A 144,179-nucleotide genomic window follows, 5' to 3' on the forward strand; every position below is an offset into this window, starting at 1 on the left:
TTCCTCCCATTTAATCAGCTGCTCAAGCAAAGGATAAGGGAAAACAATTAATATAACAAAAATCTTGGAATTTTAGTGGAATGATTTCATCAGATAACCATTGAGAAACTTCAAAAAACTGGAGAAAGGGATATTATTATGGAAACACACAGTATAATAAGAAGAAAAGATGAGCTGGTCAAGTGATGAGGGCAAGGGATGATAAATAGACTGTCAGAGTACTCAAATGGTAGTTTTGTGTTGTTAGAAGAGAAGATACAAAAAAAGCAAAAACATAGTTCCCTGTCCTCAACAAGCTTGCATTCTAATGTAGGAGACAACATGAAAATACCTAGTTATTAGCATTTTTATGCATACATATGTACATTTGTGTGTATATGACATGTGTATATATACACATATACATATAAATACACACATGCATGCATATGCATGTGTGTATGTGTGTGTTCTCTTTTCCAAAATTGCCTTGCATAAATATATGTATGTGTGTATATGTGTTATATATATATATATATATATATATATATATATATATATATATATATATATATATATACATATATACACACACACACACACATGCCTACACACAAATGCACACACATATATATATGCATATATTCATAATATATACACATGCATATGCAAATACACACACACAGAGCAATTTGGAACTATGCCCAAAGGGCTATAAAACTGGGTATATACTTTGATCCAGCAATATCACTATTAGATTTGTATACCAAAGAGCTCATAAAAGGGGTAAGGACATACATGTATAAAAATTTTGTAGCAGCTCTTTTTGTGGTGGCCAAAATTGGAAATTGAGGGGATGCCCACCAATTGGGGAATGGCTGAATATGTTGTGGTAAATGAATGTAATGGAATACTATTTCCTATAAAAAATGATGAGCAGGCCGATTTCAGAAAAACCTGGAAAAAACTTGTATGAACTGATGCTGAGTGGAGTGAGTAAAACCAGGAGGACATTGTACACAGTAACAGCCACAATGTACGATGATCAATTTTGATATTCTTAGCTCTTCTCAGCAATACAGTGATCTAAGACAATGCAAAAGACTCATGAAAGAAAATGCTATCCACATCCATAGAAAGAACCATGGAGTCTGAATGCAGATCCAAGCATACTATTTTCTCTTTTTTGTTTTTCCTCTTTCACAATGTGACTAAAGTGGAAATATATTTAATATGATTGTATATGTATAGCCTATATCACATTTCATGTTGTCTTGGGCAGGAGCAAGGGAAACAATGGAGAAAAAAATTTGGAACCTAAAAATCTTAAAAAAGTGAATGTTGAAAACCATCTTTACATGTAATTGGAAAAAAAATGAAATACTATTAAGTGCAAAAAATAAACTTCAAAATACCAGAAAAAAATGTTTTGAATTCCAAATTTTTCTCTCTTTCTCCTTCCTTCCCTCCTTCACAAGATATCAAACAATTTGATATAGGTTATACATGTACAATCATGTTAAACACATTTCCACATTAGTCATGTTGTGAAAGAAGAATCAGAACAAAAGGGAAAAAAACATGAGAAAGAAAAAACCAAAAACAAGTGATGATAGTGTGCTTCAATCTGCACTCAGACTCTGTAGTTCTTTCTCTGGATGTGGTTAGCATTGTCCATCATGAGTTTTTTGGGATTGTCTTGGATCATTATATTTCTGAGAACAGCTAAGCCTATGATAGTTAATCATTGCACAATGTTGCTGTTGTTGTGTACAATGTTCTCCTGATTCTGCTCACTTCATTCAGAATCAGTTTATTGTAATTCTTTTGAGGTTTTTCTGAAATCCACCTGAAACTTTTACCTTCTAATGGGGAAAGGCTACATATAAAGGACTATTGATAAAGAAGGGTGGGATATACACAGTGGAATATTGAGGATATAGAAAGGAAGTAGAATGGATGCTTGGATAAGATTAGACAAAAATTCATCTATCTGAACTAAGGGAAGAATTTAAACTTCTAGTAGAAGGGAAATGAGGATGATGGGCCCAGAGAAAAAGGAGTGTTGAGGAGTAGGTTGGAAAAAAAAAACTCAAAACTATGAATATCTTTACCCTGACAAGCTAAGTTCACCTATAAGAGCTGGATGACTTGAGTAGAAACCAGAGGTAAAGAAGAGGCCTCTGGATCCAGAAACCTGTTCCTCCTATACCAACTGCCTTGAGTCCTGATCTCAAGAAACGTAAAAAAATGTCATGGGTGAGGCCAAACTCCCCAAACTTATTGAGTTCTTACAATTGGACTCAAAAAGAATCAGAGACCCCATGAAAATTTTTTGGATAGAAAACAGCAATCCAAAACTGTGGGAGTGTGATGGACACTGGATGTCATGTGACCATAATAAATATGAACCCTTCTTGGGTTAGACACAGAATCCCCATGTGGGTGGGGACTTGAAGGGAGTCACAGCATAGGGGACAAAGATTATGGACCTGAAAAAGTGAGAGGACAGCCAATAGGCTAGGCCTCTATCACAGTTATAAATGAGCCTGCATGAATAATGGGAGTATATTTGTGGGGTTTGTGTGTGTTGGTCTCAGTTCAGGCTGTTGTTTCATCAACTTAACCCATTGCAATGGGGAAAGTTCATCAGAAGCCCCTTGATTTGCCTAAGCCATCATTTTCTATTAACATCCAGCAAAGCTGTATCCTGGAGACTGTGGTGTGGTAGGGAAAGTGTTGATGTGATTCTGCTCTTTTAGCAGATTTGAACTGTAATAGAATGGACAGACCCATCAATATGCTAAGCCTGGACCTACTGGTGCCAGAATCTCTCATGAAAAAGTCACTGGCATCCTTGAAGGTGATATTCCCACTGAGACACTTTCTCTCCTCTAAGCTCTGGCCACATGATATCTACTTGTGAGGGTTTGGATACTCCAAACCATACAGTGTTTGGTTTGTGGACAGGTCTGCTCATTGTGTATTTAACATCTCTTGTTTGTTTTCAGCTGAGCATCTTCTCTTATGAGTCCTGGAAGGTTAGGGTCCTGGATTGTCCTCCCAGTGGGCAGTTATTATGGACTTCCCTGAGTGATCAAGTCTTAGAGTCTAGATCATGAAGAGGGTATTCTTTTAGATGCAGGATCAATCGAGGAGTTTTAATGATACATGTTCACCTACAACCAGGTAGTCCTTTGGCTAGGAGAAATAATGCTTACATCAAGCATGTCCTCATTAGAATTTGCCATCAGGGCCTTACTATGAAGGATAAAGAAAATGGCTTACAGACTGTTTCTTCATGGCTTTCACTTTAATATTTTTCTTAGATCAAAGAACCTACTTTATCTCTATCACTGTGTAGAATATTCCCCTCAATTTCATGTTTACATTTTTCTCTGAATAGGGGATAGAGACTGGAATTGTGATTTCCTTAGTTACTCCTTGGATGAAGGAACTCCTGCTAACAATACAGGTTGGTAGATTCTTTTCAACTTATAGCCTTAGAGAATTGCCTAGAGAGAGGTTAAGTAATGTCCTCAGGGTCACACAACCATATTGCAGGGGAACTTGAACATAGGTCTTCCTAATTCTAAGGCTAGATCTCTATCCATTGTGCCATTTAATCTCTTCTTCCTGGAATCTTTGGGCAAATCCTCTCCCTAAAAGCCAAAGAGGGCCTGATGGTAGAGTCAGTAGAGGAGTGAACCCTATACATGTGATAGATTGAAAAAGTAAGGGAAGAGGGAATGGGGGAAGGTGTCTTGCCTAATTTTTTTCTTTTATGCAGTCTATCAGTACAACTGGAGGAATGAATAATGGGACTCCAGGAGAAATTAGGGGATTGTTTATACTTTGGACTAGATGGTATGTTTTCACTCACTCAGAAGGAATACTTGAGAGGAACATATGGTAGTCAGATTATATAGAATATGGAGTAGGTAGTATGGCAAAGGGAGGGGAGATCTCAGGCCAAGGGACAAATTAGCATTAAAGTACCCTTACATAAACTCATTTCCGGAAAGGAGAGTAGCTTTTTGGATTTAGTGAACTGTTGTTCCTTTATGGGATGCTGTTATTGAGTACGTCCTACCCAGTAAATACCTAAAAAGATGAATCTGTATATCCTAGGTTTTTTTTAATAGTTAAAGAGTATTTTAAATTGTTTGTTTCATCTATTCAATCTCTTTAGAGAGTGATCTTTTTTTTAGGTCCTGTTTGCATCTGGCCTAAGACAATGGGAACATAGTAACTATTCTCAAACACTTGATTTACTCTCCTTTTTCCTAGATAGCAAAATGTGGATTGATGTGTATTGTTACAAGGAGGTAGGCCTTGACAATAATAAGTAAAACTTATTTATTAGAGATTTTTTAAAGAAAAAATGGACGGCCTTAAAAGACAGTATTCCCTATTACTGGAGTTTTTCAAATATAGACTCTGTGACCACTTAGTGATATTGTGAGGAGAGATCCTGTCCTCAGGTATGAGGTGGGATAGGTAACCTCTCAAATCCAAGTTCCTATGATTCCATAAATAAGCATATATCCTTGATTTCCAGATTCTCCAAGAGTACAGATCACTTTTAGGCATATAATATATATATATATATGTATGTATGTATGTATCTCAATTTGAGGTCTTTGAGAATAGGTTTTTGAAGGACCTGATTACACAATTCCCACATATCATTTCAGTTCAAAATAGTTCACACTTGTACAATAAAACTTGGAGGCATGTGCATCTTTTTAGATGGCACATCAAACTAACTCTGAAAGTATTTTTCAATAATGTGTTTTCCTTTTCAAGGCTTTGAGAGACAATGTTTAGTTGTATAACTCAGGCATTCTTTGGCAATCTACCAGTCAGTGTTTGAAAGGGTATTAGCAATGGGGCAATGCTTGAACAAAAGAGATCCTTTCCTCCCACCTCCCACCCCTTTCTTCATGTCTAGGCAGTCTCTGTGGAAAGCTTGTTATATAGCTGAACGTACATTCTTACTGACCAGGTCAAACTCTGTGAAAATATACAAGCCTCTCCAGTCTTTCCACTACATTTTGCCAAATGAGTAAACACTTAACCTTTATCACCACATACCACAAATTAAAAATAAAGCTGACAGTACAGCTCCAGTTAGGTGGACAGACCCTAGTTAGGTGCTTATTCCATTGTTTTCTAGAAACAAAATGTTTTAAGAAGTTTGACATCATATGTTGACATTTTTTTTCCCTGTGGGTAATAATAATAGTACATACTTTACACAGTAGAACTGCCCAAGTTACATACAAGATAAGTGGCCTGCCCAAGGTCACACTACCAGTAAGCTAGAGATTTAGGATATGAACCCAGGTCTTCTTGACTCCAAGACCAACATGGAGCACTGCTTTCAGCAATATAAGCAACAAACTCCCCCAACACAAATGACAGCCTTATTAAATGAACCCTGAGTTACACAGAAGTTACATGACTTACCCAGTAAGTGACAGTGGGAGAGTTTGAATCCAGGTCTTCTTGATTCCAAGTCTATCCATTATATCATGCTGCCTTGACATTTTGCTTAATGGCTATTTGATGTAGCAGACATTTTTCTTGTATTCACTCAATGCTGTACATCCCCTAGGTCAGGGGTGGAGTGGGGAAAACCTGTGACCTTGGGGCCACATGTGGCTTTCTAGATCCTCAAGTGCAGCCCTTTGGCTGAAACCAAACTTCACAGAGCAAATTGTATCTGGATTCAGTCAAAGGACTGCACTTGAAGACCTAGAGGACCACATGTGGCCTTAAGGTTCTCCACCTCTGCCCTAGGTGCTGGAGGAAATTGCAAATTTATATAATATGCATGATTATAGAAATTTCAGGCTAGAAAGTGATTGCTATATATATATTTTCTCAATTGATCCCCATAGCAGTCCTAGGAAGCAAGATAATACAAATTCTGCAACCACATTTTACAAGTCAGGGCATGGTGGATCAGTAGTTCATCCCCACTTTAATAAGATGAGTAATAGAGTCACAGAAAAGTTTCCTGATTTGCTCCAGATCTCCCATCCAGGACTATAGAATTTAGAGCTGGAAGGCACCTTAGAGATCATCTAGTTTTACCCTTTCATTTTTTAAAACAGATGAATGAGTAAATTGTAAATCAGAGAAGCAGAGACTTGCTTGGGGCCATACTGGTAGTGAGTAACAAAGCCAAGATTTTGGTCCAAGTCATCTGACTCCAAGTCCAAGAATCTAGTACTGTCTGTTATGCTAAACTGTACAAACAACAAGGCTTTATGGTGGCAAAAATGTAAGTAAATGTCTTTAAAAAAAAATAGAGGTTAATGTGAAGAGTAAACCTAGAAACAAATGCTTTTGTGGAGAGGAAATATATTTGGGCACCAAGGGAAGGTTTGGTGTGCTAAAGTGAGCTCTATTTCTTTTTCTTAATAAAATTATTAAACAATCTAAAAGAAAAAAAAACCCTACAGCAGATTTAAGATAATATTTATTCTTAGGGGAAGGAATCTGCCAGATTTTGGCCTCAAGCAAGTTTGTATGAAGGATTATAAACCCAAGGAAATTATTCAAAGGAGTTCTAAGAAAAAATGATTGCCTGTAGTTGCATCAAGGGTTTCCTCATAAGAATTCAAAACCGGTTCCTTAGCATGAAGGAAGAAGAGGAAAATAGCTTGCAGAAACATGAAGGGAAGACGTGATGATATGAGACTGTGAGCAGTAAAATGCTTTCTTTTTTTTGACTGCTCTGTGACACTGTCTTCCTTGGATGTCTTTCCTAAAGCAAGAACCTGATAGAAGGTTGGTTTTGCAGGTAGATAGAAATAGCCCATGTGGTCATAAATAGCAAGCTTCAGCTGATAGAGAGAAAATAACAGACTGTAGATGTTTAAGCTGACGTGGAACAAGTAGACCAAAACTTATTTTTTGCCTGTTTTTTTTTGAAGGGGGCAGAAAGAGGAGGATCAAGGAATTTGACAATCACTGTGCTAATCTGGTGTAGTTCAGCTGATTTTAGTCGTGTCTGACTCTTCATCACCCCATTTGGGGTTTTCTTGGCAGAGATACTGCAGTGTTTTGCCATTTCTTTCTCCAACTCATTTTGCAGATGAAGAGAATGGGACAAACAGGGTTAAGCGATTTGCCTGGGTCATACAGCTAGTAAGTATCTGATGCCAGATTGAACTCAAGAAGCTGAGTCTTCCTGACTCTTGGTCCAGCACTCTATCCATTATACCACCTACCTGTCTCATTTTTCCTAAACTACATGAAATATTAGACTGTGCCTGTCCAAATGGCCAAATCAACTGATTACAATAATTTCGTATGCTATTATAATAATCAATTGCTGAGTGGTTGATTGGATCGTCTCATAGTCATTAAATGGGGTTTTAACAAATAAAATAGGGTGATGAGTGAATCTGAGCAATTGTGTGGTGGTAGGCCATTGTTGCGATCACCCAGAATAAACCAATGAGAAGATGAGTGCTGCAAGATTGATTCTAATATATATGGTTAAATATAGTGATGACTACTACAGATTTTAAAAGAGGAGAGGGGATGAATCAATACAGGAGAAATGGATTAGAAGAAAAAAAAGAAGTATACAATCAACAAATGTTTCATGAGCATGTACTATGTGCCTAACCCAGGCACTTTGGGGTATATAAAGAGCTACAAGACTTGGAATCTGACACTTTTATTATAACAAGACTTCTCTTTTCCCTTTCTCTCCCCTCCCCAGCTTGGATTTCATCACTAGAGAATTCCTGATGTGGTAATTTCTAGTGATGCAGGTTATAAAATTGTCTATAACTTATAATCTTAGAGATTTCCTGCAGAACTGTAACTAGATGGTTCTTCAAGGTCGTAAAGGTAGTATGTGTTAGAGGCTACTAGCATCTAGGTATTTCTGCTTCCAAGAGTGGACCTGTATCCATTATACAAGTAAAATAATTATAATTAGACTGTACCCAAAAGAGATCCAAGAAAGGAAAAGGTCTTATATGTATAAAATATTTAAATTACTTCTTTTTTTTTGTCTTGGAAGAAATCTGGAAACCAAGTGAATACCCATCAATTGGGGAATAACTGAACATATTATGGTGTATGAATGGATACAATAGTACAGTTCTATAAAAAATGAGGAAACAGAGGATTTCAGAGATGTAGAAAGACTTGAATTGAACTGATGCAGACTGAAGTGAGCAAAAGTATAACAGTTTTTTATATATATATATACACACACACACACACACATACACACACATATACAATGTCAAAATTATAATAATGAACAATTTTGAAGAGTTCTAGAATTGATTTTTTTTTCAAAAAATGAATGAGTAGAACCAGGAGACTAATTTATACAATAGCAACAACAGTATAAAAATAAACAACTTTGAAAACTCCAACAGCTATGATCAGTGCAGTGACTGTCTATGATTCCAGAGGACTGATAATGAAGCATGCTATCGGCATTCTGGCAGAGAGGTGATGTATTCAAGGTGCAGAATGGGACATATATTTTGTAAACACAGTCAATGAGGGAATTTGTTTTGCTCGATGAATCTATTTATTACAAGGAATTAGGCTTTGTTTTCCCTCTAATGGAATAGTGATGGGAAGGAAAGAGAGAGAGAGAGAGAGAAATATTTATACATACACACATACAAAGATGTGTATGTTTATGTTAATTGAATAATAAAACTTAAAAAAATAAAATATCAAATGAAGGTTGTAGGCTGAGGGTTATAGGCTAAAGGTTTATAACTTTTTTTTTTGTTCATTTCATGGGCCCCTTTGCTGGGGGTTGGAGAGTTGTAGAACAAGTTTGTGGAGAGTGTTCCAGAGACTGGCAGAGATTGTTCTATGTTTGTATTTCTCTTGAAGCCAAGTAATAGCTTCATTTGTGCATTATTTTACACAGGTTGGTCTCCTTGCTAGTAAGAAGTTTGCAAGGGCTTGTAAAGACTATCTCAGTGATTGATGCTTTATCAAGAGGAATGATAAAATTCCCTCTCCCTGCTCTTCCAACCTTCCCCCCCCATCCAAATAAGGAAGAATTATTTAAAGAGGAAAACAAAAGGGAGATAGAATCTGATATGGCGGGGGGAAATCCAAAACCGGAGTTCTGGAGGATGAGAGAATGTAACAGAAAGTAGGAACAAGAAAGATGACTGGAACCATTAGAGCTATTTGGAAGACTTTTTGGCAGATGGCAGACAAGGTCAGTTACTGTTCATATTCAGGTTTATTTGAGGAAACTTGAACCTCTTATTCCAAAACTGAAGGTTTTGGTGGAACTAAACTTTCTGAGTAGGAGGTAGTTTCTTGTGTTTCATGATAATAATGATCTACAATTTCAGCCAGGAGAGAGTACGTATAGCACACCCATGTTTTAGTGGTAAGAATACTGCATATGAAGTCAGAGTCAAGTTAAGTCAACAAACATTTATTGAGTGCTTATTATGCACTAGGCCCTGCACAATGTGCTGGAGACAAAGAAAGATAAAAAGCAGTCCCTGCTCTGAACAAGATTAGAGTCTAATGGGGTTGGGGGAGTAAACTTGCAAACACTCTGTACAAACAAGATATATACAGTACAAATTGGAGATAATCTCAGAGTGATGTGATGTTGAATCCTGGATCACCAGTGTGATCTTGAGCAAGTCACTTATTACTCTAGGCTTCATTTATTTAACCTGTAGAATGTGGGGTTGGGGGTGGTCTATGTATGAATTAGATAATTGCTAATGAGCCTTTTAGTTTTAAGTCCTATTATCCTGTCATTCTACTGGCTACAGAAAGAACAGATAAATTGTAGTAATTAGAGGCTCCCAGCTGAGAGATACCAAAGCAGCCATATGTCAACCTGATGGTGGAGACCAAAGGTTAAGGAATACATTAATCAGTTTAAGGAATTTAAGTGAATTTTTGAATTAAGATACTGAGTAAAAATAATTTCAACACTTCAAGGATACATAATTTCATCATTGTGGGTACTCCTACAAAAGTTGCAAATTGCACTATCTCTACATTTTAATAAGACAGTTTTCATGAACTTCTATTGTCAGAAAAATTATCAGCTTAAGGTGAGCCTTCTCGTGATAAGCCTCTCCAAACTTAACTAGGCTGCACTTTGGACAACAACAGTCAGTCTGTCATTTGGTCGATGGCACAATGGAAAGAAATATTAAAGTTAATCAGAAAGTGTAAAATTGAAGGATTATCCTGAGACAACCCAATTAAGGTGCAGGAAATGTCAATTTTTTGACAATGAAAAATATAAAGAATAGAAATATGGCTTGAAGAGGAATATTCAAGTACTAAGGTAGGGAAAAAAATGTGCTGGAAATCGATCCCTGAGTAGTAAGGGAATTTGCTAATGAATTCCATTACTTTTATAAAAGGTACTAGTAAATTGGGGAATATTTATGGAAAAATAAATAAATCTACAAGAAATTCTGGGAACTTTAATCCAATTAGTTAAGCAATGGATTAGTCAGGGAAGAACACTATTGACACCAACAAGTTGCCAATACAAAAGGGAAAAATAAATGATATTGCATTATCCTTGTGGAGGAAAAGCAAATCAAACCAGAAATAATGAATTTATTTTGGATAAAATGTTCAAATTAGTGAAAGAAGGCATGACAGCTGATGGATCATGTTCTGTTATATTATTCATCTCAGAGGAAGAAATTATAATTGCTTGTTGATAACAATCCTCTAAGTGAGAAAGTGGTTGAATCACTAGATTCTGTCCATGTACTTTCACTGATTCTATAAACACAAGATTTGGGGTTATTAGATGAGAGGCCTGAGTTTCTGTTGCTAATTCTCTCTGACTTTAAGCAAATGCCTTTACCCTTCCATTCCTGTATCCTTAGTTCTGAGGAAGTAACTGCTACCTAAATAAAATATTTAGAATTTCAGTTTTGTCATTGAAGACAAAAAAACAAAACAAAACAAAACATTACCACAGATTGATTACTTATTTTCATGTTGCTGTTTGTAATTTTTGAGACTTGAGGGAGTAAAAGAATCTCTTGAACAAGTTGGGATAATTAAGACAATGAAAATAAAGTATGCATACAGAAATATATTGGGAAAGTCTTCTTAATCAGGTATACATCATTACAGATTATAGAATACTCTCCTAAAAACAAAGACAGTCAAGGAAAAGTCTACAGAATTATGTTTAGAATGAGTTTATTTATTTTAATTTGTGGGATGAGCAAGGTGAGTAGGTAACTCTCCCACACTCAGAAAAGTATTGCTAATACGATTGAGGTTATTATAATTGTTATTCATTCATTAGTCTCTCAGAATTCCTTAATCTAGTAAATCTCTTTTCTGAAAAGTACCTAGAGTAGTATCTAAGGCCAGGGGAATGCAGTCGGTACCAATGAAGAGGCCTATAAGATTTATGCATAAAGTAAAAAAAGAAAAGATCGAGCCTGTGATGTATGTGTTATGATGTCTATTTAATATTATTCAGGTGATTATAGCCATACAATGAGCTACATGTGATAAAAGTCTAATAGTGAAAAAAAAAACATTGCTTGGGTACAAGGGGTTAAGGTGCTTCACCTTCTTCCTATCCACTTAGGGCTCTCTCTCAGCTCTGGTCCCATGAATGTGTTGGTACAATTTGGTCCAGGGGAAGTTTAGCCTCTAATGGAAAGAATTAGGCACCTTTTATCATACTCTTTGGCTCTTTATGCCTTTACCCTGGTAGCAATGAGAAAATTACTTATAGCTTCGATTTAGTTCATATTTAAGCTCTCCTCAAAGTGGAGAGTAGAAAAGCACCAAAAGTACAATTTAAAACTATACAAGGTGACTATTTACATAAAAGAAGTACTTAACATACACAAGACCCACAAGTACACATTGATAGGAAACTTAAAAAAGAAGCAATAATTTATAAGCAGTGTTATACTCTATAGGGAAATAAATAAAATATTAAGATATGATGCAATTTATGGGATTGCTTAATAGGCATTTTACATTTTACCTCAGCTTTGTATTATCCAAACAGTTCCTTCTAGGTCCATGTCTTTTGGCAAGCCTGGCTGGAGGTTGAGCACTTCCCTCTGAAAACAGTCGCCTGCTTTGGTATAGAAATTCTTCCTACTATCATTCAACTCTGACAAATAGATCTAGTGTCTATGGACCTCTCAGACTCACAATGTCCATCTCAGGATTGTTGCACACCTATCATACAGCAAAGACACACAAAGTAGAAGAAGTAATGAGAAATTCTGGCTCAAGCTTGCTTAAGAACTGAGTTCCCTGCTCTAGCAGGGAAGCACTTCACATGCTCCTGGGGGTGGAGGAAGGCCATTCTTCCCCTGCCTCTTCTGCAGAATCCCTGAGTTCAATTCAGAGAATTGAAAGAAGAAAAGTTGAACCAGAAGCTTTCTATCCTTTTTAAAATGATACAATCCCTCCCCCACTGCCATTATTGGTCTAAGAGACAGATAAGAGGATTTCTTCAACATCTTAAAGCACCAAAGTCCTTATGTACTATGATAGCACATGTGGTTCATTTGAATTAGACAGGGCAATTCTATATATGCCCCATCCTATGTAACAGGTATAAATCCTGTCGTATAAATAACATGTATGATTTTCTTCTAGATATTATAATAAGGAAGAGGAAGTTAGAGTGGAATGAATCACTCATTTTCTAGCAAATGTAGAATGATTATCCTAATGCATTTATAATGGCTATTCCCAAGGGCACATAAAAAGCTAAGAATGGAACTAAAATATAACATTACTATTCCTATAAATGTCTGAATTGGTTATGGAAAATTGCAGTTAGCTCTAATACACAAATAAGCCATTTACCAAATGCTTAATTGTTCTGTAATTGAAAATAACAGTCCTATTTGTTATCTCATTATTTCCTTGAGGTCAGAAACTGTGTAGGTACTCCTTTCCAAGGATCTCTAAATGAGGTAAATATCTTCAGCTTAATCTCTCTCTCTCTCTCTTTCTCTCTCTCTCTCTCTCTCTCTCTCTCTCTCTCTCTCTCTCTCTCGGTTAAGAGTGGTGTGTTTGGTAAATTCAGAGTGAAGGAAGAGATTGAACAAAGGAGTGTGAGATATTTGGTGGAGAAGTTAAGAGGAAATCCAATGGGGATGTGGAATTCATGAAAAAATATGGCACCTGAGATGAGTCTTGAAGGAAGAAAATGATTTCAACAAATAGTTCTATGGAGGGAGATTATTTTAATCTTAGAGGATGGCCTGTGCATAAGATTGAGGTAGGAGGAAACAGGACAAAGTATTATGCCCATAGAATGCATTAAAGGGAGTAGTGTAAAATGAAGCTACTATCCTGGCATTCCTAGCTATACTGCAGGATACAGTGGAAAGATTACTGGTTTGGGAGTCAGAAGACCTAAATTAATATTTGACATTGCCATTTATTAGCCCTGTGACTTTTGAGCAAGGAGCTTAAAGTCTTTGAGCCTCAGTTTCCTTATTTACAAAATGAGTTTACCTCATAGGGTTGTTTTAAGGATCAAATTAAATGAATGTGCCTTATAAACTATAACACTATACCAATATGAAATTCCATGGTTCCTGATACATAGTACATGATTAATAATAAATGCTTGTTATTGATGATAATAATACTTAAATAATACTTCCAAAGATGTATATTTCAATAGTTTGAATGTTCTCATTTTCATATGTTCCTATAGTAGATGCCTCTTATGAGTTTTTCTGGCTAAAATAATCCATTACCTAGTGGTAATACTTATGGTGGTATCAGTGAACTTGGTTCTTAGCAGAGAGGTGGTTTGTTGCCAGGCCTGGACCTGGAGTCTTTCTAGGTTGGTAGAATCTGCCAGAGTTCATATTATATGGGGATAGACTTGGAGAACTCAGGGTCACCTTCACATCAAGGACTGAAGAAAGATTTCAGTAGACGTTGTTTATAAATTCTTTAATAAAATATTCATTTACATATAGCGCACTCATCATTGTTCTCCTCTTGCCTCAAACATGGTTAGTAATACCTGTGTCCTTCATCCTACATTCCTTGGTCCAAAATCAGAAAAGAGAATTGAGGCAATAAAAGATTCAGTGACATTACCATTCAGTGATATACAACAGCTGTCTGCCATACTTTGAAGTATAATAACACAATAACTACACAATACTTAACATTGCACTTTCTTAGTATGGTAGTGGTGGAGTGACTTACTACCTTATTGTTTTAATTAGGGATTTTTTTTTCCTTTTTGTCCCTCCTGGCATTCTAATTACCACAGCATTCCCTAGAGTCCTTAAAAGCAATCAATTCCCTATGAACCTCTTTGTCTTCTCTTGATACTTTCCAGGGAATTCCAGAATTCTTACGTAAGAATCAACATTATTTATTGATCCTCCATTTCTGTCTCCACTTAACTGCATAGGGCCATCCTGTTGCCTTACAAGTTAAAATGAGCCTAGACATCATTAGGTAGTCTCAGAGTGATCAGAGGATAATAAATCCATCCCGAGACAGTTTCAGAAGCTTGATCTTTGTGTTTTCTTCCAGGTAGAAAAGGCAAAGATGTGGAAATGAGAGAAAGCAAAGAGCCTCCAGGATAACATGTTTACTTGGAGCCTACTTACAAAATAGTTCCTGGGTGGATTTGAATGCCCCTGCCCCACAACTACATTTTATATTTCTCTGTGAATATCTATACCAAAACCTTTTGCATAATAGGTTAAAAAAGTAATAGATGCCTAACATGATGGAGTTGCATCCTTGAGATGACATCCTGTCACAGTGGGAGGATGCTCCGAGTGACAGGTGGCACTCTCTTTGTTATTGTGCCTTTGCGCATGTTGGTATAATGTCTCACCCAAAACAGTGAGGCTTTGATTCCACACTCTTTTGCTTGAACTCACTCCTCAGAGTTTGGCTTTGATTTGGGGGCATGCTAGGATTTGCAGAAATTCCATATATTCACAGGAAGGATAAATAATAAATTATAGATATTTTTTAAAAGCTGGGGTAGAGCCTAGGAAATCAACTTGGAAGAGAGCTTAACCCCGTCTAAAGCAAGCCCCTCTCCCTACACCATAAATGAGCCTTGTTGTTTGAGAAACAGTTTTCCACCATTCCATACATTTCCTTTCCCATAGCCAATCCTAAAAATAGAAGATAATGAACAGAGGTCACAATGTGTGCTCTCATAGGTTGGTCGTATATTTTAATCCTACTCCTCTCATTGTGCCACACTCTGGTTCCGATGGTTTTCCTGCTTTAGTATTCAGAGAGCTAATTCATTTTGTTGCTGGCAGCGCTGCATTAATGATCAAGCTCCGACAATGAACACTGTCTGCATAACAAATGTGTCTTTCTGGAGCTGCAGTAAATACAAAGTGATTAACATGGAATAACTGCTACAGCCGACTCTCCCTCTCTTGCTTTTCAATGAATACCAGTGTTTTTATTTAACCCTGCATTTGTCCGTTCTATCCAAAATGACTTGTTTGTATTTCCCCCTCCCCCTCCCTGAGTTCAAAAACAAGCCACAACGGTATACCTTGGAGCCCTCTGCTACTGAGCATATTTCTCTTGGAGTGCTGCCTTTAGCACACTGGATGCAAATGATTATTAAATACTCTCTTCCCTGCTTTTGACATTTACTAAGGCAGAAGCATCAAATGGAGCTAAATCACTTCTCACTCTTCTAACCACCCTAATCCAACCATCCTTTCCAAATGAGGATGATAGTTCTGAGTGGGTTAATGTTGCGATTTTGAACTACCTTTTCATTCATGAAGTGAAATGAAGGGGCTGATGTTAGATTGGCATAAGGACAGGGAAAAAAGCATACAAAGAAGAATAGAAACCTGGAGGAAAGTCAAAAATTGGTCTCTCTCTTTTTTTGTTTCCTCTTAATCCTGACAATCTGAATGAAATCATTACAATAAGAAGGCTGAGATTATTTTATTCTTTGGGAGAGAATGAATACAATTGTGGATTTGTGCTTCCCTGTCTCAGGGAATCCCTACATTTGATGGTGGTGAGGGGAAAGTGGAGGAAGGGGATATAGAGATAGAAAGAGGTAGATAGAAACAGGGAAACTGAGACAGACATGGACAGAGGGAGTCAGAGGAGGAGAAAAGTTGGGGAGAGGATAGAGAGACTCTCTACAAATACTTGGAAGTATTGGTATGCTCTGACATAAGTCAGTATGCTCTGACATAAGTATATGCTGACCAGAGCTCTGCTTCTTACATTTCCCTTGTCATCTCATCTTAACTCATTATAATGTGCCAAAAGTTTCAGCTCTCTGCTCCAGAACAGTCTTTTAGAAATGAAGTTTTATTGGAAGAAATATTATTCAGGAGGGCCCAAGTACTATTTTTTTTTATTCCACCAAAGCACTGCTGTGGGGATTTATTGCTCATATGTACCTTTCAAGGTCTAGAAATTTTCCTCATTTAGAACAAAATACAAGGCTTTTTACAGGTGAGTAGAGGAATGGCATGTTTTGTGCAATGACAACTATTTCCTTGAAGGTTTCTTCACTTATACTTATCATTTGAGAGTTAATTTTTAAAAATAGTAATGCTGATTCATTTTAAATCCCCTTTCTTCTCCATCCTCACCCAGTAGACTGTATACCATAATCCCCAGGTATTCAGAGGGAATTCCTTAGAATCTCATAGTGCTCTGTTGGGCCTTTTTCCTTGACTAGTCAGTCAGTCAAGAAGAACATATCAAGTATTTGCTATGTAAGGTATTATGCTAAACTTTGAGGATACAGAGAAAGGTGAAAGAATGGTTCTTGCCCTCAATGATCTCACATTTTAATGAGGGAGACTACATGCAAAACAATTTTCATACAAGATACACATAAATGGAAGGTACTTGAGGTGTGTGTTGGGGGGAGGTGGAGGATGGGGAAAAGACTCTTTTTATAATGTAAACCAAAAGACTTAACAGCAATGCATATACAATAAAAAGTTGAGCAACTATATAGAATATAAGTATGTGATCCACACAGTATTGTGAACATGAGCAAGCCTAATTTAAAATTATTTCCTTTCTTCCTTCCCTTCTTTCCTCCCTTCCTTCTAACAAAAATTGTGGTCATAGAATAATGATTGTCTGATGAATGGGACTGGGAAGGGAAAATATCCAGACAGAGGTATAAAAAAAAATTGTTCAGCCATGCCTCAATTGATGGACATCTCCACAATTTCCAATACTTTGCTACCTCTAAAATAATTGCCATAAACACTTAGAACATATAAGTTCTTTTTCCTTTTTGTTTATTTCTTTGTTTTTTATTTTTTTATCTCTTTGGGATACAGACCTAGTAATGATATTGCTTGGTCAAAGAGTATGCCCAGTTTGATAGTCCTTTGGTCATAGCTCCAAATTGCTCAACAGAATGTTGAATCAGTATATAACTTGAACAACAGTGCAGTAGTGTCTCAATTTTCTCACATCCCTCCAACATTTGTCATTTTCCTTTTCTGTCATATTAGCCAATCTGATAGGGTGTGGGGTGGTAGCTCAGAAATTTTCATTTCTCTATTCAATGGTGATTTAGAGCATTTTTTTCATGTGACTATAGATAGTTTTGATTACTTCATCTGAGAACTGTCTGTTTATATCCTTTGACCATTTATCAATTGAGGAAATGGCTATTATTTCTATAAATTTGACTCAATTCTCTATGTATTTGAGGAACTAGGTCTTTATCGGAGAAATTTGCTATAAAATATTTTCACTATTGTGATTACTAACTATATTTCCCTCCATTCTATTTTCCCTGTTTATCCTACTCTCTCTCTCTCCTTTTACCCTTTCCATTCTCAAAATTGTTTTGCTTCTAACTTTTACTTGCTCCAACTTGCCCTCCCTTCTCTCAGTGCTGCTACCTTCTGTCATCCCTTTCCCCTCCTACTTTCTTGTAGGGTAAGATAGATTTCTATATCCAACTGAGTGTGTATGTTATTCCCTCTTTGAGACAATTCTGATGAGAATAAGGTTCAAGTATTGCCTGCTCCCTCCACTGTAAAAGCTCTTTTGCACTTCTTTTACCCTATTTCTAACAATTCACCCCATTCTAATAGTTTTTCCTTCTCCCAGTACATTCTTCTTTCTCACCCATTAATTTTATTTTTTTAAATAATCCTCCCCTCACTTTCAACTCACACCAGTGCTCTCTGTCTGTGTACACTCTTTTTAACTGCCCCAATAATGAAAGCTTTTAGGTGTTGTAAATATAAAATTTCCTCCTGGAATGTAAGCAGTTTAATCTTATTGAGTCCCTTATGATTTCACTTTCCTGTTTACCTTTTTAATCCTCCTCTTGAGTCTTGTATTTGACAGCCAAATTTTCTATTCAGCTCTGATCTTTTCATTAGGAAAGTTTGAAAGCCCTCTATTTCATTGGACATCCATTTTCCCCCTTGGAGGATTATACACAGTTTTGCTGGGCAGGTGATTCCCAAATCTTGTATTATCCTGAGTGTGGCTCCATGATATTTGAGCTGTTTCTTTTTGGATGCTTACAATATTTTCTCCTTGATCTGGGAGCTCTGGAATTTGGCTCTCATATTCCTGGGAGTTTTGGGAGGTGATCAACGCATTCTTTCAATGTCTATTTTATTCTCTGCTTCTAGAATGCCAGGGCAGTTTCCCTTGATAATTTCTTGAAAAATATGGTCCAGGGTTTGTTTGTTTTTTAATCATGGCTTTCAGGAAGTCCAATTTCTTAAATTATCTTTCTGAATCTATTTTCCAGGTCAGTTGATTTTCCAATGATATAGCTCCCATTTTGTTTTATTTTTTCATTCCTTTGATTTTGTTTGATCATTTCTTGATGTCTCATAAAGCCATTAGCTTCTACTTGCCCAATTCTAATTTTCAAGCAATTATTTTTTCAGTAAGCTTTTGTACCTCCTTTTTCATTTGCCCAATTCTGCTTTTTAAGACATTCTTCCCTTCATTGGATTTTTTGTGCCTCTTTAACTATTTGGTCTGATGTGTGTGTGTGTGTGTGTGTGTGTGTGTGGTGTGTGTGTGTGTGTGTTAGGTATTATTTTCTTCAGTATTTTATTGTGTCCTCTCTACTAAGCTATTGACTCTTTTTTCATTATTGCATCACTCTCATTTCTTTTCTCAATTTTTCCTCTACTTCTCTTACTTGATTTTTCAAATCAATTTTGAGCTCTTCCATGACCTGAGACCAATTCATAGTTTTGACTTTGTTGTTTTCTTCTGGGTTTGTGTTTTGATATTCTCTGTCACCATTCAGAATCTTTTTCTGCTGTTTGCTTATTTTTCTAGTCTATTGCTTGACTTTAAACTTCATGCTAAAATGGGGCTCTGCTTCCAGACTAAAGGAGTCACTGTCCCAAGCGTCAAGTTTTTTTGTTCAACTGTTTTCAGAGATAATTCTGAGGACCTGCAAATTTTCAGTTCTTCCAAGGTGGTATGATCTAGGAAGAGGTGTGTTTGCTACTTTCCTGGACTGTGCTTTGGTTTGTGAGTAACCACGAAAACTCTTTTCTATCTTAGACCTTTGAACAGGGTCCCCTCTTCCTTGTGGCCACAAGCTCTGGTGTGCTAATGTTCCTAATTGTCTTGGGACTGAGACCCAGGATGATGACCCAGATCCGAATATGGGCAATGCAACAGAGTCCTGCCCTCCAGCAAAGGGATCCCTGTAATTTCCTTCTGACTAGTTGTCTGGCCTCATTACCATCTGTGGGCTGAGAGATCTGGAAACTACCTCTGATTCAGTTGCCCCTAAGACCTACTGCTGGATTGCTGGAGCCTGGCCTGTGCTGGCCTGTGCTCCACTCTCATCCAAGTGCAACAGAACTTTCTTACTGACCTTCTAAGTTGTCTTACTGTTCCTCCCTAACTTTTGTGGGTTCTGCCACTGCAGAACTTGTTTTGAAGCATTATTTAAAATCATTTGTATGGGTTTGGGGGAGAACTCAGACAAGTCCCTATCTTTTCTCTGCCATTTTAACTCTGCCCGTCTTTAGAGGAATTCTTAAGTGTTCCTGATTATGTGGCACTGCAAAGGTTCAACTTCAAAAGGGATATAAGATAGTTGAATCAAGCCAGAATCCCCCATAATTCTCATCTTTAAAAATGAGAAGGTTGGACTAGATGGCCTCCATGGTGCCTTTTAGCTCCAGATATACGATGCTACTATCCTTAAAGCAAATCAGGACCACTGGAAAAAGATAAATTAGGGGCCTCCAGAGTAAGTCAAAGTCTAGAATAGGGCAACTCTAGGTGTCTTGCAGCTGTCTTAGTCCAACTCAAACTCTGAAACACCCTAGAGTTGGAGTTGCCGGATAATAGAGCCTACTAAGTAATGATCTGGGAATACAAATAGAAGGAACAGATAACTTACACAAATCATTTGATTCTGTAGCACCAGAAGTCAGAATCCAGACAGAGTTTAGAGTTCCCCAAGAGATCATTTTTTGTAGTTCTTATGCCAGGAGAAATCAGTGGCTATAGTACAAGTGAAATGGAACTAAGAGATTTGTTGTCTGTGTTTGTCTAATTGCCAGAAAATTATACAACTCTCCCACTGTATTCTCCTGACAAAAATAAATCAAAAGCTTCATTGAAATAAAATTTGTTAGCCTTCTCCTTACAGATGAATTTTGTGAAGACTTCTAAGTTTTAATTTTGTTCAACTTAACTCTAAGAAGATATTTAGTAAATGAGCAGTAGCATGACATGGTATAGATGTGTCAAATACACATTCCATAGAGATTAAAATATAATTGGGAAATACTTATCAAAGTAAACAAAAATACAATGGAACACAGATAATATTAATATGGAGCTTTTTAAATCAAAAAGGGATCCTTAAAAATATTTTGATGGTCCCAGTTTCTATTTGTGTTGACACCACTGATTGGATACAGGGCCAATATCTGAACCAGAAAGATCTGGTGTCAAATCTTACCTCTAATACATATTAGTTGTGTGGCCTTGGGCAAATCGTTTAACATCTCAGTGGTCTAGTAAAGTCTCTAAGGATTCTCCCTATAAGAAGTTGCCTATGCCAATGAAATATATCCCATCCCAAATTAATAGGTATTTATTGATCTGTAAATGATCTTAGCACTAGTATCTAAATTGTGGAGATGAGAAAAATATTAGCAAGTTTGTGATACTATATGATAAATTCACAGCATTGACATGAAGCAGTTGTACCAGATGGAAAGTTTGTGATTTGTTTTCTTCATTATCCTAGTAAACAGCTTGATCCCAAAGGCTATTTGACTATATGTAGCCCTCAAGAAAATTGACAAATCTTTTTCAGAGTATTGTTTTTTCTTCTTAAAGCTAGAATCATATATAGGTTTTTAAAGTTAATGGATATTACAATCTTGACTAGTTGATTAAAATGGGTTTCTGGTATCACTGAAATTGTGGCCCCCAAACAGAAGAAAATGGATGATGAGGATAGCTGCTATGTGTACTACAGGCAATCTGCAAATATTAATTGACAGTCATGGTGTTGATGACCACTTATGTCTATTCTGAAACCAGATTGCTCTCAGTTTTTAAATGCTGCTATAAATCACAGAATTGCTGAAAATTACCCTTTGAGGAAACTGATGAAAAAATTACGCATTTCCATGCAGGCAAAGGAGGAATCCTGGCTCAAGCCCATGCCTCTGAAGTCATTTAAACCAATTTCCATTGATTTAACAATTAAATGAAATAAGTGACTCACCAACAGACTGAATTAATGAATGAGCTAGCAAAAAAGAAAGAGATGAAAGAAAAGCAGAGTGTAGCTCATGCATTGGCACAAGAATAGGAGACACTGAGCAAGATGCTGAAAAAATCTTGTTGGAGGGAAATTAAGTTCTGCAAAATATTTCATTCATTATTTCTTGGACTGTGAATCATTTTCAATGTATTCTCAGTTCATTTTCCAAGAGCCTCTTGTTATTTCTTTAAGAAAAATCATGTACCACTTCTTTGGTGGGGGTTTTGAAAAAAAAACCTTCAGAGTGCTATGAAGAATGAGATCATGTCTGTCCATATGTCTATACACAGGAAATGGTCTATGTTAATGATTTTTCTGTTACAGCAATGCCCGAACATGTGCTGAGGGAAAAAAAAAAGACTAACAATGTAATTCAGGAATGGGAGAACTTTAATTCCAATTAAGATTATAGTACCCCTGCATCTATGTCTAATGGGAATGTGACAGTATTTGAGTTATATTTTCTTTATAGTTCCTAAGAAAATATTTGATCATATACTATGGTAATATCAAGATATCACAGGAATATAATTATTTTCTCCATCATGTAAGAACAAGTGAGATCTTTTTGTTCTTCTATTCAAATCCACTTAGTAATCTGTAGTCCCAGAACTTCCAGCAATTTAGGAATTGGCATCAAGTTCTTCCCATGCATTACAAAATCAGAATTCAATTCAGTTCAATTGAACTTACATTAAGTCTCTATTAGGTGCTAAGCAAGCACTGTGCTAGTGACTAGAGATACAAATGCAAAAATAAGACAGCTCCTGCCCTATAGGGCCTTACACTGGGAGGGTGAGATGTGTGGAGGTGGTGCAACATTTCTACACACACTAAAAGGGTTCTTTGCTCCCTTCTTGGGAAGTAAGGGAGCAAAAGCCTCTTGCAGGAGGTGAATCTTGAGCTAAGTTAAAGGGAACATGAGATTCCTAGAGATAGGAAGGAGGAAGGAGAGCATTATAGGCATAGGAGAATAGTCTGTTCAAAGGTACAGAGATGAGAGATTGAATTTAAGGTACAAGGGACAGCAGATAAACGCTAGTCTGTTTTTTGTTTGTTTGTTTGTGTTTGTTTTTGACCAAAACTGTAATTTTGTGGCTACTGGGAATTCCCAATGAAGAAATTCCCTCTACCAACATAAAAGAGTACCTATTCTGTAATTTATAATTTTAGACATTGTCTCTGGGACTGAGAGTTCAAATGATTTACCAAATGGCCAGACAACCAGCATATGCGAAAAGTGGGACAGGTCTTCTTACGTCCTAGATCAGCTTTGTATCCCTTATGTGTATTGCCTCTCAAAATAAGAAGAGGTATAAAATATTATTTTGGAGGAATTAGTCACCTCCAAATGCTTAAGTAATTCAATATTCTTTTTTTTTCTTTCTTATTATATTATAATTGATCTTTCTTACTATTCTATATAACTATGCATCTATCAGGCAGGTAGGTGGTGTAATGTATAGAGTGCCCAGCCTGGAGTCAAGAAAATCTGAGTTCAAATCCATCCTCAGACACCTACTAGCTGTGTGACCCTAGGGCAAGTCCCTTAGTTCTGTTTGCCTCAATTCCTTTTCTGTAAAATGAGCTGGAGAAGGAAATGTAAAACAACCCCAGTATCTTTGCCAAGAGAACCATCAAATGGGGTCATGAAGAGTTGGACATAAATGAAACAACTGAACATTAAAATGTATCTATCTACCTTCTATCTATCATCTTTCTTTTTCTAATCTACCATCCATCCATTTCTACATCTATTAGGTGGAAATGTTGATAGGAAAGGATGTATTCTATTGTTGCCAGCTTTTAATGTGGAAGATAATCTTTCTCAACAGGTCTGAGACATCAATAACAAGCATTACTACTGTAAAGCAAAAGTAGTGTGGTATGGCGTTTATACCAGGAGAGTACTACTCTATTATCAAATTCCTGCTTGACTTGGTGTCTATTAATTTCCTCTACCATTGGAGTCTTCTCATTGTCAAAGTAAATGTTGTATGTGGTGGAAGGATGCAAAAGGAAAATAATTAATTACCAAAGGTTCAATTGGGAATGTCTTTAATCATGTATCCCTCTTGTTTGCCATTTAATATATTTGACCAATCAAATACAAGCTCAAGGAACACAGCATTTTTTCTCTATTAAAACTTGTATTTATTTAAATCTGACTGAAATAGTTGATATTCTGCTCACAGTGACTACTGGCCAAAAGACTTGATATGTTTGTGATTAGATCTATAAATTAGGTCTCAAAACAGCAAGAACATGCTAGAATGATGATACATATGGCTTTTGCAATTTTCTCTCAGATACAGTAAAACTCTGGACTTCGTCAGAAAACAAATAAATAAATGGCAACCAAAAAAACCCCTTCACAATCCAAAACCCAATCTCTAAACATAGACAGTTGGACTTTAAAACCTTGTGAAAACATAAACAGGAAAAGAAAGGAAAGAGGAGAAGAAAGGAAAGAAGAGAGGATTGGTGAAGAGAGGAGAGGGAAAGGCAAAGAGGAAGGGAGAGGAGAGGAGAAAAAAGGAAAAGAGAGGAAAGGAAAAGAAAGGAAAGGAAAAAATAACACTGATTATTTTCTGAATTATATGGAATTGAAAATGAGGCTCTTTGACAACTTGCTTTGATGCTGCTGATGGTGTATCAGTGATGAAGAGTCATTGGATTCCTACTGCTTACCCCTGTGGATTAATGAAGGGTGAGACAGAAATTGCAGAACTGCCACACAGAATGACCTTACCTGATAAGATTGTTCTGCCTTCCCTGCAGTAGGTGAGAAGGGCAGGCAGGATGCAGCAGACTGTTTTTCCCGCACCTTAATGAGAAAAATTGACCTGTTTATCCACCAGCTGTCTTCTTTGTTTCTAATCCAAGTAATTTCTGGAAAATCTTTCTGTTCTTAAATGTTGAAGTCAAGCAGAATCCCCTTAAGAATGCCTTATCATTGACAACTACATGGACTCCACGCAGAGGTAAAGAGGAGAACTTGCCAAAAGATTCATACAGAAGACCAGCAAATATTCACTGACTGTCCTCAATACACAGACTTTGGAGTACAGATGTAAGTTATGTGATATGTCAAATACAATAAAAATGACTGCAGAACTTGTCTCCTATATAAAAAACCCACTATTTTTGTTGCCTTCTATACATCATATTTAATGGAGTGTGCCCAATGCTTATTTTGGCCATGTGGCTTTTCTCTGGATAAAAGAATACAACATAAATAATGCCCCATTCCACTTACGTGATAAACTAGTTTTCTGTACAGGAGCTTTATGCAATAGGTTTTTGTCTTTCAAAATACAGGATAAAAATTGAAGATATTCTTATAGAGATGTTTATTATGCTGGATGAATAGCTATGAAGATTCTTTTTTTAAAAAAAATTAAACCACAACAAATATTCTGTGTTAAATTGAGCAGAGCTTATAAACTTGGAAATTAATCTCTTAGTCACTTAGTTTATAATTTTAATCTCAAAAAAACACCCTATAGATGCAAATTGATCCTTTGATTCCCTTGATAGTTAGCTAAGTCTTTTTCAGACTGCTTGACAGATGGGAGAAAAACCTAAAGGAAGCCTGTTGCAAAACTAGGCTTAGAACTCTGTGGCTGCTAAGCTCTGAAGAGCAATCTTATATATTGGCCCCTAATCCACTCGTGTTTTTTTTTAATGACTTGAATAAAAATTAAGTCTTTTAAGAAGGATTAAAGGTGATGATATTGTGACAGGAAAATGGCTTCAAAACACAGGTAGGAGGATGAAGAGGGCAGGGAGAAGTCATAAGGGAAAAGATCAGGTCAGACCTGCTTAAAGTTATTCAGCCTAGATTTCACAGCTTCATTCTTCAGAGGGCTACTTTACTATTGAAAAGAGCTTCATGGGATTGGAAATCCTTCTGAAAACAATTGTCAATTGCTTCAGTGTCAGAACTCGGAAGCCAGTTGTGAGTGTCATTTGCATATTGCAGCTAACCATGCCAAGGAGGAGAGTGCAATAAACCATGATGTTAAATGGGAACTAGCTTACTGTAATTGAATTGATATCATCTCCTATCTTCATTAAGAACAAGGTGTGCCTATAAAAAATTGTTGCTATTTCCATCTGGCTTTGTATTCAACATTCATCTAGTGACCAATGAAAGGTACAACCTACAAAACACAATCTCTCCTGCCTAAGGTTTTCATTCAGTAATATGCAGGGACTCATTAATGGATAAATTCCATAATATAGATGGCATTCTAATAGGGGGAAAAAACTAGAAGAAGGCAAAAGACAAAAGCCCCAGATTGTCAATTAGTTTTTTTTATTTTAAAATTAAAGATTTGATTAATTTCCACAAAATGAGCAATGTCTTCTCCAATCCAATCTCAAAACCAAGATTTTCTCCACAGTATTCATATGACCAGTGCAGCTTCACATTGAATAACTTCACTTCTCAGTAACTTTTGCAATATCCCTTTCAGAAATTCTGTATCCCTTACTCCAGATGTCACTGTTTCAGCTGTAAAGATTAAAAGTACTTGTCATTATGTAAACATTTTCTGAGTCTTAGAAAATGCTTAGCTAAAAACTAACTCTCAAGGCCTTCCTTTTTTTTCACCTCTGGCTATTTTCAGGATTCATTTTCTTTGTTTCGAGATTTGCTTCCACCTCCCTGTCACTTGCTTTCTTCTTCTAGGTTTAAGTTTGTCGTCTATTTCTAGAACTTCATTCATTCATTCATTTACTTACCCGTTCTATGTTCCTTCCCCTTTTTTCTTTTTCTTTTTGTCTCTCCCTCCCACATAGCTTTCTCATCTGAAACATTTTAGTAATATTTTATTCTAGGACAAAAATGGAAATTATTTAAATATAGCTCAGTATATTGAAAAATGTAGAAATGTACTCCTTGAAGAATCACAGAATTTCATAGTTGGAAGGGACCTTAGAGGTCATCCTGCCCAGGCTAGCTGAAAAGAGATTTGGTCTTGTTTTTTAAACTATACATATTTGATACAAGAGAGGGCTTCTTGGTTGAATAAGGGTGTAAGTTAGTTGGTAGTGATAGATACACATGTAATGGGGGAGGGGGTAAAATTGCAAGCCCTGCTCTTCCTCTGGTTAAAGCATTATAGAACATTAATCAGTCAACTAGCATTTATTAAGCTCCTACTATGTGCCAAGGCACTGTGCTGAGCCCCAGAGATACAAAGAGTGGAAAAACCCAAATAAATAAATAACATAAACAACAAAATCAGTCCCTGTTCTCAAGGATTTTACAGTCTAAAAGGGATAGATAGCTTGCAAACAACTATGTACAAACAAAATAACTACAAGATAAATTGGAGGTAGTCTCAAAGGGCAGACACTAAAATTGAGGAAGACTAGGAAATGCCACTTGTAGAATATGGCACTTTATCTAAGACTTGAAGGAAACCAGGGAAATTAGAAGGTAGAAATGAGGAGGGAGAGAGTTTTAGAATCGATAATAATTCATGAAAGCTCTCAAAGTTGAGAAATGGGGTATTGTATGTGAGGAAAAGCAGGGAGGCCAGTATTACTGGAATGTAGACTATATGAAGGGAGTAATGCATAGGTAGAAAGTGTATGGCTTATGAAAAACTTTAAATGTTAAACAGAAAATTTTATGTTTGATCAATGAGGTGAGAGGAAGCCACTGGAATTTCCTGAGTTGGGAGGGGTACATACTCAGACTTGCACTTAATGCAGATCAGTCAATAACTGAGTTGAAGATGGATTAGAATGTGGAAATACTTGAGGTAGGAAGATCAACTAGCAGGCTAATGAAATAGCCTAAGTATGATATGATAAGGTTCTACACTAAAGTGATTTCAATGTCAGAGAAGTGAAGTTGGGATATACAACGTTAGCAAAGACAGAAACAACAGGCCTTGACAACTTATTGGATCTGGGTACTAAAGGAGATGGAGTCAAGGATGATACATAGGTTTTGGCTCAGATGAATGGGAGAATATTGGCTCTTTTGTTAGCAATAGGGAACTTAGGGAAAGAAGAATGTTTTGAGGGAAAGATAATGACATTTTGAGTTTAGGATGTCTATGAGACATCCAGTTTAAGATGTTTGATGTTTAATGGGGAGTTAGAGATTCAGGGATAGAGGTTGGGAGAGAAGTGAGAGCTGAACAAGTAAATCTGAGAGTCATCTGCATAGAAATGAAAATTGAAATTATGGGAGCTAATGAGATCACCAAATGCAACTATACTCTAGGGCCCTATATCTCCTATACCTATATCTCTATCTATACATCTCTATCTATCTATCTATCTATCTATCTATCTATCTATCTATCTATCTATGAGGAACCTTAAGGGACACTCATGGTTTGTAGGCATGACCTGGATGGATATCCAGTAAAGGAGACAAAGTGATGAAAGAGATGGAAAGAGAATTGGGAGAAAGTAGTTTGATGAAAATGTAGAGAAGAGAATATCAAGGAGAAAAGGATGATTGACAGAGTTAAAGATGCAGAGAGGTCAGGAAAGATGAAGATTAAGAAAAGGATATTAAATTTGTCAATTAAGGATCATTAATAACTTCACAGAGAGTAGGTTCAGGTGAATGATGAAGTTGGAAGCTGGAATGCAAAGAGTTAAAGAGAGAAGAAAGGAAATGGAGACATATATTGTAGTTGGCCTTATGAAAGTTTAATCACAAAAAAAAGTGATATGAGTTGCTAGATAGCAAGGATGGATGGATCAAGTGAGAATTTTTTTGAAGATGAGGGAGACATTGGAACGTGTGTAGACAGTAAGGAACTAGACAAAAGACATAGGATGATTAGAGATTAATGAGAGAGTAGGAATAATAATGGGGGCATTCTGCTGAAGAAGATGGAGTAGAATATGATCATTTTTATATAGGAAGGTTTTCTTTGGCAACCTTTTCATGCGAAATGGGTGAAGAAGGAGATAATGGCACAAGGCATCTTAGTGATTTGAAATAAGGAATAGGGGAAAGACAAAGCTTGTGGTGAATGTTCTCAATTTTTTTTTCAGTGACATGTGAGACAAGGTTCTCAGCTGAGAGAGTGGGAAGTTTGAGGAGGGATCAAAAGCTTTGGAAAAGTCAGTGTGGTGAGCAGGATAGTGAATCAATTAGAGAAGTGCAAGAGGATTGCATTGCCTTAATGAAGGCCCAGTTAAGATTATGTAACATAAACTTGCAATCATACAAGTTAGCATGAGGTGGCCGATAGTGGAAGTAATCCAAGGTTCTTGTTGAGCAGGGCAAAATGGATGTCAGGATAAAGGGGCAAGGGACTTGAGAAAAGAAGAAGTTTATAGCTAAACTGGTTCACCAAAAGATCAAGGTGCCAAAGGGAGAAAATTGTGACTAGTCTGTAAGGATGAAAAATAAAATTTGGGGTTCAAGACAAAAGGAGAGGTGTAATGACAACAGACTGTAACCTAATAAGGAAATTTCAGAATTCACAAACATGTATATAAAACATTTTTGGGTGATGGCAAATTCAATGGTATGATCATTTCTATGAGGACCTTCTTGTTTTTTCCTTCTACTCAAAGAGAACCAAAATGATATCATGATATTGGGGTCAAGGTATAATGTGTTCAACTATGCTGATCAGACCAAGGCAAGCTCTGAAGGCTTTACCACAGATTGGGAACAAATTGTCCTTTTGAGCATTTGGGATGGAGATGTCTCTAGATTTATGTATTTCACATTTCCTTTGAGGTACTATGATTCTGCTTTGTTCATAGATCATAGCACCTTCTTTGATTATGGCACGCCATGCCTGGTAGTCCTGTGCTAACATCTTTCATATCTCATAATTGATATTAAAGTTCTTCAAAAAGACCTTGAAAGTATCCTTATATTGCTTCTTTTGACTTCCATGTGAATGCTTGCCTTATATGAGTTCTCTGTTAAATAGCCTCTTAGGTAACCATAAGTTTGACATTGAAACATAATGGGCTGTCCATTGAAGTTTCATTCTCTGTAGCAGAGTTTGAATGTTTGGCAGCTCAGCTCAAGAGAGGACCTCAGTATATGGTGCCTGGCAATCTTCAGAAGACAATTCAAATGGAAATGGTTCATTTTTCTGGAATATATGTATCTATGGTGGGCTGAATAAATAGGTCATGGGAAATGTTGAGAAATTTGGAGGTTAAGGTATTAGAAGGAGCATCAACGTATATGTTGAAGTCTTCTAGAATGAATGCAGGAATTGGGGAGGAGAGAAACATGCATTAAAGAGGGAAGGAGAATGTCTTTGATGTATATTTGCAACAGTCACCAGCATCATGATTAGGTGATTAAATATGGATTGAATGGAACTCAAAGGATGAAAGATTAATGAGTAATGTTGATAGAGGGAGATTTGGTAAGTGGCAACACAGAGCAAGGAGTATTCCTACTCCTTCAACACAACCAGTGAGTTAGGGGACATAGATAAGAGTGCAAGGAAAGTTCTGTTATCAGAAGGGAGCCAGATCTAAGAGAGTGCAAGAAGATGGAGGGTGTTTGTTTTTCAGTTGCTTAGTCATGTCCAGCTCTTTGTGAGGTCTTGGACATAGCACTCCAGGCCCCTCTATACTCCATTGTCTCTTGAAGTCTGTCCAAGTTTACATTCATTATGTCTCTGATACTATCTAACTTACTCTTTGCCATCCTCTTTTCCTTTTGCCTTCTATCTTTCCCAGCATTAGAGTCTTTTCCAAAAAGTCCTGTCTTCTCATTATGTAGCAAAAGTATTTAAACCTCAGCTTCAGTAAAGAGTCTGAATTAATTTCTTTAAGTATTGACTAATTTGATCTCCTTGCTGTCCAATGGACTCTCAAAAGTCTCCAGCACCAAAACTTTAAAGTGCCAATTCTGTGGTACTCAGCCTTCTTCGTAGTCCAACTCTCACAGTCATATATTGCTTCTAAGAAAACCATAGTTTGAATATAAGGTCCCTTTGTCAGCAAAATGATATCTGCTTTTCAGTATGTTGTCCAGATTTGTCATAGCTTTGCTTCTAAAAAACAAGCATCTTTTAATTTCATGGCTACAGTTTCTGTTTTCAGTGATCTTTGATCTGTAGAATATAAAATCAACACTGTTTCCATTTCTTCTCCCTCTATTTATCAGAAATTAATGGAACCAGTTGCCAAGATCTTAGTGCTTTTAATGTTAAGCTTCAAATCAGCTTTTATACTCTCCTCTTTCACCATCAACAGGAGGATTCTTAATTCTTCACTTTCTACCATCAGAATGGTATCATCTGTATATCTGAGAATATTGATATTTTTCATAGCAATCTTAAGTCTGGCTTTTGATTCATCTAGCCTGGCATTTCATGTGATGTACTCTGCATAGAAGTTAAATAAATAAGGTGACAATACACAACCCTGTCAAACTTCTTTTCCCATCTTAAACCAATTGGTCTTTCCACGTTCTGTTCTAACTGCTGCTTTATGGCTGTATACAAGTTCTTCAAGAGACAAGACTATTTGGCTCTCTCATCTCTTTGATGACTTGCCACATTTTGTTGTGATAAATGCAGTAAAAAGTCTTTAGTGTAGTCAATGAAGCAGAAGTAGATTTTTTTTTTTTGGAGCTCTCTTGCTTTCTCCATAATCAAGCAAATGTTGACAGTTTGGTCTCTAGTTCCTTTGCCTCTTGGAAAACCAGCATGTTCTTCTGATAATTCTCAGTTCATATATTGCCAAAGCCTAGCTTGCAGAACCTTAAGCATAAACTTGCAGGTGTGTCAAATGAGAACAATTGTTTGGTAATTTTAACATTCTTTAGCATTGTACTTCTTTAGGATTAGAAGAAAAATTTATCTTTTTTTTTTTTGAAAAGATAGCCACTGTTGAGTTTTTCAGATTTGCTGGCATATTTAATTCAACATTTTAACAACATCATCTTCTAGTGTGTTAAATAACTCAGCTAGAATTCCATAATCTCCACTAGCCTTATTGTTAGCAATGCTTCTTAAGGACCATTTGACTTCATTCTCTAGGATGTCTGGCTCTAGATCAGTAACCACATCATCAAGGTTTTTGGTGATGTTATTTCTTGTATAGTTCTTCTGTGTAGTTGCCAACTTTTCTTAATCTCTTCTACTTCTAAGTCCCTAACATTTTTTTTATCCTGTCCATTTTTTGCATGAAATGTTCCCTTGATACCTCTAGTTTTCTTTCTCTGTGTGTGTGTGTGGTGTGTGTGTGTGTGTGTGGTATGTGTGTGTGTGGCAATTGGGGTTAAGTGACTTGTGCAGACTCACACAGCTAGTGAGAGTTGTGTATCTGAAGCCAGATTTGAACTTAGGTCCTCCTGATGCCAGGGCTGGTACTCTCTCTATTGCGCCACCTAGCTGCCCCTTATCTATAATTTTCTTAAGGAGATCTCTTATCTTTTCCTTTCTATTGTTTTCTTCTATTTCTTAGCATTACTCATTTAATAAAACCTTCTTATCCTTGCTATCCTCTAGAATTCTCCATTCAGTTGGGTGTCTTTCCCTTAGATGGAAGGTACAAGAAAGGAAAGGTTTTTTTTCCCCTTTATTTTCTTTTAATTCATTATTTATTGATTTTTAAAATTCATTTAAAAAATTGAGCTCCAAATTCTTTTCCTCCCTCCTACCCCTTCTCCATCCCTTGAAAAATCAAAAGATGTTATATCAGTTATATATGTGAAATCATGCAAGACTTATTTCATTTCATATTAGACTTTGGGGAAAAAAGCAAGAAAAATTAAGTGAAAAATTATACTTCAATTTGCACCCAGAGTTCATTCCTGTGTTGGTGGATAGCATTTTCATTATAAGTCCTTTAGAATTATCTTGGATCATTATATTAATCAGAGTGCCTATGTTATTCACAATTGGTCACTGTTATAGTATTGCCATTACTGTGTACAGTATTCTTCTGGTTCTACTCATTTCACTTTACATCAGTTCATGTCTTCCCAGATTTTTCTCAACTCTTTCTTCTCATATTACAATAGTGTTACATTAGAATTATTTACCACAACTTGCTCAACCATTCCCTATTTGATGAACATTCCCTCAATTTCCAGTTCTTTGCCACCTCAAAAGAAACTGCTATGAATATTTTTGTACATATAGATTCTCCCCCACCCCCTTTTTTTTTTGTCTCTTTGGGATACAGACATAGTAATGATATTGCTGGGTCAAAGGGTATGCACAATTTAATAATCCTTTTGGCATAGTTTTAAATTGTTCTGTGGAAAGGTTGGCCCAGTTTACAACTCCACAAACAATGCATTATTGTCCCTTTCTCCCCATATTTCCCTCCAGCATTTGTTATTTTCTTTTTCTGTTATCATAGTCAATCTGATAGGTATAAGGTGGTATCTCAAACATATTTCATTTGCATTTCTCTAATCAGTAGTGATTTAGAGCATGTTTTCATATGACTACATATAGCTTAGGCAGCTAGGTGGTATAGTGAATTAAATGCTGGCCCTGGAGGCAGGAGGACCTGAGTTCAAATCCGGCCTTAGACACTTACTAGCTGTGTGCTCCTGAGCAAGTTGCTTGATTCTGTTTGCTTTAATTCCTTATCTGTGAAATGAGCTGAAGAAGGAAATAGCAAACCATTCCAGTATCTTTGCCAAGAAATCCCCAAATGGGGTCACAGAGTCAGACATGACTGAAATGACTCAACAACAACAAAAATAGATAGCTTTGATTTCCTCTTTTGAAAAATACTTGTTCATATCCTTTGACCATTTATCAATTAGAGAATGGTTCATTTTTATAAATTTGGCTTCATTCCCTATGTATTTGAGAAATGAGACATTTATAAAAGAAACTTACTATAAAAATTCCCCCCCACTTTTTTGCTATCCTTCTAATTTTTGTTTCATTGGTTTTGTTTGTGCAAAAATGTTTTAATTTTTATGTAATCACAATCGACCATTTTACTTCTTGTGATCCTCTCTAACTCTTGTTTGGTTATAAGTTCTCTTAATGATAGGTCTGACAAATAATTCAAGAAAGGAAAAGTTTTAAGACAGAAAGCACAGTGAAAGGAGACTTGAGTAACTTTAGAGTGAGATCTTTGGTGAGGTGGGGGGGTAGGTTAAAGAGGATGAAAAGAAGAGAAGGGGTTTATAAATAAAACTAAGCTCTATTCTCAATTTTGGACCTAGTATGAAGTCCTTTGGGGATGAACAGGTTATGAATTAAAGGTCATCGGTGATTTCTAATGACTTAATAGTCTATCACTATGGTCAGCCAGGCTGAGCTGAGATCACTTTTACCATCCTCTGTCCATTACATTTCTTTGAAGTTTGCCCTGGGTTCATTGCTCTGGGGTTTCCTGTCTCCTCAATAAAGGGATCAGACTCCCAGTTCTACAACACACTCTAGATTCCCGAGGAATAATTTAAGTTTCGATTCTAAAGTTCAAGGGTGGGGTTAAGGTGGGGAAGAAGCAAAAGGTACACAAAGTACAGACCCAAGTCAGATATTGAAAAGACAGTTTTATTCTTACACATGGAAGGAACCAAACATTAATTAAGACCTATTATATGCCAGACACAGTGCTAAGCACTTTATAAATATTATCTCATTTGATCCTCACACCAACCTGGCAGGCTAAGTGCAAGTTTTATCCTTGACGGAGGCTTAAGTGACCTGTTCATGGTTACACAACTAGTAAGAGGCTGAGGCTAGATTTGAACTCATCTTCCTGATTCAGTTCCCAGTTCTCTATTCATGCTCCATACCACCTAGCAATAAAGAATCATAGCATGAGAACAATTGGTTGAAAACCCAATTTTCAAGCCTCATTGAGACTTTTGCAACAAAACTGCTAATTAGGCATTTTACATTTCACCTCCACTCAGTAAAGCTTGATTAATGCCAAGTGGGCTCTTTTGTTTCTGTTTTTACTCTCTTTTATGGGTGAATCTTTCCCTATGCTGATGCTGGTGCCACCACAACTGCTCCAATCTATGTGCCAGGCCCTTTTTTCCTCAGTTTCCTTATCTATAAAATGGGGATAACAATAGAACCTACCACCTAGGGTTGTTGTAAGAATCAAATGAGATAATATTTGCAAAGTGCTTTCTAAATTCTAAGGTACTATATAAGTGCTAGCTATTATTATTAGGAGAATGTGAGAATCATCATCACTTTTTATGGCAGCTTCTTTCTATTCCAGGTCCATTTATGAACTGCCTTATACACATGTAAAGGTGTGAGTTGTTTGGGGATTCTGGGAAATAACTCTTGTACAGAGGGGAATTATCAGAAACCTACTCTTATCACATTAAATATAGGTGGCACATTTTTGGACAATGGTGGCAGATTGAGGGATGGAGATGAGGTGATGGGCTGGGAAGAGATGTATTTTTTTTTAGTTATCTTGATAAATAGAGAATAAAGACTAGGCAATTCATAAGCCTGATGATGCATTAAAAAGCCTTTCAACTTGATTCTCCCATTGAAAGAATACTAATTCATTAGTGACCTTAAATCATCACAATATGACAAAGCTTCATTGAACTAATAAAATAAATGTGTTTTTTTTTTTTATTTCAAAGCCTGGCTTTTGATGTAAGTTTCTGTAAAGTTAAAAATCAATTTCAATATGCCAAGCTATGGTATTACATAGACCAGATTCAATGGCTATGCTTCTCCCAAGAAATATCTTTTTGGCTTATTTTGGCCCCATCTAGATTTCCCTGAGAATTTCTGAATATGACTTATGTCTAGGGCTCTAGATATGAGTAAAAGGGTGCTGGTTCACATGTAAGCACTTAAGGAAATTTTATATATTGAATACAGGGAAACCTTTAATTTACTCCATTGAAAGAATGTAGAATACAAAAAGTACCTTCAGGAGCCCATAACAATTATGACTGTCTCTCCTTCCCCTCCTGATGATTCTTTCTTTCCCCTCCTGACCTCTATCCATATATTGCTTTCATAAGGGTTTGGAAGCCCATCTAAAGAGAAATGAACTTAGGGCCAGCTAGGTGGTGCAGTGGTTAGAATACCAGCCCTGGAATCAGGAGGACCTGAGTTCAAATCCAGATTCACTTGACACTTAGTAGCTGTGTGACCCTGGGTAAGTCACTGAACCCTGATTGCCTTGCCAAAAAAAAAAAAAAGAAATGAATTTAGAGAATTGAAAAGGATGATGTTATGAGTGTAGTCGATTCCCTGGTGAAGAGATGGCTGAGAACTGATAAAATAAAAATTGAAAATCTTGACCTCTCAGATGCTGCAAAATATATGTCAGTCATCCTGTGACTCCAACTCCCACCCCCTACATTCTTTTTCAAAACATTCTCCCTAGCTGCACCCCTTTATATGTTGTCTTTCACTATTGTAATGTATGTTCCCCAGTACTTAGCACAGGAACAGACTTGTAGTTAGTACTTAAAAGCTTTTTATTTTCATTCATTCGATCAATGAATCCACAAGCATCTAGTAATCATTTACCACATGTTCGAATGGGGACACAATAATAAAAATGAAACAGTCTATACCCTCAATGAGCTTACCATCTATTGAATAGTCCATGGATTCAAACAAATGAAATAATGTGTGTGAAATCATTTTGAGCAATACAAGGTGCCATACAAATGCAAAAATTGCTATTGTTATTAATAATAATACAAGAAGCAAAAGCAGTTTCTGGCTGTGAATCTATATTTACAGAATAGAAAGTGGATGAGGATTTTGGTTGGTTTGTCTAGGAGAGAAAATATAATGCTTTAGAAAGAGAACTGTAGAAAGGCAATCAGATACCTGGGCTCAAATCCTGCATCAGTCCCTTACTTTCTGTGTGACCATAGGTAAGTCACTTAACCTCTTTGGACCTCAGTCTCTGTCCCTCTTTGACTCTCTCTGTCTCTCTGTCTCTCTGTCTTTCCTTCTGTGTGTGTGTATGTGTGTGTGTGTGTGTGTGTGTGTGTGTGTGTGTATGAAAGACAGACAGACAGAGGCAGAGAGAGACAGAGAGACAGAGATAGAGAGATGAAGATGGAGACAGAGAGACGCAGAAAGAGACAGAGAGATAGAGATGAATTAGGTAATATTTAAGACCCTGCAAATAGCAATTCAAGGAGCCCACGACTGCTAGCTGCCTATTCATTCCCTCGTGTTTTGCAGATGAGTCACATATGATCTACAACTTATGGGTTCATTTCAATGGAACATCAAACATTGATATGATAGTATCTTTTGGCCAGAGTTTATGCTACTTCAAAAAGAAATGGCTTCCAAAAGATGACTTGAGAGTTGCCCTCAGTCTTTGAAGATGGAATCATTGTCTCTTTGTAATAGTTTAGTTAAATAGAGTTTCACTAAGCCCATGTGCAATCTGTTCTCTGGTTGGCAGTTGTAACCATCTTTTGTAGAGTCTGTAACTGTGTTTGTGGCTCATTTTTTTAACCTTAAAGGCTGTGTGATGCCTCTGTTGGAAATGAGCCACTCAATCTGTGGCTGCTGCCCCCCAGCATTTCCTCTTACTTCCTCACCATGGCCCATGTCCACACCCTGCTGCTTGATGCTGGTTTCATTAGCTCCTTATAATACTTCTTAGATCACTGGTGACTGAATTTGATGCTCGTAAACTTAACCACCTGACAATTCTGTGGTGATCTTGCTGTCATCTCACTTCCTCACTTATCTGACTCAGAACAGTTGGGTTACATTATAAACACTGGGAGACTAAATCTATCCTAGGATCTTGCTTGTGCTTCTCTTTGCCTGTTAGACGTTATGAGAGACTTGTAGGTGTCACTGATGAAACCATTCTGAGTACTGGGTAAGAAATTGTGGCAGATTAAAATCTTTAAGTCATTTAGTAAGTCATGTTCTCAATATTTTTGAGACCTTCATCTTGGTATAGATAATACTGCCTTGCTGGAACCACATTCATTTAGCTAGCCTTGTAAAGGATGAACCAGCTTTGTTGGCTTTCACATTCAAAATTGTCCAAAGCATCATTTTATAGCATAAGGAGTAAATACTATTTTACAGTATAAAGCAAGGTAGCTAAGTTCAGTGACTGCCTTTCATTTAGAGTCAGAACAAAAACAACAAGCTTGGATTAATGTTTTTTGGGGGAGCAGACAGGTGCATGATTTAAGATCTTCTTTGAAATGGCATGTCTTGCCTTTTAGGTACTGTGAAATTCTTTTCGGCTCTTAGACTCAGAGAAACATGTAAGTCTCTACAAAATAAGTCTATTGAGAGAGGACAAATGGCTAACCATTTGACAGAAGAAAAAGGGGGCTCAAAAAGAAAAATAACTAAAGACTGATTGGGATAGCCATAGATAGAGGGACAGGGATGTCTGAGAGGGAAGGGAGGCTGACCAAACAATAATACCCTTAAGGAGCTACGTGCAGCAGTAATAAGCAAGGAGCACTGCACTGCTGAGATAGGCATCCCTGTGCCTTGGTTTGGGAGGCAGGGCAAAGGATTGATAAGAGGAGGGGCAGATGAAATAGTATCTAATACATAATAGGGAAATAAATGTTATAGAGGAGACTTTAATTTCTTCTTCTGCTACTACTGAGATTTCTGCTTCATCGTAACTCTAACCAATGCTAACGAACCAATAAAAGTTCTGAACTCCAGTTGGCCTGCTGCTTTTGGAAATGGATAATCTATGTTATGTTATTTGCTGTAACAGTTATCAAGTTATTTGTCAGTCACAATGAGGCTCAAATTTTGTGAATTCATGTGCTAATGATTGCGGATAATTGTTGGATAGCATGTATACTTCAGTGATATCCTCACAATGTCAAGAGAAGACAATAAAGGACCCTTATATGTTGGGCAGTTCCCCTGTGGTTAGCTTATGGGGGACACATAAGCCACATAAGAAGGGAAGACATGAATACATTACAATTTGCATCATTGCAGGGAATACACAGATGAATTTACAGATCCATGTAAGAGAGTACACATGAAGCAATTAGTTAGCCAGGTCACTATGAAGTTTTGGTTTATTTTTCTCTGGATAGTAGTAGATATTTCTTTCTCTGAGATTTTTCAAAGGAATTGTTTGAGAATCCATGATTGTCTCTAAATATAGCAAATATAGCTTGTTGGGAGACTAGAAGTAGTGGTGGAACAGCTAGGTGGCACAATGGATAGAATGCTGTGCTTGGAGTCAGGAAAAACTGAGTTCAAATCTAGCCTCAGACATTGATTAGCTGTATGACTCTGGGCAAGTCACTTCACTTGTTTGCCTCAGTTTTTTCATCTGTAAAATCAACTGGAGAAAGAAACGGTAAAGAAAATCTTCAAATAGGGATTATGAAGAGTTGGACACACCTAAAACAGCTGAACAACAACAAAAGAAGTAATGGATTCCATCCCCAAGAAGTCTTCCAGAAAAAGTTAAGTGATCAGAGATTTTGAAGAGAGGATTCTTGGTTGGATATGGGTTGCATGACATAGCCTTTGATTTCCCTTCCAAACTATGAGATTATATCATTTTGTTACTGTGAATTCTCTATATTGTCCTAAAGAGACACGAATTGGTGATACTCCTATACCTAGAACCTCTATAATTACATGTAATTGGACTGGAGAAGATCTTAAAAATGTAAAAAGTGCGAGCCATAAATTTTTTGTTTAGTTGATAATAACACTGGAGTGGATGTTCATAAAGATCCATACACATAGGACACCAAAAAAGGTATTGATTTGTCCTTATTATCCAGAAGAATACCACCTCATAGAATTAGATATATAGATCAAATGAGAAAACATATGGAAGTACTTTGAAAACCATAAAGTGCTATATACCTAGAAGGTGCAATAGTAGTAGTTATTGTTATTGTTCTCTGCATACCACAGAGGGAAAATGTATATTTTCTCAGAATGGCAGCTGTACTCTTTGCCTCTGCTACTTTCATAGTGCTAAATAAAATATGTAACTCTCACTTATCCTCAACTAGTGCCTAAAATGGAAGCTTCTGACTGCCTCAAGTCATTGCCTGCTGTTTTCTATATGAATTTTCTCAGGCTTCATTTATTCTTAATCAAAATGGGATATATCCACTGTCACCCAGTGTCCCTTAAGCAAGGACCCATGAGATAAATTCCTTCTTGAATTTGAATCCATAAAGAAGTCTGTTTCTGTGGAAGAATATGTTTGCATTCTTTTGTTTGGCAGTGAAAACTAAGTAACACATTGTTATTTCCCTTTTTGCCTTAGCTTCCCAGAAACTGTGAGCCAAAATGAAGGTCCAGCTATGCTAACCAGCTCTTTTCAGGTGCCTGATAACATTACTCTCTCTGCTCACTTCAGGTGTTTTCCATTCTGAAGTTTTGCTTTTGTTTTTGTTTTTGTTTTTGTTTTAAATCCTTTACGGTCCTATTGTAAATGATGTATATCTTTGAAAGTCAAATGATTTCCAAAGTAGAGTATAAATAAGACATAAACAGAAGGAATATGACTTGTACTATTGAATCAGGTCTGCTTAACTCTAGTCTAGTTATTCATGCTTAGAGAAAGTTATGGAAGACATTGCTCTACAGTGAAAGGAGTATTGGACTGATAATAAGGAAACATTTATTTTAGTCCTAACTCTGGCCACCTTTTTAGTTATCAACTAATTAATCAATTAATTAACTATCTGCCATGTGTCAGGCACTATGTTATTTATTGGGATACAGAAACAAAAACAAAATAATCCAAATCGCATAACTTCTTTGATTCCAAGTTTCTTCTTTATGGAAATAAGGGAGTAGACCATATAACTGCTAAGATTCTATATAGCTGTAATACTCTCTGATCCTAGTTTAGGACTCATGCAAGGTGCAATCAAAAACATTTTGGCCTTTTTATAGGCAACTCCAAAATAATGTTATTTATAGGCAACTCCAGATTAATTTTCTTTACTATACACAAATAGTGTATAGCAGTATACAAATTAACTGGGCCAAAACAGAATAATTAGATGTCTTGACTTAATAAAGCTTACTACCTTTTACATCTCAAAAAAATAATAGGAAATACATCCCTTTTGCTAAAGTCATTTATTTTACACCATGCTGCATTAGATTAACCTAATTTTTTGGCACATTTTTTATGGCTTCATCATGAAACTCCTCAGCATATTCATCAAATTTCGTTGTTCCCTCAATGGGGAAGAGATTTTTTGGCTCAATGGCAGTTAATAACACCAAAAGGAACTGTATAGGTGAATGTTTTGTACTCCAATGAAGATGCCCAGATCTTACAAGCTCACTTGTACTTCTCTTTTTGTTTTGGGGTAGGCAATTGAAGTTAAATGACTTGCACAGAGTCACGCAGCTAGTAAGTGTTTTGTGTCTGAGTCTGGATTTGAACTCAGGTCCTCTCGACTATAGGGCTGGTGCTCTGTCCACCGCATCACCTAGCTGCCCCCTCACTTGAACTTCTTACAAAGGTTTTGGTATAGCCTTCAATGAAAAGATTCCACCAGTAAATACTAGATTTTTCCAGTCTTTAGTAATCCAATCTTTGTATTGTCTTACACATAACAATTTTAAAAAATTACTTCAAGAAAAAATTTAGCAGCTATTATTTATTAGTCTTCTTGCCATTACTCTGACTTTTAGAGCTTATGACACACTATAAAGGAATGAATGACAACTTCCTGTTTTCCTTTTTATATGTTTTTTTTCAATTAGCAAGAATTTATTTTTCATCTCTGTCAAAGCATGTATTGAAAAAAATAACAAAAAGAAAAAGTAAACACTTTGTAATAAATAAACATAGTTAATCAAAACAAAATTGGTCATACTCAAAATTTGCATCTCATTCTGCATGTTAAATCCATCATCTTTCTGACAGGAGGTAGGTAATATACTTTGTCACTGGTCCACCAGAATCACGTATGGTCATTGCATTGATCAAAGTTCTTGTCTTTCAAAGTTCTTGTCTTTTACAAAGACAAATAGTTGCTTGGGTTATATAAATTATTCTCCTGGTTCTGTTCATTTCACTCTCAATCAGTTTATCCAAGTCTTCTCAGATTTCTCTGCAACTGTCACCTTCATCATTTCTTGAAACACATTAGTACTACATTAACATTTCATGCCACAATTTTTTTCAGTAATTTCCCAATGATGGGTAGTCCTTTAATTTTGGGTTCTTTGCCACCACAAAAAGTAGTGCTGTGAATATTCTTTATGTATATAGTATCTTTTCCTCTTCTTTTGAATCATTTGTGGGGCAATGCCTAGTAGTGGCTGGGTCAAAGAGTATGCGTAGTTCAGTAACATTGAGGGCATACTTCCAAACTGCTTTCCAGAACGTCTGGTCCAATTCATAAATTCCTCCAATAGTCCATTAATGTGCTGTTTTTATTATTTTTTATGTTCCTTCCACAGTTGTAATTTTCCTATTTTGTCAACTTTATCAATTTTATAGGTATGATGTAGAACCTCAGAGTTGCTTTAACCTGGTTTTCACTAATTATTAGTGTAACACTTGCTACCTAGGCCTCTGTTATCTAAAGGCTGGGTATGTTACATTTCACCCCTCCCTCAGCATTCTCCATTACACTTAAGGGAAATTAAGGGATGTCTTGGTTCTCTGACATTGTCTCCAGCCCCCATCAATGGTGATCCCTCAAGTTTGGGGGTGTGGGTCCCCTGCATCCCAGTTCCATTTAGCCACTAACATCAAGTTAATTTTTACAAAGTAATATTTACTCCAAAGTTATAATAACAATATATAAATGTACTCCACAATATGTGCAAGACATTTTCCCCTCTTCACCCATCATGCCTCAGTTTTGGGGCAATGGGAAAGGTTTTAGATTCATAGTTTAGCTCAGTTTCTGTAAAGTACAGTCCCAAATTCCATGTCCAAAATCCACTTCAGGCTTGAGTCCCAGATATTCTGGCTTCTTTGGCCTTTTCTGTTCATCTGGCTAGTTGTAACATCCTGGAATCCTGAATCCAAGATCATAATGACTTGAACTCCTGTGTCCAGTGAGAATTATGGTCTGTACCTGAAACTGAGAAAGACAAACAAAACAGAACAGAAATTGAAACATCTTTGGTCCATTTTTTTTACTAGTGGGTAAAAAGATAAAAAGGCAGGAAGGTATCCTTCCTTTTCTTTTCAGTTCATGTCATCTATGCTGTGGGAGAACTATGCATAATATTCACCTTCTGGATAAATCAAGAAAGAACACTCAGGAAAAAGAGATAGATCTTACTATTCTGAAAGTTTTAAAAGATGCAGTCTGTTTGAGATAATCAATCAAAATAGGTTAATTTCTGCCTATATGGTAGGGAAATGGAGGGAAACAATGGCTCTAACTCTATGTTAGGTGATTTGGGTATTCTCCAAGCAAAATCCATTTTACTAGAGATCTGGAACATTTTTTCCCACATAGCTAGAGATGTTTTAATTTTTTCCTCTGAAAATTTCCTGTTCATAACCTTTAACTTTTTCCCTATGCATAGAATTGAAAGGTAAATTCTTCCTTACCAGTCTACTTTGTTTGTGATGTGACCCTTTATTTCTAAATCATGTGTAAATCTAAATATATTTGGAACTTAGCATAAAAAGTGTAAAGTCCTGATCTAAACCTAATTTCTACTAGATTGATTTATAGTGCCCCCATCATTGGTTTTTTGTAAATAGTGAATTCTTACCTCAGTAGTTAGAGTCTTTGGCTTTTTTGAATGTTAGTCTACTATATTTGCTTCCTTCCATATGACATATGCCTAATTTTGTCCCATTGATCTATTTCTCTAATTTTTAACCAGTCCTAAATTATTTTGATGATTTCTATTTTGTGGTACAATTGTGAAAGTTCTCCTAGGGACCTTTCTTTCCTACTTGTTTTCCTGTGAAGATTAATTAATGTATTTCATCGTAGTAGTTTGTTAGTTCTTTTTTTTTAAATTTCTAATTACAGTTTTCCTTTGCCCTACATTTCAATTGATCTTATTTCATTGTAGGTATGAATAATCTTAAAATGCTTTATTTTCCCATGCCAACAGTTTTTTCAAAGTCTTTAACAATAATTGAGATATGTTCTTTAAGAGATACAACTTTTAACTGGGTAATGTCATTCCTTTTTTTTTTTCTCTTAAGGCTATTGGGGTTAAGTGACTTGCCCAGGGTCACACAGCTCACAAGTGTCAAGTGTTTGGTCTGAGGCCAGATTTGAATTCAGGTCTTCCTGACTTCAGGTCAGGGCTCTATCCACTGCACTACCTAGCTCTCTCTAGGGTAATGTCATTCTTAAAACACCAGAAACAACAACATGGAATTAAGCCAACAACAAAAGAGAGCAATGAAAGGTGTGTATGTGCACAAAATCTAGGACCCAACTGTCAGAATGAATTAAAACAGGGCCAATCCAGTTTTATCTGGTCAAGGGCAGACATTATCTCACACTAGTTTCCTTAGAAGTACACATGCATGATCATGCTGGAACAAACTACAACCATAACAAAATTACTGATTATCTTAATTAATTCACATACAACTGTAACCTGCTTTAAGTTGCTGCACCTGTTTTGGGGTTGTGTGTCTTTCATGGCCCACCCTATAACAAGGTGAATTCAGCTAACTAGCTCAAGAGAACTTGGGATTAGGTAAGATGTTGAAATTTCATTCATACATCAATTATAGGGGTAAGAAATCACTGTTGAAGAAAAATACTTGTGGGAAAATCTGGAATTCTTACAGAAACAGCAGATAGACCAAAATCTCATGCTGTATATTAACATAAGCTCCAAATGGATAAATGGCTTAGCCATAAAGGATGGTAGCATAAACATATTGAAGAAGCAAGGAAGACTTTACCTTTCTGATCTTTGGATAGGTGAGGAGTTCATGATCAAAGGAATTGAAAGAATCACAGAAGATGAATGGATGATTTGTATTACATAAAATTAAAAAGGTTTTATATAAATAAAACAAATGCAGTTAAGATTAGAAGGGAAATAGGTAATTGGGAAAATATGTAGTAAGTTTCTCTGATAAAGATCTCATTTCCAAGATATACATAAAGAAATGATTCAACTGTAAGACAAGTAAGAGCCATTCCTCAACTGATAAATGGCCAAATATATGAACAGGAAGGTTTCTAAGAAATCCAAAGAATTAATATCAATATGAAACAATGTTACATCTCAGACCCATCAGACTGAGAAAGTTGACTAAATAGGAAAATTACAAATTTCAGAAGTTGAAAGAGTGCTTCAGTAAAAAAAAAAAAAGGCACATTAATGCACTCTAAGTATAAAATGGGTACAATCATTCCGGAAAGAAATTTGTACTATGCCTTAAAAGTTACTAAATCATAAATACCCTTTGATCCAGTGATACAATTACTACACCATATCCAAAGTAGATCAAAGAGAGAACAATCTTTTATGGATGAAAATATTAACAAGCCCTCTTTTTGTGATGAAAAAGAATGAGAAACTAATAGGATAACCATCAGTAGGAGAATGACTGAACAAATTACAATATACAAATATAATGAAACAGTAATATGTTTTAAGAAATGATGAAGAGGCTGACTTTAGAGAAACCTGGGAAGACTTATACAAACTGAAGCGGAATAAATGGAACTTGGGAAACAGTATATACAGTAACAACAGTGTAAAGACAAATAACTTTGAAAGACATAAGAACTTTTAAAATACCTTTTCAAAGAGCTGATAGTAGATAGAGCATGCTACCAAGCTCCTAAAAGAGACATGATAGATTCAGGAAACAGAATGAAACATAAACATTTTTAATATGATCAAAGATGGAATTTGTTTTGCTTGACCATGTGTATTTGTGGTAAGGGTTTTGGTTTTCTTTCTTTTTTCCAATGGAAATGTGGGTATGAAAGAGAGAAAAAATAGATTTTTATTAACTGAAAAAATTAAATTAATTAAAAAAAGGATGTAAGCTCCTTTTGAATAACGACTTTGTCATTGTTCGTAATTTTATTGCCTGTGCTTAGTACAGTGTTGGGCACGTGTTGTTCAATTATCTCAGTTCTAACTCCTCATGACACTATTTTGGCAAAGATACTGGAATGGTTTGCCATTTCCTTCTCCAGCTCATTTTAGAGATGAGGAAACCGAGGCAAACAGGATTAAGCAATTTGCCCTGGGTCACATAGCTGGTGTCTGAGGGATTTGAAGTCAGGTCTTCCTGGCTCCAGGCTTGGCACTCCATCCACTATTCCACCTATCTGCCAGTAGTCACTTAATATATATATATATATATATATATATATATATATATATTATATATATATATATATATATATTATATATATATATATATATATATATATATATATTTTATTCTTTAACTTAAAAATAGAAAAAGAACTCTAACTCACAGAAAGATTTGTTCAAGTAAGAGAATTGGGGTCTGTTTGGCAGGAAACCACTCCAGCCTCTGAATTTGCAGTTGTTAGTCTGGTATATTGCCAATTTCTAGAGAAACCCCAAGAATCCTTATAGCCATTGGCTTTCTGAATCTATGTGATTGTATTAATAGGGTATCTCTTATATTTTAAGAGAAAACAATATACGGAGTTTACTCTTTTCAGGATCATACTAGTGCTCTACCAGGTTGGGACTAGCCCCTAAGGACTTTGGTGTTCAGGTCTGGAAGTAATCTCAGTGAAGCAGAAACTTTATTTGGAGGTAAGGGAGGAAGAGGCAAAAATGTGAGGATTAGAGTCGAGGTGGTGTTAGTTTTTGCTATAAACATGCCCAGTTCTAAATTTGTCTATTCCCTAACTTCACAGAATGATAACTTTTAGATAATCCCATAAATACAGTGTCCCAAAAGTCTTAATACAGTTTTATGCCTTAAACTAGCAGCCATTTTCTTAAAAATATCCAAAAGAAAATTATCCTGCTGTAGCCAGGATTAGAAATCTTTTTAACCCTGATGAATCTCCCCCTCAATTTTCCCATTCACCACTACCTGCCCCCATCTCCATTCCTAACTCCTTCCTTTCGTAGATCTTTGTTTGATCTTATTAGAGTGACTTAGCCCAGCTTTCCGCTAGGGAAGTGGGGGATGAGGATATGAGCCAAATAATAAAGAAAACAATAAGGGCCACCTCCCCAACTTAGTGACCCACTGCCAAAGGCACTGGCATGAACAAAAGTTGTAGCCCCTGGATGCTGGGAGAGAGAGAAGAAACAAGTGATAGTTATTCACTATAACATAGCTTGAAACTGAAGTTAGAGACTTGTTTGATGACTCAGGAAAGGATGACTCTCATGTCACCTAAATAGAATTTTGGAATGAAAGAATTGAAGCTGCAGGACCTTGACTTACAACAGAGTTCAGTGGAACAAAGATAGCCTCATCCTGATGTGTATTCAGCTATAGACACATACAGTTGAGACAGAGTGGTCAAGCCATATGGACAACCACTATAAAGCTGATTTCCCAGGGAAGTTACTATGCACAATTTTCTGTATAATGGCAAAATGAAGAACTCTGCAATGGGGATGTGCCATTGAAGGACAGTGAAGCTGGGAACTGAACTACAGGAGATGGAACTATATCTATGCTGGAGTATAAGTGATAGGAGGCACAGCTAGGGAAGACAGTGAGCAGGGCCTCCAAAAATCAAGCACTTCTTTCTTTTTGAAAGTTTAAAAATATTATATTTTTTCTAATTACAAGTAATTTTTTTAACATTTAAAAAAAATTGAATTCCAGATTCTCTCCTCCCTCCTCTTCTCCCTCATTGAGAAGACAAGAAATTTTATTAGATTATAAATGCAGCACTTTACTCTTGATTCTATTAATAACACATAGATTTGGCCCCCTTTCTTCATTTTTAATAGCCACCAGCCATGTTCACCTCAGTCTTCTTGAAACCATAGGAGGCATTGAATAATGGGCATGGAGAAATGGAACCACTCATTTTGCTGAAGCAAAACCCAAAGCTGCACTGTACGAAACAAGAGACCAGATAGAACTCCAGAGAAAAGGCTGATTGTTACAGGGAGAAGTTTGACTTTGTATGGTCTTGGATGTGGGTGCATTCTGGGCTCATTAATTTGAAGATACAATTGTTTATATTTTTAGCTCTGTGAGACTTAGTGTTTATAAGGAGAACTGGGTGCTACCTGCTGGGAGAAGTACTGGATATTCCCTGTTTCCACCTTAGTGCAGTAAATGAGGCAAAGACGTGAGAGGTCTCTAAGATGTGCCTGAGTCCTTAGTCTCAGAACTAATTCTGGGTTCATTATTCCACAAAAATTTTGACTCTAAAATTAGCAGTGAATGTCTCTGCGACACATCAGATGATAGTTTATCAGCTCTTATGCTAATTAATCTTGTAACTACATTTTGACATGAATCCATTTTCTCCTTGAAACACTGTGCTCCCTAGTCTTCATTTTCTGGGTTTCCCCCTTTATTCTCTCATTATCTAGCATTTATAGGTGATTTAAAGTTTGCAAAGTGCTTTCCATGTGTCATCTGATTTGATCCTCACAACAATCCTGTGAGGTAGGTGTTACTATTATTGGCATTTTACAGATTAGGAAACTGAGGCTGAGAGGGGTTAAGTGCTTTGCCAACAATCACAAAGCTACTAAGTGCCTGAGGTATGATTTGAATTTGCTTCTTCCTGACTCCAATTCCAACACTCCATTTACTGTGCCTCTTAATTGTCCTTTTCTCATTACTTATTCTTCATTTTTTTCTCTATCATCTCTTCTGAACCCCAGTCTGTAGTTATACCCCAGGGATTAAGTCTAATTTCTAATTTCTCTATAGTCACTTCTTTGGAGAAGCTACTTATGCTTTTTTCCAACCACAATTTTTTTGTGTATGACTCTCAAGTATACATTTGAAGCATTGACCTTTTATCTGATGTACTATCTACAGAACATCTACATTTAGATTACTGGATAAAGCACAAAATATTATATTAAACAACAATCATTGGCAATGTCATCATCTCTCTTTCAAAGCCCTAAACATTGGATCCCTAATCTCTTCATTAATCCCTTATATGAAATCATTCACTGAACAATACATATTTTCCTAATAGCCCTTGATCCTTGTAATGCTACTTAGACTTGGCCCTCTATTTTCTCTTCTTTTTTTTTTAAACAGTCACCATCCTGGCCAAGCTCTCTCCACCTCAATCTATTTGTTGGTCCCCTTTCTTCATATTTACCTTCAAGAGTCTCCATCAACTGGAATTGTCTACCTAACTAAGCCGTCTTTTGTTAGTTTCAGTAACGCTTATTACACCCCTTCCATTCTCTTCGTGGTGGTCCCCTTACTGACGTTAGCACAGACTCAATTCATTTTGATTGTTCTTGTTCTCTCTTGGAATGCTCTGCCAACTCTTATTCATCATTATCATTTTCTTCAAAACCCTCAAGGCTCACTTCTTCTAAGAAGCCTTCTCTAATTAAATTCAAATCAAATTACTCTCTTGCTTTGTTCAGCACTTTTATATAGTTACTACTCAATTATTTTTAACTGCTTGTGCAGTCTTAATTGTAACATATAATTTAGAATGAGGTCTTTGAATCTAACCACTCATTTTACAGAATAGAAGACTGAGGAGCAGATAGGTTAAATAACTTTATGATGTTCCATAAGTATTAAATGGCAGATCTGGGATTTGAACCTAGGTCTTTTGACTCCAAATCCAATGTTCTTTCTAGTATACCACATAGTTTTAAAGAAACTGTTTATTTTACCTAGATTTTAAGCTTCCTGAAAGCAGCTAGGTGGCGCAGTGGATAGAGCACTGGCCCTGGATTCAGGAGGACCTGAGTTCAAATCCAGCCTCAGTCACATAACACTTACTAGCTGTGTGACCCTGGGCAAGTCACTTAACCCCATTGCCTAGGCCCCCCCCCAAAAAAAAGTGAAAACAAACCAAAAAAAAAAAGATACATGTATAGTAGGCTACTTATGAATGGCTTTTGGTTGTGTGAATTAAAAAATGATATAATCTAAGTTTATGTCTCTATTTCATTGAATTAACCCTCTTAACTCAGTCAAATGATGGGGCAATACTGTCAAGCAATCTGCTGTCTCTGTGTATAATCCTGAGCTGTTGCATGCTATTGTAAGAAAAAAAAAAAGCCATACCACCGTACCAGCTGGTTCTGTGACAATTTCTTTCATCTAACCTCAAACTGTCCCTCACAGTTGTACACCCAACTCCTTTTCCTTCCTTATTGACTTTGTATTCTGTTTGCTTCAACGAATGTTTCAAATGTTCCATTCCATCTTTTCTCCATCTCCTATTACCTTCTATATTCAATCATTACCAAGTTTTCTTCATTCAAGCCCTATGATATTTCTCAAATCCCTCTACTTCTTTCCATTCACATGAATATCATGCTTAGTTCATGACCTCACCATTTCTTTCTTAGAGTACTGCAATAGTCTCTTATGCAGGGTGTATGGGCTGTTCAAGGAGAACTAGCACCTCTGGCATGAGACCTTGCAAAGTCCTTTTCAGGGTTTCTTTTGCACATATTGTTTCTACCTGTCTCCCACCTCTCACCTGTGGCTCCAAGAAGGTGTAGCATGCACAGTAGCTACACTCCAATAAAACCATCTTGGGAGATGGTTGGCAGGTTGAGGTAACCAGCAGTCCTCAAGCCCATTGGTGAGTTGAAGGATGTCTACCACAAGCATATGAAAACTTCTCTTAGTGGAGTGGGCAGATGAGAACAATTTGTTCCAATAGCTATGAAAGCAACTGAAACAGTTGTTGTGGACCACGTAGAGCTTGGTCAGATATCAAAGATGTCAACATTATCTACTACATCTTGGGCCATTGCCTATTCACTTGATTTTTGTCTTGCCACTAGTCTTCGATGACTTGAAGAAAGAGTGAGGCTGACAACTTTGTGCAATTCTACCTCACTTAAATCCAATTTATGCACAAGTCAAAACATCACCCTGTGATATCATTGGTCCTCTTTGAAAATGAAGGATGAACAATAGCAATCTCTTACTCAGTCTCCCTTGTCTCAGTCTCTCCCATCTCCAATTTATCATCCTCACAGTGTTGAAATAATCTTCCTAAGACAGTGGTGTGACCATGTCACACTCTGACTTCAAAACTTTCAGTGGTTCTCCATCAGCTATGGAATGAAACTTAACCTCCTCAGCCTGACTTTTAAAGCTTTCTATAATATAGATACTAGGATTATAATACTACTCCTCTTTGTGAACTCATATTTCAGCCAAACTAACTCCTTGATCTTACCTAAACTCACCATCCCATCTTCTGCCTCCTGAATTCAAACAAATCATTTCTCATCTTCACTTTTCTAATTCCTTTCATTTTTTCATTGCTGAGTTCAGGTTGACACCTCTTCCGTGAAGTCTTCCCAGGTCACCCTAGTTGTTAGTGATCTCTCTTTCCTCAATTTTTATTGTGTTATATGTGTTATTGTATTGGAGAATGTGGTGAAATATATCATGGGCTTGCCATGTAATAAGAACAAGGGATAGCAGATGTACAGCCTATATTCTCCTTTGGTATCCATGTGACATTAAATCATCCAGAGGAAAACCATTGCTATTTTGGGTGCATCTCCTGTGGGGGCTTTATAGGAAGGCATGGACTAGAGTTATACAAGAAGGAGTTATTGAGTTGTTAATTCTGTCATTGGAGGAAATAACAACATTAATGTGATCATAGGAGCACAGAGAAGTCAAAGTATATTTATTTAAACTCCTTGGGGACTATTTTAGAGGCATCTAGGCCTGGAGACAGGAAATCCTACATTCAACTCTGGTTATAGACAATTATACTTACATGGATGCTAGGCAAGTTACATAACCTCTGTTTGCCTCAGTTTGTTAATCTATAAAATAGAGATAATAATAGCACCTACTTCCTAGGGCTTTTGTGGGGATCATAAGATCAATGAGATAATAGTTATAAAGTGCTTAGCATAGTGCCTGCCACATAGTAGGCACTTAATGAACATGTTTCTTTCCTTCCTTCTCTTCTTATTTTTAGTACCTAGCACAATGCCTTGTGCATTGCAGGTATTTAGTAAATGTCAAATTCAGTTCAATTCAACATGCATCTATTAAGTGTTCATTAAGTGAAAGCTACTCTTTTTTTTCCTCTGGGGGTACAAAAGCAAAACTGAAAGTAGTTACTGTCTTCAATGAGCTTACATGTGTTGGATTTACTTGATAACTATTTTTCCCCAACTGAGTCATTCAGTTATTTCAACAAATTGACTCAACAACCTGCTGGTTTATATAGAATCAAACTAAAGATTAGAGTATCTGACACCTCCCTTCTGTTTCATAGCAATGATATGCATGGCTAGGTATTTAACCATAATTCCTGCTTTCTAAAACCTCCAGTGAAGTTGCAAAACATCAATCACTTTTGTTCATAAGTGCCTAGCTTAGACATCTCTTGCTATAAAAATATCTTCCATGATTTACAGGTTTTCCTGTTTATAAAGTGTCACTTATACAAATACTGGGATTTGTGAGGTAAGAAAAGAGAAAAATATTCACCTAACTGTGACTGTTAATGAGGTTTATGTTTTTGATAGGTCTTAAAGTGAGATGAAAACTTGAATTTATACCTGGGGTGGGGGAGGAGAGAGAGATGACTTGAAGACTTCATGAGAGAGTCTCCTGACCTAATAGGATTCTTGAAACATGCTATTTTCTATATATAAAAATACTTTTCAATTTTTCATTGCTAAACTGTCAATGAGCAGACTGTTTCCTAAATAAATTCATAACTAACCGAAAATAGAGCTTGAGGAGGTAATTATGAAAACATGACTAGGGGCAGAAATTTTCTTCCATCTCTGGCAGTGGTGATATCTTTAAAGAGATTTGTCAAGTGAATAATGTGAAGAAAGCCAAATGCAAAAAATGAGGAAATAGAAATATCTTCTATTTTTTTTATTTGTTTGTGTGGTGATTAAACAATTGTAATTCTTGCAGAGATTCTTGCAGGGTTATTGTCATTACAAGGAAGCTTTAAGTACATTTCTAAACCAAGAATTACTCTAGTTATTGTAGAATATGCCAGCTCTCGAGGGGACTGTCTCCATGACCCTCTGGGGTGTTTCACTGAAATCATTTCTGGGTTAGTAACCAAATCACAATTAATTGAAGCAAGCATCTCCATGGAACCCCACAGCATGTTCTGGAGTAAAATCACATGATTTTACCTTGATATTTTGTACTCAAATGTAACCTTGGGGCAGAAACCACCATTTTCAGGAGATTGAATAGCAGTAGAGAGCTCCAGCAGAGAGCTCCAGCTGGCTGAAGTTAGTCAGTCAGCAACATTTATTGAGTGCCTACTGTGTGAAAAACACTAAGCACTGTGGGAGGGGAGAACACAACAGAAATAGAAGGCCTGGTCTGTCTCCTCCAGAGCTCACAATGTGAGTTGGAAAGACAGAATACACATGTAGAAATCTGTGGCAGAGCACTTTCACCAAGTGGTTCATCAATGACCACAAATTAGTGGAGTTCACACACACACACACACACACACACACACACACACACACACACACACACAAAAGAGGTAGGGAAGAGTGGTCCTAAACTCCCAGTGACTTGCATCTATGAAGAGAATCTTTGATCTAAGACTAGCCTCCTTTGCAGAGAGCTCTTTTGCACATCTTATATTTGTGAAACAAGGAATGAGCCCTTTTGACATGAATTGCTTCACACTCCAAAATGACACCAGAAATAATTCTCTGGGGATGGCTTGGAAGTGTAAAGTCTCTTGCAGGCAAATTTCCACCCTGAGGCAGTGACTGAATGGTAAATATTTACCAAGGACAACTCATATCTCCTTGTGTTTTCTCTCCTTACAACCTCCATTCCATCTTACTACCTTTACACTTGACTTTAGAGTATCTTCACCTGGTGTTGTTATCCAAATATGACATTTTGGAATCAAATCTTTTGCTTTGGGGAATAAATCTTTGATGGAAAGAGCTAGAAATAAAAAGAAGAATTAATTTCTTGACTTGCTTTTGGGTGACTCATGCTTAGGTTTTAAAATCTTTTTTTTTTTAATTCAGTAATACAGACCAAAAATGCAGTATTCATGATAAAGACTGCACAGGCAGAAGATTTGGGTAATGATTCAATTTGTTCTTGTTTCCTACAGGACCCAGTTTGAAATACTGATTTTTATGTTACTTGTTAGACAATCAAATCAGTGGCTGTGAAAGCCTCTTGTCAAAATGAGAATATTCTATGTAGTAAAACAAAGGAATAATGGGAGCAAGATGTTTATCATTCCTTAGCACACCCCTTTTCCACACATACCTCAGTACTTCAAACATAGATTCACAATCTTAGCCACAATCTCTGAAAATGGTCTATCAAAATTTATGATTGCTTTCTATGTGTGTTGGAGACATGCTTACACAGAAGGAAACTGTTGTGATAGCTTTGCTTATAAATGTGGAAAAGTCATTTGTGCACATGTTCAACTCTTTTTAATGTACTGAATTAGTTGATTCAAATTTGAGATCCTTCATGCTGAGCTTATGATATTCAATGGCTAGAAAGACAAAATCACAGTCACAGAATTTCAGCGTTGGAAGGGATAGCATATATCATCCTTTCAAATATAAGTATTTATCATTTCCACCCTGCTAGGTGCTGGGAACACAAAGAAAAAACAAACAAACAAAAAATCTATTCCTGCCCTCGAGGAGGTAACATTGGACAGGGGACATTGGCAGGTATTCTAATCTCTATTTGAAAAGAGATGGCTTTTCTAAGATGTATTTTATTTTATTTTTATTTTTTTAGTGAGACAATTGGGATTAAGTGACTTGCCCAGAGTCATATAGCTAGGAAGTATTACGTGCGTGAGGCTAGATTTGAACTCAGGTCCTCCTGACTCCAGGGCCTGTGCTCTGTCCACTGTTCCACCTAGCTGCCCCAGAGATGCTTTTTCTAACATATCTGATATATTGTTACCTAACTTTTGTGTAAACATCTGGGGCAGAGATGAAGAACCTGCAACCTCAAGACCACATGTAGCCCACTAAGTCCTCAAGTACAGCCCTTTGACTAAATCCTAACTTCACAGTACAAATCCCCTTAATAAAAGGATTTGTTCTGTAAAATTTAGACTCAGTCCTAAGGCCACACCTAAGGACCTAGAAAGTCACATGTGGCCTCAAGGCTGCAGGTTCTCCATCCCTGAATTCTGGGGGAAATCTACCCCTTCATTTCACTTTTGGATAGTGTCTCATTCTTCTTTTGTATAATTCTGATTATTAGGAAGTTTTTCCTTATACCAAGCATTAATAATAACCAAACATTATTAAACTACTCTACCCAGTTATAATTTCTTTTTATTCCATTCCTGCTAATACCTCACTCCATCTAAACTTATTCTTCCTTCTAACTGTTACCTTTAATTCCTTCACTTCCTGGTCTAACTATGCTTTCTTATATATTTTTATTGGCAGAAGGAAGTGAGCTAGCAGATAAAAAAAAAGGTTAAAAATTAAAGAGATGGGTATGATTTTGGGTACCACCTGGAAGAAAAAAAAATGGGATAAGATAGAATAAAGAATGAAACTCTAGGAATAGGCCTTGGCAAAGAGAGTGGACACATCTTTGTTGGAGACTGAAGTAAAAGAGGGTGAAAAGTGTGTTTCTGTGTGTGTGTGTGTGTGTGTGTGTATCTATATGTGTGTGTGTGTTTATGTGTGTGTATGTGATTTCCAAGCATTCTGAGCTGTATGGTAGGGAGAACGGTATGCTTATGTATGATGGGCTCTATTTTCCCAGATGAAAGGAAGGGTGGATATAGTATGAGTCTTAAGAAAAGAAGAGAAGTATTAGAATCATCTTAAAAATGTTTAATGGAGAGGTGATTAGGGGAAAATAAAAGAATTGCCCTTGTAGCAATAACAGCTCATTTGAAATTAAAGAACATAAATTTATACTGGAACTAGAAAGCAGAGTTGTGTGACTTTCTTCATTAGCATGTGAGCTGAACTGGAAGAGGATAATGTTGGGGGTAGTCAAAAGGCATAGGGGACAATAGGACAAGGGCACAAAGAAGTGAAGAGAAGAAAAAAAAATAATGTTGAACTGGTTAACTACAGGGTCAAGATTGTGAAGGGAGGAAAGTGAAGTGAAAGAAGTGATGGCATAGGAGGGATAAAAGAACTGGAGATTATAGTGAGGAAGAAGAAGTCACAGAGTAAGGCACTTGAAGAAATGGAAGGAAGGGAGATTTTAGCTGCATTAATAAATTTAAGGTCTTTTGACCATACAAGTAAAATACCCATAGGTGATATTGAGATCAAGGGTGTGACGTTCTTTGGTGTGGTATGTTAGAAATCAAAGGAATCAAAAGGGAGCAAATGAATCATTGGAATTAACAAAGTTGAATTGCAAAACCAATTTTTTTTTTGTGGAAAAATGTCTATGGAAACATGAACACAGGATGTTGCTATAGTCCTTGACATAAGGGCAAGGATTGAGTATGGGAAGAAAGACTTTCAAGTACTGAAGTCCTTGATAAAGGAGGGAGTAGATAACTATGGCAAGGACCTGAATGAGGTAGTCTAGGAAGAGATTATCTGAAAGAAGAAAATGCTGAATGAAAATGATAGAGGGACAGTCTATCAATAAGAGTAGAGATCAAGGACTTTCCTTCTCATTTTGTTGGACCAGTGTGTTGGGTAGCATAAGAGGAGATGCATCCAAAACTGGAGAGCATGGTCACAGATGTAGTGATTTGGTTCAAATAGCTTCTGAAGTGAATTGGTGGCTCAGAACCTTTCAGTCCAATCCCCAAAATGTTCTACATATATAGTTACAAGCAATGTGAATTGAGGTACTGACCCTGAGGCAACTGCTCCCTCAGGAAATCCAGTGGGATTTTTGTTGTTATTGTTTTGCTTTTTTCTCCTTCCAGTCCTCCTCCATTTTTGAACTCTCTGCAGTGCTTCATGCTACCAGCCACATTCTGTTGCTGGATGCTTCTCTTTTTCCTTGGCTTCAGAAACATCAAGATGGCCTCTTTTTCTTCTGCCTTCTGTAACTATTCTCTTTCTGTGCCATCCTGTTTAAGGTGATCATTCCAAAAAGTTTTTGAAATCTTTAGCATTCTTCTCTTTGAACATTTGGCAATCTCATTCACTCTTGCAGCTTCAAATACCACCTCTATAAAAATGACTCCCATGTTTCCAACCCTAATCTCTCTTCTGAGTTTCACTGTGATGTCCTGCCAGTAAAACTGGTGCTCAATACATCAAAACTCAATATGTCCAAATATAAATAGCTAATTATTTTCACCTAAACATTACCATTTACTTAGTTGTTCTTGTTTGTTGACCAAATTAATGCATACAAAATGCTTTGCAAATCTTAAAGTGTGATATGAAACAAGTTATCATCATAATTGTGACCATTTTTTTATTCTTCCTTCTTCCACACCTCTTATTGCTGTTCATATATGTAGTCTTGTCAATTCTCCTACCACATCTCTTATATCAATCCTATCTTTATATCCATTTCCACCACTGATTTTAGAACTTCACCATCACTTCTCTGGAACAAAGCAAAAGATTTCTAATATATTTTTCCGCTTCCACTGTCTCTACTCTCCCAGCTTCCACAACCAATCAACCCTTCATTACTGCTGTCAGACTAACCTTCCTTGCATATAGATTTGATAAAGTCTATTGTTTTTGATGACACTTTACCACCAATTCAAACTTCCTTACCTGACTCAAGTACCTTTACAAGTTAATATCACCCTACTTCTCTGGTTTGATTTTATATTATTTACTCTTCATACATTAAATGCTTCTGACTAACTGGATAACTCTCTATCTCCTGAAATCATCATGCATTTTTATCACATTATCCCTTATACCTGGAATCACTTCCTTCCCTCTCTTTGCCTTTGAATTTCACTTCCTTTCCCTGGATCTATTTTCACTAGTTCAGATCTTATTACATATTACTGCTTTACTTCATTGGCAATGGGGAATGGAATATTCAAAGTATTCATTCTAATACAGCATGTCTTTAGCACTCTTTGTCACCGTTCCTCAAACACCCCATATGATAAAATCTTGGTGAACTGCTTAAATCACCAAAACTTATACATGCTACAAAGGTAAATCCTGAATTAACTCTAATGTAGATTTCATTTCTGTAGTCCAGTGACCTCCGAAGTGGAGCTTGTAGCCACTTGCTTTGATTCCAAAGGGGTGTGGCCCTATTTCAAGGTAGGTATATGGTAGGAGATGAGAGAGTGGGAAGATGGGATACATCCAGGGGTATTGGAGCTGCTGGAACCTATTACATGGCTGGAGATTGAACTGTGAAATTTTCAGTGTGAACATTTACACCTTAGAAATCTGTAAATACTACAAATCAGGGCTTGATTTATTGTTTTGTTAATTGTCTAGATTAAAGTGGTGGAGAAAGTATTAATAATGCAGATGAAACTTAAAAGTATGTCATATCTACATACATACACACATTTTTGTATACATATGTATATTTGTGTATATATATTTGTAGAGGGACACTTTGTTAAACATTTACCAGCACCTCCCTGGACACATCACACTCTTCCTGGGATAACTGGTCGTGGGTTTATCTGCACCACAACCACACCATCCCCTTCACTCAAAATAACTCAAAATTTCCCACCTCTGTACCCCTTTACTTTTGGCTTCTCATTATCCAATTGTTGAGCCCTGTTATAGGCAGTTATAGCCTACTGTCATTCCAGGAACTCACAATAGCTGCACAGGCAACAAAATTTCTTATTAACTCCCCTATTCCAGCATATCATATCACCTCATTGTCCCCATCCCAGATCACTTTATGGCTGCCACTGGTGCTCCAGCAGGTGGGTTTTGCATTCTATGATTGTGGCTGTCTGTGAGTCAGATGGCTCTATCTTTCAAGTTTTGCTTTGTTTTGATGGGAAAGTGAGTAGAACAGGATGAGCAAGCACCATTTGGTTTACTATTTCCATTATAGAGCTCATTAATTTATCTTTCTCCCCAAACTTACTACTCTCCTTTACTTCTGTATTTCTCTCAAGAGTACTAACAACCTTCTATTTTTCCAGGTCCTGAAACTCCTCATTATCTCTTTTCACGGAAATGAAACTGCACTCTTCAAAGGTATCAATGTTCTCTTAGTTGCCATATAAAATGGCCTATTCTCAATCCTCATTCTTCTTGACTTCTCAGTATCATTTGACACTATTATTCAACCTCTCCTCTTAGATACTTATTCTCTTCTCTGGGTTGTTTAAAGTGATGTGTGTTACTTATATTAAAAAGCAGTATCTCATTTTTGCATATTATGAAAAATTAGAAACAGAAACTCAAAACTAGTTAAAAGTTTTCCAAAGTGGAGAACTTCACTGGGTTTTGAACCCATTTGTTAAAAATATAAATATTCAACACTTTCTGATTAGTGTGCAGACCAATTGCTTTACACCAGGGAAGATGGAACAAAAACCTTTGCATATTTGGTGAATGGGATGGGAAAATAACTATTACATCTTAGTAAGTACAGCCTGTAATGCCCTTTTCCCATTTGGTTCTATTTATCTGTGTGAGGTATGTTTTTAGCTATGGCAACCTTTAAAATGGAATAAACTGAAATTAGAACCAGACCTCCAAAATGTGTCACAATGTGTCAAACCAAGATTTTCAAATATGATGAAGCATTACTCTCACCAGAAAATAAATACTGATAATTATGGTGTAAACAAAAAGCTTTTTGTGCCAATGATACCTAAAATGTTTTAAAAATATAAATTCATCTTGACCTCATCCTTTAAATGTCATTATTCTAATATAAACTAGATAATTTATATAAGAATTAGCATAATAGTACATGAATATAATTTATAAATAAGTAAGCATATTGGAGTGTTCTCAACATTGTTTTACTGATGTGGTTGGCTGACCAAAAATGTCTGGAAATTGCTGAACTATTAGACTTCTTTTCCTCAGTTATAAAATGAGAGTACTGGAGGAGATGAATCTCTAATGTATTTTTCCCTATGGGGAAAAGATAGGGTGATTTGGATATATGTGCATGATGTGGGTATACTTTTTTTAAAAAAAAGACAATAATGGGATGGGGAAGAAGCAGTTAATTTTCCCTCTCCAAAGACATTCCATAAATTTTCATTGTGTTGAACAGATAATGACTTCAGGTGACCCAAGATGATTTTCATAGACTAGTTCTACTAGACTAATTTCTCTTGTGTTCTCTGCTCTATCTGCAGACTTAAATAGCTAAGGCTAAAAAAAAAAATGAATGAAAATCCAATCATTGCTATTCTTTTATTTAAAGCTCTGGACATTTGAAGAAGAAAAAAATCCCCCAGGGGTTGAAAAATGCAGATTAGAAATATTGAATAAGAAAACCGTTTTCTATAATGTCTTTTGGCATATGGTGGTTTCTAAGTTTGAGTATTAATAATAAATTAGAGAACAATGATGGTTTTACTCAGTGTTATGCCCCTTTGCAATTTGCTTTCTTAGATTTTATGATTTCCTAAGTGGTTTTCATTGGCACCTGGATGAAAAATATTATTTTTTAAGAAATATCAGTTTCTAATCAAGAAGTTCAATATTTTTCAGAAAATACTATGATTATATAATTAATGTTAGGCAATGGCCAAGCTGATTGTCATTAATTTTTTAAACACTGAAATGATGGAGACAGTCAGGTAGAGGACACAGAGATTTACAGATAAAAATTAAATATGAATGCTGTTCTTGTGCATATGAACATGACTGAAAGATCTAACAGTTAGCTTGTGGTATTATGTCCAGAAGATATCTCTCATGAGTTAATCAAAATTATAAAGGATCCTTCTATAACAAATGACTGGAGTGGCCACCCACATGGAAAACCTCAAACTTCTTACACAGGGGATAAGGACACCTACTAAGTCTTTGGGCTGGTTCTCTTACTCCAACCTGCTCTCATTGTACCAGGTCTAGGTTCCAGGAGAAAGACTACTACCAAATAGTTACATTCAAACATCCTCAGGGAGCAGGGAGTATTCTGTTGTAGGGTTAAACCCTTACTCATTACTTTAGTTCTTTAGCCCCTACAGATGTACTTTTATTTATATAAAACCAGCCACTTATAATAATGACACTTTTAAATCTTAATCATTACTACTTAACAGAAAGGTAAAATAAATATCACAGGTACTCTTATATTAAAGAAAATGCAGGCCCTACCCCCAAGGTCAGCCAGCAGAAAGACTCTGCCTCCATAGCAAGCCAGCAATGAGGCCTCATCTCTGGGGCAAGTCAACAGTGAGACCTCACCCCAAGAACAGGCCAACAGGGAGGCCCTGAGACCTATTAAAAGCCAGCCACAAGGCCCTAAGCCCTGACAGAAGAAGCTTGTGATAGTGCAGGATCAGAGCTCAATTCTCACATAAAAATACAAAGTCACAAAATAGACAAAAAAATGAGCAAAAAAAAATCTTGATTATAGAAAGTTACTATGGTGACAGGGAGGCTCAAGACACAAAGGGCCTTGGAGCACATGGAGCCACAGTCAGGATACATGGGATTTAGCAGCTTCTACATTAAAGGACTAGAGGGCTCAGAATATGATATTCCAGAAGGAAAAGGAGAAAAGGAGTTAGAATTACAACCAAGAATCAGCTACCCAGTAAAACTGAGCATAATACTTCAGGGGGGAAATAGAGGTATTTCAAGCATTCCTAATTAAAAGACCAATTTTACACACACACACACACACACACACACACACACACACACATATCTTCAAATACAAGACCCAAGAGAAGCATGAAAAGGTTAAAAAAAAGAAACAAGAAAAAGAAAAATTAACAGATTGATTAAGGTTAAACTTTCTATTCCTACATGGCAAGGTGATGTTTGTTAACTCTTAAGAACTTTGTTACTATAAAGGCAATTGGAAGGAGTATACATAGAAAGAGGGGGCAGATGTGAGATGACTGTGATGGGATAGTATCCAAAAACACAAAGTTAAGGGGTGAGAAAAATGATTGCACTAGGAGAAGGGTGGAGGGAGTAAATGGAGTAAAATATCTCACTTAAATAAAGTCTGGTAGAGCTATTACAGTAGAGTAGAAGATTGGGGAGGGGTGGGCAATGCTTGAATCTTACTCTCATCAGAATTTGCTCAAGGGGGAATAACATACACACTCAAGTGAATATAGAAATCTGTCTTACCCCATAGGAAAGTAAAACGGATAGGGATAAGAGAAGGTGGGGTACTGATAGAAAGTAGGGCAGACTGGGGGAGGTGGTGACCAGAAAAATAGGATGGAGGGAAATACACAGTTATCATAACTATAAATGCGAATGGAATGAATTCACCCACACAGTGGAATTGGTTACCAGAATGGATTAAAAATTAGAATCATGCTACACATTGTTCAAAAAGAAACACATTTAAAGCGCGGAGACACACATGAGGTAAAGATAAGGGGCTGGAGCAGAATCTATCATGCTTCAGCTGAAGTAAAAAAAAAGCAGGGATAGCAACTACAATCACAGACAAAGCAAAAGCAAAAATAGATCTATTTAAAAGAGATAATAAGGGAAACTATATCTTGCTAAAAAAATACTATAGACAATGAAATAATATCAAGACTAAACATATCTGCACCAAATGGTATAGCATCTAAATATTTTTGAAAAGTTAAATGAGTTGCAGGAGGATATAAACAATAAAACTATACTAGTAGGAGACCTCAACTTTTCCCTCTCAGAACTACATAAATCTACTCAAAAAATAAACAAGAAAGAAATTAAGGAGATGGATAGAATTCCAGAAAGCTTAGATATAATAGATCTCTGGAGAAAACTGAATGGGAAAATAAAGTAATATGCCATTTTTCTCATCAGTATATGGTACCTACATAAAAATTGGGCATAAAAACCTCACAACCAAATGCAGAAAAGCATAAATATTAAATGAGTACTTTTCAGATCATAACACAATAAAAATTACATTCAATAAAGGGCAGTGGAAAGATTGGGTAAAAATTAATTGGAAACTAAATTATATAATCCTAAAGAATAAGTGGGTCAATGAACAAATCATAGAAATAATCAATAATTTCATTAAAGACAATGGCAATGAGACAATATACCAAAATTTATGGGATGCTGCCAAAGTAGTACTTAGGGGAAATTTTATCTATAAATGCTTACAACAACAAAATAGTGAAAAAGCAGACCAATGATTTGGGCATGCAACTAAAAAAAAAAAACTAGAGAAAGAATAAATTACAAATGCTCAATTAAACAACAAATTGAAAATCCTGAAAATAAAAGGAGAGATTAATAAAACTGAAAGTAAGAAAACCATTGAACTAGTATATAAGACTGGAAGCTGGTTTTATCAAGGGGAGCGGAGAATAAAATGGAAAAACCATTGATTAATTTGATTTAAAAAAGGAAAGAAGAAAACCAAGTTACCAGTATGAAAAATGAAACTAGTGAATTCACTGCAAATGAAAAGAAAACTTAAACAATTATTACAAGTTATTTTGCCCAATTGTATGCCAGTAAATCTGACAATGTAAGTGAAATGGATGCATGTTTAGAAAAATATAAATTGCCCAGATTAATGGAAGAGGAAATAGAAAATTTAAATAATTCAATCTTAGAAAAATAAATTGAACAAACCATCAATTTTCTCCCTAAGAAAAAATGCTCAGGGCAAGATGGATTCACAAGCTAATTTTCTGAAACATTTAAAGCATAATTAACCCCAAATACTACATAAATTATTTGGAAAAATAGGTGGAGTGCTACCAAATTCATCTTATGATACAAATATGGTGCTCATACCTAAACCAGAAAGATCAAAAATAGAAAACTACAGACCAAATTTCCTAATGAATATTGATGCAAAAAATTTAAATATAACACTAGCAAGGAGATCACAACAACGCATCACAAGGATTATATTACTATGAGCAGTTAATATTTATTCCAGGTCTGTGGTTGATTCAGATATAAAACTATCAGCATAATTGACCATATCAATAACAAGAACAAAATAAATCTTTTGATTATCTCAGTAGATGCACTGAAAGCCTTTGACAAAATACACCATCCATTCCCATTAAAACACTAGTGAGCATGAGAAAAAAATGTAGCTTACCTTAAAATGATAAGTAATATTTATCTAAAACCATCAGCAAGCATTATATGTAATGGGGATAAGCTAGAAGTCTTCCCAATAAAGTCAGGGGTGAAGCAATGATTCTCATTACCACCACTATTATTCAACATTATAATACAAATGCTAACTATAGCAATAAGAGAAGAAAAAGAAATTGAAGGAATTAGAATAGGCAATGAGTGATAGTTTTATCACTCTTTTCAGATGACATGATAGTATACTTAGAGAATCAATAAAAAAACTACTTGAAATAATTAACAACTAGCAAAGCTTCAGGATACATAATAAACCCACATAAATCATTACCATTTTTATATATTACCAATAAAATCCAGCAAGAAAAAGAAAGAGAAATTATATTTGCAATAACTATGACAATATAAAATACTTGGGCATCTACCTGCCAAGACAAACCCAGGAACTATATGAACACAATTATTAGACATTTCACACAAATAAAGGCAGATCTAAACAATTGGAAAAATATCAATTTCTCATAGGTAGGCTGAGCCAGTATAATAAAGATGACAATTCTACCTAAATTAATTTATTATTCAGTGCCATACCAATCAAACTACCAGAAATCATTTTATATAGCTAAAAAAAATCATAACAAACTTCATTTAAAGAACAAAGGTCAAGAATATGACTGGAATTAATAAAGAAAAATGTGAAGGATGGCAGTCTAGCAATTCTAGATCTCCAACAGTGTTATGGAGTGGTAATTATTAAAGCAATCTGATACTGGCTAAGAAACAGGGTGGCGGATTAATGGAATAGATAAGATAAATAATAACTTGTAGTAACTACAATATGTAGTATTCTAGTGTTTGATAAACCTAAACATCAATGGTTTGGGGGCAAAAACTTATTAATTGACAAAAACTGATGGGAAAACTAGAAAGTAGTATGGCAGAAACTAGATATAGAGTAGCATTTCACACCATATACCAAGATAGTGTCAAAACAGGTATGTGATTTACACATGGAGTAATATAATACTTGATAATATAAGCAAATTAGGAGAATATGAAATAGTTTATCATTGCACTTGTATAACCCATATCAGAATGTTACCATTTCAGGAATGCTAAAGGGAAAAGTCAGAGGGATATAATTTGGAGCTCAAAACTTTAAAAAATTAAGAAACAAAAATTGTTTTTACATGTAATTGGGGAGAAAAATTATTTTAAAAAATAAATCAAATGGCAATGATTATGTTACAAGCTACAAACTAACATTGCTCATACTTCCTTTCATAGGTAGTTAGAATGAATTAGTTCATGGCAATTTCTCTGGCTCATCTCCAATTTCACATCTCCAACTGTCTTTGAGGCATCTCAAACTAGAGGTCCAGTAGACATCATAAACTCAACAGAATTTATTTTGCTTCCTCCTAAACTGCACCTCCCCCAACTTACTTTAGAGGGCATATCCTCCTAATCCTTCAGGATCACAACCTATCTTTGACTCCTCATTATTTCTGAACCTTTTCCCCATATCCAATCTGGTTCCAAGGCCATTTGATTTCATTTTTGTGAAATCTCTTGAATATGTCCTCTTCTGTCCTCTGACACTGCCACCACTCTAGTGCAGGCCCTCATCACATCATTCTTGGGCTATTAGAATATCTTAACTAGTGGGTTGGCCTGCCTCAAGACTCTTCTCATTTCGATTCATCCTCTATTCAGCCACCAAAGTGATTTACCTAAGCCATAGATCTGACCATGTCAACCCCCTACTCAGTAAACTACGGTGTCTCCCTTTAGTCTCCAGGATCAAATGCAAAATGCTCTGTTTGGCATACGAAGCTCTTTATACCATAAACTTCTATCTGTCCAGTAGGTTATCATGGAGTTAATCTTATGGAGAGTCTAAGTTGAGGGAGCGCCTATACATAGTGAGATCCTCCAGATGGTCTTATTTGATCATGTTATTATGATGGTAGCAACAAAACCCAAAACATTGCAGAATCCCTTGGGCAAGATTCATAATCATTCAAAACAATTTTGCCTGCCCAATCATATAGGAAGAAACAGGAAGAATGTCAATTATACAGACTGTCATATGCAGTTATATGAATAATGAGCTAATTTGATCCTTATCCCTGCTTACCTTGCTTTTTATTATCAGCCTCCTATTTGGTCAACTTGTATCCTTTCCCTCCTTTCTACAATTTATATTCCACACAGTTGCCAAACTGATATGTCTAAAGTACAGGTCTGAAAATGTCACCCCTTGTTTGTGAAGTTTTGGTGACTCCCCATTGCTTTTAGAATAAAGTATACATTTCTCTGGCATTTATAATACTTCACAATCTAACTCTAACTTATCTTATCAGGAAGACTGTGCATTGCTACCATTATATATTTCATCCCATCGCGAAACTGACCTGTTGTATTTCTATGAGAATGGCAATGGATTCCCTGTCTTCCCCTTTTGGAGGCTCTTTCATGTATGGAAAGGTCTTGCTTTTTACCTCTGCCTTTTAGAACCACTAGTTTCTTTTTCTTTTTTTTTTAAATCAATTAATTTATTTCCAGTTTTCAACATTCACTTCCACAAGATTTTTAGTTCCAAATTACCTCCCCATCTTGTCCCTCCCCCCACCACAAGACAGCATGCATTTTCAATAACCCTTCTCCCAATCTGCCCTCCCTTCTACCACCACCTCCCCTTCTCTTACCCCTTTCCCTTTCTATTTTCCTGTAGGGAGGATAAATTTCCCATTGCCTGCATATCTTATGCCCCAGTTTCACATAAAAACCAATTTTTAGCATTCATTTTTAAAACTTTAAGCTCCAAATTCTCTCCTTTCCTCCCTCTCCACTCAACCTCATTGACAAGGCAAGCAATTCATGTGTAGTAATGCAAAACACTTCCTTAATAATCATGTTGTGAAAGACTAACTATAATTCCCTCCATCCAAGCTTGCTCTCCCATTTATTCTGTTCTCTTCTTTGACTCTGTTCCTCCTCAAAAGTATTTGCTTCTGCTTACCCCCCTCCCCCAATCTGCCCTTCTTTCTGTCATCCCTCTCTTGTCCCCTTTCCTCTTGTTTTCCTGTAGGGTAAGATAGATTTCCATACCCAATTGAGTGTGTACAGTATTCCCCACTTAAGTCAGATCTGATGAGAGTAAGATTCATTCATTCCCTCTCACTTCTCTCCTCTTCCCCTCCACTGTAAAAGCTTTTTCTTGCCTCTTTTATGTGACGTAATTCACCCCATTCTGTCTCTTCCTTTTTCTTCCTCCCAGTAGAATTCTCTCTCACCCCTTAATTTTATTTTTTACATATCATCCCTTCATATTTAACTCTCCCTGTGAGATACTCTCTCCAACTACGTTAATACTGAGAAAGGTCTCATGATTTAGAAATATCATCTTTCCATGTAAGAATGTAAATAGTTCAACTGTAATAAGTCTCTTATGATTTCTCTTTCCTGTTTACTTTTTCATGCCTCTCTTGAATCTTGTATTTGAAAGTCAAATTTTCTATTCAGCTTTGGTCTTTTTATCAAGAATGCTTGAAAGTCCTCTATTTTATTAAATGTCAATTTTTCCTCCTGATAGAATATACTCAGTTTTGCTGGGTAGGTGATTCTTGGTTTTAATCCTAGCTCATTTGCCCTCTGGAATATCATATTCTAAGACCTCCAAACCCTTAATGCAGAAGTTGCTAAACCTTGTGTTATCCTGATTGTGTTTCCACTGTACTTGAACCGTTTTTTTTTTTTTCTGGCTGCTTGCAATATTTTCTTCTTGACCTGGGAACTCTGGAATTTGGCCATAATATTCCTAAGAGTTTTCTTTTGGGCTCTCTTTCAGGAGGTGATTGGTGGGTCCTTTCCATTTCTATTTTACCCTCTATATCAGGGCAGTTTTCCTTGATAATTACTTGAAAGATGCAGTCCAATAATTTTTAAGTTGTCTCTCCTGGATCTATTTTCAAGATCAGTTGTTTTCCCAATGAGATATTTCACATTCTCTTCTATTTTTTCATTCTTTTGGTTTTGTTTTATAATTTCTCGATTTCTCAAAGAGTCATTAGCTTCCATTTGTTCTATTCTAATTTTTAAGGAATTATTTTCTTCAGTGAGTTTTTGGACTTCCTTTTCCATTTGGACAGTTCTGCTTTTTAAGGCATTCTTCTCCTCATTGGCTTTTGGACCTCTTTTGCCATTTGGGTTAGTCTATTTTTTAAGGTGTTATTTTCTTCAGGGTTTTTTTTTTTAAGGGGGGGGTCTCCTTTAGCAAGCTGTTGACTCATTTTTTTAATGATTTTGTTGCATCTCTCTCTCTTCCAATTTTTTCCTCCCCTTCTTTTACTTGCTTTTCAAAACCCCTTTTTGACCTCTTCCATGGCCTGACACCAGTTCATATTTTTCTTGGAGGCTTTGGATATAGGAGCTTTGACTTTATTGTCTTCTTCTCGTTGTGTGTTTTTATCTTCTTTGTCACCAAAGTAAGTTTCTATAGTCTGAGTTTTTTTTTCATGCTGTTTGCTTATGTTCCCAGCCAAGTACTTGACTTTTAATCTCTTTGTTAAGGTAGGGCTCTGCTTCCAGTGTGAAGGGTGTATTGTCTGAAGCTTTGGGGGTTTTGTGCAGCTGTTTTCAGAGGTACTTCTAGGGACCTGTAAATTTTCAGTTCTTGCCTGTGCTCTGGTCTATGAATGACCACAAGCACTCTTTTTCTTCATGGAAATTGTCAGGGGGATTCCTCTCCAATACTGCCTCAAACTCCACCACGCTAGCACTCCTCCTCACCCCAGGACCACCACCCAGGGCTGTGACCCAGATCCAAGCATGGGCAAAACAAGAGAATCCTGCTTCAGCACCAGCAAAGAGATCTCTGCAGTGTCCCTCTGATCAGCTGCTTGATCCTCCCTCCACCATCTGTGGGCTGAGAGCTCTGGAAGCAGGTGATGCTGCTGTGGCTGCCACCCTAAGGTTATGCTAGGGCCAGGACTGGACCACACTCCTCTCACCCAGTTCTGACAGACCTTTCTCACTGATGTTCTGAGTTGTCTGTTGTGTTTGTGGGTTGAAAAGTCTGGAAACTGCCACAACTCCCCTTGATTCAGCCCCCTGAGGCCTCCTCTGATTTCGGTGGGCCCCATCTTTGTCAATGTAGCCCACGCTGAACTGTGCTCCTTTCCCTGCCCAGTGCAACAGACCTTTCCAGGTTGTCTTGGGCTGGAAATTTGTTTCATTCTGTCTTTTTATGGGTTCTGCTGCTCTGGAATTTGTTTAGAGCAATTTTTTACAAGTATTTGCAGGGGTTTGGGGAAGAGCTCAATCAAGTCACTGCTTTTACTCTGCCATCTTGGCTCCACCCCCCGGAACCACTAGTTTCTTTCAAAGATTATTTCAAGTGCTATTTCCATTTAGCCACCTCTCCTAATTCCCCTAGTTATTAATAACTTTTTCTGCATTGCTTGGTATTGATTTTATAGATAGCTTATATTTACTTAGCTACAAACATGTTGTATTACCTCATAAAATGTAAGCTTTTTGAGGGCAGTGACTTTTATTTTTATTTGTTTTTGTAGCAGTTAGCCTAGTGTCCATCACAAAATAAGTGCTTAATAAATATTTGTTGGTTGACTAATTTAATTCTCTCCCTTCCTCTTTCCATCCCTGCTTGCCTGCCTACATGCCTGTTTGCCTACCTGATTACCTGCCTCTCTATCCATCTATCTATCTATCTATCTATCTATCTATCTATCTATCTATCTATCTTTCATCACCATCATCTCATCATCTATGCATTATCATCTATCTATCATTTATCTGTTATCTATCTATCTGCCTATCTCTTGCATAGACACTGAAAATAGACAGTGAGCTAAGCTCAGGATTAAATAAAAGAGCCCATGGGGAAATTGGAAAGTTCATTTAATGATCAGAAACTTCTCCCTGAAATCAATCCTCATCTTGTTAATATTAATATTTTGCCAGCATTATTATGTTGCTGTGAATCATAGACCACTATTTCAAAATAAGTAAAAATTATTATGATCCAGAGGGCAATGGAAAGGCTACAAATAAGGAACTATGAAGTTGAAACAGAATAAAGAATACCTTCAAAGAAATGCATAATTCAAAAACAAGGTAGGTTGGTGATATAGTCAGAACAAAAGGTGATTAGTTGGGTGCTCCACAGTTATCCTTGAAATGTTGAGAGAATGTGAAAAAGGCTTCCCACAGATAGGTTAGATACCCTGTGGTCAACTTATAGGAGAACATGGATAAGTGGCATCCAAAATGAGTCTCATTCAGCTTTTTTTGGAAGAAATATTTACATCAATAAGCTAACAGATGCATTTGAATTCTATTTTTAGAGTATTTGAGATTATTAAAGAAGGTGCTAGTAGATAACACTTTGGCTGTCTGAGCCTTAGGTGAGGCTATAACAAACCCAAGGAAAGTAATTCTTCATATTTTTAACCCAATGGTAACTTATTTCACCTCCTACTTCAATAGTAGCTCAACCTAATTCTGGCTCTAAAGTACCTATTTTCATGTGCCACAGGAGTAAAAAAATTGTCTGTTACTTGTTATATATCAGACCTTGAGTCAGTTATGACTACCCTGAACTTCACTGATTTCATATGTAAAAGGAATGTGATGAATTTGATGGCCTCTAAGGTTCCTTCCAGAGAGGAATCTAAATCTGTGGTACTATGATTCTGTAAAAGATATATTATCTGGGGCAGCTAGGTGGCACAGTGGATAGAGTACCAGCCCTGGAGTTAGGAGGACCTGAGTTCAAATCCGGCCTCAAACACTTGACACCTATTAGCTGTGTGACCCTGGGCAAGTCACTTAATCCCATTGCCTAGCCAAAAAAAAAATATGTATAATCTAATGTACTTCTTCCTTAAACCCAATATGCACTAAATTGAACTTATCTTTCTTGCAAAGCTCTCTCTTCTTCTAAATTCCCCTATTACTATTGAGGATACCACCATCCTCCCATTCACCCAGGTTCACCACCTACATGTCATCATGGACTCATCATTTACTGTTACCACCACCACCCCTCATATCTAATTCAGTTACCAAATCTTCTGTATTCTGCTTTTGTAATATGTCTGGCACATACTCTGTTCTCTCCTCTTTACACTGTTACCTTCCTGAAAAAGATCCTCATCGTTTCATACTTGGGCTATTGCAATCAAGCTTGCTGGTTGGGATCCCTGCCTCAAATCTCTCTTTATTCTGGTCTGTCCTACATTCAGCTATTAAATTGTTCTTCCAAAACTGTATGTATAACATATCACATCACATTAGATAAATTTTAGTGGTTCCCTATTATCTCCCAGATCAAATATAAAATCTTCTTTGACTTTTAAGATCCTTTATGTTCTATTCCCTTCTTACATTGCTAGTATTTTTACATTTTATTCTCTTCCAAGCACTCTTTGAGCCAATGCCACTGTTCTTATTGCTATTCATCATACATGATGCTACATCCCCAGATTGTGCATTTTCACTAACTGTTCCCCACACTTGGAATTCTCTCACTCATCATTTCCATTTCCTGACTTCCCTGGCTGTCTTCAAATCCCAACTAAAATCTCACCTTTTATAATAAGACTCCCCCAATATCCCTTAATGACAGCGCCTTCTCTCTGTTATCTTCAAATTATCCTGTAGAAAATAATCATATTTGTACCTATTTACATGTTGTTTCCTTAATTCAACTTTGAACTTCTTGAGAGCAGGAAATATGTTCTGACTTTCTTTGACTCACTGGCACATAGTACAGTGCTCAGGAATTAGTAAGCACTTGTTGAACTTGACTTCTTCCTATGAATGAAAAAACAAGGCTGAGTGTGTTTGGGTGAATTACTTAAGGTAATACAATTAGTAAATGGCAGAGTAGGGTTTCAGATCCAGGTTTTTTTTTCTTTTTACTCCAAATCCAATATTCTTTTCCCTGTACTATTCTGTTTCTGTTATTTTACAGAGTCAAAAGGGGATAGTTGTGTCAAAAATTAATAATCCCTGATTTGAGGTTTGGAGAGGAGATGCTTAACAACTGAAAAATGTTATAATTCAGTTCAATTCTTCATGTATTTACTGAGCATGTACAATGTGCCTAATACTGCTTTAGACTACAAGAAGAGCAGCTGTTTTCCTAAGCTATAGTATATCCCGTGGACCACCCAGAGTTCTGTGACCTAATGAGTCCAAGGTATTGTTTTTGGGCAATGTCTCAAGGAGGCAGGCAGTTAGGGAGAAAAGAGGTAGTAGCTGCTACTCCAGTAGGACTTGGGGTTCGTACTTACAAATAATTTATACATCACCTCTCGGTCACTAAGGAAAATCCCTCTTCCACACAAAACCCTCAGGCTGGAGGCTGCCTTTTTCAATCTATATTCCACTTACCTACTTCCTTTGTTTAATTTAACCATCCAAATTAAATACGTAGGCTCCCAGACCTCAACACCTATAAGGATGACCCTGATGAGTAATACTATATGTGTGTGTATGTATATGTATGTATATATATATGTGTGTGTGTGTGTGTGTGTGTGTGTGTGTGTGTGTATATGTGTGTATATATATATATATATATGTATATAATAGATATACAATACAATACAATGTATATATACACACACACATACGTATGTGAAATCTATCCCCTGCCCCTAAGGAGCTTATAATATAATAAGGGAGGCACTTCAGGAAGCACAAAGCAGACCATTATATACATAAGTTCCAAAAGGAATAAATAGTACACTATCTTTATATTTCTGCTTAGGTGACAAGACTAAGTTGGAGGCTATAATTACATTTTTATGCAATTATAATTAAAGCTAGTCATTTGTAGCCTTGTCATACCAAAGACACCAGTTGTACAAAATATGAAACAAGTATCCAAAATGACATATTTTCAGAAATGAAATACTTTCACAAATGACCATTCAAATGCCATATATGTGATCCAAATTTCTTGACAATAATTAATTGATGTGAAGTTCTCTCTTTGTTTATGCTGAGTTTTTTCTTCCTTCCCTTTGCTTCATTTATATTAAAAAAGACCAAGTCACTATCCAGGGATTGAAATATCCCAATTTATCTCAGAGAAAGAGGCTGAATCAGGGCTATTACAGACCATGGACTGTGGCTTCACTGAATGGATTGGTCAGATGGAAGAAGAGAGGTTTGAAGAAAGAAAACTTGTTTACTCAACAAAATCTTTGTAATCAGCACGGATGGAAAGTGATATAATGAAGAAAGTGACAATTTAATTAGAGTTAAGTCTCATTATACAGTTTAATTTCATCCAAGTGTAATAGCATGCTTACTTATTTCTAAAATTTATCCTTTTTTAACCCTATCTTAAATAATTACTTTCTCTTTTTTAGGGTACTACAATCCCCTTTAATACTTTGTGGATCACAAAGTTCCAAACAAAGATAGAGGGGGTATAATTTGATTCAACAATTATTTATGAGATGCCTACTATGTATAAAGTATTGAGCTAGGGATTAGGAATATAAAGATTAAAGCAAAACAATCCTTGCTCTTAAAGTAGAATTCACATTCAAGTAGTAGGATATAATGCAAACACAGATAAATAAATAAAAGGTAATTTGAAGAAGAGGAGAGGATTAACAAGGAAAACTTTATGAAGAAAATATAATAGGAAGAACATTACTCTGAGGAAGCCATTCTGGGGTCAGAGCCGAGCTTAGAGGTTTGAATTCTAACTTCTCTCCCTCCCACCCGTCCTTCTAGAAGGCAAGTAATTTGATATTGATTATGCATGTGAAGTCTTGCAAAATATATTTCCATATTAGCCATGTTACAAAAGAAAACAAAAAAAAACAAGAAAAAGATAGTTTTAGAAGGAATGCTTCAATCTACATTCAGAGTTCATCAGTTCTGTCTCTGAAAATAGATAACATTTTTCATCATGCCCTTTAGAATTATGTTGGATCACTGTCTTGGTAAGAATGACTAAAACTTTTACAATTGGTCAGAAAGTGATATCTTATCCTTAGACCTAGAAGGTATATTATCCCATGTTCCCCTAATTTGTTAAAACATATTTTATGTCTATATCATCTATGCATTTTGACTTTATCTTGATATCTGGTGTGAGATCTTGGCCTAGTCCTAGTTTCTGCCTAAATAATTAACAGTTTCCCAGAAATTTTTGTCAAATGTTGAATTTTTAATCCAAAACCTTAGATTGTTGGGTTTATTCAAACACTAGATTACTATGGTCATTTAGCACTGTGTTTTGTGTACCTAGTGTTTTCCACTGATCCACTCTATTTCTAAGCTAGTACTAGATTGCTTTAATGATTATCACTTTGTAATATAGTTTGGAATCTGGATCTGCTAGGCCACCTTCCTTCACATTTTCCCCATTAGTTCCCTTGATATTCTTGATTTTATTTCTTCCAGGTGAATTTTGTTATTACTTTTTTAGGTCTATAAAATAATTTTAGTAGTTTGATTAATATGGCTCTGAATAAGTAAATTGATGGGTAGAACTGTAATTTTTATTATGTTGGCTCAGCCTACCCATGAGCATTTAATATTACTCCAGGGTTCTCTAAAGCTAATTCTCACTTAACTTAAGTGGACATATCCAGAACCTTTTCTCTATCCTCCTAAAAGGAATTTGGTATGACTTTTTCTTGACCTATTTTTTTTTCCAAAAAGTTTAGTATTGGGATTAATTTTTTCTTAAATATTTGGAAGAATTCGCTTGCAAATCCATAAGGTCCTGGTGATTTTTTTCTTAGACAGCTCACTGATAATTTTTTCAATTTATTTTTTTAAGATATGTTTACCTGAGTATTGTATTTCCTTTTCTGTTAATTTAGGCAATTTATATTTTTTCTAAGTATTCATCCATTTCACTTAGATTATCAACTTTACTGGCATGTAATTGGGTAAAATAACACTAATAATGGCTTTAATTTAATCTTCTTTGGTAGTGTATTCATCCTTTTCAATTTTGATACTAGTAATTTAATTTTTCTTTTTTAAATCAAATTAATAAAATTATCTATTTTGTTATTTTTTGTAATATCAGCTTCTAGCTTTATTTATTTGTTTATTTTTAAATTTTCCATTTATTAATATCTCCCTTGTCAGGATTTTCATTTTGGTATTTATATAGAGATTTTTAATTTGTTCTTTTTCTAGTTTTTGCAGTAGTTTTTGCAGTTGTATGACCAATTCCTATATATATATATATATATATATATATATATACATATATATATATACACACACACACACACACATACACACACACACACACACATTTTATATATATATATATATATATATATATATATATATATATATATCTTTCCCCTCCTTGAATCAATTTAGATGTCAATGAGGTTCAACCATTACCCCACCCCTCCCATTTTCCTTTCCACTATAAAAGGTATTCCTTGTGCACCTTTTCTATGTGAGATGATTTCCCTCCATTTTTCATCTCCTTTTCTCCTTCACCCAGAGCATCCCTTTTTCTAATCTATTCACTTTTTCAACATCCCAACATAATCAACTCACTCTCCCACATGTTAAGTAAAGTGCATTTAGTTGCCTTAATAATAATAAAGTTCTTAGAAATTGCAAGTATTAACTTCTCATATAAAAAGGCAAACAGTTTAAGCTTATTGAGTTCCTTATGATTTCTCTTTCATATTTACCTTTTCATGATTCTTGTATTTAAATTTATGCTTGTATTTGAAAGTGAGATTTTCTATTCAGCTCTCTTCTCTTCTTCAAGAATGCCTGAATGTCCTCTATTAAATAAAATATCCATTTTTTCCCTTGAAAGATTATACCCAGTTCTTCTGGGTAGATTAATTTTGGTTGCAGTTCCAAATTTTTTGCCTTCCAGAATATCATATTCTTAGCCCTCCCCTTCTTTAATGTGGTATCTGCTAAATCCTTAGGGATCTTGATTATGGCTCCATAGTATTTGGATGATTTTTTCTGGCTGTTTGAAATATTTTATCTTTGACCAAGGAGTTCTGGCATCTGGCAATAATATTCCTGAGAAATTTCACTTTGGAATCTCTTTCAGGTAGTGATTGTTGTATTTTTTTAATTTCTATTTTACCCCCGGTTCTAGGATATTTGTGCAGTTTTCCTTTAAATATGATATCTAGGCTTTTGAAAAAATAATGGCTTTTGGGCAGTCCAATAATTCTTAAATTATCTGTCCTTGAAACATTTTTCAGGTCAGTTGCTTTTCCAATGAGATATTTCACATTTTCTTCTATTTTTAATTCTTTTGGTTTTGTTTATTGTTTCTTGATGTCTCTTGGAGTCATTAGCTTCCCTTTGTCTAGTTTGAAATGTTAAAAATTAGTTTATTTTGAATTATCAACAATCTCTTCCATAAGCTTTTGAGTTTTAATTTTGTCTTTCTCTCCCTCCCCACCCTCCTCCCCAAGATGGCATGCAATCTGATGTAGGTTATACATATACATTCCTATTAAACCTATTTTCACATTAGTGATGTTGTAAGAATTAGAACCAACAGGAGGAACCACCAGAAAGAGGTAACAAAACACAACAGAAGAAAAAAATAACAAATATTATGCTTCAATATGCTTTCAAACTCCATAGTTTTTTCTTCTTTGTGGATAGCATTTTCCATCACGAGGCCTTTGGAGATGTCTTAGATCCATGTTTTGCTGAGAAGGATTAAGTCTATCAATATTAGTCATCATACAACATGGCTGTTATTGTATACAACATTTTCCTGGTTCTGCTCACTTCACTCAGCATCAGACCATACAAGTCTTTCCAGGTTTTTCTGAAGTCAGCCTGTTCATCATTTCTTATAGCACAATATTATTCCATTACATTCATATAGCACAACTTGTTCAGCCATTCCCCAATTGATGGGCATGTCTAGTTTGAATTTTTAAGGGATTTATTTTCTTCAGTGAGCTTTTGTGCCACTTTTTCCATTTGACCAATTCTGCTTTTTAAAGAGTTCTTCTCTTCAATGGACTTTTGTGCCTCTTACCACTTGGCCTTCCTTATTCTCTTTTTAAAGCTGTAATTTTCTTCAGAGAGAGAGAGAGAGTGTGTGTGTGTGTGTGTGTGTGTGTGTGTGTGTGTGCGTGTGTGTGTTCTGCATGTGTGCCTATTTTGCCAAGTTGTTGGTTCTTTTTTCATTATTTTCTTGCATCACTTTCTTTTTCCAATTTTTCCTCCACCTCTCTTATTCAATTTTTAAAATCCTGTTTGAGTTCCTCTAGAAATTCGTTGTTGGGGGGGGGGAGTGAGGCCAATTTGCATTTTTTCTTTCATGTTTTGGATGTAGCTATTTTAACTTAGTTATCTTCTGAGTTTGTATTTTGATCTTCCTTGTTGCCTGAACATAGAAAAAACGTGTTGGTTTTTTGTTGTTGTTTGATAAATTTTCCAGCCTATTTCTTTACTTTTAACATGTTAAAGTTGGTTTCTACTTCCAGGGTGAAAGGGGCACTGTCCCAAGCTTTAGGTTTTTTGTGCTGATTTCTTCAGAGCTAGTTCTTGGTGTCTGTTATTTTTTCAGTTCTTTCAAGGTGGTATGATGTAAGGAGAGTTGTGGTCACTTCTGTCCTGGACTATGTGAGTAACCCCAAATACTCTTTTCCACCTTGGAATTATAACTAGAATCTCCATTCTTCTGTGGCCACATGCTCTAGTATGCTTACTCCTCCTCACCCTGGGACTGTGACCAGAAACTCTGTGTGAATGGGCAATGTAACAAAGTCCTGCACTCTGTGCCAGCAAAGGGTCTCCTGTAATGTCCTTTTGATAAGTAGTCTGAACTTTTTAATGTCTGTGGGCTGAGGATTTTAGAAGCTGCCACTGCAGATTCAATTTCTCCCAAGACATGCTGGTGGCTTGCTGGGGTATGGTCTGTGCTGGACTACACTCCACCTGCCATCCTCTTCCAGGACTTCTTATTGGGCTTGTATTCAATTCATGTTTTTCTTTGAGGTATTGCTTGTAGCTGCTTTGACTTCATTGTCTTCTTCTGAGCTTGTGTTTTAATTTTTCCTGTTACCAGAATAGCTTTTTGTTACTTTTTTTAAAAAAATAATTTCCACACCCTATTTCTTGATTTTAAACTTTATGTTAATGTTCAGTTCTGTTCCTGGTGTGTGTGGGGAGAGAGGCACCATCTAAAGCTTTAGACTTTTTCCTCCTGATGTTTTCAGAGTTTTGGGAAGTTGTAAGTTTCCTATGCTTCCAAGGTGGTGTGATCTGGGGAGAGGTATGGTCATTGCTCTCCTCATCTGTACTCTGATCCTTACCCAGGAAGGGCCCTGATCCCATAGGATTGAAATTGATATTGCTTCTAACAGTCTCTGATCCCTTGTGATACTGTTTCTCATGGTCCCTGATCTCTTGTGACCCAAAGCAAAACTGTTCTTCAGTGATCCTATTACCTCTTAACCAAAACTGGTCCTCTCTTCCTCTCAACTATGACCCAGAAGTTGGTATAGGCAAGGGAGTTGCCAAACAGCCTCTGGTCCTGTGTGCTGTGCTACCGCAAGAGTCTCCTATAAATTCTTCCTGACCAGTTGCAAAATCTCCTTCCCGTCTTTGTTTTGAATGCTCCCAAAGTTTCTGCTGCTTCTGTTGCCACCACCTGATACCATCATTGGCATTTCATCCATGTGGGCTTTGGTTCAGCCTCCAATTCCATGTCAGATCTCTCCTTCTGACCTCCTAAGTTGTCTTGCACTAGAAGAATGTCTCATTCTGACCTTTTGTTAGCTTTGCCACTCTAGAATTCAATTTGAGGTATTTTTTAGTTGTTTGGAAGAGAATGTTGGGAGAATTTTGCTGACTGCTTTTTACTCTGCCATCTACCTTGCACTTTTCTTTCTTTTCTTTTTTTGCACATCTTCTCTCTCTCTCTCTCTCTCTCTCTCTCTCTCTCTCTCTCTCTCTCTCTCTTTCTCTCTCTCTCTCTCTCTCAGCATGGTCAAGTGATTTACTTAGGGTCACAGAAGTAGTATATGTTTGAGGCCAGATTTGAACTCAGTTCCTTCTTACTCCAGGACCATTGCTCTATCTACCTAATATCCCTTGCACATTCTCTCTTTTTAAAAATTGTTTGCAGGGTTATTACATTTTATTTTTTCCAATTACATGTAAAAACAATCTTAAATATTCATTTAAAAAATTAAATTCCAAATTTTCTCCCTCCCTGAGATGGCAAGCAATTTGGTATAAGTTGTATGTGTGTAATCACACAAAATATATTTTTATATTATTCATGTTGATTTCATTACTTTCTTAACAGGATTTTGGTGAGAAAGGATTATCAAATTTTATTATAAATGTAAGATAATATCTCTCACTTCAAGATTTGTTTTATTTCATTGGATCCTTACAACAACCTTGCAAGGTAGATGCTATTAAAACCATTTTTAAGATGAGGAAACTGAGTTTGAAAGGGATCAAAATATTTGCCCCTGATCACAGAGCTAGTAAGTGTCTGAGGTAGAATTCTAACTCAGATCCTTTCAAATCAAAGTCCTGCACTCTATCCATTATTCTACCTAGCTGTCTGATACCTATTATAATATCAATTGTTACAAATTTATTAGTGATACAATTTTTATGAAGCATTTATTTTATTATCTTGATATAATGATCCTTGGAACAAGAAATTAATCCTAATCCTGGATATTAGAAGAATTATGAGTGAATTAACTTCATTGTTACTATTATTTGTCTAGGGCTTCTCTCCTCTATTTTTCTCTTGCTGTTTGGAAACACGAATCCACATGACAACCATTATATGCTTTAGTTAGATTGCAACATGATTGAGGATAGAAATTTTATCTTTATGTTGTGAATAAATATGAGGCTTAACATTGGTATATTTATAATTAGAATTCAAGAAGTCAGCTCTCTCATTTTGCAGCTGGGAATTAAGGTTCAGAGATATTAAGTCATTAGTTCCAGGTCATACAGCTAGCTAGTCACAGAATGAAACTCTTCTGACTTCTCCATTATGCCAAATTAAAGAAAGTCTATTTCTAAGCTATGGCAAGGCTGATGGAGAGTTTAAAAAATAGAAGCTGCAATATCACAGTTTTTTTTTTATTAAATTCATAGTGAAAAGACTATTTGCAAGTTACCTCCAACTCCCATCTCTCTTCTTAGTCAGGATCCTAGGATACAGTATTGTGAACAGTTGATAGATACACCTTTATATGTACTTCAATCATTATTCAACTTTAAAACCCCCAAATGTTTGGGGAACCCTCTTATCCTTTCCTTTAGCTTTTTTATCATCCCTCAGGGAGACCCAGTTCCGCTTACAAGGATCTTATGGTTTGTCCTCACTTAATTCAGTTTATACATGCGATTCTTAATATTAAGCTTACTGAGAAAAGATAGAGAATATAATTAGAATGTACTACTTACTTATTTCCTGGCTATTGAAAATGTCACTATGTTCTTAAATCTATACCAGTACTATTAGCCTCAATTTATTCTTGAGTTATAGCCAAAAGTATAATTATTACCATCATGTTCAAATACCAAGGTCATCAAGTATTTATATGTTTGGTGGGAGTAAGGATTGGGTTGGGGATATTATTGCTAAGGGAGTCAATTATAGCAAGGACCTAGATTACCTTTTGGGGTTTGTATTTAGTCCTAAATATTAACAGCCACACCTCAACATGTCCAAAATTGAACTCACTATCTTTTTTTAAAAAATTCATTCATTCATTTATTTATTTATATTTTTTCTTTTTTTTAATCTAAATTAATTTATTTTCAGTTTTCAATATTTAGTTCCACAAGATTTTGAGTTCCAAATTTTCAGTCCATCTCACCCCTCCCCCCACCCCAAGATGGCATGCATTCTGAATATATCTTCCCCTAGTCTGTCCTCTCTTCTATCTCTTCCTCCCCTTCTCTTATCCCCTTTCCCTTCTATTTTCCTGTAGAGCAGGACAGACTTGTGTACCCCATTTCCTGTATTTCTTATTTCCCAGTAGCATGTGAAAACTTTTTTTTTAAACATATGTTTTTAAAACTTTAGGCTTCAAATCTTCTCCCTTCCTCCCTCCCCACCCACCCTCATTGAAAAGGCAAGCAACTCAATATAGGTTATACATGTGCAATTATGCAAAACACTTTCATAGGAGACATGTGAAAAACTAACTCTATTACCCTTAATCCTATCCTTCCCTCCCATTTATTCTATTCTTTCTTTTGACCCTGTCCCTCCTCAGAAATATTTGCTTCTGATTACCCCCTTTCCCAATCTGCCCTCCTCTCTATCATCCCCCTGCTCTCTTGTCCCCTTCTCCTCCTATTTTCCCTTAGGGTAAGACAGATGTCCTTACCCAATTGAATGTGTATGTTATTCCCTCCTTAAGCCAAATCCTATGAGAATAAGATTCACTCATTCCCTCTCACCTTCCCCATTTCCCCTCCACTGTAAGAGCATTTTTTTTCTGTTTTTTTTGTGAGATAATTTACCCTCCTACCTCTCTTTCTTCTTCTCCTAATATAATCCTCCTCATCCTTAATTTTATTCTCCAGATATGACCCCTTAATCTTCAACTCACCCTGTGCCTATCTATCTCTATCTATCTATCTATCTATCTATCTATCTATCTATCTATCTCTCTGCTACATACATATAATTTTTTCCTCCAACTACCCTAATACTGACAAAGGTCTCATGAGTTATAAATATCATCTTTCCATGCAGGAATGTAAACAGTTCAACCTTAATAAGTCTCTTATGATTTCTCTTTCCTGTTTACCTCTTCATGTTCCACTTGAGTCTGTATTTGAAAGTCAAATTTTCTATTCAGCTCTGGTCTTTTCATCAAGAATGCTTGAAAGTCCTCTATTTCACTGAATGACCATTTTTTCCCCTGAAGGATTATACTCAGTTTTGCTGGGTAGGTGATTCTTGGTTGTAATCCTATCTCCTTTGCCCTCCGAATATTATATTCCATGCCCTCTGGTCCTTTAATGTAGAAGCTGCTAAATCTTGTGTTATCCTGATTGTGTTTCCACAGTACTTGAATTGTTTCTTTCTGGCAGCTTGTAATATTTTCTCCTTGACCTGGGAACTCTGGAATTTGGCTACAATATTCCTAGGAGTTTTCCTTTGGGGATCTCTTTCAGGAGGAGATCTATGGATTCTTTCAATTTCTATTTTGCCCTCTGGTTCTAAAATATCAGGGCAGTTTTCCTTGATAATTTCTTGAAAGATGATGTCTAGGCTCTTTTTTTTATCATGGCTTTCAGATAGTCCAATAATTTTTAAATTCTCTCTCCTGGATCTATTTTCCAGGTCAGTTGTTTTTCCAATGAGATGTTTCACGTTGTCTTCTATTTTTTCATTCTTTTGGATTTGTTTTTACAATGTCTTGATTTCTCATAAAGTCACTAGCCTCCAATTGTTCTATTCTAATTTTTAAGGAAGTATTTTCTTCAGTAATCTTTTGGACTTCCTTTTCCATTTGGCCAATTTTTCTTTTTAGGGCATTCTTCTCCTCATTGGCTTTTTGGACCTCTTTTGCCATTTGGGTTAGGCTATTTTTTAAGGTGTTATTTTCTTCAGTATTTTTTTGGGTCTCCTTTAGCAAGCTGTTGACTTGTTTTTCATGGTTTTCTTGCATCATTACATTTCTCTTCCCAGTTTTTCCTCTACTTCTCTTACTTGCTTCTCAAAATCCCTCAAGGCCTGGGACTGATTCATATTTTTCTTGGAGGCTTTGGATGTAGGAACTCTGACTTTGTTGTCTTCTTCTGGTTGTATGTTTTGATCTTCTTTGTCACCAAAGTAAGATAATACAGTCTGAGTCTTTTTGTACTGATTGCTCATGATCCTGGCCAGTTACTTGAGTTTTAAACTCTTTGTTAAGGTAAGAGTCTGCTTCCAATGTGGAGAATGTACTGTCCCAAGCTTCGGGGGTTTATATAGCTGTTTTCAGAGATACTTGCAGGGACCTGTAAATTTTCAGTTTTTGCAAAGTGGTATGATAAGGCAGGAGGTGTTTACTCTTTTCCTGGCCTGTAATGTGGTCTATTAGTGACCACAAACACTCCTTTCTGTCCTGGAACTGTGAGGAAGGTTTCCTGTCCACAACCACTACAAGCTCCACCACGCCAGTTCTCCTCCTCACCCGAGGACCCCCATTCAGAACCGTGACCCAAATCCAAGCATGGGCAAAGCAAGAGATTGCTGACTTAGCACCAGCAGAGAGATCCTTGTGATCCCCCTCTGATTAGCCACTCGATTCCCCCTCAGTCTGTGGACCGGAAGCTCGGGAAGCAGCTGCCCACCCCAGTGCTTCATTCTTGGAGAACTGGAGTTGAGACCCCACTTTCCTGTCTCAGCACTGCAGAAATAGACTTTTCCCACTGACCTTCTAAGTTGTCTTTTGCATTTGTGGAGGAGTCTGGAAACTGCCATAGCTGCCTGTGATTCAGTCCTCTGAGGCCTGCTCCAGGTTTGCTGTGGCCTGCGCATCCACACTGTGCCACACTTCTCTCAGCCTGGCATGATAGCCCTTTCTGATCAATCATCCAGGTTGTCTTGGGCTGGAAATTTGTTTCACTCTGTCTTTTTGTGGGTTCTGCTGCCTTATAATTTGTTTAGAGCCATTTTTATAGTTATTTGGAGGGGTTTGGGGGAGATCTCAAGCAAGTTGCTGTTTTACTCTGCCCTCTTGGCTCCACCCCCCCTGAACTCACTATCTTTACACAAGAACCTATTCGTTCCTCAACTTCTGTTTCTTTTAATAAAAATAAATACCACTCCAGCCCTGCTGCCTCTACTCAGATCATAATCCTGACACTGGTAATGTCTACTGAAAACATCCTAGTTCAGACTGCAATTTCTTGATGTTTAGACTATTGTAATTGCCTACGAATTGGTTCTGCCTCATTCTACTGCCTTTCTAACCCATCTTTCACAATGCTATCAAAGTGATGCTTCTAAAGTAACAAATCTAGTCATGTTACTCTCCTATTCAAAAATCTTTAGTGGCTCCCTTTTGCTACAGAATTAAATTCCACTATGCTCTACCTCCAACCTACCTTTCCTACTTTATTTTATAGTACCCTGCTTCAATAATACTAACTTCTCATAGATTATCCATAATCTATATCTGTATCTATACATACCTGATTATTCCTACAAAATCTCACTTAATTTACAATATACTTTGCATATAGTGATAACAATGTTCCTTCATGGATTCAAAATTTCATCAGTGTAAGATTTCAGAGAGAGAAAGAAAGGCAGTTACAGAGACAGAGAAGAAAGTAAACTGATAATAGGGATTTGCTTTGCCAAAAAAAATCCAAGGGATGTCATAGGTTCAGTGAAAATTCAATCTCTTCTGTACTCTCTCATTGCTCTATTGTAAAAGGAGAACTCCATTAAGAGTATTTTAGTTTTCTAATTTTTAAAAATTGGTAATCCATGTATAGTATACAGCAGATCAGTTCATCCCAATGTGCAATGAACTGGACCACCACAATCTGAATAAAAAACTATTTCCTGCATTTAGTGTCATATAGATTTCCATCTCCCAAGCATCTTAGCAGCTCCCTCCATCATAGACTCTCATTTTTCCACTTGTTGATGCCTTATGGGCATGGTTTGAGTGAGGAAAAACATAAGCAATTGGGGTTTCTGGAAAACTCTACTGCTGCATTTTCTAATTCATATAGCAATCTCTCCATCAAGGGTATGAGGATATTTTATTAAAATGCATTGATAAGATTTTAAAACCAGAAATGATTAGAACTCTGGCCTAATCATTATCAGTCCCATTGATACTGCTGTAATAATATTTTCCTGAATGGGCTCATTTGGTGCTAATGTGAATACCATAGATACTTCTAGGGAATTTCTGCTGTAGTTTAGTGATATTAACAGGGCCATTATTTAAATGTGGTTCATGACCTTACACGTGAGATTTTTTAAAAGTGATTTATTATATACTACCAAACAGAAGATCTTTTAAATTGCTTTTTTTTTTAACTCTACCTCAGGAAAATCTGTGATTATCCTTGAGTATCATATCTCCAGTATGAATCAATTTTATCCTCAAGATAAAGAAGCCTTGCTGTCACCTTTTGCACCTTCCCCAAAACATGTCTCCAATAATAGCCTTTTATTGGGGCAATCTGATGAATACGGGTATAGGGCCATGATCCTATTTTGTTTGGTAAAGAGATCAAGTGGGAATTTAAAGGAACACAAAATAAGAGACAAATTCTTCAATATGAAATTCTAAAACAGGGAAGAGAATAGAACTAGTAACTTCACTATCAGAGAGAAACATTTTGATTACTTAAACACTTCCTCCTCAAATATTCACTGGCCCATGCAGGCCAAAGGAAAGGTAGGGCTGAAAATTGCCTGTCACACATTGGGTAGTTAGAAGACATGGCTCTATTCCCAGTTTTACCATTAACTAGAAATGTCACTTTATACATAATTTGCTGCTTTCTTTAATGTTTCAGTGAACTGGTGAACATTTCCATAAAAGTACTCTTTCTAATTAACTATACAGATCACAACCCACCCATACCTTCTCTGTGAAATTCTTAGGGACATCTTTGCACACATCATCTAAATGTTCTTGGGAGTTCTGTGCCATTTTCTGAATGCCCAGGGTAGCACAGTGGCTGTTGAATATTGTATGCTTTCCATATAGTGACCACTTCCTTTTATGTTTATACATTTCCTGGATGGTGTCCCTGATGTATTCCTTCTCTGCAAATCATTATTGGTAAAGTGATAATGGTATTGGTAATGTATTTCTGCCCAAAATTTCCTTCTCTTTGGCCCTTTTATCATATTTAAAATTTTAACTTCTTTAAGATTTTGATATTCAGAAATTGTATCCACATAATGGTGAGAAAATATAGAATTAAAGAGATGAATTTTTGAGTCAGGAAGTATCTAATCTATTCTCTTATTTAATTCTAAGTCCAAATCATTCTCAGTTAGTATGGTCTGACCAACATATACATATACATATACATATGCATACGCATATGCATATGCATATACAGATACATATACATACATATACATATGTGTGTGTATCTGTGTGTATCTGTGTGTATGCAGATACACAATATGATGTATATATATATGTATACATATTTGTACATGTGTGTGTATAGCAGCAACAACAGATGTATTGATAGATTAATTAGTGATTTTACCATCCAAATGAATTTCATAGTCTGGACAACAATTATTTTTTCATCTGCTAGTCTTGATCAATTTTTTTTTGATTGATTGTAGGTCTCAATGAGGAGGCCTTATTACATTTTGTGTGATGCAATCAGTACATCTTCAGTAAACAGAAGCATATAGAAGACCTTATTATCTGAAGAGATTAGGTGAGCAGAAGGACAGAGCACTGCACCTAGAATCAGGAAGGTCTGAGTTCAAAATTTAATTTAGGTACTTTACTTTCGTGTGACCCTGGACCAAGTCACTTAACTTTTCTCAGCCTCAATTTCCTCATCTGAAAAATGGAGATAATAGTAGTATTTACCTTTCAGTATTGTTCTGAAGATAAAATCAGACAATATTTGCAAAATATCTTATATACCTTGTAGCACTATATAAATGCTAACTATTATTATTACCTTAGAAACAAACTCCTTGTTAGTCATTTTTGTTCTTCCATTTCCAGTATAAAAGTCATCCTCCTTGGTAGAGGAAATATAAGTAAAATGAATATTGAGCATCCCTGCCTTCTCTTTGTTGTCAATTATCATCTCATCCATTCCAAGCAAAGATCCTGTCTTTTCTTTGATCCCCCCTTTTCTTCCAGTATAACTAAAAACAAATAAAAATATCCCTTTGTCTTTAGTTTCCCTCACCATTCTGAGCTCATTCTGAGTGTTAGGATTCCTGACACTTTGTAAAAGACTATTCTACCCTCTTATATCTAGCCTCTGTTATTTGGACTTGCTTCCATCTTTTGTATACTTATTTTTAAAATTTGAGTTAGAGTAAGTCATGGAGAATGTAATTTCAGGGATAGTGGAGAATATCTTGACAATGATGTCCATAAGGTAGTAGCAAAATAATTTATCGAAGTAATGGAAATGTCAAGTGAGGGGGAGCTTATATTTCTAAAAACAGGTGGAGGCCTCAGTAATATCTCTGTAGATTTGACTAGCTCTTTGGGAAGATCATAGCATTAAGGTTTTGATCTGGATAGAGGCCTGACTGGGTTAGGTTAAACTCACATTTTTTAATATGAAACTGATTTATTTGTTTGTAAACCAACTTAGCAACTGGATCTTAAGCAACAAGTATTGCCCAGTGGCTTAATTCTTAGATTTTATATAGTCCATAAGGATTAGGCAATTTGGGGAGCTGGATTCAGGTAGAAATCACTATGTTTCTGAAACCAAGAGAGATCCTTTGTTAAATCTTTAGGTAAACTCTTCTGCAGAATTCCCTGTCAGATAGAGTTGATGAGTTTCATAAATTCCACATATGAAATTTGATCTACAATCATTTGATCAGACAAATCCCCTTTTAACTCCTTATTGGAATAATTTCTTTTGGAATTTTCAGTTTCATTTTAGAACATCATTCATACTTACTAAGTTGATTTCTCCCTTAGTATTTTGGTCTCTGGGATCCTAATTATATTTTCTCTGAACTTTTTAGAATCTGCTTTCCCAAATCAAGAAAACCATTCAGACTATACCCAGATTTTCTCCTTGTCATATCTCCACGATTTCATCATTTTTCTTAGCAACTAGTTTCTCCCCATTCTTGAGAATCAGATACAGAATACCATTTCCCCTTGTTGGCTCCTCCAAGTTTTAAAGGAAATGTTAACATTAAGTCAAGTCAAGAAGTTGTTATTGGCTCTGCTTTTGATAGAGATTAAACTCCAACAGATGTCTTTCAATTGAAGATCTCCTTCTTCAACCTCTGGCCCTGCTATTACCATTATATCAAGCCTCTCTGTCAGGATTGTGATGTTTCCCAAAATTCTGATTTATTTTTTTCTGTCAAAATGGTCTATAATTTAATGACAAAGTCACTTTTGCTTGTCCCTTTGTTAGCCTTCAATCAAATATGCTTTGTTATGCCTCCCCTTCTAATAGTTTCTCAATTTTCTTACATGAGTATATTTTCTCAGTATACAGTGCTATCTCCTTCCTGTTCTTACCTGTCCTGTTTCTTTTTAATAATGTATACCAATTTAGAACTATGTTCCATTAATAAGTTTCAATCCACTATGTATTGATGATGCTTTGAATTCAAATTTGCCTCCTTGCATTAGAATATCTAGTTCTTTTCTACTGCCTAAAATTTGAACATTTACATATAGATATTTGAGGCTGTACGTTTCACTACTGGTTTCTTTCTTGGATTTCATTGTCAAGATATTCTCCATGATTCCTGAAATTACATTCTCCATGATTTACTCTAACTCAAATTTTAAAAATAAGTATACAAAAGATGGAAGCAAGTCCAGATAACAGAGGGTAGATATAAGAGGGTAGAATAGTCTTATACAAAGTGTCAGGAATCCTAACTCTCAGAATGAGCTCAGAATGGTGAGGGAAACTAAAGACAAAGGGATATTTTTATTTGTTTTTAGTTATACTGGAAGAAAAGGGAGGATCAAACACTGCTTACTGCAGTGCAAATCACTGTATAGTTCCCCTTATTCTCCATAATGACTGAGATTTTAAAACTTTTTAAAAAATTACTTGTGGATATTTTAACACTAATGCCAAACACTCATTGAAACTTTTATGGCCAAGTATCACATTTTAATAACTTGACAACCACACTCAACTTACTTTCCTTAGTGTCAAGAACTCCAGATGTCTCCCCTTAGCCTTGTACCAACCACCAGTTTAACCAGATTACCCCATCCACCCATCCAATCTCACTTTGCTTTACCCTCTAATTATTACATTTACTTCTTTTTTACTTCAGCTTGTTTTGATAATTGCCTTATCCACCTAGATTCTTAATCTTCAGTTTTTTCTCTCTAATCCTGTTTAAACCTCTTAATTCTCTTTAATCTTTTAATATCCTCATTAATTGTCCTTGATCCACTTCTTGTTTCAACCAGGAAACAGTATACAGACAAATATCTGGTCCTAGAGATTGTTCTTCAAATTGTTCTCAATTTCTTCTAAATTTCAACAAATTCTTCTTCCTCAAATTCAATATCCAATGAAACTCACCTGTCCAAATCCATCTAGGGCACCTATACAGTCTTCCTTTTCCTCATTATGCTCAAGTTTAACAAAATCTTGGTGTCTTCCTAGATTAACATATGAATGAGAGACATCTTGCTTGGGAGAGACTTCAAATCCCTGTTTTGAGACTCAAATTTTTTTTTATAACTTTTCATAATTTCTCACAGTTAACCAACAGAAAACCTAATAGAATCTTGTATCCTCTATACTTCCACATTAATTATGTGACTGTGAAGATGTCATAAGTTATAGAAAGTAATCTTATCTGATCCCATCATGTATTTTTATCAGGGACACCTTCTAGTTACATATAGGTTGTTTTCATTAAAAAAAATTCATAAAAATAAGAAGAAACTATGTATGTCAGTAGTTAACAATCTCTGTGTGTGTGTGTGTGTGTGTGTGTGTGTGTGTGTGTGTGTGTGTTGTGCTACACTTGGAGTCAAGAAGACTTGGGATCTAAATCCTTTGTCAGACATTTACTAACTATATAACTGGGTAAGCTACTCCTCTGGGCCTTAAGGGATTGGTCTTGGTGACCCCTAAGGTCTCTCTCAGGTTCTCTAGTTCTATAATCCAATTACTTCAAGATTTTATTTCCTAATCAGTTTTCCTCTTTGAGTTCTCTTGATATCTCTTAATACTTTCAGTGTCACCTCAAGCACAGATTTTTTTTTACTATTTACAGATGGTATGAAAACTGGAAAATTCTTTGTATATTTCATGTCCTTTCCCATGACTATACCATAGTCATTGCTGAAGTAAAAGTTGACTGCTCAGGACTGAAAGCCATTTTGTCTGTCTTTTTTTTTTTATGGTTTGTATGAATTCATGACTTAGAAGCCACTGTAGTGGTTGATGAACCTCTCTTCCTCTATACTTAGGCTGTTTTTCAGTGAGTGGACTGTTTTTCTCTAGTACTGTTCTCAAAAGGTTTTTAGGTTGTTAGAACCTTCAAGAGCATACGATTCACTAACATTGCTTTCAACAATTCAGGGGCTTTTTTCTGAAATATAAAAGATATATTGGTATGAAGTTTCTGAGTAGTCTACAAGCCTCTGGCTCCTTTCCTTTCTTAACTTTGAGAATATGTTATGACATTCTTGCTCTCAAAAAAAACCTAATAATTCATTAGGAGAGATATAAAACACACAACTGTAAACAATTTGTTACCAATTAGAGATTTCATACATAATATTGCATATCATTGTCATTATCCTGTTGTCCTCATCCCAGGCTTTTCTGTGTTTTCTAAAAAAATTGGCCTTAAATGGAATACAGCAAGATTTCATAGCGAACAATTGTTCTTAACTCAGTCAGTATCCACAGCTTAATAAGGATTGAAATGTGAGTGATGAAAGGGACTGTATTCCTACAGTCTACGTGCACCTTCTTAATGGAGAGCAGGCACTTTCAGAGCAATGCATGATAATAAGCATTAAGAAACATTGAGATAGATGTTGTACTCCAACACCTGGTGTGTCAATATGGTTCTATTAGATAATTAAATCTGCTCTTCTAAATACAATCCAGGAAGAAAAATAATATGCAAATAGTTGTTCTCATTGCTCTCACAAAATGCTAATTTTCTTCCTGACTGGCTTCTAGAGGCACTTAAGTGTGTGTAAGATGATGTCCCAACCCAGGTGTTTCCACTTGTTATCCTTCTCTTCCCATTTCCCCTTCATGCTAGTCATGACCTTCAGTTAGCCAATTAAAATGAAAACCTATAATAACCAATCAGCAAAAATAATAATAAACTTTAAAATGCCTGGCAATTATTATGGGAATATTACTCTCTAATGTCTCATCCTTGATGCAATAAAGAAAGTTCTCTAGCATTAGCAAAGTTGCAGAGAATGCAAGAAGAAGGCAAGAAATATAAAAGAAAATGACCTGGAGCAAGATGATTGCATTAGTCCACACAACAGAATAATAGACATTTAAAACTGAATGAGATCTTAGAGCTCCTGTAAAGAGGCAACATTGTGTAATCAAAGAAGACTGGGTTTAAGTCATGTTAGTTTTATTCACAGCTGGCATGATTCTTACCAAGTAATGAGGAAAAAAATCATATGCTTACAAAACTCAATTTCCCTATCTCTAGAATGAATATAATAATAGTTGCATTATCAATGTGACAGAGTTATGTCAAAAATCATTTTTCTAAGATTAAAGTGTTACATTGTATGTGAGATTAAAAAAATTATTGTTGTCTAATTTCATCATATTGTGGAGAAAGAAACTGAATCACAGAGAGGCTAAAATAATTTGTCTATGGTTAAATAATGTTTTAGGTGATGAATTAAGAATGGAATTAAGATGCTATCACTAGCTCTCTTTGTGTGACATTCATATACAAATATCCAGGAAAGCTGATAACCAGGAAATATCATAAGTGCTGAAAGCATATAAAAGCCTCCATAATGTCCTATGGCAGTCCTTTGTCTTGTCACAGAGGTGACTGCGGATTCACAAGTAATTTGCCAAAAGAGTTCAGGTTCTTGAAATTTTAATTGTTGTGGAAAGATTTCAATTGTGCACTATTTTCTGAGGAGCAGGCTGGTTAAGCAGAGGAGGATCATCACCAGTAAGCTGGCCACTTGGAATTAATTTTTTGACTATGGAAAGTAATGAAACAAAATTCTAAAAAATCCAAAAAGCTTTTCAGTCCTTGGTAGACCCCTTCCAGCCACACAGTGATAATGTCAGGGTGGATTAAAAAGGGGAAGAAGGTGCTAAAAATAAATAACACAGTTTTATGCCATCTATAAATGTTAAATTGACTATTGATACTCTCATTGTCAGATTCTGGTCCATTGATTAAATAGACATACTACTAGAAGAATAGAATTGCATTAATCTTGAGATCAGTACAAATGAAATTGAGCAATGGAAGGCTTGCTCAAAAGCATTCTTTGGAGAGACATTTGTAGACTTGATTTTATCCTTTATCCAAAGGAAACAAGGAACTTAATTTCGTAGGATACTTGGCCATCTCATACCACAATGCTAGCAATAAGCATTTGCAACAACAACAAAAGTCTACCAAGAAAAGAATCACTTTTGAACTTATGTGCTAGCATATTTTGCAGAGGATGAGGGAATAGGAAAAATAAACTCAATAAACTGCCCAAATTAAATTAATGGAATTGTACAAAGGTGAGAATAGTGGAGTATGAGGAGAATGTGCTAGAAAACATTACTCAAAAGTAAGAAATAAGGAAGTTTAAAAGATTGTACAGAATCATCATGCCTACATTTAATGAATGCATTCCTTGAAAAAACTGTCAGAAGGCACTGGACAAAGTGCCAAATATAGCCATTAAAAAAGAAGAAATACACTAAATGCTAATGGATGGGAAATGACACATTTGCCTGCATGCAAACTTCTTAGAGAAAATATCAACTCAATACTAAAATAGAAGAAAGAATTAAAATGTGAAAATATGCTATGCTATTAAGGCAACTTCAAGTTGGTCTATACATATTTGTAATAGGTTTTTTTTTTCTTGTCTTCTCAATGAATAGGAAAAGAAGAGAATTTGGAATGAAAATCAAAATAAAATAAAAAAAATAAATTAGCTATTGATAAATGAAAATGGGGGATATAGATTTAAAACAAGAAAGAAAAACAATTTTATAGGAAGCTTGTGAAGAAACCTAACTGAACCAGTGAGATCATCCTGAGTATTTAAAACATAAAAATGTAGGATAACAGAGAGAAAAATAATCCATGAATATTTCTACAAACTTTTTTTCTATTAATGACAATACAGTGACTTGAACATCATACCCTGTGGTGCTTCATGAGAAAGAAGTGAATAGCAGCTGGACCAGAAAAATTACATATGATGTAGGTTTGTGCAGGGAGTAACATGATTTTGAGGGCAATGAGGGATGTATTTTAAAGACAGCAGAAAGAGAAAAAGCTAATGAATGTATGCTATTATTACTGAATAAATATGTATGGTCTTTGGACTGGATAAAAATGGCTAATAGGGAACTGATACTCATGAAAACTAAAGTGGTAATCAGAGATTATAAAGTTGTACTTGATAGTTCTGTAAGAACTAATAAACAATATTGCTGATCCGATGACAGTGATGTTTGAAGGATCATGGAAGTCAGAAGAGCCAAGACAAAAAGAACAAAAATGTCCCAGTTTGAAAAAACAGCAAATGAACATGGAGGAGAATGGAGCCTAAAAACTCTAGGCCAATGAGCTTGTCTTTCAATCACTGAAAAATATTTAAGGAATGGTTAATGAACAACAAGAAATAGAAATGATGACCATAAAGAGCCGGAATGGTCTTATCAAGAGTAGAACATCTCAGCACTGGGGTATTGGTATATGTTTAATAAATGACTCTTCACATGCTTTTAAATTTAATCTACATTATTAAATTTTTCTCCATCACTTTTAAGTCTAGACAATTAACAAAACAATATATCATCCCTCAATTTGTGGTATTTGCTGATTTTTGTGTGCTGAATTCTCACACTGAAAATTTGACAATTGGTTCCAGTAAAAGCTAGCTCCTATATACCTTTGTGTCAAAATAACCTTATTTTCTTTTGTGACCAGGCTACTTAACTAGTAGGTGAGGAGAATGCTATAAATACTGTTAAACTTGATTTTATGGAAGCATTTGATAGTATCTCAAGGAATTCTTGTGAGAAAAATGGAGTTGTGGGATAGATAATATTGTAGTTCAGTGACATTGAAACTGGTGGAATGCCAGACAGAAAAAGAAGTTGTTAATAAATCTATGTAACCTTGGAAGGAGTCTGTTTGATATTTTTTTTTCAAGGTTTGGATAAAGTCATAGATGATGTGCTTATCAGATTCGAAGATGATACTGCTAGAGTTAGCTAATAAACTAGATGACAGATTTGGTTTTCAAAAACAAACCAGAGCATTTGCCCAAGTTGAATAAGATGAAATTCAACACAGACACATATAAAATCTTGAAATAAGAAAAAAAAAAAGACTTCAGAAGTGTAATATAAAGAGTTGTGATTAATCATCAGTTCATCTGAAAGAGACATGATTTTTTTTTTGGATTGTATAGTCAATAGTATCTATACCCATAAGTTTCAAATGGAAATCAAAAAAGATAATATAATCTTAGGCTTGATTTATAGAAGTATGAATTCCAGGTATAAGAAGCTGATGGCCCCTTTATATATTGCCCAGTTTAGTACATATGTGAAGTGATATGTTCTGTGCTGGGTGCAAAGCTTTAGCAAGGAGATGGGTAGGCTAGAGAGAATCCAGGGAAAGGCAATCAGACTAGTTAGTGATCCTTGGTTGAAGAAACTAGAGATATTTAGTCTGGAGAAGGAACCATGAGAACTCTATTACTGCATTTGAATGATTATCACAAGAAAGAGTGACTTTGATTGCAAAAAGCAGAATGAGGAGCAAAAAGAGGCAAATTTAAGCTTGACAGAGAAGTTCATGAACTAAGATGGAATATCCTGCTTTAGTAGGTTGGGAGGTAATCCCCCTCTTTGGAGGTCTCGAAGGAAAGCTTACACTATCCTTTTGGTGTTATGTTTTAGAAGGGATTCTTTTTAAACTATGAATTAGATTAGGTAAACAAGAAGGAGGATGAGCTACTCCCAGAACTGAATAGGAGGAGGAGAACAAGCTAGACGACCTTTGGAAAATTGTGTGTTGTTAGCAAACTCAAGATTTTCCCTGAAATAAAGGTCCATTTAAAAATGACTTTTTTTAAGTCAACAGTTTATGACTTTAAGTCTTAGAATACTGTGATCTCTAATGAATTAATGTTTTAGTACACCCAAAGGGCAATGAAGAGAGAAGTGGTGGACTTATAATATATTACCAACAAACAATTGCTCACTAGAAGTAGCATTAAAGAAATTAGTCAAAGCTCCCCCTCCCCCAAAGATGGGCATATATAAGTAACATATAAGCTTTTTGAGAGTAAGAACTCTTTCATTGCTGTCATATAGCCAACACACAGCGGTGCATAAACATAATTAATATTCATTGATTGATTTGTCAATTGATTATAGTCCACTAAAATCCCCAGGTCTTTTTAAATAAAAGGTTTTTCATGCCTATCCAATCTAATGCATTTAAAGTGAATTTCTGAAAATCAGTTACAGGGTTTGTTAAATTTCATATACTAATGCTTTCCCAATCAGTCTCTAGGCTATGTAGTTGTTTGTTTGTTGTTGACGTTGTTGTTGTTGTTTTGGCCCTGTCATCTAGCTTAAGGTCTTTTCTTCCCAGATTTGTGTCATCTACAAATGTGATAAATATCACATACATATCCAAATTCAAATCCAAATATGTTATAAACATGACATATTTTATCTGACATATATGACACGACATATATCTTAATCTAAATCCAAAATAAACAAAAATGCAGTTGTTGACCAGAACAGGGCCAAGACATTCCACTAGAGACCTCTTTTCAAATTGACAGTGACTGAACAATCTTTGGGTTGTCATTCAACCAATTTCAATTTCACTTGATTGCACTATCATTTAATCCACATCTGTCGAAATTGTCCACAAGGACAGCATGAAATATTCTAAGAATTGCTTTGCTAAAATTGAGAGGAACTTTGGTAATAACATTCTGCAATCTATCATTTCAGTCAGGACATAGGATTTCATTGAGTTGCTTGAGATGTGGAGGATTTCTATGATTTGTCCATGTTCACGTAACTAATAAATATCAGAGTCTGACTTTGAATCTAGGTCTTCCTAGCATCAAGGTTAGCTATTATGAACTAGTATCCCATTGCTCTTCATCAGTGTAGTAATGTCAGGTAACCTTGCAAAAAAATTAAGATAAAATAAGGTGAGTCTGGCATTTTCTGTTCTTGATGAAGCAATACTAACTCTTACTGATCACTGCTTCCCTTTTTAAGAAGTTCACAAACCATTGCTTTAATACTACATTCTAGACTTTTTCCAGAAACTAAACTCAATGTCACAGGTTTATAATTTTCAAATTTAATTCTCTTACATTTTTTGAAAATTAGAATATTTGCCTTTTTACAATTCTTTCTTATGCTTCATGGTATTAATTCACATTTGCAAAGTACTTTGCTCACCTTAAACATGTACAATGGGGCTTTCACACACACACACACACACACACACCACACACACACACACATCCACTAAGATGAAGATTCCCACGTGGGAGATGTCAGTGATCTACTTTTGGGAGAATACATTCTGCATTTTTCTGCCATGTGGGTGGGAGGAACCTCTTTCCCTTGACTGCCCAGTCAAAACTGGGTGAATCTTTACATCTACCTGAACTCAAACTCTCTTTCTGGTAGCAGTCCAGGGGTGAAGGCCTCATTCATTCTCTGGTTGTTACCATGCAGTAATTACAGAAATGCTTGAGAACTTCTTCCCATCCCTTGAGACCAGGTGGCCCCAAGAAATGGACTTGGAATTTTGGTCTCGTTTGTTTGTTTGTTTGTTTTTTCAGCCTTTACTATAGGGATGAAGGCCATAAGCCCTACAACTAGAGCCATGGGTTCAATGGAGCCTAGTATTCTAGGCCAGAGTTTGAAACCAGCTCAAAAGGGAATCGCTAAGGAGGCTGAACCCTGGAATGAAAGCCCAAGATGAGTTTTGGACTTAGAATTTGGTGGAACTAATGTTATATTGAAACTGAGTTAAATTGTGAACCTAACCTCATTTCGTCCCCTGAGACTGAAGAATTCTTCCCCCAAGTGTGTGTGGGAAAACTATTGTATGCCTATTCATGCTATACATTTGAAGTATAGCATGAATAGGCTATACATTTGAAGTAAACATATCTTTGTAAAATTTATTAGGGGGTTAAATACAGCTGGGGTGGTGGAAACCCTAGAATTGTGGGAAAAAAACTTGGGTCTTGGGCCAATGTAAGAGACAAGAGACCATTACAAATTTTTAAGGGTACACAGGAAAGCTCTGAAGACAATGAGAAATATAACACATCTCACCATACAGCAGTGGGAGACAGAGTAATCACTGTTATACATGTAAGGTTTCTTGTGAAAGTATTATTGTCACTATTCTGCAGATGAGGAAACTGAAGTTCTGAAGTACTAAGTGATTTATCTATAATAACATAGATTGGTTGTTATTCTTTGTTCTTGAACAGGACCAAAATAACATCAGTGTATTGGAGTCAAGGTACAAGGTACACACCTATGGCTGATCAGACCAATACAAGCTTGGAAGGCTCTACAAAAGGTTGTGCACAAATAGTCCATATGAACATGTGGAAGAGAGATGTCTCTAAATCTGCATTTCTCACATTTCTTTTGAGCTTCTGCATTTCTGCTTCACTCATACAGCATAGCACCTTCTTTGATGAGGGCACACCATGCTGGGCTGTCCTTTACGGTATCTCTAATGTTATACAATCAATTACAAAATTCTTCAGAGAGACTTTGAGAATTTCCTTGTATTATTTCTTCTGACCACAATATGAGCATTTTGTCACTTCTCTAAAATAGTCTTTTAGGCAAACATACTTTTGGCATTCAAACTATGTGGCCAGATCATCAGAGTTGTGCTCTCTGTAATAGAGTTTGAATGCTTGGCAGTTTAACTTAAGAAAGGACATCAGTGTCCAGTACCTTATCTCGCCAGATGGTCTTCGGAATCTTCCCAAGATGATTCAAATGAGAGCAGTTCAGTTTCATGGCATGGGTCTGATAATACTGTCCAGGTTTCTCAGGCATACAACAATGAGGTCAGCACAACAGCTCTGTAGATTTTCCGTTTGGTAGGCAGTCTAATACCTCTTTTGTCTCCTTTGGAGCCTCCCAAGCACTAAACTAGATCCGGCAATGTGTATGTCAATCTCATCATCTATGTAGATATCCCTGGAAAGAATACTGTGAAGTAAGTGAACTTATTCACAATCTCTACTTTTCACAAGCAATGCTTTCACGTATGGATGATGTTGTGCTAGCTGAGGAAGAACCTGGGCTTTCTTGGATGTTGTTAGGCCAAAATTAGCACAAGCAGCAGAGAATTGATCCATACTTTGTTGCATTGAAGTCTCAAAGGTTGCGTTGAGTGCACAATCATTTGTGAATAAAACATCATGTACCAACTCTCCCTCCACTTTAGTCTTGGTTGGTAGCCTTTTTAAGATAAATACTTTACCATTACTGCAATAGCTGACCTTGATGCCATTTTCATCTTCATTAAACGTAACTGACAATATTGCTGAAAACATCATGCTAAAAAGCATGGGAGCAAGCACACAGCCTTGCTTCATTCCGTTAGTGACTGGTGTCATGAAATTGACATTTCATACTAATGGGGGCAGCTAGATGGTGCAGTGGATAGAGCACTGGGCCTGAAGTCAGGAGGACCTGAGTTCAAATCCGGCCTCAGATACTTTATACTCACTAACTGTGTGACCCTGGGCAAGTCACTTAACCCCAATTATCTGGCCGAAAATAAATAAATAAAAACAAATAAACATCAAAAAGAACCAAAAGACATTTAATACTAATGAACTTTTCTGGATAACCAAATTTTGACATAATTTTCCAAAGTCAGATCAACAAATATTGTGTACAGATCTCTGTTCTGCTCCTGACATTTCTTCTGGAGTTGTTTGGCAGCAAACACCATATTGACCATTTCTTGGCCCTTTCTGAAGGCACACTGATTCTCAGGTAGATGACCGTCTTCCAGGGGAAGGATCAGGTGATTAAAGATGGTTCTGGCAAGAATCTTGCCAGCCATGACTAAGAGAGAGGTGTCCCCTACCTCTACCCTGTGATTGACAGCACAATCCATTCCCTTTTCTTTTATAGAGAAGGACAATGGATACATTCTTTAACTCCTGAAAAATAACCTCCTCTTGCCACAAAAACCAGAAAAGTTCAGTCAGCTTTTGGATGAACAGTGGACTCCCTGCTTTGTAAATCTCAGCTGGAATAGAATCAGTGCCACGTGTTTTGCTGCATGAGAGGAGCCTAATGACATTCAAAATCTCTTCTTCACTTAGAAGTTTGGCTAGAGAGGGATTGACTTCAACCTGAGGCATATGGTCAGTGATTTTAGCATCAGTTGATGATGGTCTGCTGAGAATACTATGAAAGTATTTAGCCCATTTCTCCAGGATCATGATCTCTAATCAATGTGGCTCCATCAACATTGAGTAGTTGAGATGAACCATAGGTCTTTGGCCCATAAACAGCCTCCAGGGCATCTTAAAGCACTTTGAATTGTGGCTATCAGCATAAAACTGGATTTCATCTGCCTTCTTACTGAATCAAGAATACTACATCTCTTTAAGCTTCACCTGTACTGTACTTTTGATGGAATCAAATGCTGTCTTCTTAGAGATGGACAAACTATCCTATTGTTAAACTCTATGGAGATATCATTTCTTGTTTAGCAGCTTCTGAATTTCCCCATTATTTTCATCAAACCAATCTTGAGTTTGTAAATGTTCTGGCACAGGTGAGCAAATGCAGTACTGCACATAAATCTTTGAAAATTTGCCACTACTTTTCTGCTTCACTGTTGCCAACCACATATTGACTTATCTTTCCCTCCAAGTTAACAATGAATTGTTCCCTCTTGAAGTACTCTAATCTATTGACATTAGGTCTTTTGGTAGTCATTTTCCCTTGGGCCGTGACTTTTTTTTCATTTCACTTTTATTTGCATTCTAATGTCATTTTTACTCCCGTGCCATGAGCTTTTGTTTCTTCATTTTCTTCTGGGATATCTTTTTCTTTTGAGCAACCTCCTCTTCTGGTTTAGGAACAATTTGTTCCTTTTCAGTAAATATCTTAATATGGCAAGGAGAACTCATGTATGGGTTGATTTGACCATGAACCCTATAAATATGCGGTGGCATTTTGAGAGCCTTGTTAACCTAAATATGCTCAATGACAAGAGAATCCACATCCAAACCCTTCAGTTCTATGCTACACTCTGCATTTTTGAGCACATATAGCAAGAATTCAGCACTGTTTTTGGGCCAATACCCTGTGTCCAACCCCACTGCTGAGTCTGGGCACACCTGCCAACTCCATCATTATATTGCCAGAAGAGAACACGTTGTTTCTTCAATGTAACATCTTTCAAATAATTGGTAGCTTTTTGGATATGCATGCCCTTGATAGCTTGGGCTGTTTCACGAGTGTTTTTGAAGTGGACCTGGAGATTTGAACCCCTTGACTTGCATGATTTTGTGGGGTTCTCTGGATCAAGATTTCAATGATTATGTAGGACAGGTCAAGGGAAGAGGGCGCCATGACTTTTGTTGAATGTGAATATTTACCTTGGAAAGGATAAGTCTATGATCAGTCCAGCTCTCTGCACAACACATTGCCTTCATCACTCTCACATCTTGTCTCTCTTCTCATTATGACATAGTCTATTAAATGCCAGTTTTGCCATGAGGGTACATACATGAAGTTTGATTGCATTTAGGTAAACAGGAGACAGTGTTGGTGAAAAACAGTCCTGAAAAAGGCTTGGCAGCCTTTATACCAGGGGTACTATTCTTCCCTGAACACACCCTACACCCCAATCACATAGGTAGAAAGTGTCTAAAGCAGGATTAAAATCCAGATCTACTGTATTGAGGTCTAGTTTCCTATCTTGTATGCCATGTTTAAAAATCATCTTCATAATTTCTCTTAGTGTCCTGGGATATAGTTAATCTGGGCCTAGTGACTTATACTTATCAACAGTAGCTAGATGCTTTCATACTATCTTTTCTATCTTGAATTTTTGCTTCCTTATTGACTGGAAAATCTAAGGGAGAACCACAATGGGTCATTTTTTCCATCCAAGATCACAAATTCAATTTAAAGGCAAGTGCCTAGGTCAAGAAGGATGGAAGAGAGATGGTCTGGGATTGTGGTTCTAGCCCTCCAGCTCAGAACATGGCCTTAGTGCTGTCTCTTTGACCCAGAGGTTGGGATCCAAGACTCACTACATTAGCAAAGAACAGGGCCCCAGGATTATTTCTCTAATGTAAGAGAGATAATCATGGATTCTGCCCCATTGAAAGAACTGTACCTTATTTCCTTCTCCATAGGAATTGTTCTTTATAGAATTTCATTCATGAGAACTTTTCATCCTCTTGGTGTTACTTCCCTTCTAGAATTTAAAGCCATGATATCATATCTATCATTTTTAAGATTCATTGGGGTCACCTACCTACAAAGTTTTTTTTTTTAATCTTCGTAAGACCTGCCAGAGCTTTTGATATACTGCCAAAACATTTAGAGTCATAATCAAGGATCACCTTCAAATAATGATGAAGCATCATAATGGGACTTTTAAAAGTTCCTAAAATAAATAGGTTACAGGGATATTTAGAAATTCTATAAGTTTAAAATAAAGAAAGGGATTATTGTCCATGTGTTTGCTGAGATTAAGAGCAATTTAAAAAGGATGAAGTAGAAAAATTTTAGAAATGAGTCAGTGTAGACTATACTAGACTGGTAGCTGATCGTAACAGGCAGACAGTATCTTTATCTTGGTCAAGTTAATGCTACCTTAGTTTGGTTGACAAGAAATATAACTATCACTCTGAAAGTTGACACAATCCTGTCAATAGGTGACAAAAAATGGAGCAGATAACTGAGTGACATGAATAAACAGATTGATGATTTTAGAAGAAACATATCTTTTAGAAATTTGTTCAATATAATCAAGAATGTACTAATCAGATCATAGTTTTTATGTTACATATAGAATTAGCTCTGTTAGATATTGCAAATCCAGCTTTCACCATAACCATGCATTATTTGACTCTTTAGCATCTACAATGTCATTTTACCTACATAGGTAAGCTTCAATCCCAGGGCTGTGATATTTCTGGAATGATCTTACAGGTCCTCCAGGATGGTGGGGCTCAGCAAGGGGATAAGTATTCTTGACTATTTATGAGACTTGATTAATGAGTTCTTAATTCTTTGTAATATAACAATACAATAAACAACAAAATTAACAAAATAATTAGTAAAAATAACATGCATCACATTTTTGTTGTATAATCAACTGTTTTTATTATCCATGTCTGTTATTTTGGTGCATGTGAGGGAACTGAGGGCAACTAGACAGGAGTTAGACATCCAAATTCAAATATTCCTAGGTTATGCTGGATTGGGAGAAAGAATCATGAAGCTATTGAGAAGTCTTCTAACTGATCTTAGTTCTATGTGAATACAGCCTTTTGGTATTAGTTTAATGGATGAATATTTACAAAATTAACAATATTTATAAAACCAGAAACTGTCCAGATAAACAGAAGGAGAAATAAAACATTTACATAGAATTATTTTAGAAAAAATAACTTTAAAAGGCCATCAATGAGCTTCTTAAGAAAAAACCCCCAGGACTAGATGGATTTATAAGTGAACTCTACCAAACATTTAATGAATAATTAATCCCAGTAGTATATAAATTATTTGAAAAAAAATAAGTCAAGAAGGAGTCCTACTAAATTCTTTTTATGAAACAAATATAGTTTTGATACCTAAACCAGAAAGAACAAAAACAGAGAAGGAAAACTATAGGCCAATTTCTTAATGAATATTGATGAAAAAAAAATTAAAGAAAATACCATCAGAGATTATAGCAGTATGTCATAAAGATCTAAATTGTGACCATAGCAATAACAAAAACAACAAAAAAACATACACTTATATGAATAGAGGCAGAAAAAGCTTCTGACAAAACACAACACCCATTCCTATTAAAAACACTAGAAATCATAGGAATAAATGGACTTTTTCTTAAGATAATAAGTAGCGTCTATCTAAAACCAAGCGTAAGCATTATCTGAAATGGGGATAAACTTGAACACTTTCCAATAAGGTCAGAGGCAAGGCACTGGCATCAATTATCAACACTATTATGCAACGTTGTACTAGAAATGCTAGCTATAGAAATAAGATAAGAAAATGAAATTGAAAGAACAAAAATTGACAACAACAAAAAATGCAGATGATATGATGGTACAGTTAGAAAATCCTAGAGAATGAACTAAAAATCTAGTTGAAACAATTAACAACTTCATCACAGGTACATGATTAAAATAAATGCAGAAAATCATTAGTATTTCTATATACAACCAACAAAACCCATCAACAATAGGTGAGAAATTTCATTTAAAGTAATTGTAGACAATATAAAATACTTGTGAGTGTACCCACTAAAATAAACCCAGAGATTATATGGACATAATTACAAAACATTTTTTCACACAAATAGACATATTTAAACAACTGGAGAAATATTAATTATTCATGGGTAGGCCAAATCAATGTGAAAAATGACAATTTTGCCCATGTTAATTTACTCATTTAGTGCCACACCAATCAAATTACCAAAGAATCATTATATAGAGATAGAAAAGTAATATCAAAAATTGTCTGGAAGAGCTAAATCTCAAGAATATCAAGGTAATTGACAAAAAAATGTGAAGGAAATTGACTTAGATCCACATTTCAAACTATATTACACAGTGGTAATAAAATAATCTGGTACTGGCTAAGAAATAGAGTGGTGGATCAGTGGAATACATTAGGTATGGAAGACACAGTAGTAAATGATGATAATAACGCAGAGTTTGATAAACCTAAAGATCTATACTTTCAATTGAAGAACTCAACATTTGACAAAAATTGCTAAGTAAAGTAGAAAGCAATTTGACAAAAACTAGGTATAAAACAACATCTCACACCATATACCAAGATAAGATCAAAATGGACAAATGATTTAGGCATAAAGGGTGATATAGGTAAATTAGGGGAGCATAGAAAAATGTGCCTGTCAGATCTATAGATAAGGGAAGAGTTTATGATCAAATAAAAGACAGAGAGGATCACGGAAAGTAAAATAGATAATTTTGATTAGATGAAATTAAAGAAAAAAACTTTTGCACAAACAAAATTAATGCAGCCAAAAATTGGAAAGAAAACAGGAAATTAATGGGAGAATTTTACAGGTCTCATTTCCCAAATATGTAAGGAACTCAGACAAATTTATAAGAGCTGTTCCCCAATTGATAAGTGGTCAGAGAATATGAACAGTTTTCAGAAGAAGATATCAAAGCTATCAAGAACTTCAAGAAAAAATGCTCTAAATAAGTATTGATTAGAGAAATGCAAATTATAAAATCTCTGAGGTACTGCCTCATACCTATCAGATTCGCTAATATGATAGAAAAGGGAAATGAAAAATTCTATATTCTCTTCTATTTTTTTCATTCTTTTGGATTAGTTTTACAGTGCCTTGATTTCTCATATTCACTAGCTTCCAATTGCTTCATCTTAATTTTTAAGGAAGTATTTTCTTCAGTAAACTTTTGGACTTCCTTTTCCACTTGGCCAATTTTGCTTTTTAGGGCATTCTTCTCTTCATTGGCTTTTTGGACCTCTTTTGCCATTTGTGTTAGGCTATTTTTTAAGTTGTTATTTTCTTCAGTATTGTTTTTGGTCTCCTTTAGCATCACTCTCAGTTTTTCCTTTACTTCTCTTGCTTGCTTTTCAAAATCCTTTTTGAGCTCTTCCATGGCCTGGGACCAATTCATATTTTTCTTGGAGGCTTTGGATGTAGGAGGTTTGGCTTCGTTGTCTTCTTCTGGTTGTATATTTTGATCTTCTTTGTCACCAAAGTAAGACAATATAGTTTGACTCTTTTTGCACTGCTTGCTTATGATCCCGGCCAATTATTTGAGTTATAAACTCTTTGTTAAGGTAGAGGTCTGTTTCCAATCCAAGCTTCAGGGGGTTTTATGACCCTGTTTTTGGAGACACTTCTAGGGAACTGTAAATTTTCAGTTCTTCCAAGGTGCTATGATCAAGGGTGAGGTGTTTACCCCTTTCCTGACCTGTGCTCTGGTCTATGAGTGACCACAAGCACTATTTTCTGTCTTGGAACTGTGAGGAGGATTTTCTCTCTGGAGCCACCACAAGCTCCATCATGCCAGCGCTCCTCCTCAGCTTAGGACTGCCACCCAGAACTGTGACCCAGATCCAAGCATGGGCAAAGCAAGAAAATCCTGCCCCCGTAGAGAGATCTGTGCAATCCCCCTCTGATTGGCCACTCTATTTCTCCTCAGTCTGTGGGCCAAAAGCTCAGGAAGCAACTGCCACTCCAGGGCCAAGCTTGGGGAGTGGGGCTGGGATCCTGTACTTCTCTCTCACCGAAGAAACAGACTTTTCCCACTGATCTTCTAAGTTGTCTTTGGTTTTCATGGGTTGAGAAGTCTGGAAACCACCATAGCTGCCTGTGATTCAGTCCCCTGAGGCCTGCTCCAGGTTCGCTGCTGCCTGCATGCCCATGTCAAACTGCGCTTCTCTAATGGCCTGGTGCCATATACCTTTCCAATCAACCATCCAGGTTGTCTTGGGCTGGAAATTTGTTTCACTCTGTCTTTTTGTGGGTTGTGTTGCTTTAGAATTTTTTTTAGAGCCATTTTTATAGGTATTTGGAGGGCTTTGGGGGAGAGCTCAAGCAAGTCACTGCTTTTACTCTGCCATCTTGGCTCCATCCCCAAGAATGAAAAATTCTAGAGGGGATGTGGGAAAATTGGGATGCTGATACACTGTTGGTAGAATTGTGAACTAGTTCAACCATTCTGGAGAACAATTTGGAACTACACTCACAGGACATTCAATGCCTGAACAAGTTGTCATATTTGATTGTGATGGAATACTATTGTGCTGTAATAATGAAAAGGATGATTTCAGAAAAGCTTGGGAAGACTTATATGCTTATATGAACTGATGTAAAGTGAAGGGAGGAAGCTAATTTGGAACACAAAATTTTTTTTAAAATGTTCAAAAATTTACATGTTATTAGAAAATGTTTAATGAAATAAATTAAAATATATTAAAATATATATATCATTAAATACAAAGAACAGATAAAAAAATTCTGGAGACATATCATGTGAATCACTATAAAGTAAAGTGAAAAGCAGCATGATGACATTTTATACAATTACTACAACATTGTTAAGGAAAAGATTTGAGAACTCAAATCAATGCAATTACTAATAAAAACTACTGAAAAAAAACTGGTGATGAATACTTCTCATCTTATGGCAGAGAAGCAATGGACTAGAGGTATAAAATAAGACATTTTCAGAGACAACCAATATATGGATTTGTTTTGTTTGACTATACTTATTTAAAGAAGGGAGGGCTTTGCAGGGAGTAGTAATTAATAATATGAAAAAAAAAGAAGAAAAGAATGTCGTTGAAATAAAAGTATGCAAATCAAAAGTCAGAAGCAGAGGCCCAAGAGGCCCTTGTTGGTAGTATCATTATACACACAATATGCTAAAGAAAATCAAACTGAATATAATTGATATCCATGTAGAATTCTTTTCTGTTTTTTTTTAAATGTGAAAACATTCACATTTGCTGATATTTTCAAGTTCATAATAAAAAAGAAAATTAAGTTAAAGACAATAATAAAAAATGACCTGGAGTGTATAATTTATGGGATTCAAGGCATTTCCACTTCGTTAGCACCTCAGCCTTATCACAATTCCTCATCATTTCACTCTTAGACACTTTCAAACTCAAGTCCTTATTTCCTATTGGGGACTTCCATCTAAACGTCCCATCTGCACTTCAACTGCAACATGTCTGAAACCGAATTCATTGTTTCCCCTCCATACATATGTGCTTAACTTCTCTATTTCTGTTAAAGCTTCCACCAACTTCCAGTATTTTAGGTTCATAATCTTTTAGTCTTCTTCAACTTGTTCTATTCCCTTACCTCATCCAGTCAATTTCCAAGTCCTGTTTCCACTTCTATAATAGCTCTCTCTTCTGTTTACTCCTCTATTTGTACTACAACAACTCTGATTCAGGCCTTAATTTCATCCAAACTTTTGTAATTGATTGCAAAAGCTTCTTTCTGTCTCCCTACTATCTCTTGTCCTTCCTGCTGCTATCTGAACAGCCATCCTAATCTACTGTTATATTTCTATACTACTCAAAAACCCTTTATTATATCTCATAGCTCATGGATAAAAATCTGAATCTAACATTCAAAAGTCTTTCACAATTTTGTTCCTACCTACATATTTCATCTTGTCTTATTTGATTCCCACTTGTGTGTTATATATTCTGTCAAATTGGACCACTCTCTGTTCCTCAATCTTGTACTGCTCCTTCTTGTAGTGTTGTCTTCGCTCACTCCTAATTCTAAAATGGACAGTGTGTGTTCTACAAGGATCAGCTGATCAGAGATGCTTGTTGTCAAGAGAATGGCTACCAGATGGTGAATGTTTTTGCAGACATAAACTCATAAAGATCATTTAGAAAGACAAAGAGGAATTACAGTCTCATAAAACTGTACCCATTTTTATAAGTCAGTCCCAGAAGTCTATGCAGGTCCAGGCCATTCTTGCCTCCTCTGGGGGAGATGTTTAACCAGAAATTGCATTATATATGTTTTCATGTGCTTTTCTTTTAAAATATCAGCAGAAAATCTGGGAAATACAAAGGAAATGAAAAACCTCTCAGTGTAAGTTTGAAAACAGAATAAATTAATAAGTTTTATGCAATATTAGTTTACTCATTTGAGGGGATACACAATGAGACAGTTTTATTATTCCTTGACCTTTAGAGAATTGCATTTGTCAACTTCTTCCTCTAAGATACTGTAACTCAGAAAATGCCTTTTTTCCCATGAATATTAAAAATATGCTTTTTAAAGTTTCCACCACTGATTGTAACTTCTGACACAACTACTCATTACAGCATGTAAGATGTGAACTTGCCTTTTATTTGGTTGTTCTTGCCATTGTGATAAAGTATAGATTGAGGAATTTTTAAACTGTAAAACAGAATAAAATAATCAACAAATAAAAATTAAGGATACAATCCTAATTGAAAATTTTTTTAAAAAATCAAGTTTGAGATGGTAAAACCAAGATCACAAGGAAAGAACTGGATTTTTTTTGTTTATTTTTTTTGTTCTTGCTTTTTAAATTTTGCTCTGCCAGAGACAAATTGTGCCCCCTTGGATCAATTATAATTTTTTAACCCTTAATTCTTACAACTGTAGGATGATAATCATGCTTACTAACTCCTGAGAGATAAAGTTATATATCTGCTCTAAAAATTAACATATGAGCACAAGGTTAGAGCCAATAGAATTTAGTGTGGATCAAAAGGAAATTTTGAAAAGTGACACTTTTGGAAGACCCTTACTTTTGGATGTAACCACCATGTGTTTGCACACCCTCTTGCTCAGAAAGAAAAGGGAGAATCAGGATTATCTATTTTAAGATGTCAGGATAAAAATCTAAACATTGTGTTTGTTATCAAAGTTTTCCATGGTGCTTTTGTGCAATTTGTTACATTGTATGTGCTGCTTCCCATGTATACATATTTTTAAATTGGTCCTCTGTATCAACCATTTGTTTGAACTCACTTTTAATCAACAAGAGAATAAACAATTGGCACAGAAATAAAAGCAGCACGTTGTCTCCTAGAGATCATGATTTACCATTTTGTATAAAATGTTTAACAGTGAATAATTTCATTGGTTTATGTATAATCTCGTACCATGAAATGGATGTTCATGTTTTCTGAAATAGGTCTCCTAAGACAGCCACTGAGAGAATTTAAAAAAGTTTTATTAGTCAAGCTACACAGAGTTGAAGTGACGATTCAGTGGCAAAACCCCACAAAAATACTTTGAGGCTTAAATCATCCATATGGATTGTTTTCGTCTTAGACTCATTCAAGGGGACCTTTCTTGGTTTGGCCATATGTAAATATTCTAGCCAGAGATGTAACAATTTGATCTCTTTGGCATCTCAGCCAATATTTTTTCTTTCTTTCTCCAAAACTGGAATCTGACCATTCTTGCATGCAATACTGACAAACAGTGGAAATAATTTATTTTTCTTACATTATAATTTCTAAACATGTAGGTTGTAGTAATGGGCAGCTAGATGGCACAGTGGATAGAGTGTTGGGCCTGAAGTCAGGAAGATGAGCCTTCCTGGGTTCAAATCTGACCTCAGACACTTACTAACTGTGACCCTGGACAAGTCACTTAACCCTGTTTGCCTCAGTTCTTTATCTATAAAGTAACCCAGAGAAGGAAATGAAAATGTCGGTGGCAGTAATGACCAACTGGGTGGCACAGTGGATAGAATGGTGGGCCTGAAATCAGGAAGATCGGTCTTCTTGATTTCACATCTCACCTCAGACAATTAGTGTGTGACTCTTACTACCTGTGTGACACTCACTGACTAGCAGTGATTGCCTGCAGCTACAATTATCTACACCAAAAAGATGTATATTATGATTAAAATGGCTTAATCTTGATCTCTCCTGGGTATTCAAAGGTATAACAGCATGTGTTTATTGTATAAAGGTAGTTTCTGTTAGAAAAATCTCAATTATACCTTTCTTGGTACTTAAGGGCAGCTGGATGGCACAGTTCATCGAGCAGTCAGCTTTAGAATTTGGAAGACTCATCTTCATGAGTTCAAATCTGACCTCAAATTCTTACTATCTATGTGACCCTTGACAAGTCACTTAACTGTATTTACCCCAGTTCCTCATCTCTACAATGAGCTGGAGAAGGAAATGGCAAACCACTCCAATATCTTTGCAAAGAAAACCCCAAATGGGGCCACCAAGAATCAGACATGACTGAAAAATGACTGAAAAACAAAAAATTCCTGACCACCTAGAACTATTTGAAATAACCTAAATCCTCATGTGTTCTGAATAATGTTTTATACAAAGTAAACTCAATTTTATTGCCTACTTTTAATTCTGAATTTAAAATTTTCAAATTTTCTAAAAATGTATACTAAAATTTACCTTTTTTTTGTAAAAAAAAAAATTCTACCCCAGCTTTTTCTCAATAAGCAGTAAGATGTTATTTTGTTGAGTCAGGATAATATTTTATTGATGGGCCAAATCATAAGAGAACAATTGAATACATGGAAAAATTCAGATCTGTATTGGTCACAAGCATTAATTTCATTGTTTAATATATAAGCTAACCAGACGATATAAGAGTGAAAGTCTGTTTTAACCAAGTGCACGCAGTGGGGTCAGTATTTTCAGGAGCCTTGGGTAACAAAGAAGAACTTCACTGAATCATAACACTTGCATGTTTTTGTCCTGTCCTATGCGGGCAGTGTATCTATTTACAAATAGAATCTGTCTTAGATTAGCCCAATATGTGACATTGCAAGAAGGCAAGTGCAATAATGGTCATTGGTACATTTGATTAGTAAACTGCACATTTGACCCCACATGTGATTTTCCTACTGAATCAGTTTTTTCCCCCTTTGGGTTGTTGCATGCTTTTGAAAGGATTTAAAGCAATGTGACCTATCATGTGTCATGCATAAAAGCATGAGGATACAATCCACTACACCAGTAAGAGTAAAACTCAACCTCTGAAATGCATGCCATCAAATAGACTCTTCAGAGAAATAATCAAATATTTAAAAAAAACCAAAAAACTCAAACAAACCCAATTTGTGAGCTTGCCATATACAATCAGAGGTTATCAATATTGGAATGATCCGAAGGTAGATTTTATGTTTGCCAAATATGGCCATAACAAATGTCCACATTATTTGAGATGGACCATCTGACACCAACCTCACTGAACAGATGGTGTTAATAGTTCATTTTGTTGCACTTAATAATAATGACTCTGCTGAAGTGTAGCTCCATGAACATTTTACACCAACCTATTCCACTGGGTTTCAACTAATAGAAAGAGGCTGCCTATTTAAGACAGACAAGGCCAGAGCCGTAACAATGATGTACTAAAAGAAGAATGAACACAACATCCTACTTTGAACTTTCATTTTTTAATGAGTAGAGGAATTCACAGTTTAGCTGCTTTCTTATTCAAGTTGCAATGCAGTTGTGAGAAGTTCTTTAATTTATTGATGTAATTCAGCGTATCCTTTATTGCAGATTTTTTATTTGCTTCCAGGTGGCATCAAGCTAATCTGAAATTCTTGCATGATTTAGGTGATCATTATCTCTTTGGCCATTACAGCAGGAAGGCCGGTTAGATTTTGTAGTATTTCCATGCCAGTATCTCTTACATTATCTTCCAGGCAAGCCAAAGTGGACCCACTATATTTTTGAAAATTTCCAGCTTATTATTACATGGTGGTTTTGATAAAATAGGCCACACCAGTGAACCAACTTAGCTGGGTTAATCCTTGGTTTACCTTGTCAGTTGCTCAAAAGACTTTGGAAAGCTTGTTGCTCCTTCCCTAGTGGCGTCTCAAAGTTACTATGTGATTCACCAGAGGTTAAATACCATGATCAATGGGGAACAAATTTAGAAACAATGAATCCAGGTAGAGGATGGGGAGAAAGAACTGGCACCATTACTGAACACAGGTCTGAGATAATATCTGGAAGTAACAGAGCTCTCTAGGTCTTGTAGTCCTAGTGGTCGGAAGGAAGAAGGAAAACTATGTTTTGATATTTTCTAGGTAATTAATAATTCATTTCAAACTTTAATAAATCAAGCATATCTGCTCAACTCTACCTCTACTTCCATAATTAGCCTTTCTGTGAATTGTTGTTCATCTTTCATTTTCAAAGAGGACCAGTGACATCACAGGGGGATGTCTTGGCTTGGGGTATGAATTGGATTTTAGTGAGGCAGAGTTGCACAAAATTGTCAGTCTCATTCTTTCTTCCAGAGTCATCGAAATCCAATGGCAAGACAAAAGTCAGGATGACTGGAGATGGCTTGGGATATCTGAGCACTCCACAGTGCCTGCTTCAGTTGCCTTCATGGCCGTTGGAACAAATGTTACTCATCCATCTATTCTGCTGGGGGAAGTCTTCATTTGCTTGGGGTAGACACTACTGTTACTCACCAACTAAGTATAAGGTCCATTGGTTAACCTTAACCTTGTTTAAGGTAATCTGCTGGGATGGTTTTACCAGAATGTATTCACTGCACATCCTACGGCTTCTTGAAGCCACAGGTGAGAGTTGGGGGACAGGTGGACACAAAAGTTGAATGAGTAGCTTGAAAAGGGCTTGTAAGACCTCACACCAGAGGTGCTGGTTCTCCCTGAACACCTTATCTGCAAGTCAGTCTGGGTATAAAGACATCAAATCCAGTCTTACCATTGTCCATATCATCTGTCAGGACCACTGCCTTGTGCCTTAGCTCTCTAACCCTATTTCTGTTGTTTTTGCCTTCTAAAAATTAGATAAGGATAGCGCACATTAAGGCATTGACAAATGCTTCCAGGGGTATGCTAGGAAACATTTAACTACAAGTATCTGGGGTGGGGTAGGGGGGGTTGTACATACCATATACTTTTAAAGTTTAATTTGCATTATCTCTTTTTTGAGGCAATGGGAGTTAAGTGACTTGCCCATGGTAATACAGCTAGTAAATATCTGAGATTGTGTCATATTTGAAGTCAGGTTTTCCTGACTCCAGGGAGGGTGCTCTATTCACTGTGTCACCTAGCTGCCCCTTTAATCTGCATTAGTTACATTTCCTCCACTGTTTTCCTAAGTATAGATAATTAATAAAACAATAAATTAAGCCCTGATTTATAATGTTTGCTAATTCCTAAGGTGTAGTGTTTATACTGAAAATTTAGCCTCCAGTTCTCATCAGCCAATACAAAACAACTCCAGAATACCATTGGGTCTATCTCTTTTAACTGATGATTACAAAAATAAACTAATATTTGTTGTAAAACTGAGAAGTTTTTTTTCCAAAGATCTTTTGAAAACAAAATCAAGAACCAAGAAGTAAAATGTTGTTTTCTGTTTTGTTGTTCAGCAGTCTACTTTGGACTCACAATCACATTTTTAGCTTAATATCATAATACAGTCCTTGTATTTACACAGTAAATTTTCAAGAAGCACCAAAGATCTCTACAGATGTAATCTCATTAATCTTCATAACACTTTTAGGAGGTAGATGACAGCTGTGATACACAGTTTATAGTTTAGGAAAATGAAGGTAATATTCTGAGCAATATTCCTTGGGCTACAATGGCTATTTCTATGCTGGTAGGGTTAAATTATCTTTTTGGACTATACCTATGTCAGGTGTGGTCTCCGCATCTCTGACACAGTTTCCCCAATTGTTAATACAGAACACTGGAATTTTCAGTAGTGTTTTCTTTAAACTAGTTAAGGAAAAACTAGCACTGATTTCAGGAACGGAGAATAGTCATACTTTGGCAATCCACAAATGCCCTCTTATCTGTAATAATTAGAACTTTAAATATTCCAGAATTCAAGCTAAAAAAAAATCAAACTTCTGAATCAGCTATATCATTTCAAAGGGAAGCCTATTAATATTTTTAAAAGAATAAATGTATTTCATTTAACTGATTACCCATAAAACATTTACATATAAACAAAAATGTTTAAAAATAATTATATTTAAAAATATAAACCTGTTATTTTCAGTTTGTGTATGACATACTTTGATAGATCTAGGCTCTTATTGAAAAGGTCAGTCCCTTCAGTGATGCAGATTGCCAAACACACATTTATTCTGTTTGTACCATTCATAGGTTGCAGCCTGTTATGACTAGCAATGATTTACATGTTAAAGATAAAATAAAAGTCATCATGAAAGTTATACATTTATGAACAAAAAAGATGTGCTAATATACAGGATATATAGCATATAGCATGAGTAAGGCAGGGACTCTTTGAGGGCTGTACTTGTATCCTAAAATGGTAAAAGAAACTGATGGAACCCTCTAATACGTTGAGTGAATCCTCGTCAGAAGATTTATATAAAAGCATTTTCCCAGGATGCTTTTCATTCTGGAAAAATATAGATAAGTGGCAATCTTCATTGTAAAGTGAGGACTGACATTAATGAGGTTATAGTTTCATTGAACAAAGAATTATTTTTTTATGCCAACTTAGAAAAAAAATAACTGTGTGTCATTCTTGGAATTCAGCATATCACCAAAGTCTTTGACTATATTAGTTATGTATTACAATATTGTTACTGAACCATTGGTACGTGATCCCCTTGCAATGTTTTTGAAAAATTCTGAAGCTGCCTTCTAACTCCATCTGACAGAACATAAGTATACCAAATAATGAGTTGATTCTTTAAAGTACAAATTGCGTTTTTTGCCAATAATTTATATGCTGAGAATGCAGTACCTTGGAAATAGAGTGTATTTTATGATTCCTAAATTGGAGTTTGCCTTCTTTATTTTTCAGTGGCAGAAAAGAGAGTTGAATTCAAATGAATAAATTAAAAACCTAAGGTTCATCCATCTTTGCCTTCAGAATTCCATTACTCAGTTACTGAACATATTTTTGGTATGTAATACAATCAAGTTTGTTTACAACTGATGCAAGTATGATGATGACACATTTCTTTACATATGCCACTGACTTGCTTCTGTAATGCCTTGAAAGGCATAGAGGAAGACTGTGCTGACCTTCATATTTCCACTTGTCAATAATTTGCCAATAACTCAGCATGCATTGGCTTAATGAGTTTCTTTTTCAAAGAAGTTTGATAGAGAACTAAATCACCAGATGGCTGGTTAAGTAAAAGCTGTCTGTGTGATTAAAGTCCAGAACAAGGAACAAAACAAAGGGAAGGATTGTATGCTCTGAGCAGGCAAGCAGATGTGGGACAATCAAGAATCCTTCTTCCGTTGTGAATGTTCAGGTCAGATTCCGGAAGCTAGGGTGGAGGCAAATTACATTTAAAAAACCAGTACAACTATATAATAGAACCATTTATAACATTGTTAGAAATTATCAAAATGATGGTTTCTACCTCTTGACCTACACGCGTTTCCTGCTAATGCAGAATATTTTCTACCATTTTAGCTTCTTACAAATTCATTTAGGATGGTGAGGTTTAAAGTTACATTTATAAATTAATAAGAACAATGCTGACTTATTTATAATATTCAGTTGCCTGTTATTTTGTATCTGATACAAATATAAGGGAAGCATTCTTATGATCAGGCAATAAATATATATTTAAGGAGAACAAATGTGCTGCAGGAGACACAAGAAATAATGGAGTGCTTACCGAACACTGTAGGAACATTCCTTGCTTTTGAAGTCTGACAAAGAAACAAAAATTAAACAAATACAGAAAAGATAGTAGAATTGCATAACCACAGCAAACTCAGAACTTTAGTGGTAGGGAAGCATGTCATTTCTGAAAACTGATAGTCTATAAAACATAGTTGATAATCTATAAAACATTTATAATATGATTTCATTACATGACTTTTCCCCTAGCACATTTAAAGAACAGAATAAAATCTTGGAGACAGAGTAGACCTCAGACATATAAAGTCTGAACTCTAAGTCCAATTCCTTTGTCCCAATCTTCACCTCACATAATCATCTAGCCTCTGCTTAAAGAATACCTTCTGTGATAAAAAACAAAAACAAAAAACTAAAAAAACTAAAAAAAAAAACTCAGTGCCTTATGAAGTAGCAGGCTAAATTTCTGGACAGCTCTAATTATTAGAAAGTTTTTCTTTATTTTGATCTAAAACATGTTGCTTATGACTTACACTCTAGCCCTAGTTGTGCTTTCTGAGGTTTAGGAGACCCAAATATTCTTATAGATGAAAACTTGAAATACTTGGCAAAGGTTATCACAGTTATTCTTTCTCTAAACATTCATTGCCAATGAATTCAATCGAAGTGGTTCTGGATAGTGGAGATCATTGAATGCACAGGAAAGGAATTTGAATGTACTCTGTAGGCAAAAGGGAGTCACTTAAATTTTTAAACAGAGAAGTGAGATGATATGTTTATGTATTTTGGCAGCAACATAAAGAAGAGATTAGAAGACAAAGACCAGAGGCAAGAAGGCCTATTAGGAGACTTTGGCAATTGTTTAGGTGGGTGTTGAGAAATGTATAAATGAAGGTGATAGCAGTAGAGATGGAGGGTGGAATGGGTGTGAAAGATGCTTTGGAATAGAATTGACAGGACAAGGTAAGTGATCATACACGAAAAATGTTGTTGCTCAGTTGTTTTAAGTTGTATCTGACTCTTTGTGATCCCATTTGGGATTTTCTTGGCAAAGACACTAGAGTTTGCCATTTCCTTCAACAACTCATTTTACAGATGAAGAAACTGAGGCAAACAAGGTTAAATGACTTGCTGCAGGTCACACAGCTAATAAGTGCCTGAGACCAGGTTTGAACTCAATGAAGATGAGTGTTCTTGACTCCATGCTTGGCACTCTATCCACTGTACCACCTAGCTGCCCTAGCATATGCTATGCTAGCATATCTATATGAAAGATAGATCAATTAATTAACCAATAAGTATATATTAAATGCCTACATACACTTACTTGGTGTTAGAGATACAAATACAAAAAAAAAAAGCAATTGCTACATGCAAGGAGTCTAAACTCTACTGGGATTCACAATAAGCATATAATAGGTGCACTTTTTAAAGTAAATAAATAAAAATGCAGACCAAATAGTTAAATTCTAGGTAGTTTGCAAAGGAGGAAACATAGTTGAGGAAACCTGAAAGTTTTCATGTCAGAGACTATGCTTAAGGCACAAAAGATGAAAAAGAAAAAAAAAGAGATAATAGAGAAAGAAGTGTCAAAGACCACTGCAAGGTTACAAAAAAGAGAGACTATGTGAATGATGTTGCCACAAACAGAACCACTGAAGCCCAAATAGAAACAGATTTAATGCAAAAATATGAACTTAGTTTTGGATATGATGATTTAGACCTATGGGGTATAGGTATCCAGATAGCAATTAGAAATGTGGATATGTAGTTCAGAGACTAAGTCAGGGCTAGAAATATAGATTTACAAGATGTAGTCATAGTGGTGGTCATTGAAGTCATATTAATGAATGAGATTACTAAGGGAGAATGTTAAGGAAGAAGGGAAGAGTGACAAGAATGGATCCTTGGAAAATATATAGATTAAGCCACAGAATGAGGAAAATGGATAAGTGAAGGATCAGTTAGAGAGAACAAGAAAATGTGGTCACACTGAAGTCAGGGGAGGAAAGTTTAGAAGAGAGGAGAGTTTTTGCTAAAAGACAATGAATTCTATTTTGGGTATGTCGAGTTTGAGATACCTATTCAAGATGAGATGAGATCCAATTTAAGATGTCCAAAAGGCAACGTGGGACTGGAGCTCAAGAGAGCTCCTGAATAGGATTTATAGATCTGTGAATCATTTGAAAATTGAATGCATGGGACCTGATGGACTTGATTACCAGGTATGTATGTATGTATGTATGTATGTACGGTGTGCATATGCACACATATGTTCTGTGTGCATATACACATATGTGTATACGTGTGTGTGTGTGTGTGTGTGTGTGAGCGTGCGCATATGTATATGCCTGGGACAGAGCATGGGGTGAGGGCAGTCACTCAAGGTTAATGGCCATGATTTGATAAAATCTGGCAAGAGAGATTGAGGAATGGTCAGACAGGTAGGAGGAGAACAAGGAAATAGCTTCCCAAAATTTAAAAAGGAGAAGATAGTGATCAACACTGTCAAACACTGCACTGAGGACTGATAAAAGGTTATTGCATTTGGCAATTAAGCAATCATTAGTAACTTTGGCTAGGAAAGAAGATGTAGTGTGAGATGGGACAACCAATTAAATCCCTAGGGGTGAGAATGGAAAGTAAGAATGGTACATGGGCCTGAGGACTGCCACAAAAGCTTTGGAATAGGTCTGTGGTGAAGTTAGAAACCTGGAGGTTAGTGGATGTATCTAGAAGGGAAGTTCCTAGGTCAAGGAGAAAATATTGTAAGCAGCCAGAAAAAAAAAAAAAACAATTCAAGTACCATGGAAACACAATCAGGATAGCACAAGATTTAGCAGCTTCTACATTAAAGGATCAGAGGGCTTGGAATATGATATTCTGGAGGTCAAGGAAGCTAGGATTAAAACCAAGAATCACCTACCCAGCAAAATTGAGTATAATCTTTCAGGTGAAAAAACTGGATATTTAATGAAATAGAGGACTTTCAAGCATTCTTGATGAAAAGACCAGAACTGAATAGAAAATTTGACTTTCAAATGAAAAGTTAATCAGGAAAGAGAAATCATAAGGGACTTACTAAAGTTAACTGATTACATTACTACATGGAAAGATGATATTTGTAACTCATGAGACCTTTCTCAGTATTAGGGTAGTTGGAGGGTATATATGTATATTTGTGTGTGTGTGTGTGTGTGTGTGTGTGTGTATGTAGACAGAAGGCACAGGGTGAGTTGAATATGAAGGGATGATATGTAAAAAATAAAATTAACAGGTGAGAGAAAATTGTACTGGGAGGAAAAGAAAGGGAGCAGTAGAATGGGGTAAATTATCTCACAAAAAAGAGACAAGGAAAAGCTTTTATAGTGGAGGGGAAGAGCAAGGAAGTAAAAGGGGATGAATGAATCTTACTCTCATCAGATTTGGATTAAGGAGGGAATAACATACACACTCAGTTGGATATGGAAATCTGTCTCACCATACAGGAAAATAGGGGGAAAGGGGATAAGAGAGGGGGGATGATAGAAGGGAGGGCAAATTGGGAGAGGGAGTAATCAGGAACAAACATTTTTGAGGAGGAACAAGGTCATAGGACAGAATAGAATAAAAGGGACAGCAGGATAGATTGCAGGGAATTATAGTTATTCTTTCACAACAGGACTCTTATGGAAGTGTTTTGTATAACTACACATATATAATCTACATGAAATTGCTTGCTTTCTCAATGAGGGTGGATCAGGAGGATGGAAGGAAGGAAATTTGTAACTCAAAGTTTTAAAAATGAATGTTAAAGTTGCTTTTACACAAAACTGGGAAATAAGATGTACAGGCAATGGGGTATGGAAATCTACCTTGCCCTACAGCAAAACAGAAGGAGAAGTGGATAAAAGAAGGGAGGCATGATAGAAAGGAGAGCAGATTGGAGTGGGAGGAGGTGAGAGATGGGGAGAAAATTGGAACTCAAAAGCTTGTGGAAGTGAATGTTGAAAACTAAAAATAAATAATTTTTTAAATAGTATTTGATTTACAAAATATTGATTTCCACATATTTTCTTAGGACAATAGTGACTTTAAACACATCTCTTAATATCTACATTTTTAATGACAGGTGTCAGATTATGAAAAGAATGAGAATGTTTTCAGTTTGCATGTTTCATATAATGTGCTTAATTTAAAAAAGTTTTTATGTAGAAAATAGATTTGAAGGAGGGAAAATAATTATTTGCCACATGGGGAGAAAGCTGATTCAATATGAAGAAATAAATTTTAGGAAGGAATAAGGCATTTCAGAGAATCAACATGGCAAGAATCATATAAGATGGATTAATAATAACCATAATTAAAGTGCTCTATAATTGCTTTATAATGCTTTTCTTTAGAAGTGCTTAAAGTACTTCATTTAATCTCATTTATCCTCATAATTTCCTCTGAGGTGGGTTGTATTCAGTTTTGCAGTTGAGAAAAAAGGGAGGAAAAGAAGTTAAGTAACTTAACTAATATAATCATTAGTCCACAGAAGAGCTGACTTGGGACTGAAATTAATTCTTTAGACTTCTGATGTTGGAAGACAGACTGAAAGGGGATACCTGGGAGTAAGGAAGTGAAAGCAGTGTCTAGAACACTTCTCTGTACTGTGGGAGATGTAAAGATCTCTCTGGCAAGGTCTTTACTGTCAAAAAATTTGTAATCTTGTGTGAGATACCTCCATAGGTTTGTGATCTCATCAATCAACTCTCTCTCTCTCTCTCTCTCTCTCTCTCTCTCTCTCTCTCTCTCTCTCTCTCTCTCTCTCTCTCTCTCCCTCCGTCCCTCTCTCCCCCTCTCCCCCTCTCTCTCCAAGGCTCCAGGTTTCAAGATTTCTACACCTTATTGTGCTGTGCCTTTTGTCCACGTCCCTCATATGTCCTCTAAAAGGAGGTCAGACGACATGCTGAATCCCATCCTCTATGACACCTCATAGATGTCAGTAAGGTTCCAAGCTATCCATCAATTATCCCAAAGAGATAAGAAGGCATCAAGATTGGAGTATTTGGATCTGGATTTCTGAAGACAATGAGGCACATAAACAAAGCTTCTACATTAATGTAGTATACATTGGAATCCAAAGTAGATATAGAGTGTAACAGCAAAAGTCACAGTGTGAGTTATACAGAAAGATACATTATTCAGAGCTGATAAGAATTGTAATTGTCAGTAGACTTAAACCAAGAGGAAATATAAGATTGCCAAAGACATATATTGTATATACCTACCCACACGTGCACACACACACAGACACACAGACACAGACACACACATTCACTACCCAGTGACACTTCATTGTGATTATTAATTTTGTGGAATTTACTGGATGTTTATAAAAGGAGGTGGGAAAGTCTATAGTAAGTAAATTCAGGACAGCTTAAATCTATCCAATTCAACAGCCTTAACTAGTTTGAAAAGTTAAAAAAGAAAGCAATTTTGGTTTTATATGTATTGATAAATTTCAAGCAACTATTTTAACACTTACTTCATGTGATACTTTTCTTCATTTGTTCACGGGGCAGATATAAAGCTAAATGGAATTTCAGTATTCATATGCCAATAACCTGTGATTTCAATGCTGTGGAATCTCCTTTCACCACTCAAATCTTAAGAGTCTGAGTGAATTACTCATCTATGGTATTATAGTCAGTGAGTGTCAGAGACTAGATTTTAACTACAGTTTTCCTGACGCTTAATGTCTGGCACTCTATCCACTTTCACATTGCCTCTCAGTAGGCAATTTTGGGACTAAAGGGATGACAGAATTTTCAAGCCATGCACTTTCAATAGTAAAATGAAGTCTAAAGGGAACTTTGGAATCTTTTTGTTGTTGTTGTTGTTTAGGTTTTTTGTTTGTTTATTTTTGAGTATCTCTCTTGGAATTTTTTTATATCTCCAACTTCATGTGAGTTCCCTTCCCAGTTCACTACATGAATGAAGAGAGTTCACTGTGTTCTATCTTGTCTGCATAAATTCAATAAGTCTAAAATGAAAGTCAATATCTCCACTCCACCTCCCTAATCCCTTCCTTCAACCTTTCCCTTCCTCCATACTTTCTTAGTTCTATTGAGAGCACTATTATTGTTTCAGCTGCCCATGTCTATAACCTTGGAGCTTGTCTTAATTTTTCTCCTTCAAATTACTGGCCCTTCGATATCTAATCAGTAGCTACATTCTATAGATCCTTTTTTCAGTCTCTTGATTGAATGGAGTCTTCTTACTCCATTTCCATAGTCATAGTCTAGGTCTGCCCCACATCATCTCTTCCCTCACCAATTGTAATTGCCTCTTAATTGGTCTCCCCTTGCCATTCTCTCTCCTTTCCAGAGATGTAATGTGGTTCAATGGATCAAGAACTAAATCTGAAGTCAGGGGATATGTGTTTAAACTCTATTTCATCATTTACTACTTATGTAAGCCTAAGAAGTTATCTAATACCTCTGGGCCCCAGATTTCTCATCTGGAAAATGAAAGGGGGCTGGATTAAATGACCTCTAATGGCCCTTTGAGCTCTAAATCTACTGTACAGTGATGTCTCTTCAATCAACTCTCTAAGCAGCTGCCAAAATACTCCATGGCACAGGTCTGGTCAGATCACTTTCATGTTCAAAAATCTTCAGTGGAATTCTATAGGCTCTAAGATTAAATATAAATTTCTCAATCTGACATTTAATGACCTCTGCAATCTGGCTTTAGACTACTTTTTTTAAAAAAAGTAGTTTTTTTGTTCAATTAGCAACATTCTATTTTGTCTCTGTCTCACTCTTTTACCCTAATTGGAAAAAAAAACCTCAAAGTCTTTGTAAAAAGTATTCATAGTTAAAGATAAGCAGATTTACATGTTGACCATGGACAATACATATGTGCTTATATTTATATACACATATACATATGTGTGTATTTCTTTGTCACTTTTAATCTATATAACTTTTTGTAGAAGTTGGGTAGCATGCTTCATCATTTGTTCTGTGGAATTGTGATTGGTTATTATATTGATCACAATTCCTAAGTCGTTCAAAATTGTTTATCTTAATGATATTGATAATGTGAAAATTGTTATCCTCATTTTGCTTACTTCACTCTGGAGAAATTCAAACAAGTCTTTCCAGGTTTCTCTGAAACCACTCTTTTCATAATTTCTTACAGGATAGTAGTATTCCTTTATATTAATATAACATATTTTCCTCAGTCATTTCATTATTGATTGCTCCCCTTAGTTTCTAGTTAGTCACTGAAAAAAAAAAGAATCATTATCAGTATTTTTGTACATATGATTCATTTTCCTCTTTCTTTGGTTTCTTTAAGGTATAAGCTTCCTCATAGTATTATCTAGCTTAACTTTCCATCCTTATTTTGTGTAATTACTTAATTTATTAATTGCTACTCTTCCTGTAGTCATTCCAACCAAACTAGACTAATAACTGTCTACTAGGAATTCCTCAATAATCCCTCACTATATAGAATATACTCCCTTCCTCAACAAAATACAGAATACTTATCTTCCTTCAAATCTCAGCTTGTGTTACCTCCTCCAGAAAGCCTTCCTTGATCTTCCCAGTTGTTAAGTGGTGTTTCCATTCTCAAATAACTTGCATGTAATATAAACTATAGCCCCTTCCTAGACTATAAGCTCATAGTTGCTTAACATTTGCTTAATTGAACCACATTTTGCTGACATTAATTTAAATTTGATATTTTTCTTCCTTCTGAAGTTCAAGATAATTTTACCTTTTGATAGAAAAAGAAAACAAATTACTCAGTAGTGCTAAGAAGTAAAACAGATTTATGCATAAAGAAATTTGTACTTTTTTTGTCAGTTGTATAATACAGTGCCTGGTAACATAGGAGAGATGACAGCTTTGCATTTCATTTCTGCAAGATAACTTATCTGTGAAGGGTGATCATGATGTTTCTTTTGTGGTGCTTATGAGTTGCTAACATCTTTTGAAAGATGGAAGAAATAATAATCACTCTTCACTGGAAATAGTGTACTTGTTCTATGAGAAACTTTTCCTATAAAAGCCCACATTCTTGAGTTTGAATTAATGAGTACATCAGATTCAGCAGCAATCAATCAACTTGATTTCAAGTCTAATAGGTATCAAGATGGATGCCAAATCTGACCTATCAGGGCAGAAATGATCATTTGACACTGTAGAAACGTAGGAAAAAAGTCACAATACTAAAAGTTAGGAGGCCTATTTTCTTGTCCTTTCTCTCCTATTAACTTGCAGGGTGTTCATTAGTGATTTATGTATAAAATGACAGGTCATAACAACTAAGATATAGAGAAAGCTTTGAGGTTTCCAAAATGCTTTGCATTCATTATTTCATTTGTTTCACCCAATAATGTGGTTAGCTGAGTGTTATTTTTATGTTCCATTTCACAGATTGGAAATTTGAGGCTCATAGAAGTTAAATGACTTTTCTTTTTGAAGTTAATGATGTGGAATTCAAACACATTTCTTTCTGACCACAAATTTAGTGTTCTGTTACCAGAAAAATGAAAAAAAAGGAAAGAAAATATCAAATTAATTCACTATCATATCTGCATAGCTATTGTACTTTATACTAACTTATGAAATGTATGTATTCAAACTATAATGACAAAACATACTATTTTCTTTAAGATTAACAATGGGAGGTGGAGCCAAGAGGGCAGAATAAAGACAGGGACTCACCAGAGCTCTCCCCAAACCCTTCCAAATACCTCCAAACAAATTCTAGAGTGGCAGAACACACAAAAAGATTGAGTGAAAGAGTTTTCCAGCCCATGACAACTTAGAAGATCAGCAAGAAAGGTCTGTTTCACCAGGGTGAGAGAAAAGCAAAGTCCAGTGCAAGCTGCACCAGCACAGATCTGACCCCAACAAATAAGGACAAGCCTTGAGGTAACTGAATCAGTGGCAACAGTGGTGGTTTACAGACCTCTCAGCCTACAGATACCAAAGACAATTTACAAGGTCAGCAGGAAAGGTCTGTCAAACCTAGGTAAGAATAGATCAGAGTCCAGAGCAGAAAACTCTAAAGTAGATCTGGATGCAACAAACCATGAGAAGACTCTGGGAGCCACTAAATCTGAAATGGGAGCAGCTGCTTCCAGAGCTCTCAGCTATCACCGGGTAAGGGGGTCAAACAACTGGTTAGAAGGAAATTACAGGGGTCTCTTTGCGAGCACTGGAGACAGTTGTCTGATTTAGGTTGGAGTCCTGGGTGGCAGTCTCAGGGTGAGGAGGAGCACTAGCACACCAGAACTTGCAGCCTCAGTGGAGTGGGGACTGTCCTCACAATTCCAGGGCAGAAAATAATGCTTACGGTTAGTTACAGACCAGAGCACAGGCCAGGAGAGTAGCAAACACCTCCCCTTACATCACACAACTATGGAACAACTGAAAACTTACAGGTCCCTAGAAATATCTCTGAAAACAGCTGCACAAAGCCTCAAAATTAGGGACAGTGTGCCCTCCACCCTGAAAGCAGAATTCTACTTTAACAAAAAGTTAAAAGTCAAATAATAAGCTTGGGAAATGAGCGAACAACAGAAAAAAAGTATTGACCAGAGAAAGTTACTATGGCAACAAGGAAAATCAAAATATACATTCAGAAGAAGAAAACGAAGGCAAAGCTCCTGCATCCAAAGCTTCCAAGACAAAAATGATTTGTACCAAGATGAAGTCAAAATATGTACAGGATTTAGATATAAAGACTGATACTATAAACAAGGAATAGTTTACCTTTCAGATCTATGGAGGAGGAAAGAATTTATGATAAAACAAGAGATAGAGAATATTATGAAGTGCAAAATGGATAATTTTGGTTACATTAAATTGAAAAGATTTTGTACAAACAGAGCCAAGACTAGGAAGGAAGCAGAAAACTTAAAAATAATTTTTATAACCAGTGTCTATGACAAATGCCTCATTTCTAAAATATATAGAAGTCATTCCCTAAGTGATAAATGGTCAAAGGATATGAACAAGAAGTTTTCATAAGAAGAAACTAAAGCTACCTATAGTCATAAGAAAAAAATGCTCTAAATCACTATTGATTAGAGAAATGCAAATCAAAATGACTCTGAGGTACCACATCACACCTATCAGATTGGCTAACATAACAAAACAGGGCAATGATAAATGTTGGAGAAGATATGGGAAAATTAGAACACTAACTCATTGTTGGTGGAGTTGTGAAATGATCTGACCGTTTTGGAGAATAATTTGGAACTATGCCCAAAGGACTGTAAAATTGTTCTTACCCTTTGACCCAGCAATACCACTTCTATGTCTGTATCCCAAAGAGATTATAAAAATGGGAAAAGGACCCACATGTACAAAAATATTTATAGCAGTTCTTTTTATGGGGGCAAAAAATTGGAAATTGTGGGGATGCCCATCAACCGGGGAATGGCTGAACAAGTTGCGGTATATAAATGTAATGGAATACTATTGTGCTATAAAAAAAGATAAGCAGGCATACTTCAAAAACACCTGGAAAGGGGGCAACTAGGTGGTGCGGTGGATAGAGCACCAGCCCTGAAGTCAGGACAACCTGAGTTCAAATCTGGCCTCAGACCAAACACTTGACACTTTCTAGCCATGTGATCCTGGGCAAGTCACTTAACCCCAATTGGCTAAAAAAAAGAAAGAAAGAAAGAAAAAAAGAACCAAAAAACTTACATGAACTGATATAGAGTGAAATGAGCAGAACCAGAAGAACATTGTACACAGTAACTGCCACATTGTGTGGTGATCGACTTTGATAGACTTGGCAGAGAAACATCTTGCAACATCCATCTGAAAGAAGCTGAAGAAAGTGAAAGGAAGCAAAGGTCCAGGTGAGCAGGCAATCTCCAGGGGCCAGACTGTCCAATCATACCCCTAGAGTTCCAGTGTTGCTGATTCCAGCCCAACACCAGGTAAGTTGCCAGAACCCTACAGCCTCCAACTGACAGCATCGGAGACCCCAGCACTCAAAACCAGTGACTAAGCCCTGGGCTTCCAACACAAGGAGGTTGGGTCAGTGCCCCCTGATCCTCAGCAGGAGAGCTCAATCTCTTTAAAGGTCAGGAAATAAGTAAATACCACAAGCAAAAAGAAATGTGTAATGGAAAAAGTAGAATTGGCCAAATGTAAAAACAGAAAAGCTCACTGAAGAAAATCATTTCTTAAAAAGTAGAACTGAGCAAATTGAAGTTAATGACTATGAAAAATCAAGAAACAATAAAACCAAACCAAAAGAATGAAAAGATACAAAACAATGTGAAATATCTCATGGGAAAACCAACTGACCTGGAAAAATAGATCCAAGAAAGCTATGATTTAAAAAAAAAAAGAGCCTAGAAATCATCTTTCAAGAAATTACCAAGGAAAATTACTTGATATTCTAGAATCAGAGGGTAAAATAGAAATTGAAAGAATCCACCCATCACCTTCTGAAATGGGGCCCCAAATAAAAACTCCAAGGAGTATTATAGCCAAATTCTAGAACTCCCAAGTCAAGGTGAAAATATTGCAAGAAACCAGAAAGAAAGAATTCAAGTTTCATGGAGCCACAGTCAGGATAACACAAGATCTAGCAGCTTCTATATTAAAGGGTCAGAGGGCTTGTAATATGATATACTAGAAGGCAAAGTAGCTAGGATTACAACCAAGAATCACATACCCAGCAAAACAGGAAATTGGACATTCAATAAAAGAGAAGTCTTTCCAGCGCTCTTGATGAAAAGATGAGAGTTAAGTAGAAAATTTGACTTTCAAATACAAAACTCAAGAGAAGCATAAAAAGGTAAACAGTAAAGGGAAATCATAAGGGATGTAATAGGTTAAACTGTTTATATTCCCAGATGGGAAGATGACACTTGTAACTCTTAAGAACTTTCTCATTATTAGGAGAGTTAGAAGGAGGATATACATAGACAGAGGGCACAGATAAGAATAAGAAGGGATGATATCTAAAAAATAAAATTAAGGGTGAGAGAAGAATGTACTGGGAGGAAGGGAAAGGGAGAGGTAGAATAGGGTAGATTATCTCACTTAAAAGAGATAAGAAAAAGCTTTTACAGCGCAGGGGGAAGAGAGAGGAGGTGACAGGTAGTGAGTGAACCTTACTCTCATCAGAACTGGCTGAAAGAGGGAATAACATACACATTTAATTGGGTGTAGAACTCTATCTTACCCTAAAAGAAAGTAGGGATTAGATAAGGGGATACTAGAAGGAAGGGTAGATTTGGGTAGTCAGAAGCAAAACACTTTTGAGAAAGGGCAGGATAAAAGGAGAGAGAACAGAATAAATGGTGGTGGTGGGAAATAGGATACAGGGAAATACACTTAGCAATATTAACTATGAAAAAAATTGTGCAGAAAGTTTCACTGTTAAAGGCCTCACTTCTCAAACATCTAGAGAACTGAGTCAAATTTCTAAAAGAGCCATTCCCCAATTGATAAATGATCAAAATATATGAGCAATTTTCAGATGAAGTAATCAAAGGTATCTATAGCCATACGAAAAAATATTCTAACTCACTGTTGATTGGAGCAATGCAAACTAAAACAATTCTGAGGTACTACTTCACACCTATTAGTTTGGACAGAAAAGGAACATGACAAATGGTAGAGGGGTGTGGGAAAAATGAGACATTAATGTGCTGTTGTGTTCACGACTGTGAACTGATTCAACCATGATGTAGAGCAATTTGGAACAATGTCCAAAGGGCTATAAAACATGTATCTAATTTGACCTAGCAAGGCCACTATCTGTATTATATCACAAAAGAGATAAAAAAACAAAAAGGAAAAGGACTGAGATGTATAAAAATATGTATAGCAGCTCTTTTCTGGGAGCAAAGAATTGGAAATTGAGGGGATGCCCATCAATTGGAGAATGGCTAAACAAATTGTGCTATGTGATTATGATGGAATGTTATTGTGCTGAAAGAAATAATGAACGGGATATATTTAGCTATTCTCAGAAATACAGTGATCCAAGACAACTCTGAAGAACTTAGGATGGAAAACGACATCCATCCCAAGACAAAGAATTGATGGTGTCTGAATACAGATTGAAGCATACTTTTTTAAACTTTATTTTCTTGAGGTTTTTTTGTCTGTGCTTTCTTTAAAAACATGAGTATTATGTAAATGTTTTGCATAACTACACTTGTACAACCTATACTGAATTCTTGCATTATGAATATGGGATGGAGATAAGGGAGGAAGAGAGAGAATTTAGAACTCAAAGTTTTAAAAATGAATGCTAAAAATTGTTTTTACTTGTAATTAGGGAAAATAAAATACTAAAGAAAACAATAAAGGAAAAAAAATTAATAATGATTTTTTGGCACACATCATTTTTATTCCTTGCCTTTATAGATATTTTTAACAATACAACCCATGAATATTTTGTTTAATGCAGATATAACTGGTTTGTATTTGGAAGGATCAATAGGATTTATATCTTTTAATAATAATTATCATCCGACATTTGGTAACACAAAAATTATTTCAATTTCATCATCTATAAAATGGAAATATTTACCCTACCTATCTCAGTGTTGTTGTGAGGGTCAAAAGAAATGACATATGTGAAGCACCTTAAAAATGTAAACATTTGTTTAAACTTACATCAGTAACTATTATTGTAAGTTCTTTTTTGTCATTCTTTTTGATGAGGTTCAGGCAGAAATGCCTCTAGAACAAGTCAATATTCTAGAATACCTTTTATAGTTAATGTTCTGAGGATTCTTGTACCATTTGATAAAATGTCTGCTTTTTATAATTAAATGAGAATATTTTGAAGTATGGTTATCTTTTTGTTTATTTACTGAAAATACCTTTGAGACAGCTCCAATAGCAAACAGTATGAAAAGGATGACATATATTATATTGTTATTTTCTGGTTTTAATTTCTTCTGCTACAAATCTATATTTTGAAAGGTTTCATTTCATGGAGATTAGATAGTAATGAATAGGTTCAGAAATATATATTTAAGACATTATTTTTTAAATGTTTATATATCAATGTTATATCTAGGTGTTTTTGGAGAACAGTACTTGTCTTCAATGATGTTGAATTTCTTGTTATATTTGAGGTTTTATATATATTATAGGAATTGGAGTAAAAAGTTTCATATATAATTCTAATCACCTGATTGTGTCTCTAAATAGCATCTGATTGATAATAAATATTTTGTGAACTGTTGCAATATGTTGCTATTTGTACTACTTCATTACAGAATTTATATTGATTGGTAAGATGACAATGATTTGAACCCAAATCATTATCATAAACCTTTTCACATCTACAAGAAATGTTCATAATTCAGCAATTTGTCCAGTTCTTCTTTGTCAACATATTCTTGGTTGAGTTTAGGCAGATGTCTCCTATAGAGTGCTTTTTGATTCAGCTCTTGAATATTAGCTGTATTATAGCTTCCATCCAAAGATAAACCACTTCTGTTTATATTTGACAAATTCAGTACCATATGCCTAATGTCACCCTTTACTATTATTTTGTGAATTAAGGTTCATTTGTTCAAAAACATCTTCCTATAAATGCTAATCTATTGATTTTTTGCTTTAAGCATATCTACTAATGTTGTTTCTCTTTTTTAATAAGGCAGTGTCAATTTTTCTTTAACTTCCAATGAGCCCTATGTTTTTGTAGAATTGCACAAATTTTATGCTTATCTTCTAGATCTGTTGTCACCTATTTTACATGTGAAATGCATAAATACTCAAATACTCTAGCATTATGCTAGTTCTTTGTACAACCTTATCATTTGAACCAATGATAACATATTTTATCCAGGCCTGAGCTTTCCAATTTTTTCACACAGTTGATCATTATTACAGTATTGCTGTTATCGTATACAGTGTTCTCCTGTCTCTGCTCACTTAACTTTGCATCAGTTCATATAAGTTTTTTCAAGTTTTTCTGAAGCCATCTTTCATGTCACTTCTTAGAGTACTGTAGTATTCCATCTCAACCATATACCACATGCTATTCCACCATTCCACAGTTGGTGGGCATCTCCTCTATGTCCAATACTTTGCCACCACAAAAAGAGCTGATAAAATATCGTACATATAGATCTCTTTCCCCTTTTCTTGATCTCTTTGGTATATGGGTATGTACAAGTTTTATAGACTTTTTGGAATAGTTCCAAATTATTTTCCAGAATACTTGGACTAGATCACAACTCCATCAACAACTCATTAGTGTACCTATTTTCCCTCATTCCTTCCAGCATTTGTTATTTCTGATAGGTGTGAGCTGATACCTCAGAGTTCTTTATATTTTCATTTCTTTATTGATTAACGATTTAGAGCATTTATCATGTGACTAGAGATAGCTCTAATTTCTTCTTCTTAAAACTGCCTTTTCATATCCCTTAGCCATTTATCATTTGGGGAATGGCTGTTATCTTAATAAATTTGACTTGGTTCTCTCTATGTTTTAGAATTAAAGCTTTGTCAGAAAAAAAACCTTGCTGTACCCAAGTTTCTTGCTCTTTTTCTTTTTTTTAAATAGTTGCAATTTATTAAAAGAGATGATTGATTAGGCATCTGCAGTGGTTGCTTCAACTTCTACTCTGTTCAATGCTAAAAGAAGAGATCTGTTTAACGATTTCAGAAGGACTGTGCATATCAATAAGGTGTTTGTGGATTCTCATCTGGAACCTATCCCAAGTCTTCGAACCTTCACGACAAGGAGTTGTTCTAGTTGTGATTCGAAGTGCCGTGGTAGGCATTCGAACAGGTCCTTTCACTTTCAAGTTCTTTTCTTTGGCTCCTCTAATTAGGTCAGCACACATTTTCTCGAGGGATTTCACATTGCAGCTGTTGAGGGTGATCCGGCTCCGGTGAATGGCCGCTTCGGGTTCTACGAGGGTCTTGCGGGTGTCTTTGAATGCCATGGCAGTGGAGCGGCTTCCTGACCGACTTATTCCTCGGTGAAAACGAACAGCAGCGACGAGTCAGGAGGAGGAGAGCCAACAACTTCCAACTCCATGCAGCTGCAGAGTCGATACCTTCACCAAAGAGAGCTGTTCTTTTTCTAATTTTGAATGAATTGGTATTACGAGGGCAAAAACTTTTTAATATCATGTAATCAAAATTATCCATTATACTTTCTGTCATCCTCTTAATCTCTTATTTGGTCATAAACTTTTTTTTTATCCACACGTGTGACAGGTAATTTTTTTTCTATGTTCCCTTCCTCTATTTATGATATCACCCTTTATTGTCTAAATCATTTTACTCATTTTGACCTTATTTTGACATATGCAGTGAGATGTTAGTCTATGTCCAGTTTATATCAAACTGCTTTCCAGTTTTCACAGCGATTTTTATCAAATATTGACTTTTATCTTGGATCTCTGGGTTTATTAAAATTTTGATTACTGTACTCATTTATTACTCTGTATTACACACCTAATATATTTCACTGATGCACCATTGTACCTCTTAGCCAGTATCACATTGCTTTTAGATTATGTTATCATATAATGTGGTTTAAAATGTGGTGTAACAAAGCCTCCTTCCTTCATATTTTTTAACATCAATTCCCTTGATATTTAAGACTTTTTGTTCTCTCAGATGAATTTTGTTAAAAAAAATTTTCTAGCTCTAGAAAATATTATTTGGTAGTTCGATTAGTTTGGCATTTAATAAGTAAATTAACTTAAGAAGAATTGTAATTTTTATTATATTGACTTGGCTGACCCACAGGCAATTAATATTTCTCCAATTGTTCAGATCTGTCTTTATTTGTGTGAAAAGTGTTTTGGAATTGTGTTTATATAGTTGCTGGATCTATCTTGGCTGGTAGACTCCAAAGTATTTTATATTGTCTATAGTTATTTTACCTATCTCTTACTGCTCTATTTTGTGGTTATACATAAAAATGGTAATTATTTATGTGGATTTATTTTATATCCTGCAACTTGGCTATAGTTGTTAATTGTTTCAACTAATTTTTCATTTGATTCTCTAGGGTTCATAAAGTATACAATAATATTGTCTGCAAAGAGTGAGAGTTTTGCTTCCTTGTTGCCTATTATTTTTCTTTTAATTTCATTTTCTTGTCATTGCTGTAGCTAGCATTTCTAGCTATATTGAATGATAGTGATGATAATCAACATCTTTGTCACACCTGTGATTTTATTGGGAAACTTTCTCATTTATCCCTGTTACAAATAATGCCTGCTCTTGTTTTAGATAGATTATTGTTGTTTAATTGTTTCCCATCATGTCTAACTCTTTTTAAATACAAATTTATTTATCTTTAGTTTTCAATATTTACTTCCACAAGATTTTGAGTTCCAAATTTTCACCCCATCTCGCTCCTCCCCCCACCCTAAGATGGCATGCATTCTGAATATCCCTTCCCCTAGTCTGTCCTCTCTTCTATCTCTCCCCTCCTTCTCTTATCCCCTTTCCCTTCTATTTTCCTAGAGGGCAGGTTAGACTTCTGTACCCCATTTCCTGTATTTCTTATTTCCCAGTTGCATGTGAAAACATTTTTTTTAACATATGTTTTTAAAACTTTGGGTTCCAAATTTTCTCCCTTCTTCCCTCCCCAACCACCCTCATTGAAAAGGCAAGCAACTCAATATAGGTTACACATGTGCAGTTATACAAAACACTTCCATAGTAGACATGTTGTGAAAAACTGACTCTATTTCCCTTAATACTATCCTGCCCTCCCTTTTATTATAGTCTTTCTTTTGACCCTGTTCCCTCCTCAGAAGTATTTGCTTCTGATTAACCCCTTTCCCAATCTGCCCTCCTCTCTATCATCCCCCTGCTCTCTTGTCCCCTTCTCCCCCCCATTTTCCTATAGGGTAAGACAGATTTCCATGCCCAACTGAATGTGTATGTTATTCCCTTCGTAAGCCAAATCCTATGAAAATAAGATTCACTCATTCCCTCTCACCTTCTCTCTTTTTCCCTCCACTGCAAGAGCCTTTTCCTTTCTTTTTTTGTGAGATAATTTACCCCATTCTACCTCTCCTTCTCCTCTTCTCCTAGTATAAACCTCTGTCATCCCTTAATTTTATTCTCCAGATATGACCCCTTGATCTTCACCTCACCCTGTGCTGTCTATCTACACATATCTATATCCATCTATATCTATCTATATCTATATCTATATCTATATCTATATCTATATCTATATCTATATCTATATCTATATCTATATCTATATCTATATCTATATCTATATCTATATCTATATCTGTATCTGTATCTGTATCTGTATCTGTATCTGTATCTGTATCTGTATCTGTATCTGTATCTATATCTATATCTATATCTACATCTACATCTTCATCTATATCTACATCTATATCTATATCTACACATATCTATATCCATATCTATCAATCTGTCTATCTATCTATCTACCTACCTATCTATCTATCTATCTATATACATACATATAATTTTTTCCCTCCAACTACCCTAATACTGACAAAGGTCTCATGAGTTATAAATATCATCTTTCCATGCAGGAATGTAAACAGTTCAACCTTAATAAGTCTCTTATGACTTCTCTTTCCCGTTTACCTCTTCATGTTCCACTTGAGTTTTGTATTTGAAAGTCAAATTTTCTATTCAGCTCTGATCTTTTCATCAAGAATGCTTGAAAGTCCTCTATTTCACTGAATGACCATATTTTTTCCCCCCTGAAGGATTATGCTCAGTTTTGCTGGGTAGGTGATTCTAGGTTGTAATCCTATCTCCTTTGCCCTCCGGAATATTATACTCCATGCCCTCTGGTCCCTTAATATAGATGCTGCTAAATCTTGTGTTATCCTGATTGTGTTTCCACAGTACTTGAATTGTTTCTTTCTGGCAGCTTGCAATATTTCCTCCTTGACCTGGGAACTCTGGAATTTGGCTACAATATTCCTAGGAGTTTTCCTTTGGGGATCTCTTTCAGAAGGAGATCAGTGGATTCTTTGAATTTCTATTTTGCCCTCTGGTTCTAAAATATCAGGGCAGTTTTCCTTGATAATTTCTTGAAAGATGATGTCTAGCCTTTTTTTTTGATCATGGCTCTCAGTCCAATAATTTTAAAATTGTCTCTCTTGGATCTATTTTCAAGGTCAGTTGTTTTTCCAATGAGATGTTTCACATTGTCTTCTATTTTTTCTTTCTTTTGGATTTGTTTTACAGTACCTTGATTTCTCATAAAGTCACTAGCTTCCAATTGCTCTATTCTAATTTTTAAGGAAGTATTTTCTTCATTAATCTTTTGGACTTCCTGTTCCATTTGGCCAATTTTTCTTTATAGAGCATTCTTCTCCTCATTGGCTTTTTGGACCTCTTTTGCCATTTGTGTTGAGCTATTTTTTAAGGTGTTATTTTCTTCAACATTTTTTGGGTCTCTTTTAGCAAGCTGTTCATTTGTTTTTCATGATTTTCTTGCATCACTCTCATTTCTCTTCCCAGTTTTTCCTCTACTTCTCTTACTTGCTTCTCAAAATCCCTTTTGAGGTCTTCCAAGGTCTGGAACTGATTCATATTTGTCTTGGAGGCTTTGGATGTAGGATCTTTGACTTTGTTGTCTTCTTCTGGTTGTATATTTTGATCTTCTTTGTCACCAAAGTAAGATAATATAGTCTGACTCTTTTTGTGCTACTTGCTCATGATCCCAGCCAATTACTTGAGTTTTAAACTCTCTGTTAAGGTATGAATCTCCTTCCAATGTGGAGAATGTACTGTTCCAAGCTTCTAGGGCTTGTATGGCTGTTTTCAGAGATACCTGTAAGGGAGCTGTAAATTTTCAGTTCTTCCAAGGTGGTATGATAAGGGGTGAGGTGTTTACTCCTTTCCTGGCCTGGGCTGTGGTCTAAGTGATGACAAGCACTCCTTTCTGTCTTGGAACTGTGAGGAGGGTTTTCTATCCACAGACACTACAAGCTCCACCAGGCCAGCCCTCCTCCTCATCTGAGGACCTCCACCCAGAACTGTGACCCAGATGCAAGCGTGGGCAAAGCAAGAGATTCCTACCTCAGCACTGGCAAAGAGATCCCTTCAATCCCTTTCTGATGAGTCACTGAATTCCCCCTCAGTCTGTGGGCCAGAAGCTCAGGAGGCAGCTGCCCCGTCAGGGCCATGCTCTTGGAATTGGAGCTGAGACCCCACACTCTTCTCTCAGCTCCACAGAAACAGACTTTTCCTCCTGACCTTCTAAGTTGTTTTTGGCTTTCATGGGTTGAGAAGTCTGGAAACCTCCACAGCTGCCTGCGATTCAGTCATCTGAGGCCTATTCCAGGTTTGCTGTGGCCTACGCACCCATGACAAACTGTGCTCCTCTTCCAGACTTGCACGATATACCTTTCTGATCAACCATCCAGGTTGTCTTGGGCTGGAAATTTGTTTCACTTTGTCTTTTTGTTAGTTGTGCTGCTTTAGAATTTATTTAGAGCCATCTTTTATAGGTATTTGGAGGGGTTTGGGGGAGAGCTCAAGCAAGTCACTGCTTTCACTCTGCCATTTTGGCTCCACCCTCCACATGTCTAAATCTTTGTGACCTCTTCTGGGTTTTCCTGGCGAAGACACTGGAGTCATTTGCCATTTCCTTCTCCAGCTCATTTTGCAGATGCAGAAACTAAGGCAACAAGGTTAAATGGCTTGTCTGCAGTGGGTCACACAGCTAATAAATATTTGAGGCCATATTTGAACATAAAGTCTTCCAGATTCCAGTCATGGCACTCTACTCACTGCACCACTTAGCTGATCGTTAGTTGGATACTATCATTTTAAGAAAAACTCCACTTATTCCTATGCTCTCTAATGTTATAATAGATAGTTTTTTTTAAAAAAAAATTCTGCATTTATTCAAATAATCATATGATTTTGTTGATTTTGTTATTGATATGATCAATATGCTTATAAATTTCACAATATGAACCACCCCTGCATTTCTCTGTAAAACCCATCTAGTCGTAGTGTGTGATATTTCTGATATATTGTTATAATCTCCTTGTTAGTATTTTATTTTAAAATTTTGTTTCAATATTAATGAGGGAAAGTGGTCTGTTTTTGCTCTCCCTGGTGTAAGTAGCAAAACCACATTTATGTGGTAGAAGGAATTTGGAAGACTTTTGTACATACTTTTTCAAATAGTTTATATAGTATTGGAATTAATTGTTCTTTAAATGTTTGGTAGAATCGATTTGTAAATACATCTAGTCTTGGGAATTTTTTCTGAGGGAGTTCATTTGTGGCTTGTTCAATTGCCTTTTCTGTGGTAAAGTTATTTAACTAATCTATTTCCTCTTCTGTTAATCTGCTTAGATTGTCAGATTTACCTGTTTGTAATTGAGCAAAATAACTCCTAATAAGTGGTTTAATTTCATCTTCATTGGTGGTGCAGTTATCTTTTTCATTTCTGAAACTAGTTATCTGGTTTTCCTGTTTCTTTTTTTAATTACCCAAAGGTTTATTCTTTTTTTTTTCATAAGACCAGCTTATAGATTTATTTCTTATTTTAATTTTTAAAAAATGAATTTTATTAATCTCTGCTTTGATTTTCAGGATTTCCATTTTGATGTTTAACTCAGGATTTTATATTTGTTCTTCTTCTAGTTTTTTGTAATTTCATGCCCAATCATTTATCTGCTCTTTATCTCTTTTATTAATGCACACATTTAGAGATATGTTTTCCCCTAAGTATTGCTTTGGCTGCATCCTACAAATTTTGGAATATTGTCTCATTGTTCTCATTCTCTTTAATGAAATTATTGATTGCTTCTATGATTTATTCTTTGACTCACTCATTCTTTATGATTAAATTGTTTTGTTTCTGATAAATTTTAATGTATGCCTCCCAGACTCTTTATTAAATGTAATTTTTATTGTGTTACACTCCCAACAGGGTGCAATCTGTATTCCTGATTTTTTGCATTTTTGTGAGTTGTTTATGCCTTAAAACTTGGCCAATTTTTGTGAAGGTTCCATGTACTACTGAGAAAAATTATACTCCTTTCTTTCCCATTCAATTTTCTCAACTGGTCTATCATGTCAAACTTTTCTAAAATTCTGTTAATCTCCTAATTTCTTTCTTACTTATTTAATAGTTAGTTGTACCTAATTCTGAAAGGGGAATGTTGAGATCTCTCACTAGAATAATTTTACTATCCTTTTTTTTTCTGTAATTAATTTTTAAATTTCCTTTACTAATTTGGATGCTATGCCATTGATGCATATATGTTTAGTATTGATATTACTTCCTTTTCTATGGTACCAAATTTTAGCAAAATTTAGTTTTCCTGAGTATCTCTTTTAATTAGATTTCTTTTGGCCTTTGCTTTTTCTGAAGTCACATTTTTTACTCCTCCCCTCTCCCCTTTTTTTACCTCAGCTGAAGCATAATAGAATCTGTTCCAGTCCTTTATTTTTTTTTTTTACTTTGTGTGTGGACGTGTGTTTCTGTTACAACTGAGTTCCTTATACGCAAAATATTGTTGTATTTTCTAATCCATTCTGCTGTCTGCTTCCTTTCCGTGGGTGATTTCATCCCATTCATATTCACAGTTGTTATTACTAAGTCTATATTTCCCTCCATCCTATATTCTTCTGTTTATCCTTTCTCTCTTTTTACCCTGTTCCTCTTTCTTTCTTTCTTTCTTTCTTTCTTTCTTTCTTTCTTTCTTTCTTTTTCTTTCTTTCTTTCTTTCTTTCTTAGCATGTGGGGGTTAAGTGACTTGCCCAGGGTCACACAGCTAGTAAGTGTTAAGTGTTTGGTGTGAGACTGGATTTGAACTCAGGTACTCCTGACTTCAGGGCCAGTGCTCTATCCACTGTGCCACCTAGTGGCCCCCTACCCTGTTCCTCTTTAAAAGTCTGTTTTGCTTCTGACCACTGCATCCATTAATCTACCCTGCCTTTAATCACCTCTAACTTTCTCTTAGCTCCTTCCCCTCTCACTTCTCTGTTGGGTAAGATAGAGTTAATGAGTGTGTGTATGTCTGCGTGCTTTGTGTGTGTGTGTGTGTGTGTGTGTGTGTGTGTATGTGTGTATTCTTTACTCTGTGAACCAATTCCAATGGTTGCCACTCCACTCCTATTCTCTCTCTTGTTCTACCCTCCCTCTAATTCCACTTTCTTCCTTCTCTTCTTTCCTTCCTATTTCCTTGAGAGAAATGTAGTTCTCTCCCCAAATGTGTGTAAAAATATTTATATCTATATCTTATTTATATCTAATTATCTATTGACTTATCTATCTATTCTTCCCTCTTTAGATTAATTCAAATAAGAGCATAAAGTTCATGTCAGCTGCTCCTCTTATTTCTTCCTGTTTTTTTATAGACTTTAACTTTTGCAGCCTGATTATGTGAAATATATTTTTCCTAATGTTCATTTTCCTTTTGTACCAAGTGTATTCTTCTTCCATTCCCAAGACATACTCCTAGGCCTTCTATCTAGATAGATTCCCTCTAATAACCCTGATGATGATGGGATTCAGAGGAATCACACATATCATGTCTCAGTATTAGAATGTAAGTAATTTATCCTTATTTAATTCTTAATAATTTTTCACTTGCATTTTCTTTTCTATGTTTTTCTTAACTACTGTGCTTACACTTTGAAATATCTGTCCCAGTGTGGCCTTTTTTCTTGAATATGTGGGAGTTATTTATTTAATTTCATTTATTTCACATCCTACCCATCAGGTCATACTTAGCCTTTCTGGGCAAGTTAATCTTGACTGTAAGCTGATATCTTTTATCATCTAGAATGTCACATTCCAGGGTCTCTACTCCTTTATAGTGGTAGCTGTTAAAATGTGTGTGATACTGATCGAGGCTCAACAGTACTTGGATGCCTTCTTTTTGGCTACTTACAGTATTTTTTCATTGACTCTGGATTTTATCCACAATTTTCCTTGGAGTTTTTATTTAGGGGTTTTTTTCAGGAGGTGACTGGAAGCTTCTATTTCCACTTTGACTTCTGGTTATAAGATTTCTGGACAGCGGTCCTTTAAGATTTCTTGAAATAGTATGTGTAGGCTCCTTTTTTGGGTCTTGACTTTTGAGGAGTTCAATATCTCTTTTTTCCCTTGATATGTTTTTCAGGTCGCTAGTTTTTGCTTTGATATATCTTACATTTTCTTCTATTATTTTCAGTCTTTTTTCTTTTTTTAAAAAAATATTTTATTGTTTCATGAAATCATTAGTTTCTATTTGATCCTTTCTAATTTTCAGGGAGTTTGTTGGTTGAGCAAAGTGGTGTAACTTTTATTCCAAGATCTTAATTCCTTTTCCAATTGTTCTCATTTATTGCATTTATTGCATATTTTTTTCTTCAAGTGCCGTCATTTCATTTATATATTTTTGTGTGTGTGTTTTTTTGCCCTTTGAATAATACTTTTTCCCCAGTTACATGTTGAGAAAATTTTTACCATTCATGTTACAAGATTTTGAGTTCCAAATTTTTTCCCCTTCCTTTCCTCCCCTCCCTTCTGAGAATGGTAGGCAGTTTGATATAGTTTATACATGTGCTAGCATGTAAAAATATTTCCCTATTAACCATAGTTACGAAAGAAGTGACACATTTAAAAAATTAGGAAGAATAAAGTGATATGTCTTCACTTACATTCAGAATCCATCAGTTCTTTATCTGGATATGGATAGCATTTTCCATCATGAGTCCTTTGTATTTGTCTTGGATCATTTTGTTGCTGAGAAGAGCTGAGTCATTCATAGTTGAACATCACACAGTGTTGCTGATATTGCATACAATGTTTCCCTGATTCTGCTCTTTTCACTTTGCATAAGTTCATACAAGTCTTTCCAGGTTTTTCTGAAATCTACCTGTTCATCATTTCTTGTTGCACAATACTATTCCATTACATTCATATACCACTGCTTTTTCAGTCATTCTGCAATTGGTGGGCATCAGTTTCCAATATTTTGCCACTATGAATAGGCCTGCTATAAATATTTTTGAACATGTAGGTTCTTTATTGTGATCTCTTTGGCATATAAACCTAGTAGTGGTACTGCTGGATCAATGGATATGCACAGTTTGGGTGCCCTTTGTGTATAGCTCCAAATTGTTCTCCGGAATGGTTGGATCAGTTCTTAACTCCACCAACAGTGCATTAGTGTCCCAATTTCCTCACATCCTCTCCAACATTTATCATTTTCCTTTTTTGTCACATTAGCCAATCTGATTGGTGTGAAATGGTACCTCAGAGTTCTTTAAATTTGCATTTCTCCAGTCAAAAGTGATTTAAAGCACTTCTTCATATGCCTATAGATAGCTTTGATTTATTCGTCTGAAAACTTCCTGTTCATATCTTTGATTTAACAGAGAATGGCTTATATTCTTGTAAATTTGACTAAGTTCTCTATTTAGTTGAGCAATGAGGTCTTGATTAGAGATACTTGCTGAAAGATTGTTTCCCAGCTTTCTGTTTTCCTTCTAACCTTGGTTTCCTTGGTTTTGTTTGTATAAAAGCCTTTTAATTTAATATAATCAAAACTATCTATTTTATATTTTGTAATGCTCTCTATCTCTTGTTTATCATGAATTCTTCCCCTCCCCATATATCTGACAGCTAGACTATTCTTTGCTTTTCCAATTTGCTTTTATCTTTATGTCTAAATCATGCCAATGGTCTGTCATATCTCACTTTTCTAATATTCTATTCACCTCCTTAGTTTCTTTCTTGTTTGTTTTTGGTTGGATTTATGAAGTTCTAAGAGGGGATAGTTGAGGTCCCCCACTAGTATAGTTTTGCTATCTAATTCTTCCTGTAACTCACTTCACTTCTCATTTAAGAATTTGGGTGCTATACCACTTGGTGCACATATGTTTGGTATTGATATTGCTTCATTGTCTATGGTACCTTTTGGTGAGATGTAGTTTCCTTCTTTATCTCTTAATTAGGTCTATTTTTGCTTTTACTTTGACTTAAATCAGGATTGCTACCCCTGTTTTTTTTTTTTACTTCAGCTGAAGCATATTAGATTCTGCTCTAGCCCCTTAATTTTTCTCTGTGTGTCTCTACTTCAAGCGTATTTCTTGTGAATAATATGTTGCAGGAGTTTGATCCACTCTGCTATCTGCTTCCATTTTATGGGAGAGCTCATCCCATTTACATTACATTATATTACTTCCTATGTATTTTCCTCCATCCTATTCTTTCTCCTTTTTGTCCTTTCTCTCCTTTCACCCTTTCTCTCCTCATTAATGTTTTGCTTCTGTCTACCATCTCCCATGATCTGCCCTCTTTTCTGTCAATACTGACCCACCCCCTCCCTTGACTTGATCTGCTCCCCTTTTACTTCCCTGTTGGATATTACAGATTTCTATATTCAACTAATTTTGTAAATGATTCCCTGTTTGAGCCAATATTAATGACATTAAGGTTTAAATAATGCTCATCACCCACCCTCTCATCTTCCTTTCCACTGTAATAGGTCTTTTCTACCTCTTCATTTAAAACTTTTTTTTTTACTTTTCAACATTTACTTTTAAAATATTTTAAGTTATAAATTTTCCCTCTCCCTCTCTTCCCTCCTTCCCCAAGACAGCATACAATCTGATATAGGCCATACATGTACAATAATATCAAACATATTTCCACAGTAGTCATGTTGTAAAGAAGAATAAGAATCAAAGGGAAAAATCAAGAGAAAGAAAACAACAAAAACAACAGAAACCAAGAAAGAAAATAGTATTTTTGATCTGCATTCAGACTCCATAGTTCTTTCTCTGGATGTGGACAGCATTTTTCATCTTTAGTCTTTTGGAATTGTCTTAGATCATTGCATTGCTGAGAAGAGCTAAGTCTATCAGAGTTGATCATTGCACAATGCTGCTGTTACCATGTCCAGTGTTCTCCTGGTTCTGCTCACTTCACTCAGCATCAGTTTGTGTAAGTCTTTCCAGGTTTTTCTGAAGTCCACCTGCTCATCATTTCTTATAGAACTGTAGTATTCCATTACATTCATATATCACAACTTGTTCAGCCATTCCCCAACTGATGGGCATTCTCTCAATTTCCAATTCTTTGCTATCACAAAAAAGAGCTGCTATAAGTATTTTTGTGCATGTGAGTCCTTTTCCTATTTTTATGATATCTTTGGGATGCAGACCTAGAAGTGGTATTGCTAGATAAAAAGGTATGCACACTTCTATAGCCCTTTGGGCATAGTTCCAAATTGCTCTCCACAATGGTTGGATCACTTCACAACTCCAATAATTTTGCTACTCTCCATGTGAAATAATTTACACCATTCTGTCTTCCCTTTCTTTCTACACCCATTGTACTCCTCTTCCTTATCCCCCAATTTTTTATATCATTCCCTCAAATTCAACTTATAAACATATAATCTATGTATATATTCCTCCTAGCTGCACAATTAGTGATGCAATGTTTAAGAATCACAAGTATCATCTTCCCAAGAGGGATGTAAATAGTTTAGTTCTATTGAATTCCTTGTGTTTTCTTTTCCCTTTGTGCCTGTTCATGTTTTTTCTTGGGTTGTGAGACTGGAGGTCAAATTTTTGGCTTAGTTCTTGTCTTTTCCTTATGGAAGCTTGAAATCATTCTATTTCATTGAATGACCATTTTTTCACCTTTGTGTATTATTCTTAATTTTGCCAGGTAAGCAATTCTTGGTTGTAGTCTTAACTCCTTTGCCTTCCAGAATATCATCTTCCATGAACTCTGATCCTTAATGTTGCAGCTGCCAAGTCCTGGGTGATCCTGGTAGTGACTCCTCGATATTTGAATTATTTCTTTTTGGTCACTTGTAGTATTTTTTCCTTGACCTTATAGTTCTGAAATTTGGCTATAATATTCCTTGGAGTTTTTATTTTGGGACCTCTTTCCTGAGATGATCGGTGGATTCTTTCAAGGCCTATTCTGCCCTCTGCTTCCAGGACATCAGGGCAATTTTCCTTGACAATCTCTTGAAAGATGCTGTCCAGGTCCTCCTTTTGATTATATGGCTTTCAGGTAGTCCAGCAATTCTGACAGTCTCTCCTGTATCTATTTTCCAGGTCAGTTGTTTATCCCATGAGAGATTTTACATTTTCTTCTTTTTTTCCCGTGAAAGATTTTACATTTTCTTTTTTTTTCATTCTTTTAAATTTTTTTGGATTGATTCTTGATGTCTCATAGAGTCATTAGCTTCCACTTGTCCAATTGTAACTTTTAAGGTGTTGTTTTCTTCAATTATCTATAGTACTTTCTTTTCCATTTGGCCAATTTTACTCTTTTGGGAGTTGTTTTCTTCAGTGAGTTTTTATATCTCCTTTTCCATTTGGCTCATTTTACTTTTTAAGCAGTTTTCCAAGCTGTTGATTCTTTTTTCATAATTCCTTTCTATCACTCTCATTTCTTTTCTCATTTTTTTTCTATCTGTCTTATATGATTCTAAAGCTCCTTTCTGAATTCTTCCATGAGTTCTTTCTGGGCTTGAGACTATTTCCCATTTTTCTTTGGGGTTTTGCCCATAGATGTTTTCACATTGTTGTCCTCTTTTGAGTTTCCATCTTGTTCTTCCCTGTTACCTTCCCTGTCTATGGTGAGATTCTTTTGTGGTTGTTGTTGTTTTTTGCTGATCCTTTTTTTAAGGGTGGGGCATTTTCTTTTGTTTGTTTGTTTCTTTTAGTTTGAGCTCTGCACCTGGGGTAGAATGAGCACTGTCTCATGCTTCTTGTGCCAGTTGCTGCAGGCCCTGGCTGTTTACCTGGTGCTACACTGATGACCTGAGACTCACAGGGGACCCTCTTGTCTGATGCTATGCTGGGGGGTGGGGTGGGGTGGGGGTTGGCTGGTACTTCTGGAGGCTCTAGGAGTCTGAAAGCTTATCTGATGTTGAG

The 144,179-nt window shown here is 35.9% G+C and overlaps 1 pseudogene; it reads right to left on the reverse strand.

Annotated features, from left to right (window-relative positions):
- Nucleotides 1–130,903: 130,903 nt before the first annotated feature.
- Nucleotides 130,904–131,284, reverse strand: LOC110221549 (small ribosomal subunit protein uS10 pseudogene; annotated as a pseudogene).
- Nucleotides 131,285–144,179: the final 12,895 nt, after the last annotated feature.

Source organism: Phascolarctos cinereus, unplaced genomic scaffold, assembly GCF_003287225.1.
Source record: "Phascolarctos cinereus isolate Bilbo 61053 unplaced genomic scaffold, phaCin_HiC Scaffold_726;HRSCAF=1367, whole genome shotgun sequence".
Lineage (NCBI taxonomy): Eukaryota > Metazoa > Chordata > Mammalia > Diprotodontia > Phascolarctidae > Phascolarctos > Phascolarctos cinereus.